The sequence below is a fragment of the Castor canadensis genome, chromosome 4, assembly GCF_047511655.1.
Source record: "Castor canadensis chromosome 4, mCasCan1.hap1v2, whole genome shotgun sequence".
Lineage (NCBI taxonomy): Eukaryota > Metazoa > Chordata > Mammalia > Rodentia > Castoridae > Castor > Castor canadensis.
Genome location: NC_133389.1, coordinates 39,794,753 through 39,923,995, shown reverse-complemented (window position 1 = coordinate 39,923,995; position 129,243 = coordinate 39,794,753). Strand labels below are relative to the sequence as shown.

At 40.0% G+C, this 129,243-nt stretch overlaps 4 protein-coding genes, 1 long non-coding RNA gene and 1 pseudogene across 14 annotated transcripts; 3 read left to right on the top strand and 3 right to left on the bottom strand.

Annotated features, from left to right (window-relative positions):
- The first annotated feature begins 7,603 nt into the window (after window positions 1-7,603).
- Window positions 7,604-15,172, top strand: Znf397 (zinc finger protein 397). Its single transcript, XM_020183008.2, has 4 exons — window positions 7,604-7,669; window positions 8,937-9,429; window positions 9,680-9,821; window positions 11,772-15,172. The coding sequence occupies exons 2-4, from the start codon at window positions 9,016-9,018 to the stop codon at window positions 12,821-12,823; spliced, it is 1,608 nt and encodes a 535-aa protein (XP_020038597.1). The 5' UTR covers window positions 7,604-7,669; window positions 8,937-9,015; the 3' UTR covers window positions 12,824-15,172.
- A 1,587-nt stretch (window positions 15,173-16,759) lies between these two features.
- Window positions 16,760-41,518, bottom strand: LOC141422488 (uncharacterized). Its single transcript, XR_012447065.1, has 3 exons — window positions 41,197-41,518; window positions 27,538-27,836; window positions 16,760-19,412 (listed from the first exon to the last, which is right to left on the bottom strand). It is a non-coding gene; the product is annotated as an uncharacterized lncRNA (long non-coding RNA).
- On the top strand, window positions 40,776-64,661 carry LOC109698656 (uncharacterized). 3 transcript variants are annotated; one of them, XM_074070003.1, is made up of 3 exons: window positions 40,776-40,912; window positions 42,034-42,258; window positions 62,023-64,661. In XM_074070003.1, the coding sequence occupies exons 2-3, from the start codon at window positions 42,210-42,212 to the stop codon at window positions 63,951-63,953; spliced, it is 1,980 nt and encodes a 659-aa protein (XP_073926104.1). In that variant the 5' UTR covers window positions 40,776-40,912; window positions 42,034-42,209; the 3' UTR covers window positions 63,954-64,661. The 3 variants fall into 3 exon arrangements, with proteins under 3 accessions (XP_073926104.1, XP_020038595.2, XP_020038596.2); XM_020183006.2 differs by lacking the exon at window positions 40,776-40,912 and adding an exon at window positions 41,342-41,458; XM_020183007.2 differs by lacking the exon at window positions 40,776-40,912 and adding an exon at window positions 41,585-41,716.
- LOC109698655 (heterogeneous nuclear ribonucleoprotein A3 pseudogene) lies at window positions 56,491-57,096 on the top strand (annotated as a pseudogene).
- A 12,950-nt stretch (window positions 64,662-77,611) lies between the features above and the next one.
- Window positions 77,612-87,791, bottom strand: Znf24 (zinc finger protein 24). Of its 3 annotated transcripts, none has more exons than XM_020183009.2 (4): window positions 87,641-87,791; window positions 85,489-85,991; window positions 85,100-85,247; window positions 77,612-83,066 (listed from the first exon to the last, which is right to left on the bottom strand). In XM_020183009.2, exons 2-4 carry the CDS (start codon window positions 85,906-85,908, stop codon window positions 82,528-82,530), a joined length of 1,107 nt encoding a protein of 368 aa, XP_020038598.1. In that variant the 5' UTR covers window positions 85,909-85,991; window positions 87,641-87,791; the 3' UTR covers window positions 77,612-82,527. The 3 variants fall into 3 exon arrangements, with proteins under 3 accessions (XP_020038598.1, XP_073926106.1, XP_073926105.1); XM_074070005.1 differs by having other exon boundaries at window positions 85,489-85,923; window positions 87,641-87,750; XM_074070004.1 differs by lacking the exon at window positions 87,641-87,791 and adding an exon at window positions 87,316-87,624.
- Window positions 87,792-114,120: 26,329 nt separating this feature from the next.
- Znf396 (zinc finger protein 396) lies at window positions 114,121-123,188 on the bottom strand. Of its 6 annotated transcripts, none has more exons than XR_012447064.1 (5): window positions 123,055-123,188; window positions 120,434-122,686; window positions 120,009-120,153; window positions 116,221-116,978; window positions 114,121-116,051 (listed from the first exon to the last, which is right to left on the bottom strand). XR_012447064.1 is itself a non-coding variant. In XM_074070008.1 (5 exons), the coding sequence occupies exons 3-5, from the start codon at window positions 120,833-120,835 to the stop codon at window positions 116,524-116,526; spliced, it is 1,002 nt and encodes a 333-aa protein (XP_073926109.1). In that variant the 5' UTR covers window positions 120,836-120,917; window positions 122,204-122,686; window positions 123,055-123,188; the 3' UTR covers window positions 114,121-116,523. The 6 variants fall into 6 exon arrangements, 5 of the variants coding, with proteins under 5 accessions (XP_073926109.1, XP_073926108.1, XP_073926107.1 ...); XM_074070008.1 differs by having other exon boundaries at window positions 114,121-116,978; window positions 120,434-120,917; window positions 122,204-122,686; XM_074070007.1 differs by having other exon boundaries at window positions 114,121-116,978; window positions 120,434-120,917; window positions 122,285-122,686.
- Window positions 123,189-129,243: the final 6,055 nt, after the last annotated feature.

Sequence of the window (129,243 nt, the reverse complement as noted above, 5' to 3'; positions counted from 1 at the left end):
TTTGCTTTCTGTTTGTTTGCTTTTTGGTGGCACTGGGTTTGAACTCAGGGTGTACCTTTTGCTAGACAAGCACTCTACTACTTGATCCACACCCACAGGCCTGGCCCAAAGTTTTCTACTTAGTCATGACATTGTGCAACCAAAATCAAGTTAAGAATGTAGTTAATTGTACATTTACAATAACTACAAAATTATAGTAATAATTCATGGTTAATAAAATTTAGCATGGAGAAAGATAGTCAAATTGGATTTGGTTATGTGAATGTTGAAGGATTAGTGGAGTTATTTCCATACAAACTAGAAATAAAGAAAGATTTGGGAGTTGGTAGATAGGTCAGGGATGGAATATGAATTTGGGGATCATTTTTATGAGTAAAAGAGTGAAATTATTCCTCCAAGGAAGGACTGTAGAGAGAGAAGAAGCTTATCAGAAGCCTAGACACATTTATCTAGGTAATAAAGAGGTAATATAAGAGGTATCTAGGTAATAGTAGGTAATAAAGAGGAGGTAGAGATGAAATAAAGAGGAGGAAATGGTAGGGAAAACGGTGCCTTAGAAACTACAAAAAGCTGTCAACAGTAAAAAATGCTCAGTTCAGGAAGGATAAAGATTGAAATGTCATTATGTTCAAGGGTTAATTCAGCGAAATGAATCCAGAGGACACTGGATTGCATCAGGCTGAGCAGTAAGTAAATATCCTGATTCCTGTACTTCCATAATTTCAAAAAATCATACCCTAGTACTAACATAAATTATAGTTCTAAAAACACTCAATATACTCTCTTTCAAAAGTCTTGAGAATGTACAGCACATTTAGAATGTGCAAAAATGTGATAACTTTGGCTATCGAAGGTAAGCATCAGCTATCTAAAATGTCACCAAAAAATTTTCCCAACAGGAATGCCCAAAATATATCCAGTGTTTTTATATTTGGTTTTTATACTGAATTTAATGTGCAAACAGTGACTAGACTAGTAAACCACCACTCCCAGTGTGGGATAAATTCAGAATCTGTGAATAAAGGATAAAAACTGAGATACTCAATGGGATTCAAAGAAAATAGTTTTTATCTTTAATATTCATTTTTACAATATTAAGTTAAATAACATTCTTACCTTAGCCTTAATAACAATGTTCTTTAATTTACTAGAAACCAAACAAATAAAGCAAATTCAGTTCCTGCTTTGACTTTAGAAGTCTATGGCACAAATTATGTTAGATGGAACTCTAGCTCAAACCACAGTCAAATACTTTTGATATCCCCTGACAAAAAAGCAACCAAACCATTAGCAAGGTAAATATATCCTCTTATAAGAAGCCATCAACAAAATGAAGATACTTCTGTGCTTGATCATAACTTTCTGGGGAATTTGCATTACACTGCTATAATTACCCTTTTCATGGGAGAGTTTTGACAGAATTTGTCAAAACAGCCTATTAAGCCTGGCAACTAGCCAACAAGCTAATAAATACAAAAACCCTAAACCCAATGAAACCAAACTTGGTTGGAAACTCCATTGCCCACTTAAAGATAAAGCCACCTTGTGGCTGTCTTCCCTGCCACCAAGCCACCAAGCACGACACTTTTCTTTCTCCTAGCCTGAATTCTTCCTCTTACTATGAATCTTGGTGGGGGTGGTGGGTAAAAGTGAGAGTGGGGACAGAGGATCTCTCTTTCCTACATGAGCTCAATGGGCTATGGCTGATTTATTTTTTCTTTAATAAATGAAAAATGTTTTGTGGCAAGAAAAAAAATTTTGTTGTTTAAATAGCTTATTCAAGTCACTTAGCAAGGGTCAGGATAGCATCTTAAAATGAGAACCCAATGGACTATTGCAACTATAAGGACAAAAAAGAAAGAAATTATTGGCAGTTTTAGTTTTTGTTATCTCCAGCATCTAAACAGTCTGTGATATATGTTGGTAGACGTCTAGACATAATTGTTTAATGAATGGATCAGTATTGAGCCTGAAATCAATACTCTAGATACTACATCATAGTTCTCAAGCTAATTGATAATAAGAATCATCTGGGTATCTGTTGAAACTATACATTCCTAGAACCCTCCCTAACTATTATCATTGAAGGCCTAGAAGCATTTACTTTTAACAAAGATCCTAAGCAATTGTCACCTTTGGGAAAAACCAGACCTGCAGAATTGCTTGGTCTTCTAGATTCCACTCTCATCGCCTCAATCTCTCTTTCTCCAAATAACAACAGCATACAGTCACTGAGCACTTTCTACATGCATTAATACACTTGCTCACAACAACCTTATGAGGTAGATCCTATAACTGTTCCCATTTGTCAGAAAAGGAAATTGAGTCATTGAGAGTTTAAGAAACTTGCACAAGGTAATAATTAAGAGACCAGAGATTCAAACCAATCATGTTCCAGAACCTGGTAAGAACTCTTAATCATTACAGTAGTCTGCCCATACCCACTTATCCATTCCTCTTCCAAATACTAGCCCCAAGTGTCCCCTTTAGATATCCATTTCCACTCCTGATAATGAGAATCAACAATGTCGTCCCTGTGTACAAGATCACAAACTTTGAACTGGTAGATTGTAAATAAAGGAAGTTGTACAAAAAGATACTCAATTCAATCTTTTTTGGGTTTATTGGGGGGAGGGTTGTTTCATTTTGTTTGATACACAGTCTCACTGTGTAACCCAGGCTGACCTTGAATATGAGATCTTCCTCCCTCAGCATCCTGTGCTAGGATCATAGGTATGTACCACCCCACCTGACTAAACTTTTTTCCCCTTTAACCTTAGAATGTATCTTTGTCAAATTACCTGCAAGACAGAATAAAACCATAGTGGAAGATCTTTCTTAAGTGGCTGACAGGATTAAGAACTGGGGTGGGATTATTGTCCAGTGATCAAAAGGTAGAGAAAAATAAAATAATAAGAGCTTTTCCTCTGCTCTATGAGTGATAAATGAAAGAATGAATCTGAATCTCATGAGCAACCTCAAGGGCTTTCTTTGACACTGAAGTATAGAGAAACAGCTAGTAAAAAATGGCTTTATTTACTGTCTTGGATACTACAAGCATTATCTTATTCTGTTAATACATCTATTATCTGTCTCTGAGAAATAAAAGCTTAGTGACATCATGATAATAGTAATAGAGTATGATAGTGCAGTGACTAGTCTTTATATTCTGCAAATGATGATTTAATAACTTGGAGTAAAAAGGTCATGCTGATGACCCAAGGCTGTTTATACATATACTATGTCAGTGTTTTCTCAGGCACTTGGAAATCTTATTACAGACCCTTCAACCACTAACCTCAACATCTGTGCATGTGTGCTTTACTTCCTCCACAGTAGGGGACAGCCCCACTTAGTACTTTCCACCACTATAGTAAGAAAGGCTTAGGTTTAGCTCCAGTCTCTTTCTTTCCTCTTTCTCTCTCTTCCTTCATCCTTCCTTCCTTCTTTCTTTCCTTCCTTCCTCCCTCCTTCCCTCCCTTCCTTCTCTCTCTCTCTCTCTCTCTCTCTCTCTCTCTCTCTCTCTCTCTCTCCCCCTCTGTCTTTTGAGGTGCTAGGGATCAAACCCAGGGCCTCAATGCATGCTAGGCAAGCACTCTACCACTGAGCCACATCTGCAGCCACCTGACTCCCCCCTCTCTCTTCCTAGTAAGAGATCCTGCATGGAATATCACGCCTATCATCCTCTGGGGTACTGTGAGTAATAAACTCCTTCGAAGGCACTTGTCACAAAGTTTGTCCTCGTACCATACTTGGTTAAAACAAATCCTATATTCATATTAAAATAGCCTAATCATTTTATTGAAAATTGTCTGCCTGTAAGCTTGACTCCTTTGAATTCTTCAATACCCACCATCACTAGTTTTAACACCAGTGCTTTGTCTTCTATTCGCCACTTATCCAATTATCCATACAATGCTAGGCCACACTAGAGAACATTGGAAAACCAAGTCCCTCTCTCATGGAGTTCATACTCTAGAAATTACACGAGTAAGGGAGGTGAGAGAGCATATCTTTGTCATTTGAATCTCCATTTTTTCCCCAATGTTTCACATATACTAATGTTTCATAATGCTTGCTGAATGAGGGAATAATCCACTTCCTTTCTACATCAGAAACCATTTTCTTTTTTATTATTGAATAGTTGTTTATAGTTAAGAGACTTTCAATGTGCTTATCTCACTTAAGTAGAGCACTATTGAATGATAAAGTAATTCAAGCATTTATATTTTACAAAATGAAGAGCCTTGTCACCACTATTTGCTTGGGCAGAAATCATCTAACAATTGGCAAACCAATCATAAAAGACAGAAACAAGAGTACCAGGAGGGAGATAAAAATTGTATTTTCCTACTTTGGATTCAATTCAATAATTTATGAGACAAGGATTTTTCATATTAAAGTAGGCCCCCATACCTGTGCAAGATGAAGGAGAATGGTTAAGAATGATCTTTGAGAGCTGAGAGAGTGGCCCAAGTGGTAGAGTGCCTGCATAGCGAGTGTAAGGCCCTGAGTTCAATCCCTAGTACTGCCCCAATAAAGTGATCTTTGAGAGCACTGACATAATTGAGACTATTGCAAGCTAAATAAGCCATGGAAGTGGAAATTGTTGGCTATGGCTCTTAGTGGCTTTCACAAGTCCTTCTTATAAGCCAGCTCTAAATTTGTAGTCTATATCTCTTGCAACTAAGTAACTGATTGACATTTTTAAATATGTGTACCATCTTATAAGGAATGGCAGGAATCTGAATTTCTCCTAGTGTCTCACTTTATTACCTGAATAGGAGAATAGGTTTGCCTCGTAGATGCTACTGTTGCAAGCACATTCAATATTCATCTATTTACCACACTTTTCTGCCTTCTGAATATAATCCTAATTTCATACTCCTGTCCCAGAGGGTCTGTAGCCTGAGGAGAGGCTGGCTTTCTTCATACTCAGCCCTGAGTACGAATCTTAATTGATATAAACCAATCATGGAGGCTCCCCCAACACATACACACACCCTTTGCCTACGCATAAGCAATGGAAGCAATTTTAGCTAATGAGGAGGAAATCTTCTGTGGGAAGGTTTCCTTAGCCTTAAAAGAGAGCAGAAGGAAAATGTGAACCCTATTCCTGCTTCACACATTATCTGTAACCTGGAACTGAGAGTGCCACTTTAGTATAAAAGGTACTTAGAAACTGCTTTTGCTAAAAAGCACTGACTCCTCGCTTAGGCCTGCAAATGTCCAAATGCTAACTAAAAGCAGGATAAAAAGTTTGGCATCCCTGACTCCATGTTATATCTGTCTTTCCTCTGAGCCAGTCTCTCCTGCAGTCACCTTACAGCTGCCTTGGAATCTAAGAAGAACAAGACTGATCCATAACATCTCGTGACAAGAGTCAAAACTATCTCCCAGGCAACAATGACTTTCTTATTCTGACCAGGCCCCACCTGACCAATCCCGAGGTGATGATCAACTGAACCATACCTCTGATCATCTCTATTCACCAGACCACACCTGCAGCTGAGACTGTTCACTAATTATGCATACTTCTCACACCCTGTCTCAATTACATCTCTATTTAAACCTGAAGCTCATGTCTGTACCCCAAAGATGGCATAACATAGTAACTTTGCCTGTTGCCATGGTGTACCCATTCTGAATAATAAATTTCCTTTTTCTGCCTTGTACTTTCTCATCTCTTTATTTGACATATTGGGGTGGGTGACTGGGCCTGGCATGTTGGAGCCCCAGGAATGGGGCCTCTGGCCTAGAATTCCAGTTATGTTAAGACCGTAAGAGAAAACAGACTGGAGAAGAAATCAATATGGAAAGATGCTGGGGGAGGGGAGAGAAGTGGTGGGGGGTCAGAAAGAAACTTGGATTATTAATTGTCAAGATACTGAATTACCCAACTCTGGGAATGGCCTCATCTCCACAAATGTAACTATGCAGGATTGAAAAAATGGGGGTGGTTTAAACAATAAGTAAAGTTTTCATTGCTGCAGCTGAAAACATTTTAATTGACTGGCCTCTCTTTCAATAGTTCCACTCCAAAAAGAGTAGGCTACTCAAAAATAACAAAGTATGATAGGTTATCATACTTTGATAGGTATGATAGGAACTGGCAGAGTGGCTCAAGTGGTAGAGCACTTGCCCTGAATTAAACCCTCAGTACCTACAAAAAAAAGTTTCCTCTTAAAAACTGTGCCTCGCATTGAAAGGTAGAATCTATTTCTTCTTTCCATAAATCTAGTCTCCTTTTATCAAGGGAGTACTGCAGAAGAGATGTGATGCTGGTTCCAGATCTAAGCTTTAAGACAACTAGGATCTTCCCTCTTCCTTCACTCTCATGAAAGCCAGCCTCCATGTAAGAAAACTTAGTCTAAACTCCTGTATGATAGATGAGAGACTAGATAAATGGAGAGATACCTGACCAAGGAATATCAAGTAGCTCTGGCAAAAAGGCAGCACCAAGACCCCAGCAATGTAAGTGAAGCCACCTGAGACTTTCCAGTCCCAGTCTAGCCACCATAGATAACATCTCAAAAGCAGATACTAGAAATCTCTGCTGAAACCTGCCTGAATTCTTGGATGCAGAATTGTGAGCCATAAAACTGCTACTTATAGTAACTAAGTCTTACAGTGGTATATTACCCAACAATAGATAACTGAAACACAAAATAGTATTACTTGTTTTCTTATTTTTTAAAATAGCTGTAGTGATTTCACAATGATTAAATCAAAGTACATTATACATATGAATGAAAATGTCATGATGAATGAAACCCATTAAAATGCACCAAAAAGATTTAGTTATTACTACCTGCGGATGCTACTAATGGGTATTGTCTCCAAGTATCTGTTATTTAAGTCTCTTAGCTCACAAAGGAAAAATTATTTGTTTCTATGTATTATTTTTATCCTTTTAATTAACATTTTAAAATAATATAATACAAATAAATGGAAAAAAAACGTTTGCAACAAATGAGGTGATATCCCTAGCAAGTAAGACTTTCTCACAAATAAAGTAAAATAAATACTAACAGCTCAATTTTTTAAATGGGGAAAGCTATTTCTCTGAAGAACAATAAACGGTCAAAAACTTAAAGTAGGAAATATCTTAACCTCAAGATCGTTTTTCCCCTACTAAATTGCCAAAGAAAAAAATAGACAGTGAAAACTGGGAAAATCCCATTGTAGAGGCAGGAGTAGAAGATCCCAAGGTCTCTTTGAATTATGGAGACTTCAGTGTCCTTGATCACAGGCTCCTTGACTTTGTGCAACGTCCTGGCTGTAAATTGACGACAATGTTAACTACTGCACAAAGCTGTTGCAACGCGAGATGCATCAAGACTAATGTGTTACTTTTTGCTCAGGCCATTCATCCCATGCGTTTACATCTGTCAGCGATCACTAAAAAGAACTGGAATTACAGGGAAACCTGAGGAGTTTTCTGGAAAATCGGGAATGGAATGAGCCAGGAAAGAGGCGACAACGAGAACCCCGGGTAGGAGGAGACCCAGGCCCCAGGGAGGGGCGAAGAAAGAGTTCCCGGTGCTGATTGGCTTCCTGAGAGCAAGGGGCGGGGCGAAGGAAGCTCCCCAGGGCGCGCGAGCGGAAAGCGGCGGGGGGACACTTCCGGTCTTTGTGGCTGGCGCCCTGGCGGCTCCTGGGCTTGGCGGTGAGGGACCCGGGCCCCGGGGCGGAAGGAGGGCTGGGTGGGCGCACGGCCCGGGTTCCGGTTATAGGAGTCCCGTTCCTCGGCCTGCCGGTCCCGGCTCGTGGCCCGCGGGTCCAGGCGGCGTGTCTGAGCGTCCTGGGGACGCCAAGGAGGCCAGCTTGGAGCCCTGCTTTCCCGTGGAGGCGCTGGCGGTGTCACCAGGCGTCCCCAGGACGCAGACGCCGGGTGTCAGGCTCCTGCTTTCCAATGGAAGCGCACTTGTCCCCGAACCCCTGGGACTGCCACCAGCAATACAGCAGGCTGGTGAGGACCCCAGAGATTTGTATCCTCGGTATTCCAACCTCTAAAGTTAGGCATTAGCAGTAAAACTTACTGATATGTCCTCTCTAAACTGAAGAGCATGCACTTCTTACGGGTGTCCTCCGTTCAAAAGCCAGGTGGTGTGTGGTCTGTCTCACAAAATTCAATACATAATTTGCTACCATATTTTGTTTTAAAATGCTTTTACTCCGAGCATACGCTAAGGTTTTTGGAGGACTGAGGTTGACCTCTTTGCATCTTTTGTGTCTGTAATATCTAAGGTGCTCTTGAACACATGCAAGCATTTACTTCCTTTTTAATGCCTCAGTAGAATCATTCGTGAGCAAAAACTTTCTAACAGTGCCAGCTCAGGACAGAGCCCATAGTAAGTGCCTGGGTGTTTGCTGAAGAAATTCAGTGAGTGACCAAAATGGCAAATATCCATAATATCTTACTTAAATCAACTCATGTTTAATGTGATTTTTTGAAATGTTTTATTACTACCTTAAATGAAAATCAACAATACCTGCTGCAATAAAAACTAACTCAAAATAAAAATGTTAAAGCCAGCATTATTAAATTCTAACTAAATAGTATAATTACCTTTGGAAGCCCGAGTCTGAGCCCCATATTTTATTAAAACATTCAGCAAGTTTTACATACATGTTAAAGACATTTTTCTCCTTGATACAATCAGGATTGAAAGAGAATTGGGAAGGAAATAGTATTTCTCACTGTGTGATTCATGTTAATATTATATCCTTTTCTTCTAAAATTTCTACCAACAGTGATTGGAATTCTAAACAGTGAGAGACATTGAGGTAAATGATTTTTTTAGTTTGTCATTAGATTATTGTTTATAGTGTCAAACCTACTCCCTTTCAGTATTATTAGACTGACTTATCTTCATTAAAGTTTTTAGAGATTTTTTCCTACTTTAAGTTAACACTGTTCTTATATTCTATAGGAAAGAAGAGATTACTCAAACTTTCTCAAGCACAGAACCCTGTTGTACTCAGCTTTTTGTTAAGCTATTTCAGCCTACAATGGCTGTGGAACCTAGTGCAACTTCAACTCTGATACCTCAGGATCATCAAGAACAAAAATTACTAATAGTGAAAATAGAAGATAGCCTTTCCTCGGGTCAGAAATTTAAACAGAATGGGAATACCCAGTCCTGCCAAGAATTATTTCGCCAGCAATTCAGGAAGTTTTCCTATCATGAGACTCCTGGGCCCCGGGAGGCTTTGGGTCGACTCCAGGAACTTTGCTATCAGTGGCTAATGCCAGAGTTGCACACTAAGGAGCAGATCCTAGACCTGCTGGTACTGGAGCAGTTTTTGAGCATACTACCTGAGGAGCTGCAGATCTGGGTTCAGCAACATGGTCCAAGAAGTAGTGAGGAGGCTGTGACCCTGTTGGAGGATTTGGAGAGAGAGTTTGATGATCCAGGGCACCAGGTGGGAACAGAGAAGAGATGTGTTATGGGAAAAGGAATGTATAGCCTGGAGCATTGTAGTATCTGAACAGTAGATTGAAAAGTTGTGTATCTTTACTGAATCATAACCCGGATGTCATGATGGGGCCGTACCTGTCTCTACCCTTAAATGGTCTTCTTTCCCTATCCTTCGTCTGTTGACCTGTTGAGATTTAGTAAGCATTTTCTCTAGGGATTTTCTCACAATGCTGATCCTAGTTTACTGATTTCAGGTTCCAACTAATCCACAGGGACCAGCAGTGCCATGGAAGGATTTGGCATATCTCGGAGCACCCAAAGAGTCAACAAATGTCCTGCTCCATCCTCTAAAGACACAGCTGACATCCTGGAAACCTCACCTTTCCTCTAAAAGTGGTGAGGAATAGAAACTTAGCAAGAAACTTATACAAGTTAGATCTCTGGTTTGGAGATGCAGAATTAATTGCATTTACAGAGTTGGCACATGAGCACATCACTTTGTATTAATCTAAACCTGAGGTGTTCACTTTAGCAGCATTGTTTTCATCAGCCCTCACGAATTAGTCAGTCTTTGTGTCAATTCCCTGCTATTTATTCACTTATTCACTTATCTTACAACTTTTTATACAGTACCAAAATGTGTAATATTGCGGTAAGCACCGGATCTCCATCTTCAAGGAATTTTCAGGTCTGAAGGGTAGTGGACGCAGTTGTAATCTAGTGTAGTAAATTACAGATTGTGGTAAGCACCGGATCTCCATCTTCAAGGAATTTTCAGGTCTGAAGGGTAGTGGACGCAGTTGTAATCTAGTGTAGTAAATTACAGAATAAAAGTAGGCACTGGGTACTGTGGGAGCTCATAAAGCAGCACCTAACCCGGTCTAAAAGGCTCAAGGAACACTTACTGGAGGAAGAGATATCTAAGCTAAGACTTGAACTGTGAGTAGGAGAAATGTAGATAAATCGGTAGAAGGAATAGCGTAAGAAAAAGCCAGAGTCCTGAAGGTGAGGGAATACAAGCCATTCTGGAAATTATAGGTAGTTCAATTTGACTTGAGTAGAGAATTAATAGGGAAGATGTGGTAAGAGAGAAACTAGTGAAGAAGCTGAGACTCAAGTTGTAAAACCTGTATTTCCTATTCATATAGCTGCACAGTTTGGTAAGTACAGAGGTTTAAGACAAAGTGACATGACATGAAATGGATTTATGGTTTAGAACTTAGCTTCGGAATAGAAAATGGATTCAAGGAAGGCAAGATTAGAGGCCTATTAGAGACTTGTAATCCAAGTGGCCACAGTAAATAAATCAACATGTTTTATGGTAGAGGGACTTAGGGAAAATCAAAGCTGAATCCTATTCCTCAGCATTGAGAGTACATTGCAGTGTATGGTCATTGTTAAAAGCAGAGCGTGAGGGAAGAGTTGAAGGTAATATTACAGTTTCAGTCTTGAACATCTTGGGTAATGGTGGTGCTAGTCATGTAAAAGGGAAACCAAGAAAAAACAAATACATCTAGTGATGTGTTTAGCTTGGAGCATTGTGGTGCTTTTGAAATATTCACAAGTAAAATACTCAATTATATATGAAAATCTAGAGTTTAATAGAATTAGGATATAATTGGGCCCTGGAGAGTCACGAGCTTAAATATAAGTAGTAAGCAAAACCTGGGGAGTAGAGAGATTATAAAATGAGGATACCTGAGTGCTCAGAACAGAATCTGGAAGAAGAGTTAACAAGCCCTAGAATCTAAGAAGGAATAACCATAGAAATTAGGTCAATGTGGCTGAATGGGAGTGTCTCTAAAAGTGATCCTCAGTGTCAGTGCTACAGAGAGCTAACTTAGATGTAGAAATTACTCATTGGATTATGCACTTAAATTGTTGGTGACCTTGGAGATTAGCATCAATGGAAGTAGAGGGATTGGGGGTGGGAGGTGGTAAGGTAGAAACCAGATTGCAGAAAGGGTATAGTAAAGATAACTCAAAAAACTTTATTGTGAATGGGAGTGAGTGAGATTACTTGACAAGATACAGAGCTTGATTTCTAAAAAGTGAGAGAGAGTTGAGCTTATTTAAATGCTGATGAGCAGGGGTCAGTCTAGGCTTTAACATTAGAAAAGAGGTGAGACCCCTATTTTTGGCCATTTGAGGAAAAATACACAGGGATAGTGACATCTTTGTAGATAGTAGCTCAGATCTGGGAGGCTGAGGCAAGTGGATTCCTTAAACCCAGAACAACATACCAACAAGACACAGTCTTTTAAAACAAAAAAAAAAGTGAATATTGAGAGTTACTGGAGAAGTGTAAAATCTGATTTATTTCTTTTTTGCTGTTTACCATTTCAGATTGCGAAAACAATGAAACAACAACAAAGGAGGACATTGCAGAAGAAAAATCTCAGGAACTGTCTCAGGAACCTTCATTTAGAGGAATTAGTGAACATGAAAGCAATTTAGAGTGGCAGCAAGGAAGTGCTACAGGGGAGAAATCAAGAAGATCCCATCCTCATGGGGGCAGTTTTAGTAAAGTGATCATCTCACACAAATCTTTAGGAGAGAGAGACCATTTTGATGAACCTCAAAGATGCTTGATTCTAAGTACAAACTCTGTAACATGTCAGAAAATTCCTACACAAGAGAGACCTTATAGATGTGATGTATGTGGGCACAGCTTCAAGCAGCATTCCTCTCTAACTCAACATCAGAGAATCCATACTGGAGAAAAGCCCTATAAGTGTAACCAGTGTGGGAAGGCCTTTAGTTTGAGATCGTATCTTATTATTCATCAGAGAATTCATAGCGGCGAGAAAGCTTATGAATGTAGTGAATGTGGAAAAGCCTTCAATCAGAGCTCAGCTCTCATTAGACATAAGAAAATTCATACAGGCGAGAAAGCTTGTAAATGTAATGAGTGTGGCAAAGCATTTAGTCAAAGTTCATATCTCATTATACATCAAAGAATTCACACTGGTGAGAAACCCTATGAGTGTAATGAGTGTGGGAAAACCTTTAGCCAGAGCTCAAAGCTTATTAGACATCAGCGAATTCATACAGGAGAGAGACCTTATGAATGTAATGAATGTGGGAAAGCATTTAGGCAGAGTTCAGAGCTTATTACACATCAGAGAATACACAGTGGAGAGAAACCCTATGAATGTAATGAATGTGGAAAAGCCTTCAGCCTGAGCTCAAATCTCATCAGACATCAGAGAATTCACAGTGGAGAGGAACCTTATCAGTGTAATGAATGTGGCAAAACCTTCAAAAGGAGCTCAGCCCTTGTTCAGCATCAGAGAATCCATTCTGGGGACGAAGCTTATATATGTAATGAATGTGGGAAGGCTTTCAGGCACAGATCAGTTCTTATGCGCCATCAGAGAGTCCACAGTGTAAAATAACTTGTGAATATAAAGATCATTGTAAATATTTAAGTCACATTTTTCTCTCTATTAGTCGAAAGGGTTGACTGTGGAACAAGATTCCATAAAGGCTTGTAAATTACTAGGTTTTGAGCCTGTTTAACTTGCTTTGTGCAGCACTAACAAATGCTAGTCCAAATCATCCCTCGAAGACTTTTCTGACTAATCAAAACAAGTTGAGAGACTCTACTCCCAGCTTTTTTCTTACTGCGAGGAATACTCAGGAAATATGAAAAACAGGAATGTAACATTAAAGCTTCATTTTCTTTGAGAATGTCTAAAGGTCATAGAGCTCCAGGCTCTGTCACTGCCTTTGATTGTCAAATTTGTCAGGTTTGGAAGATAAGGTGGAACTTAAAAAATTTCACTGACCTGTTTTAGAACAGTATGGCAACAAGAAAATTGGGGAAACAGTTTCATCAATTTTGTTGAGCCTGAGGGAGGCCAGAAATTAGATAGTTAAGAAAGAACACAATCCATCCAACAGTTATTTTTTTAATAACCTGCTTTGTACCAGCTGTCTAGGGATACAGTAGAAAACAAGGCCTAATTTCTACTGCCTAATGGACATTGCCAATCAGGTAATGAACTTATAGTATGGTCAGTGCTATATGACTTTAAGGGTGTTCCTTGAGCACTTTCCCCATTTCCTTATCTAAGGACTCACATAGGGAAATGGGGAGAAATGACCTGAAGGATGAATAGGAGTTTACCAGGGAGGTAGGCCAGTAGAGGAATAACATAAAGGCCAGGAAGAGAGTGTGAAACATTTCCTGCTGAGTTCATTCTGAAGTGGGGTCATGTCTGTAAGAAGCATGGCTTTAGCCAAACTGAAGCAGTACCTACAGCAAAATATAAGTCAATAGAGAAGTTTGTGTAAATAAAAACTAGAACTCTTGGACCACAGCACAGTGAGATTTGTCTTGATTGATGTGACTAAGGAAAAGGGCTAATAAGTGGTTTCTCTGCCTGGTCTATAGGCTAAGCTAGAGCTTCCATAGAAGTGGTGGCAGAAAGCTTAGCTTAGATAGTAAGACTATAAAGAGTTCATAAGGTTTCCTTTGGTTCTTCCGACATTTTCAGAGCTGCTGTCACATTGCTCCTGACTCCCACAGCTCTGGGTCAGAAACTGCCATAGCATCATGTCTGAGGCAGTGTCCTCACAGTTCCCAGTACTCCCCTGGCTTGGGGCTCAGAAACAGCAGTTGCTAGTTGTGTAACTTAATCTCCAGGCACCTGACACACGTTCAATTTTGTTTTATATCAGCAGTATTTCACAATATCTTTTGCAAATTTTGTTAAAGACAAGGCTAAAGGGAAGTGATACAGGAAGTAATAATCACGGTCAAGACTCCTGAGGAGCTCAGCAGAAAGGTTAGCAGGTGGTGCAAGGTGGAAAGAATAAGGGAAGGGGGGGAATATCATATAAAGCAATTTTTACAGGTTCAATCTTATTTAGAATGTATATGGTTATTCCTTATAGCATTGTTTAAAATAGCAAAAGATTGGAAACTATCAATCAGTAAGAGACCGGTTTAACAAATTATGTTGATAGGAATTTTACTTAATAGAATGTTATACAAATGGAAGGTTAATCAGAAACAGACGCATCATTCTAAACACAAGGCAGTGTGGAGGAATAACATCTTACCAAAACTAAATCTGGAAGTGTAGAATACTGTGCATAGAAAAATAATTTTTATGAAGATAAAAAGCAAAGAGAAATGTTCCTGTTGGACAGTCATATGTGGACTTGTGTTAACCACTAAGAATGGCAGGAGACCTAAATGGTGAGAGTATGAAAAAGGAAAATATGGTAAAAGGTAATGAAATACTTGGTAAAAGCTACTTGGCATGTTTTCCACAGGAAAATAAACTAGAAATGGTAGTTTATTAAATAGGAGTTGGTAGTTAGCAAAAGGGAAATACTTAGAGCTCTTTTATAGACCAGTAAGAAATGTAATAAGTATTTATGAAGGGCTTTGAATATGTGCATTAGTTATTTCTAACTACAGTTCATATTTTCTGAATGAGGAAACAAGGCTAAAGGTCATAGCTAAAAGGTGGTAAAGTCAGTTTGAACTCAGAACTCTACTTTGGAGCCACTTCACACTGTCTCCCTGTGAAAAAGTCTGAACAGAAAAACTCATATATGGGTTGGGAGTGTAGCTCAAGCTTGTTTGAGAACATAGGTTCAATCCCCAGTACTGAAAAAAAAAAAAAGAAGAACCTATATTTAAATAAGCAAATCACAAAAGAAGTGCCAATAGGTAATTTATGGATGTTCAGTCTCACAAGTCAAAATGTGTATTAAAGCAAGAGTTGAGATTGTGTGTGTTTTTCTCATAAAATTAATAAAGTTTCAGGGAAATTGGGACTCTCCTGCTGTTGGTGGGAATATCTCTGGCAATTAACACCAGAAGCCTTAAGCATTTATTGCCTTTGACTTTGACGTTTCTACCAAGAAATAAATATACTTCAGAAACCATCATGAATGTACACAGTATTACGAGCTGTTAAAACATGGTGGTTAATGTTAAAAGAAATGAAGGCATTCATGATAAATTATTAATAATATTACAAGACATGGGGCTGGTGCAGTGACTCAAGTGATAGAGCATCTGCCTAGTAAGCATAAGGCCCTGAGTTCAAACCCCAGCACTGCCAAAAAAAAAAAAAATAGAAGATGTGTACAATATCTCATGTAAAACAGGTATTTATTTCAAAACTAGAACTATACAAACTGAAGGTGCTATACTGGTTGCCTCTGGTAGTGAGGTTATAGGTAATGTCTCTTGTGCTTTTGTCTATTTTCCACATTTTTGTACAAAATCTAGTACTCTTAAGATTAGAGGAAGAGTCATGGTGTGTAGCTCAGTTGTAGAGCATATGCTTAGCATGTGTGAGGCCCTGGGATTAACCCACAGCAAGTGAGCCTGTGTGCACACACATGCACACAATTGAAAAAGCAAACAGAAGCCTGGGATAGTTGAGAAAAAAAATTTTTAATTACTTTCCATAGCATCTCTGTCCCTTCCAAATCTGTTAATTAACTCTGATCTTCAATCTCATGAATTGTGTAGCCATAAGCAAGTCACCCTACAGCTCTAGACCCTCATGTTAAAAGAGCAGAGAGGATGTCTATGGTCAAAGCTTCAACATTCTGTGCTTATGAAATGGAGGGGGCACCTACAAGAGACGGATGTGGAAGGCAATTTTTTCTTATACTAGTCTTTTCCTCTGATCCAGTCTGCCTTGTTTCTTTTGCTATAGAGTCAGTCTAAGGGCTAACAGTGTCCACTTTAAGTAGATCTTACTAGATTAAAAGATAATGTCCAACTTAGGCAAAGTACTTAATACCAATTTCCTACATTTCCCTTTTTCCCTCATTTCCAAAGCCTGCAGCTAACCCTGAGATGATTGGAAAATAAAAGCAAATCTGACGTGACCTGACTTTTGAGGACATGCTGAGGAATAAGGGGAAGGTTATGGCAGTCTTCCACCCCTTGGTCCTTCTCGGCACTTGGTGCAGAGAGTTCCAGCCTGATGCACATGAACCCCCGCCTCCACACACACCCCACCATCGCTACCATGAAGAAGAGTCCGAATTATGGTGGCTGTATGGATAGATTCTTTCTTGCTCTCATTCCCATAGTCTTTCTCAACAACTCAACCTCAGATGTCCCCTCAGTTTTGTTTTATTTGCTGGTATACTTTAAATGCTAGAGATCACATGTCATAGGGTCACGATGCTTTTTTGCCCAGGGAACAGAAACTGAGAACACCAATTTCCTTCTTACAACACCCTTTCCCCACCCTACCCCCAGCCTGTCTCCACTCATGTTACTGTGCTCCCTATTCCTGAATGAATAATTCAAAACAAAACTTTGAAATAAATTTTATTACAATGCATTCCACATTACATCCTGATATTAAGCAGTTGAACTTTGGAATGTTAAAATTAGTTATCAAATATTATTTACTAAAATATTAGGGTTGGGGAAAAACACTAATAGAAAATATTTCAAAATATTAACCATGTCATGAAGTTGTGGATGATTTGTAATATCTCCATTGACAACTTTCACAATTCACAATCAGGAAAAAAATCATATTTAAAACATTAACCATTTGATTTTCACCTACAGGAAAAGTCAAGTCACTATCCACTTGAAGAATCCCTTCAAATTATTATTGAAAATCAAATACTATTGATTTCACTGAATGATAATTGCACAACCTTTTGACACAAAATCTGTCTCCCCAATTTCACCTCCCCTGTTATCCACAACAGCTGTGATCACCAAGTCTTCAAAAATGACATTCTCTTAGATATGAACTGCCCTACGCAATTGTGGGTTAATTAAAACTGCCAAAATAAAAATTAGCAGGGAAGTATAGTTTTGAGACCTCTGAGGGGTTAATTCAACAAATATTTATTACCCTTAAGTGGCTTAGGGTCTGCCAATCTTTTGCTGAGGGAGGGGGCAGGGAATGGGGGATTAGTAGGGTTTAGGAATCAGACCTCCTTTTGCTGTATTTCTATAAGGTTTCCATTCCCTGGACTCACAGGAAATAAGCACTCCAGTCCCCACTGTCCCTCTAGCTTCCAATATGTATTCTTTCCTTACTATACATGCATACCTGTCTCCCTAAGACTCAGCAGAGTCTTCCATCACAATAATTTGGGGTACTTCAAGATCTCATAAGTTACTCAGGACCTAAGATAGGCTACTCAACTCACTGATTATAAATAGGAAGAGAGACCAACACATGTTCCTGGCTTCTGAGCCAGTGTCTATAACAACTAATTCCTGCTGGAGTAAAGAGTCCTGATGAAGGAACATCTCTCAATCCTCCCTTATCTTCATGCCATGCACATACTATAAACTGTGCCTCTTTTCCCCTGCCCTTCTACATCTTAAGTCTCAAATAAGATGGCATGACATCTGAGAAGTTTTTAATAACTCATAGATGAAGTAAGGTATCCCTGTCATGTACTTCATCAGTACCCTGGATTATTACTAGCAAAGCACTTATCATACTTTATTGTAATTACTTGTTTAGTAAACACATATATCCCATTAGCCCTTAACTTTGAGAGGGGTATGGCATGTCTGTCCCCAATGGCTAAACACAGCAGGTATCCAGGATACACTAGACCTGAATTGACCTCATCAGGAATATCAGGGCTGATGAAAGAATTGGCAAGGGAGCAGAATGAGCTGCTATTTCTCAGACACTAATAAACTGATCCAGGGGACAATTCCACATTTTACAACTTCACAATTCAACACATCACAAAATTGAGTAACTCATAGCATGTGCCTCCACCTGCCAAAGGCACAAATGCTCTTGCTGGGCAAGGATCCTTGCCATCTTATAAGGAGCTCTTTCAGGATCTCTGTTAATCCCAGACTTACATGAAGGTACCCAAGGGCGGCTATATCTGGGTTGGTGGAGAGTGGGGTGAAGGGGATATTCCTTATTCAAGAATGGGTTAGGCATTTCTAGGAAATACTTACTGTTCCTTTTGGGAAAGACCTGGATAAAAATTTTCTTCCTTTCAACAATCATAAAACACATCTTTGTGTGGATCTCTTATGTGAAGAACTGGGCTGGAATGACAGAAACCCTGCTCTCAGGAAACTTCTATGTTTTGTGGTGTCTTGCTTTCAAAGTGGATTTCTTGCACTTCATAATTCTATAACTCTTACCCACAAGGCTAATCCCTAGTATGTGTTCTCTGATGTTGCATAAGGCCTGACCCATGCCTAAATGTTTTCCTGCACTCAGTACATCCATAAGGCTTCTCTCCAGAGTGAATTCGCTGATGGCCAATAAGAATAGACTTTCTAGCAAAAGCCTTACCACATTCAAAATACTCATAGCCTTTTTCTCCAGTATGAATTTTCTTATGCTGAACAAGGGCAGAGTTCTAACTGGAGGTTTTCCCACCTTCACCACAATAAGTTTTCTCTCCTGTGTGAATTCCTCCAATGCCTAATAAGCTCTGAACTGCCTCAGGAAGCTTTTCCACATTCATAACATTCATAGGGCTTTTCACCACTGTGAATTCTCTGGTATCTAACAAGATCTGCCCTCAAACTGAAGGCTTTACCACATTCTTTACATGCATAAGGTCTCTCTCCAGGTAACTTCTCTGATGCCTAATCAGCTTTAAGCTGTGGCAAAATGCTTTCCCACAGTCAAAACATTCATAGATCTTTTTCCCTGTGTAAATTCTCTGTTGTGTGATATCATTTGAATTCAGACTGATTTCCTTCACTTTTGTTACATTCAAGAAGGCTCTGTTCTATAGGGGTTTTCTTATTGAAGGTTGCAAGCTTGAAATGTCCTTCCTGGGAAGAAAGCTGACTCCTTTGTTCCTTGCAGCAATTCTCCTTTGCTTCTCAAGGTTGTCTGGACCTTCCACAGCTTCTTCAACTATCTGTCCTGAAAGAGCTTCCTTAGGAAGTCTACATGGGGCTATCATCAGCCATTGATCCTACACATTCAATAATTTCTTGCTTTGCTGTCAACACTTTGTCAGCCACCATCTTCCCATCTAAAAATGTGAATAGAAAATTCAAATGCTATTAATTTCTCATGTTGAGAGAAAGGAAGCTATTGTAGTGACACAGGTTACTCCAGAGGCACCTTCACACCCATGTTTATTGCGGCACTATTCACAATAGCCAAGTTATGGAAACAGCCAAGATGCCCCACCACTGATGAATGGATTAAGAAAATGTGGTATCTGTACACAATGGAATTTTATGCAGCCATGAAGAAGAACGAAATGTTATCATTCGCTGGTAAATGGATGGAATTGGAGAACATCATTCTGAGTGAGGTTAGCCTGGCCCAAAAGACCAAAAATCTTATGTTCTCCCTCATATGTGGACATTAGATCAAGGGCAAACACAACAAGGGGATTGGACTTTGAGCACATGATAAAAGTGAGAGCACACAAGGGAGGGGTGAGGATAGGTAAGACACCTAAAAAACTAGCTAGCATTTGTTGCCCTTAACGCAGAGAAACTGAAGCAGATACCTTAAAAGCAACTGAAACCAATAGGAAAAGGGGACCAGGAACTAGAGAAAAGGTGAGATCAAAAAGAATTAACCTAGAAGGTAACACACACGCACAGGAAATCAATGTGAGTCAATGCCCTGTATAGCTATCCTTATCTCAACCAGCAAAAGCCCTTGTTCCTTCCTATTATAGCTTATACTCTCTCTACAACAAAATTAGAAATAAGGGCAAAATAGTTTCTGCTGGGTATTGAGGGGGTGGGGGGGAGAGGGAGGGGGCGGAGTGGGTGGTAAGGGAGGGGGTGGGGGCAGGGGTGAGAAATGACCCAAGCCTTGTATGCACATATGAATAATAAAAGGAAAAAAATTTCCATGGGGTTTAAAAAAAAAAAAAAGGAAGCTATTGTGGGAATGGAAAATAAACCAAATAAAAAAGGTATTTGCCCTAGCAGGCGAGAGCCCTGAGTTCAAACCCAAAGGCCACCAAAAAAAAAAAAAATCTTTTTTTAAAAACAGGGTCTTACTATGTAGCCCAGGCTGACCTTGAACTTGCAATCCTGCCTCAGCCTCCAGAGTCCTGGGATTAGAGGAGTGCACCACCATGCCCAACTAGAAGGAAAATTCTCAAGACTAGCTTTCCAACCTAGAAGAATTCAGAGAAGTGGCATGGGTAGTGAGAAGTGGGCCCCTCAGAGAATAAAGTAAACAAAAAATGAGAATCAGTAATGCAGATGAGGAATGGTAAACAAGAAAAGACAGGAGCTAGAGCTGACAAATAGGAGTATCTGTGAGAAACCAGGAAGCTAGGGGGCAATTCTGGGTTAGAGAAGATATTTTAGGTAAGAAGAGAAAGGAAAAGAGATGATCAGAGTGACCCTGATAATGATGTCTAAGCATCTTGAATCAGTGATACTTCTAGCAAAATAGGAGAAATCAGTATTGGGCAGAGGTAGGTGGGAAGGAACTAGAATGCATGAAGACATTTGCAGATTCTGGCAGGCTCCAAATGGATCAAATAAATATAAGCAGTAAGAATAAGACACAATAGAATGAGACACATGGTGCATGAGGAAAGGAATATTTTTGGTTTCTGACTTAATCTGGGGTCAGGTGGCAGTGTGAAATGTCAAAGAAGGTGAATGGAAACAACCAGCAGATGTGACTGCCTGGAGCCAAACCTGACCCTCATACAACATACTGCTGTTATTTCTAGATTTCTGGTAATTTATAACAGGAAACTATTAGAAATGGCTGATGTAAATTGAATTATTTTGAGAGGGAGAAAATCTGAAGTGTTAAATTACTCTCATCCCCTGCAAAAGTCCTCTAAACTTACATGATTTTTACAAATCAGGAAATGAAACTCAGAAAGGCTATGAAAGGCTATAGCATTAATAACTGGTTGATATTGGATTAAAACAAAGATGCTTAGCCTCAAAAAATGCAGTCTTTCCCCTGAGTTATCTACCTTTCATTTGGAAGGAAGGAGGGCTGTACTTTATCTGAAACAAAAAGCAATTTAAAACTCATTTTAATTTGTCTTTGGAAAAGTCCCATATTTATATGAAAGTAAGTATTGCCTTCTGATATTCTTTGAGTTTCTAACACTTTAAAAATAACAACAAAACATCACAATGAGTACCTAGCAAAAGCTGAGAGATTCCTGACTTCCTTTTTCCTATTCTTTACCAGAAGTAAAGACAGACAGCATAGATCAAGTATAGCTGCACACTGAAATTCACACTGTCCTTGGGTTTAAGAAAGTTAAATTATTAATTATATCAATAATTAAATTTAACTTAAATTATTCAAGGTTATGCTTATTTGATAAATAAAACATTTATGAAAAAATAAAATAGAGGTAGAAAATAGGGCACTATGTAGTTGAAATCAGAGACCTACTGAGGCATAGTGGCATACTCTTGTAATTCCAACACTCAGGAGATAGAATCTGGAGGATCATGAGTTCAAGGCTAGTCTAGGCTACCTAGTGAGAACCTGTCTTGAAAAACTATGAGCTGGAAAAGTACTTTCCTAGCATGTATAAGGCCCTGGAATTGATCCCTAGCACACACACCCTCAAAAAAGAATTAAAGACATAACTACCTAATGAGAACATTTCTGAAAGTAATAAATAGGTCAGCTGGATGCCAGTGGCTCATGCCTGTAATCCTAGCTACTCAGGAGGCAGAGTTCAGGAGGATGGCAGTTCAAAGCCAGCCCAGGCAAATAGTTCATGAGACCCTATCTTGAAAATACCCAACACAATCAAAGGGTGGAGAAAGTTTTTCCAAGCAAATGAACCCTATAAACAGGCAGGAGAAGCTATACTCATTTCTGACAAAGTAGACTTCAAGCTAAAATCAGTCAGAGGAGACAACAAAGGTCACTTTATATTAATTAAAGGAACAATTCATCAAGAGGAAATATCAATTCTTAATATATATGCACCAAACACAGGGGTACCTATCTACATTTTAAAAAAATCTCTAATTGGTCAAAGAGCACAGACAGACTCAAACACAGTAACAGTGGGAGAGCTGATCAACAAACTTCAGAGCTACTCCACACATTAGACCAAAAAGACACCATAGATATCCACAGAGTATTTCACCCAACAACCAGGCAATACACTTTTTTTTCTGCAGCTCATGGGACTTTTTCAAAAATAGATCATATTTTAGGACACAAAGCAAGCCTCAACAAATTCAAGAAAATTGAAATAACCTCCTGCATCATATCAGATCACAACAGAATAAAACTAGACCTCAACAACAAAAGAAATCACAGAAAATATTCAGATGGAGACTGAACAACACACTGCTGAAAGACCAATGGGTAACCAAAGCAATAAGGGAAGAAATCAAAAAGTTCCTAGAATTCAATGAAAATGAAAATACAACCTACCAGAATCTGTGGGACACAGCAAAGTCTGTGCTATGGGGAAAGTTTATAGCTATCAGTGCCTACATTAAAAAAAACCAGAGACCTCTTAAATAAACAACCTACTGATGCACCTTAAGCTCCTAGAAAAATAAGAACAAACCAATCCAAAACCAGCAGACAGAGAGAAATAATAAAAATCAGGGCTGAGATCAATGAGATTGAGACTAAAAAAAACTATACAAAGAATCAATGAAACAAAAAATTGGTTATTTGAAAAGGTTAACAGGATCAACAAACCCTTAGCCAACATGACAAAATGGAGGAGGGGAAAGACCCAGATAAATAAAATCAGAGATGAAAAAGGGGACATAACCACAAATACTAACAAAATCCAGAGAATCATTAGCAAGTACTTTGAAAATTTACATTCAAGTAAACTGGAAAATCTAGATGAAATGGATAAATTTCTAGATGCATATAACCAACCAAAATTGAACCAAAAAGATATTAAGCTTAATAGTTCTATTACAAGCAATGAAATTGAAGTGGTAATAGAGTCTCCCTACAAAGAAAAGCCCAGGACCTGATGGATTCATGGATAAATTTTACCAAAACTTTAAAGAAGAACTTTAAAGAAGAGTATTGGTGAATACTCCTCAAATTTTTCCAGGAAATAGAAAGGGAAGGAACACTACCAAACTCATTCTGTGAAGCCAACAATACATTCATTCCAAAACCCAATAAAGATGCAACAAGAAAAGAGAATTATAGACCAATATCTTTAATGAATATCGACACAAAGATGCACAGCAAAATACTGGCAAACAGAATTCAACAACATGTAAAAAGATCATACGTCATGACCAAGTCATTTTCATTCCAGGGATATAAGAATGGTTCAACATAAGTAAATCTATAAATGCAATACATCATATAAACAGAAGGAAGGACAAAAACCACGTGATCCTCTCAATAGATGCAGAAAAATCCTTTAACAAAATGTATGCCCTTTTATGATAAAAGCTCTGAAGAAACTAGGAATAGAAGGAATGTTCCTCAACATAATAAAGGCTATATAAAACAAACCTAGAGCCAACATCATACTAAATGGAGAACAACTGAAACAATTCCTATTAAAGTCAGGAATGAGACAGAGTTGTCTGCTTTCTCCACTCCTATTCAATATAGTTTTGGAATTCCTAGCCAGAGCAATAAGACAAGAGCAAGAAATAAAAGGGATTCAAATAGGGAAGGAAGAAGTCAAACTATCCCTATTTGCAGATGACATGATACTACACCTAACAGACCCTAAAAACTCTACCAAAAAACTATTAGAAATCATAAATTTTTTCAGCAAAGTAGCAAGATACAAAATTAACATACAGAACTCAGTAGCCTTCCTATATACTAAAAATGAACAGACTGAGAAAGAAATCAGGGAAACACTCCTACTTACAATACCCTCAAATACAATAAAGTACCTTGGAATAAATTTAACAAAAAAAACCAAAGACCTTTTCAATGAAAACTATAAACCACTGAAGAGAGAAATAGAAGAAGACATCAGAAAATGGAAAGACCTTCCATGCTCGTGGATTGGTAGAATCAACATTGTGAAAATGGCCATACTACAAAGCAAACTACATGTTCAATGCAATTCTTATCAAAATTCCAATGACATTCTGCACAGAAATAGAAAAATCAATCTTGAAATACACATGGAAACACAAAAGACCTTGAATAATCAAAGCAATTCTGAGCTGGAGGCATCACAATACCCAACTTCATACTACACTACAGAGCCATAACAATAAAAACAGCATATCACTGGCACAAAAAACAGACAAGAAGACCAACGGATCAGAGCAGAAGACCCAGACTTAAACTCACACATCCATAGCCAACTGATCTTTGACAAAGGATCCCAAAACACACAATGGAGAAAAGACATCCTCTTCAACAAATTCTGCTGGGAAAACTGGATATCCACATGTACAAGACTGAAACTAGATCCTTGTCTTTCACCTTGTGCCAAAATCAACTCAAAGTGAATCAAAGACCTTAATATAAGGCCTTAAGCTTTGAAACAATTCCAGGAAGCAGTAGGTACACTGGAACAGATAGGTACAGGGAATGACTTCCTAAACAGAATTCAAAAGGCTCAGCATCTAAGAGAAATAATGAACAAATGAGACTGCATCAAACTAAAGAGCTTCTGCAGAGCAAAGGAAACAGTCACCAAACTCAAGAGGCAGCCCACAGAATGGGAGAAAATTTTTGCCAGCTACCCATCCTATAAGGGACTAATATCCAGAATCTACAGGGAACTCAAAAAACTCAACTCCCAAAGAATCAATGGAATTCTTCAAAGGAAGAGGTACAAATGGCCAGCAAATACATGAAGAAGTGTTTAACTTACCTGGTTATAAAAGAGATGCAAATCAAAACAACATTTAGATTTTATCTCACCCCAGTTAGAACAGCCATATCAAGGGCAATAACAACAACAAATGCTGGTGAGGATGGGTGAAACAGGAACCCTTATACACTGTTGGTGGAAATGAAAATTAGTACAACCATATGGAAGGCAGTATGGAGATTCCTCAAAAAACACTATTAACAATAGCCAAGCTTTGGAAACAACCCAGGTGCCCTACAACTGATGAATGGATCAATAAAATGTGGTAAATATACACAATGGAACATTATTCATCCATAAGAAATAATGACATGTGGTTGGGAAGTAAATGGATGCAATTGGAGAACATCATGTTAAGTGAAGTAAGCCAGGCTCAGGAATACAAAGACTACGTTTTTCTCTCATACATTGAAGATAGATCCAAACATAAACATATACACAAAAACAAGCATGATCATACACAAACTCAGATGTAATGTCGCAGGAGGGCTCAGACAGAGACTGAGAGGACACCACTTTTGGGTCAAAGAGCATCATTTTCTTTTTTTTTCACAGAGCTGTGCTCCAAAATTTTATTTATTTATTTATTTTTATTTTATTGTTTTATTATTCATATGTGCATACAAGGCTTGGGTCATTTCTCACCCCTGCCTCCTCAATACCCAGCAGAAACTATTTTGCCCTTATTTCTAATTTTGTTGTAGAGAGAGTATAAGCTATAATAGGAAGGAACAAGGGCTTTTGCTGGTTGAGATAAGGATAGCTATACAGGGAGTTGACTCACATTAATTTTCTGTGTGTGTGTGTTACCTTCTAGGTTAATTCTTTTTTGATCTAATCTTTTCTCTAGTTCCTAGTCCCCTTTTCCTATTGGTTTCAGTTGCTTTTAAGGTATCTGCTTTAGTTTCTCTGCACTAAGGGCAACAATTGCTAGCTAATTTTTTAGGTGTCTTACCTATCCTCACCCCTCCCTTGTGTGCTCTCACTTTTATCATGTGCTCAAAGTCCAATCCCCTTGTTGTGTTTGCCCTTGATCTAATGTCCACATATGAGGGAGAACATACGATTTTTGGTCTTTTGGGCCAGGCTAACCTCACTCAGAATGAAAAGAGTATCATCTTGATAAAGACTGCAGTACCTGGGGATTAGGCAGAGTAATATCAGGCATGCTCTTAAGATAAGGAACATTGAACCTATCAAGATCTTGAACACACCTAGGGTTGAGAACTAGCCCCCAACAGGTCATTGAAACTTTATCCCTTTCAAGTCTGCACAGGGACGTGGGCAAGCTTTTTTATCTTGTCAGTGATCTCTTTAATTACCTTTTTCTCATCATCAATCTGTAAACAGAAGTTACTCAGATTGAGATTACTCTAGGCTATTGTAGCCAGCAGGTGAGGTTTGGGATCCGTGTGATTGGGAGCCCCCCACCACTGAGTTTCCTGAGTAATATCATTGTAAAACTTTTGTCCCAAGCAGATCAAGTCCCTTAGCAGGGTAGAGAATTGGCCTTTTGGATGGAAGACACAGTAATTCCCAATAATAGAGGTTTTTAGGAGCCAAATGCTCTCCCTAAGGCAAGGGAGAGTGGTTTCATTTAAAGGGATCTTGTTGGTTTAGCTCTTTTGCCTCTCATGGCCAATGGTCTCTCATATTTTTTCCTCCACAAACATAACACAAAGTTACATTCAGAGTTTTTTGCTATGAACTCAGCTAATGAGAGGAACAGGTTTTGGGTTGTAACTGAGATGGGAAACTCACTTTGTATCTCCTTGTAAAAGGAGTGAAAGTCCTGGTGTAAGGAGCTCTCATGAATGATCATGATGAGTTGGAAATGCAGCAAAATACTGGGGTCTGTTTCTTTTTATAAATTAAAATGTCAAACTTTTTCCCAACTTCCCAGCCTGTTTCATTGAGGTTGAAAACAGTGAAATTTACAGGGTTATAGGCACCAAGAGTGCAGGCGGGGATTGCTTCCCTTTTTGTAAAAGAGCAGCAGTTCCACGTGAGGTGTGGACCTCCCCTTTTAGCCAAGTTGCCCACTTTTTATAACTACAATAAGGGTAGTAGAGTTGTTCACAGGATGCATAACCAGATGTCTCACTGTTATTTTTTGGGCATATATACTTGTCATTTAATCTGTAGGTCCTTTTCCAGGCTAGCCCCCCACAGTTGCCCTAAGGCATGATGTTTTCAGCTATTGTGGCACACACATCAAAATATATAGACACAGGTTTGTTGGGGTCATTATCCTGGGTGTGGTTAATGAGATTCCCAATGCTGGTGAAGCTTTGGGCCTCTAGCCATTGCTCTTGAGAGTGATAGATGGGGTTAAAACAGATATACTGACCATCATGAAAGCACACTGAGTAGGTGGTATGGCTGTGGGTGTATGACCCAACAATGGTGCGTGCACAAGAATAATAAGTATGGAAAACCAGAGTTTTGGTAACAGGTACTCTCTGCTTGGGCAGTGTGTATACGTGAGTCACAATCCAAAGTCCAAAATACACAGAACAGACTCATCCTCAAAGGTAAGATGGGCGAATCCTCAAGCTTCCGCCATGCATAGTCATCTTCCAGAGTGACTAGAGCAGGGATGATGTCTTGTTGTCCATGGTTTCCTGTTTTCTCCTGGGAAACAGGGTCCTGTTGGAGAAGGATGCTAGTGTTTTGAAGGTGATCTTGTATGGTAAGACCAAGTCAGGGATGCACTCCCATTTGAGGGAAGCTGGCTTCACTCAGCTGTGGTGGATCCAGGGAACGATCTCTGCTACCTTAACTGCTGTGGGGGTGGACAAAACAACAAAAGGCTCCCTCCAGTGGGGCTTTATAGTTGAACATTTCATTTCTTTACCTGAACAGCATCCCCTGGTTTATAAGTGTGCATGGGAGTTATCAGACTAACAGGAGTCTCTCTCTTACCCAGTCACTGATTTTTGAGAAAGTCAAATCAAGGGCCTGTATCTGTTATCTCAGGCTGAGGTCACCTATTTTCTTAAAGTCCCCTTGCAGGCCCCTGACTAAAGGGGGTGGATGCCAAAAAAGCATTTCAAAAGGGGAGAGACCTGTCTGTTGGTGGGGCTTGGCCTAATCCTGACCAAGGTTATGGGTAGTAATTGATCCTATAGTAGGGTCTCCTGGCAGTTTTTTTATTGTAATTTTGTAGAATCCTGTTTATACATTTTATTCTTCCTGAACTCTGGGGGTGGTAGGCCATGTGTAGATTTTAAGTTATTTTTAATTTTTTATCCATCAACTGTACCACCTCAGTCACAAAGCCCAGCCCATCGTCTGACCTAACAGACACAGGTATTCTGTATCGAGGGATGATTTTCTTTAGCAGGCACCTGGCCACTTTTTGGGCTCTCTCAGTCTGAGTGGGGAAGTCTTCTCATCCTGAGCAGGTGTAGACAAACACCTGCAAACATTGGGGATTGTTTCTGGCACACAGACTGTACTTTTACATATTGCCTTACTTATGTTGGAGAACTTGGGGACATAAAAATGCCAGGCCAAGGTGGTCTCAAGAGCTATTTGTCCTGAGTGAGTTCCTTCATGGAACTGTTTGACAAATGTAGGAGCCAGTGACTCATATAAGGCACTGTGGCCATCAGTAAACTTCCACCACCCGTCCGGTAGAAATTTTTCTCCTTCAGTCTCAAACCAAACCTGTTCTTGTGAAGTATGCCGTGGATCCCATTTAGATAAGGGACACAGGAACAAGGCAGCTGCCAGTGAGGCTGAGGTTTGTCCTCCTGGGAGAGCTTCTCACTTGGCTTGCCTATCAGCCATTTGATTTCCCCAAACAGCTGTTGTTTCCCCCTTTTGGTGCCCTCAGCAGTGTATAACTGCTACTCACTTAGGGGCCCATACAGTTTTTAGTAATTTTAGAATTTTTTTCCATATTTAACAGTTTTTGTGAGTTAGAAGTCCCAACTGGCAATGATCATGTTTTTAATGATAGCATCCAGAGTCACTACTGCATATCCAGCAAAATGTGTGTCTTTTTGGACAAAGCTGTTGCCATCCATGAAACATTCAACATCCGGATGACTAATGGGCTGGTTGGCCAAGCCTGTCCAGCTGGAGAACACCTCATCCATAATCTCTAAACAGTCATGCTCCAGTGGGCCTGAATTAACTCGTAATAGGGTGGCTGAGTTTAGAGTCTTAACAACCTCTAGCTGGACATGCAAGTTTTTATATAATATACTTTGATATTTGGCCATTTGGGAATTTGTTAACCAATAATTTTCCTTATATTTTATGAGAGTCAAGTCAGAGTGGGGAACACACACTGTGAGTTTCTGTCTCAAAGTAAGTATGTCTGCTTTAGCTGCTAAGATGGCAGTAGCTGCCAGAGCACACAGACATGGTGGCCAGCCTGAAGAAACTGCATCAAGTTGCTTTGATAAATAGGCCACAGGGCAGTGCCAGGCAACCTAATAGCTGGGTCAAGACTCCTACAGCTCCCAGTCTCTCATGTACATATAGGAAGAAGGGCTTTATCATATCTGGCAGGCCCAGAGCAGGGGCATTTGTGAGTGCCCTATTAATTCTTTAAAGGCCTTTTTTTTTCTCCCCATACCATGTGTTTTCATCCTCCTCCCTTTGTGGCTTCATAAAGGGGTTTTGCCAAGAGAGAGTAGTTGGGGATCCAGATCCAGCAGAAACCTGCACCTCCTAGAAACCCTCTAATCTGTACAGAGGCACATAAGGTGGGGGCAGGGACTCCTTGGGGTCTCCCACTAATATAGGTGTCTCTGGCTTTTTACATTTTTCCCTGTACTTGGAAGCTGCTGCCGCAGCTTAAAAGGGAGCATATCCCTTTTAAGTTGTTTGGATTTATATTATATATTATTCAACTCCAGCTTAGAAACTGCCTTCATGGGACAAAAATTCTAGAAATTAGAATATTGGTCTAAAATATTATGGTACTATTAGAAAAACTTATTAAAGACCTTTATTTTGTTGCTCCCCAAAGACTCTACCTCTTTGGGGATCACCTTAGGTGTTAAGGTGATCCCTGCAACTATTCTGTCTCACATCACACATTTACCAACTGACTTTCCTACATTCACCTGGTTCCCATCAGTCTGTTATCTACATTGTAACCAGCATGATCCTTTCAAATTGCAAATCTGATCACATTCCTTTGCTCAGCTTTTGCTTTTAGTGACTTAAAACAAAAATCTATTAGTCTCTCTCACAGTTATGTTTATTTATCAGAGTCAGCTGCTGGTTTTGATTTTCAGTCCCCAATGTGGTTGTAATGTGTTACCAGCCTGGCTGGAGACATCCAAAGGTTTCAGTGAACTGGGTTTCCAGGGTGCATTACTCACTGGCTAGCAAATGATTCTGATTATTAGCAGGAGGCTTAGCTGAGTTATTTATAGGAAAACCTACACATGTTCTCACCCTTTTGACCAAGATGAATCTGTCTTTGACTGCACTCATCTCATTCACCTGGGACACAATCTGGCCTAGTCAGAGTCTCCTAGATGAGATCCCAACAACTATTCTTATAATACATTCCACAAGTGATTCTGATGTACAGCCAGGGTTCATTTACTCAAGGAATAATGATAGACAAGGTTAAAGAGAATTGTTTCCTGAAGAGCACTTCTCTCACTTTGTCAGTGCATGATTGGAACTTGTGCATGACTATACGGTAAGCTGCATTAACGTTTATGCTATTGTATCTTCATCACTCAACCCATAGTGCCTCACATATAATTTCATATATACACATATATGTACATGTGTGTATTAGATAGATAGATAGTTATGAAAGTCATTGTAGTCAAAGAAATTCAAAGAGGCAGTGGTCAACATTGTTAAGTGCCTGATATGGACTGAAAAACCTCCCAACCATGTTTCAAATACTGCAGGAAAGTGATATAGCACACAGAAAAAGCATCAGTTGTGGAGTTAGCTGACTCCCTTTAGTTTGGTGCTTTGATATGTGTGACTTTAATAACATTGGAGAGACTGTCTCTCACGGGGCTAGCCAATTTCTAGAGCATGCCTTTCAGTGTAAACCAACACACACACCCCCACCTTCTCTATCAGGCTCTTACCCTCAGGACAACTACTCTTAACCTAATCACTTCAGGGCCAGGTACCAACCACCAGGGACAACCCCTATGCTCTAGAGTCCACTGAAATTACTCAAACTAGTCAATCCTAAAGCTGCTTACCCTGGCTTGTCTGTTCTTTCCCACAGAAACCACAGTAAGAGCTCTTGCCCATTTTTCCCTTACTCCCTCTACCTCCTGACCGACTCTGGTGTTTCCATGTCAAGACATGCCTCCTTTTCCTGAAAACTGTGAAGAACAAACCACCTTTTCAGCCACAATCATCTCCTGTTCTGTTGCCCTGATCGTACATAATGAAGTCCACATTTTAAAACAATATCAATGCGTAATAGATATGAGGCAAGGTGAGGGCAAATTTCACCTCACAAGGCATGGGTTACAGAATAGGCTTTATTGGGGGAAATTTACCAGACAATAAAAGAAACCACAGGTCCCCTGATTCTCCCAACATCTCATAGAAGGGAAATCTGGAGAGAGGTGCTCGTGTGTTTCAGGAGAGTGCCCACCTTCTTATGGTGCAAATTTGAGACGGCAGCCTTTGTCAATGGAGCTACAAAACCTGACTGCTTCTGACCAGAAGCCTGGACCTAGATGTCAGTTGTTTATGGAGTTGTTTAGGAAAGCAGCTACCCAGCACCAGGTGGAGATGGGGCTAGAGAGGTGTGAAGCACTGAGTTTGAGTACAGCCCTTCCCTCTGGGAGAAAACAAATTCCTGGTCCTAGTTAGCTCTGGGTCAAACAACCCAGAGGAAACCTCTTGGTAACTTTTGGACAATCCAGCTTACTGAGGTACACTGTTAATATCATGTATCTACATTGCAAAGTTTGTAACTTATTTTGCTACTTAATTGTAACAGAAAACACAACTGAACCTTTATAACACACTCCAGCATTCTACTTGTTTTAAGTGTCTTAATTCATCTTCACAGCATGATATAGTGTAAGTTCAACTGTTGGAAGAGAAACAGGATATATGCAATTTGTTCCATGTCATGTGGCTTGTAACTGATGTACTCTGGGCTGTTCTGAAACTAAATGGTTTGATCCATACTCTTAGATGCCTGCTCTGCTGAAATGCCTTTCCCCGTCCGCATTAGGCACCAAAGTGTAGAGAGCACCTACAAAAAATTTCACACTTATTTAATACCTATTGAGTGCCTATCTATGAAGACATTGTTAGGCTACGAGCAAAGTTATCAAGACAGCGTTGCCAAAACAGAAAGCATGTAATTGCCCAAGTTAATTGTGATTTAAAAAAAAAACTACAAAGGAGAAAGTAAGTGCTTTCAGAGTGTCTGACAAAGGCTCTAGCTCAGATTGGTGAAAGCCAAGAGGCATGACTGAGACTTGACCCATGAAAGCTCTGGCCACTTGAGAACTGGCAGGGAAGAGCCCAGAAGCGCAAAGACACTGGTAAGTAGTGCTGGAGGGGTCTGTGGAAACGGGCGCATGGGTGGGCGGGGGAATCCATGCCAGGGGCATGGGCAGTGGTCGGATAGGAGCCCGGCGGGAGGTAGGAGCCCTGGTACAGCCACGGGCTCTATCCATGGCGGATGCAGGCTGAGGGAGCCGAGGGAAAGCGGCGGTAAGGGCTGAGGCCAGACACTGCGTGCACGTAGAGCCATGTTACAGGACCTCGGCCCTCACCCAGCACTCCGCGGCTGCGTGCACCTATACCAGGGAGGAAGCGGACGGCTGCGTGCGTCGCGCGCGCCGGCAGTGGGGCGGCCGCGCCACTCTAGGAAGCCCGGAGGACTTCCGCTCTGTGCCCCGCAGAGGTGGGGGCGACGGGGCGGGGCTAGGGGAAGAAAGTCGTGGTGGAAGGTGGCTTTGAACACCTGATAAAAGGGTTATCCGAGTTTACAATGAATCAGACCTTGACAGTTCAATCAGGTCATTGACTGGAAGAGACCATTAGGTTTTCAAGGTATGGGCTATCTCTGCGCTATCCAATATGGAGGCCATTATCCATGTGAGGGTATTTATTGATTCCTTGAAGTATGGCAGGTGAAACTGAGGATATGGGTTTTTCATCTCATTTAATTTGAATTCAATTACATTTAAATTGCTGTACATGACTAGTAGCTACCATATTGGACAGTAAGATCCCAGTGAGTGAAATGCATAAGGTAAACAGATTTTTAATGAAGCAAATTAAGGAGTGTCCAGAGAAGACTCAAATTTTTCCCTTATCAAAGCCCGTAAGGTTTATACACATAATGTGTTCACTCCCTTGAGGGACCTAGCACCACACTTCTTGGTCTCTAAATACCTAATTTGGCCATTTTTTAGTGAACAAATTAATACAAATATTTGTTAACACTGTCCAAGGGAGGGGACAGTGATAAATATGGAAGATAATTCATGATTCCATCAATAATGAACAATTCTCTATCATTTATTTTCTTTTAAAAATGTATTAACATTTTGAATAAAGCATGGACTGCAGTTAATGATAAAGTATCAATTTTGGTTAATTGTGACAAGTGTACTACATTGATGGAAAACGTTACCAAAAGGGGAACCTGAGTATGGAATATAACACAAGAACTCTACATTACCTTTGCAATAGTTCTATATATCTAAAATTGTTCTAAAATTAAAAACTTTATTAATAAAAAAACTATTAGATAAGTTTTTAAATGAATTTTAAAAAGCAGGTATGGTGGTACATCCCTGTAAACCCAGAATTCATGAGGCTGAGGAAAAATTGTGAGTTTGAGGCCATCCTGGGCTCCACAGAGAAGCCCTGTGCCTCCAAAAAAAAAAAAACTTTAAAATATTTTAATAATAAAAAAAGACAGGAAAGGGAAACAAGGAGACAAATACTGTCTCTGCTCCACTCATTCCTGGGGCACTCCAATAACATGTTAGATTTCCTCACTATATCCTCTGTATCTTTTACCTGCCCTTTTTTCATTCTTTTCTCATCTGCAAATTTTCTTATGACATATTGTTCAGATCTCTAATTCTCTCTTTAATGGTAGTTTACTTTTAAACATATTCTAATTTCTATAACTGAATTGATTTAAACGTTTTTAATAATAAAATACACGTACCAATTTTACCATTTTGGCCATTTTTACATTTATACTTGAGTGGTAGTAAGTACATTCACATTATCATCACCATCATCCATCTGTCAATTTTTTCGTCTTCCCAAATTGAAACTCCATATGAGCTAAACAATAATTCTGTTTCTTTCTTCTCCACTCTCTGACAACCACCATTCTACTTTCTGTGTCTATAAATTTGAATATTCTAGATATTTCATTTAAAGGAAATCATAATATTTGTCCTTTTGTGACTGACTAATCTCACTTAGCATAATGTCTTCAAGTTTATCCATTTTGAGGGGAGGGGTACTCAAGGATTTGTGCTTGCTGGCAGACACTCTACCACTTGATTCACTTCCCCATCCTTCCTTTTCCATTGCATATATACACCACATTTTGTTTGTCCATTCATTTGCCAAGGAACATTTGGTTTCCTTTTACCTTTTGGCTATTGTGAATAATGTTGCTATGTACATTAAAAATGCCTTTAATCCACTTCATTCTATGATACATGGAAATTCAGTTTTCCCAGAACCATTTGTTGAAAAGATTGTCCTTTTCCCTGTTGAATGGTGTTGGTACCCTTGTGAAAATATCAACTGACCATGTAAGTGAAGGTTTACTTCTAAGCTCTTCTATTCCATTGGCCTAATGTCTGTCTTCATGCCAGTAGCACACTTTTGATTACTGTAGCTGTGTGGCACATTTTCAGATCAGGAATTATGAGTCTAATATGTGGCTTTAAAAACAGTTTCGAGAGTTCTTCTCAAATCTTTACTTTTGTGTCCCCGAACAAGAACATTACTTTATCTGTGTCTTATAATTCTAATAACAGGAATGCAGTGATTCTATTCCTCTTGTCAATTGCTTATGCTAGTTCTTTTTCTTGTTACCTTATCTCTTCATTTGCCTCATTAATTTTTACTATGTGTATGGTTATCTTTTACTATGTGGAGGGCATTTTATATTTTTGTACAGATTTTCTGATTGTCCACAAAGGAAGTATTATCACAATTACTCCGTCGACCAATACTGGAAGCTGAGGTCTGTGACTTTTATTTTCCCTAAAAATGATAACTCGTGAATACTGAAGTTTTAACATAGTCACATTGATCTTTCCATCTTACATATTTTGGACTTTGTTGTCTTCAGATTTACTTCCTTAGCCTGAAGTCATAAGTTTACTTTCTGCATATTTTCTTCTACAAATTTTACTGAACATTTGCTTTTTGCCTATGTCTCTAATATATTTATCATTTACATAGTGTACAGTATAAGGCATGGATCTAATTTAATTATTGTTAGATGAATAACTAAATATTCAAGAATTATTTATTGAACTGCCCTTTATTTTCACATCGAACTTCATGCCAACTCAACTACCTAGATTACTGTCATTATTATTATTATTATTTTGGTACTGGGTATTGAACCCAGGGCCTTCCACAAGCTAAACACATACTCCCAGCCTCTCAGCTAGATTATTTATCTGTGATCCCCCAAGTAATGCTGGAATGGCAATTTATATAGGATTTTCTATCCATCTATAAAGCTATCAACTTAAGGATGATAGAGAATATATTAAGACTACAGGGGCCAGTCGTGGTAGTACACAGCTGTAATCCCAGCACTTGGGATGCTGAGGCAAGAAGATCTAGAGTTCCAACATGGGCTACATAGGGAGACCTTGTCTCAAAACAAATAAAGAAAAGAAAAACAAACAAAAATTATAGGTCACTCAATACTGCTTACCAGTCATACTGTTTTCTAGCTGGCTCAAACTTTGCACAAAGGCTATTTCAAAGCATTTTCACTCTCTTCAAATCTTTAATTCCTCCTTTACTCCTTATTCTTAAATAATGGCATAACATTTTCCTCAGTGAATCTAGAAGCTCTAAGCCTGGAACAATCTCAGTTTCCCACCAACCTACCTGAACTGGCATTCACTCTCATCTGACCCTTCAGTTAGCATGGAAGAAGCATTCCTCATATCTCAAAGGCCTCTTCCTCCATTCATGCCACCCTTGTCTTCAGCTATGCAAGCAATCATATAACATCAATTGTTCGTTGTTCTACTGTGTTATCAACTCTCATTCCTGGATTCTTTCTACCATCTTTTACATCTTTACACATCATGTATTTCTTCAATCTTAAAAATTATCAAGCACCAACTAGCCAAATAAACCATTTATAAACTCTATTATCACCCAATGTCTTTTTTCCTATCTATAGCTGACTTTTTTGCTGGTTTGTTTTATTTTTTTTTCTCACTATGTAGCCCAGTCTGACCTTGAACTCTTGATCCTCCTGCCTCAGCATCTCCCCACCCAAGATCTGAAATTATAGGCATGCACCACTGTACCTGGCACAGCAGAACTTCTTCAAGAAATTAATCTGTGATTACATTCTCTATTTCTGGATACCCTTTTATTCTGTTTTATATTGTTTGGTTTGATTTGGTTTTACTTTTATTATTGTGATGGGTGGAGGTACATTGTGGCATTTACACAGGTTCTTACAATGTATCAAATATATCATACATGAATTCACCTCCTCAGCCATTCTCCTTCATCCTTCCTCCCCAGATTCCTGGAGTAGTTTCAACAGGTATCATTTTTGCATTTACTTACATGTGCAAATACTTTTTTGCACCATATTCACCCTCCTACCTCCTATCTCCAACACCTCCTCCCTCCCATGGGTGCCAACCCTCCCCCCTGGGCAGGACTTGTTCCATCCTCCTGTTCTCTGCTTTTGTAGGAAAAAAAAAGAGAAAATGAAAAACATAGTATTTTAGCTTGAGATAAAGGTAGCTACATGAGGAGTTTCCTTGTGACATTTCCATGTATGTATGTATTATGACCCCACTTGGTTTATCTCCTTAATTTTCTTCATTCTACCTTATGGTAGTTATGGTAGTTTCAGTGAGTTTAAGATTTCTATATTCATTTTTGTTTAGTGGCTATATCAACCCTATTCAAGTTCTTATTTTCCCTTCCCCTCTCAGTGTGACCTTCCCTTCCTGTGACCAGCATACCACAATATTCCTACATTTGTGTTAGGTCTGTATTCCCCAAATGAGAGAGAATATGCAGCTTTTGGCCTTCTGAGCCTGGCTAACTTCACTTTAGATGATGTTCTTCAGTTCCATCCATTTCCCTGCAAATGACAAAATTTCATTCTTCTTTGTGACTCAGTAAAATTCCATCATATTTAAATACCACATTTTTAATCCATTCAGCAGTAGTGGGGCATCTAGGCTGTTTCCATAGCTTAGCTATTGTGAATAGTACTGCAATAAACATGGGTGTACAAGTGCTTTTGCTGTAAGCTGACACACAATCCTTCAGGTACATCTCTAGGAATGGTATTACTGGATCATATAGCAGGTCTATTTATTTTTTTAAGGAGTCTGCATACTGTTTTCCATAGTGATTGCACTAGCTTACATTCCCACCAGCAGTCTATGAGGGTTCCCTTTCCCCACGACCTCACCAACATTTGTTGGTGGTGGTGTTCCTGATGGTAGTTAGAATCCATGTCTATCACACTATACAAGTATCAACTCAAAGTGGGTTAAGGACCTTCATAGTAAGACCTGAAACCTTGAAGCTGGTACAGGAAAGAGCAGGGAGTACACTTGAGGCAGTAGTCATAGACAAGGACTTCCTCAGTAGAACTCAAGTGGCTCAACAACTAAGAGAAAGGATTGTCAGATGGGAGTACATCAAATTAAAAAACTTCTGCACAACAGAAGAAATGGTCTCTAAACTGAAGAGGCCACCCACAGAATGGGACAAAAATCTTTGCCAGCTACACTTCTAACAAGGGGTTGATAGCCAGAATAGATAGGGGGCTCAAAAAACTAAACTCCCAAAGAGTCAATGACCCAATGAAGAAATGGGCAAATGAATTGAACAGAGCCTTTTCAAAGGAAGAAGTCCAAACAGCTAAAAAACACATGAAAAAATGCTCACCATACCCTTTTATTCTTACACTGCTTCAGTCTGCCTTTTGTTCCACATTTTACTTAAAACTTTTTTCCTCTAATATGATTATAACTGACTTCCATTTTGCTACACACTATGGGTACTTTTCACTTGTCTGTCTATAGCCCTGAAACCTTGACACCAACCTCACACTCTCATGTCTGGATATCTTCTTATGTCTTTGGTTATAATTTCTTTATGTGGCTTTTTATGCTCCCATTCTGGTAGGCATGTGGAGAGGGATTTTATTCCTAAACCACTCAACCAAAAGGGTATAATGTTATATAGCAGGCACTCATGGAAAAGAAAGTATCTAACACACACACACACACACACCACACACACACACACACACACACACACACACAAAGTTTGGTGTCAGACTAAAAGGAGACAAGTAAATCAATAGAAAAAGTAGTGGGGCCAGAAATAGAAATTGGCACACACATGTATGGATGACTGATGTTTAGCAGTGATTCAAAGGAAATTCAAAGAAAGAAATGGCATTAAACAAATACCCATTAAAAAAATGAACTTTCCCACAAGTGTCAAACTATGTTCACAAAAATTTAATTCACGCCAGGCACTGGTGGCTCACATCTGTAATCCTAGCTACTCAGGAGGCAGAGATCAGGAGGATCATGGTTCAAAGCCAGTCTGGGCAAATAGTTTGTGAGACTATATCTGAAAATACATATCACAAAAAAAGGGCTGGTGGAGTGGCTCAAAATACAGGCTCTGAGTGCAAACCCCACTATCACAAAAAAAAAAAAAAAACTCGTGATGGAACACAGACCCAAATGTAACATCTAAAACTCTAAAAATTTTCAGAAGGAAAGAAAAAAGAAAATTTTGGTGGCTTAAGTTAGGCAAGGATTTCTGACATATGACAACAAAGACATTATCTATAAGGAACCAAGTGATAAACTTGTCAACATTTAAAGCTGCTGTGCTTCAAAAGATGAGAGAAAAATCCAAACCACAATATATTTAAAAAGCATATATCTGATAAAAGACTTGTGTACAGAAGGGGCCAAAGATTTGTACAGACATTTCACCAAGAAAGACATACAGATAGTGTATAAGCAAATGAAAAATGCTAAATATCATTAGTCACTAGGGGAATACAAATTAAAATCACAGTGAGAGACACTGTGAATTGGTAAGGATGTGGACAAACTAGAACTCTCATGCATGCTAGTGAGAATGAAAATGGCACAGCCACTCTGAAGAACAATGTGGTCATTTCTTTTTCTTTTCTTCTTTTTTTTCTTCTTTTGGCAGTACAGGGGGTTTGAACTCAGGGCCACTTGTTCTACCACTTGAGCCATGCCTGTAACCCACTGTGGCAATTTCTTAAAATGTAAATATTGCTGGTCATGGTGGTACACACTTATCCCAGCACTCAGGAGGTTGAGGCAAGAGGATCATGGGTTCAAGCCCACCCTGGGCTACATAGTGAGACCTTCCCTGTCTCAAAACACATAAACAAAAAAACTCATAAAAACAATAACCTATATAAAGTCTTGTACAGGAATTTGGATAGCAGCATTAGTAAAAAAATAAAAACCCAGAAATACTCCAAATGATAATCATCTGGTGAATGGATTGACAAACTGTTATAGATACACACAATGGAATATTATTCAGCAAGAAAAAGAATGAACTATTGATTCAGTTAAAGACGACTGCTAAAGGTTCATTCTGGTTGACTCCATTTCAACAAACCTCTAGAAAATACAAACAAACTACAGTAATAAAAAGCAGATCGTAGTGGTGTGAAGGGGGAGGAACTGTGAAGAGGCATAAATTTGGGGGGGCTGGTGGATGGGTTCACGATTTTGTGGCAATGGTTTCATTTCTGTATACATATGTATCCTATGTTAAACATTTGCCGTTTATTTTATGTCAGTTATACCTCAATGAAACGTTTTAAAAAAATTATCTGCACTTCCTACTTGGGAGGACCTGACCCAAACAAGTTCCCACCTCTCTTGCCCCTTGAGGGTATCTTAGGGTCTCCCTCAGATTTCACAGATCTAAAGAGGGTCTTGGGCTGGAACAAGGAGCCTTCTTTTCCTCTACCTTAAACACTACTTGAGCTTTCCACAATTTTCTCAAACTTGTACCTTTACCACCACATTTTGAACCAAGTTACATGTCTGTTCTCAATCCTTCTCCCAACTCCTCTTCCCAGGATATTCCAGAGACAGCAACGTCTTTTACTATCCAGATCCGCTTCCACTTCGGTTCCTTCTCATCCTGAGTGACAGTGAGGACTGTACTGGTACACAGACTTTACTTCCTGCTCTTTTTTTTTTTTTTTTTCCTGTATGGCTGTACTGGGTTTCCTGCTTGCAAGGCAGGTACTCTGCCGCTTGAGCCACACCTCCAGTCCCTCCCACCCTCTCTTAATTGTAAATTGCTCTAGCTTCTCAGCAATTCAGTGATTAATTACTGTGCATCACTCACACTAGGACATCGGCTAGTGTAGTGTCAGGACCAGCAGCCTAAGGATCACCTGAAAACCTGGGCTCCCATTCCTGATTTCAGGAGTCACAGATCAGCATTTTAACAAGGTGATAACAAGGTGATTCTGGTTAGTTTCAGTGTTCTGAGACTAAAAATACAGTATAGGAAGAAAGTTAGAATGTAAGCTTACCTGCGAATCTGAGGAGGGAGAGGGAAGAAAGGGAGAGAGAGAAAGGAGGGAAGGAAAGAAGAGAAGGGAGAGGGAGGGAAAAGGAAGGAGAAGGGGAAGAAGAGGGAGAGAGAGGGAAGGGGAGGGAGGAAAGGAAAGGGAGAAGGAGGGAGAAAAAAAAAAGAGGTAAAGAAGAGTTCGTTATCTGATCAGAAAACCTACCCAGGCTGTCCCAAAAGCGAAAGATTCCGACGTCTACCCCTAGAGCCAGCAGACGGCAGTCAGGGATGTGCGGCGGTCCAGCGGTCCAGCGGTCCCTGTCCTGGGCCTGCCGGGCGGCTCTGCGGAGGCTGCAGGGTTAAGCTCGGCCTCCGCCCACCGCGCGTGCGCAGCAGAGCTCAGGGGGGCTCCGGGCTCCCGGAGCTACAGGGCGACCGCGGGCTCTGGCGTGGGAAGCTTGACAGCCAGCCGGGGACACCTGCAGGTAACGCGTGACGCCGGCCGCGGAAGCATCCGGTGATCTCGCCTAGCCCGTGGAGACTGCAGGCCGCCAGGGTCTCCTGGGCATCGGGCGCTGGGCGGTGCTGGGCCTAGTGTTCTGGTGGACCCGCCCCTTCCCCCCCGCTGGCCCTTGGGTTCAACTCAACGCCAGACGTGTTGGGGTGCTCGTGGAATCAGGAGGCGCGTGTGAATGAGTCCACGCGAACCAGCCTACTGAACTGGGAAAGAGCTGTCAGAATCTGTGAGTGTTAGAAGAAGGAAGACAGGTCACCACGATCCATCCATAGTGTCATTTTTGTAAAGACTGCGAATAACATAGTCTTAGCCACTAGTACAGATTCTAAAATCTTTCCCACCGTGTTATTTTTCCGGTTATTATAGTACTTTGTATTATTAGCCCCCAATTTTGTTTGAACATCTTTCTATTTGAAATAGGGAATGTATGTCCAAGAGAGGCAAAGCCAGACCCTTGGATGATAGGGCAGGAAGCTTAGTAAATTCTAAGAGAAAAACACTTGGAAGTTAAATAACCTTTTACTCCTTCCCTTTTATTTCTAGAGGCTGTTTCTGGTGCTGTCGTCTCAAAAATGACATCTCTAGTCTGTACACTGATTGTCTTCTGAGCCCAGTGACGTCCAGTCGTCTCCAGACCTCAGACCCTTACGCCGACCAGAGAATCTTACAGAGGAAATGATAATTCTCCAATTGTTACCTGAAGGGTCCAGTTGCAGCACATGGAGACCCGGTTCAATTATGAACCTCAAGAACATCACCTTCTGTCAGGTGAGGAGAAATGTATTGTATCTTAGTGGTCTCAGGAAGTAAAATGTCACCCCGTGCTGTCTTCAAATGATATCAGTATTTTCTGTAGCCTTTACCCTCCCTCTACTAGGCATACCATGTCTGTAATTCTCCATGCACAGTTATGTGGCTTTATTTTGAATTCTAGCAACCAAATTCTTATTCATTTCCCCCCTCTTTTTTAAAACCCCAGAGTCATCTATTTTTCCCTTTATTGCCACCTTATTAACCAATCTATCAGTGTTTGGTTTGTCTCCCTTATAATCTTTCCGGTCATCGTTCTCATCTACCACAGGTGCATAGTTAAAGGTTCTGAAGTATGAAAATCTGGATTCAAATCCTAGCTTTATCACTACCTTTTGTAATTTCAAAATTTTGTTTCCTCACTTTATAAGTGCTTAATAACTCATATGTTGGAGGTATTTTGAGAATTGTTGTCTATTAGTACAAAATCAAGGACCCCAAAACTTAAAACTTAGTGAACTAAAGCATCTGACTTTTTTATTTTTTTTTTTGTCTTTTCTTTTTTGGTGCCGGGATCAAACCCAGGGCCTCACGCATGCAAGGCAAGCGCTGTACCACCGAGCTACATCCCAGCCCGGCATCTGACATTTTAATCCATGTTATTTCTTATGATTTTATAGGTCATTAACTTGAACTGGATTCAGTTGGGCAGTTTTGTTTTGTTTTTTTTTCTCGTGACATTGTCTGTGCTCACTCCTGTAATCATCTATTGGCTTAATTGGGACTAGAGTCTAAGACAGTCACAGTCACCTGTGACAATTGGTACTTTCTATGGCTTGGACCATACATCCTCAGCTAACCCAGATTTGTTTCACAGAATGACTGATTTCCAAAATAAGAGACAGGGCAAGCTCTCTGATACATAAGCACTTTTCATATCTAGGTTTGCATTATATCTGTTAATGTCTCATTGACCAAATCAAGTCACATGACCAATTCAAGAGTTACTGTAGAAGGATGTTGATTATGGAGATTTCATTGAGATCCATTACTACTCTATGAAACATCACAGGCCAGCCATGGTGGTGCATGCCTATCAGTATATCTGCAACAGAGTCATAGGTAGGAGGATTGTGGTCCAAGGCTTGCCCCAGGCAAAGACCAGGAGTCCCTATTGGAAAAATAATTAAAGCAAAAAAGGGCTGGAGTCATGGCCCAAGTAATAGAGGGCCTGCAAGCATGAGACCCTGAGTTTAAACCCCAGTATCACCAAAATATAAAAATAAAAAGAAAGCCACAAACACTAAATGAGAACTTGTGTGTAAAGTTCTAAGCACAGACCTGACTCCTAGTAAACTCTTTATAAATGATAGCCACTCTTAGTAGTAGTAAAGCAATTTTGATCCTAACTTTGTTCACATGTTCTCCCATTGCTGTCGTTTTGCCTGTAAAATTCACCTACCATTCTCCCTTTCTTTCATTCTAGATATTCTGCCTCTTTTTAGTCTTAGGTAATCTTTATCATATTTTATTTTATTTAGTGTCTCTCCTGTATTTAGCATCTGCTTTTCCTTAAGAATCTAAGGCATCCTACTCTCATCCTTCCTGAGAATTCCTGCAGAATAGAATTCTCCTCTGTAATTATATTTATTTATGGTGGTATGGTGTTTGGACTCAGGGCCTAATGCTTGCTAGGCAGACACTCTACCACTCCACCAGCCTTCCCCCTGCAATTTTACATAAATGGATATACTTGTTCCATGTGTTTAGGTTTCTTAGAATGTTATAAAGTAACATTTTATTACAGAGTAAAGCAATTATTCTAAGATCCATTTGTAAAGTGTAGAAAAACACCAAACAAAATTTAAGTAACCTAGAACTTCACCATTTAGAAATAGTCACTGATAACATTAAGGTATCCTTCAAATCACTTACTTAATTAAAAAATTTACTGTTAATAAATCTTTATGAATTAAGTCACAGCTTATTATTACTAGTCATATAATGTTGTTAATTATTGAGATTTTACTCTGTGCTAGGCACTCTTCTAGATGCAAGAGATATAGAAGTAAACAGACAAAACTTTGCCCTCAAGAAGTTTACATTCTAGTGGGAGGAAACAGAAAATAAATATATATTATCAGATAATGATAATAATATGGAGACATTGAACCAACATGTATCAGTCAAGATTCTAGCAGGAAACAGATGGCTCATTCCAGTGGAGCAATTCAGTTTCGTGTAAAGGAAGGGCAGGAATACAGAGATCAGCAAGGGATGAAGAACAGCCTTGGGAAAATAGCAATGGGAAGCATTTACTACTTTTACTTTGCTGCTTAAGACACAAGAGGAGAGATTGATTACCAGATTCTGGAGAATGTCACTGAAGGACAGAGCCACTCGATAGAAGCTCTGGCCTTTGGTAAAAGAAGCACAAATACAACTACACATAGGTTCCATGTCTACAGATTCAACTAACCATGAATCAAAAACATTCCAGAAAACAAGTCATAAGAAGCAATACAATATAACAGCTACTTATATACTGTTTCCATTGTATTAGGGATTATAAGCAATGTAGAGCTGAATTAAAGTATATGAGAGGGTATATGTAGGTTAAAGGCATATACTGGGCTATTTTGTATAAGGGACTTCTGCATTAGCCTGTGAATTTTGGTGTCCATAGGGGTTCTGAAACCAAACCCCTGCTGATATTGAAGAATGACTATACTTCTAATTGACCCAGCAAGAAGGGAACCAATATGTATGGTGACCAACTCATCTATTTGCTTGGTATTTATACCACTAACAGTCCTACATCCCAATAACACCCCCCCCCCGTTTTATGCAAACGGACAATTGGTCACACTTCTTTTATCCCACTGTTGTGCAAATATAATTTCAAACCAGAAGGCACAGAACCTCTGGTTACGCAGTCCATCAACATCAACACACTGAGGCACTGGGCAGATGGAAAGTAGATCTAAAGAGGTGAAAGGAGAATATCAGTTATAGTATACCCCTTTTATCCTATAATATCCACTCGTGTCCTTTGTTTATATTTCTGCACTCCCAACACAGAAGAGTAACAAAGTCCCTTAAACTACTATTTCCTTGCAAGTTGATACATAATTAAGTCATTCTCCCATCTGAAACCTAGAATTCAACTACCATTAGTGCTCTTCATATAAGGTAGTAAGGAAAGGTAGAAAAACACATAACATAAAAAGTGACTGTTACTGTTTTTGCTTTTCAAAAAGCCTAAGTTCATAATCCTAACTGTGGTCTTCTATCACTCATTTCACATCTTTTCCCTCTGCTACTATCTTGTTGTCTCAGACTTCTTTAAGTAGTTAAGTAATATAAGTCATTGATAATACTTTTAGGATTCTTCAGAGTACCATTGGTTGGGCTTCTTGGACTTGAGACAACTAAGAAACACCCCAGTATAGCCTCTAATTTCCAGATATATTCTTCCTTGCCTTTACTATGTAGCAGCAACTAATTCCCCATTGGAACTGGGGTCAGTCATCCTGGCCAATAAAGTTTCAATAGCATAAGGAGCCCAAAAAAGCCAAGAACAATTTTATCTTTAGATTTAACACAAATCATGATTTCATTCCACAGTAGAAGCATTTCCCCTTTGAGCACTAGAACCTCAAATTCACCAAACCCAATATTGATTGTGTGGATAGGAAGCAAAAACAATACAAGTGGAATAAGTATATAATAAGAAGAACTATTCTCACTGCTCCTCCATCATTGGTTTCTGTTCCTGTGTGTGTATGTGTATTCTAGCCACAGAAAAGATAAAAAATTATTGTCCTTTGGTTTAGGACATATTCTGCATCTTACATGACAGCACTCCAGACTTAACCTTTGGCAAGTCATTACACTCTGAACTCAATATGTTTTCTTCTGGATGATTTTATATGTATATATTAAGATCCACAAATTATAAGTATGAGAGCTTACTGTTGAACTTCCCTGTAAGATATGTTATTTGGAGGCAATTTTATATAAGATATCATGGTAATAACTATAATATTTTCTTAAGTCAATACAAATTTGTATCTGGACTATGTTTTTAGTCCTTGAAAAATAAATTGTTGCCATCTTTATGATAGAATTGGTTCAATGTAATGAATATGACCCCCCAGTGACTGGCTGGTCCCTCTCAAGGGAGTGATACCTTATTTGGAGTGTAATATTGGCTTTAGCTGAGTGGGCAAATAGCAGTGGTAGCAGGCCTTGGCAGAAGGAGGTCCATTATAGCCTCCATACATGTTGTCATGACCACTCCGTACATGAATCAATTGGACAAGCATTAGAAGAAAGGATGATTGACATATTATGGAGCATCATGCCTGTATGATTGAGAAGCTTCTCTACAATAGATGCCCTTTGCTGAGAGCTCACATCAGACACAAATACACTCACATGTTACCCATTCTAGGGGGTCCAGCCTCATATGTTTCCCCCAGAATCCTTTTTTCTAGTCCTCTTGTTCTTTCCATTTACTTTACCCAATAACCCCTTAGTTACTACCCATGAGTCAACATAGGCATGTATTTTAGACTGTGTTGCCTTTAATGAAAAGTGAACAACCTGAAACCTGACCACTGGAAAAATCTATCTTCACCTATGCATTTGAGGCCAACCCTGAGGAAGAATAGAAGTGAAACCTTACAGGACCTTCTGTTAATCAGTTCTGTAATTTTTCTTCATGTGATTAGCATTAGGAAATTCTCTGAGGCCATGAATATTGGTTGAGGGAAAAGTAGTAAAACAATAGGGACAAGAACAATGGAATCCAAATCACTAGCCTATGGAATTTACTTCTCTTCTAGACTTGCTTTTGTAATGTAATGCAGATTTGCATGTCCAATTTTATGATTTGATGGAATAAACATTGCATAACAAGAAGTTTGTAATATAGAGTCACTTAGTGCTCTGTGATTAAGCATTAAGTTTCTATCAGTGCCTAATAAATAGTAAGTCAGGATTCACTTGTCACCTATAACATTATTATTGGCAGAAGAGATTGGTCATTTTAGTATATTGAACTTTAGGATCTTGTGCCTCAAAAATGCAGAGACCCAACAAGCCTAGCATGTCTCTGAGACAGTAACATTTGGGTAGAGTTATAAATGAAGTTAAGAAATCCAGCCACATGACTATCTGGAAGAGTATTCCAGGCAGAGGGAATAGCAAATTTCAGAGATCCCTAGATGTAGCAGGAATAGAGTGAACCTGGAATAGCTAGGTTATTAGGGGATAGGGGAAATGGAATGAGAACAGAAAGAAAGAGACCAGCATACCTGATTAGTGTAGAGATTGAGCAACGTCCTGGAGAAAATGTATAAAAATCACAGACCACATCACTTCTCTGGCACACTGTCTTGGGACCTCTCCCAGCTCTGGGAGCTCTACTGTTTGTTACTTTTCTATCTCAATAAATTCTTGCTTTACTCATGAAAGTGAAGGAAGGAAGGGAGGAAGGGAAAAATAGAAAGAAAAGGGACCAGATCTTATGGAAACTTACAAACCTAGTAAGGTTAAAAACTCCATACATTTGGGATTTTATTACCAGTATAACAGGAAGGCATAAGAACTCTGATACGTGGAGGAAAGGAGAAAGGTAAGTTAGGGAGAAGAAAACAAGTGTTTTAAGAAGAGATTGATCAGATTCCAAGATGGCAACTGAGGGAGGAAGCAGAAAGCATGCCTCCTATAGTGAAATCTTGGAGAGACGCTGGAGACACACTTTGCAGGCAAAACCACCAAGAAGAGGGAAAACTTTCACCCCTCCACACCTCCAGCCGGTGCAGAGAATCTCCACTTCACATTAAACAGAGAAACCAGGAGGGCCCCCGGGCCGCCAGTCGCCCGTGCCCAGAAGGCTTGGGAAGACACAGACAAGGTGAGCTTAGCGGTACCGCAGTACTTCCACAGACAACCCTGAGCCAGAGCAGCATAGCCTCCTGGACAGACCAACCTCCACCCGGGGAAAAAAAGAGAAACTGAGTAATAAGCAATAAGAACAATAAAGACACATGGGAAAGAGGGTGGGGTGCACTGAGTGCTAAAGATTGGGGGAAGGGAATCCTTCCCGAAATTGTAAATAAACAAGCCAGGCTGGCGGGAGCAGGGGTGCACGCCCAGCAACCAGGAGCAGGAAAGCTTGTGAGAGTGGCAGAGGTAGGAAAACTCCACAGGAGAAGGGGGAAGACCCACCTCCCACGTGAGCTGTAAACAAACAGGGTGGCTGGCAGGAGCAGCAGGTCTGCCCAGTAATCAGGAGAGGAAAAACTTGTAAAAATGGCAATGGGAGGAAAACTCCACAGGAGAGGGGGGAAGACCCACTTCCCACATGAGCTGTAAACAAACATGCAGGCCTGAGAAAGCAGGTGCAGTGTCACCTCCCCCAGTGCTTAGAAAGGGGAAAGCTTGTAGCAGAGGCTCACGCACAGGAGAACTCTGAGCAAACAAAGCCTGCGGGGCCAGGTGAGTGTTAAGCTCACCCCTGAGATCTGCATAAATAACGCCTCCAGCAACAGCAGGCTGACAGCAGCGGACACACAGCCGCAGACACCATTCACAGAACTGTCTCCAGACTCTTTTTTTTTTTCTTTACTCTCTCCCTACCTTTCATGAGAAAACAACCAAACTACACCTGCATGCTGAAAAACTTACTGAAATTGTATTGCATTTGAACTTGGGACACTTTGTGGGTCTTTTTTTTTTGTCCAGTTTTGTTCTACTTTATGCGTCCCCTTTGATGAGACAACTACAGAACAACATCTGAGGCACCATCTCCAGGATTGGAGACTGAGACGGACACCAAAATTATTAAGACTGAAACTTCATTGCATTTGAACTTGGAGGTTTTTTTTTTTTAATTTTCTAGTTTTCATTTTGTTTTATTTTATTTATGTATATATATTTCTTTCATTTACTTATTTTTTATTTTTATTCTTATCTTTATTCTTTTTATTTTTTATTTTCAATCCTCTCTCTGTCTCTCTAATGCCTGTTCAGCTTACTGTTGATTAGTACACTAATGCTCCCTGTTTATACCTTTGAAACTTTTTTGTTTGATTCCTTGTTTTGTTTTTTCCTACTTGTCTGTTTTTCCCTTTTCTTTAACTTCTTGCTTTCCATCTCCTCTCACCCTTCCATTCTAAACATTACCATTGTTATTATTACAAGCCAGAAAATACTTAATTGCACACAGTACAGGGACAGTAACAACAGCAATGACAATGTCAAGGACAATGACAAAAACAGGGAAACCAGTTTCCCCACAGCAAAAATTAGAACAGGAAACAGAGGGGAATGAAGAAAACAGATACTCAGATCCAAACTCCAAGAAAATGAAGATAAACTATGCCAAAGAACCCAACGAAGCCCACAAGAATAATTTAAAAGAAGACATACTACAGGTACTCAATGAGAATTTTATAGAGATGATACTGGATAGGGTCAACCAAAATGTACAGGAGACACTCAAGAAATTCCAAGACAACAAAAATAGAGAATTTGAAAAAGCAAAAGAAGAAATAAAGGAAACCATAGAAGCACTGTATAAACACCAAAGTGAAACAGAGAACACAATGAATAAATGGATAAATGAGCTCAGGACAAAAATAGACAACATTAAAGAGGAAACCACCCAGGATATGGAAAACCTCAGAAAAAAGAACGAAACAGAACTGCAAAACAAAACGGAAGGCCAATCCAACAGAATAGAACAAACAGAAGACAGACTCTCAGAACTCAAAGATGAAATGGTAATTAAAGGAAAAACCAAAGAACTATTAATTAAACAACTCAAGACCTGTGAAAAGAAAATGCAAGAACTCACTGACTCCATCAAAAGACCAAACTTGAGAATCATGGGCATTGAAGAAGGAGAAGAGGTGCAAGCGAAGGGAATGCATAATATATTCAACAAAATAATAACAGAAAATTTCCCAAATCTAGAGAAAGATATTCCCATACAGATGCAAGAGGCCTCCAGGACACCAAACAGACCAGATCAAAATAGAAATACCCCATGACATATCATCATTAAAACAACAAGTTCAGAAACTAGGGAAAGAATATTGAAGGCTGTAAGAGAGAAAAAACAAATAACATACAAAGGTAAACCCATCAAAATCACAGCAGACTTCTCAACAGAAACATTAAAAGCAAGATCTCCCGGTCACTGAATGAAAATAACTTCAACCCCAGGATACTCTACCCAGCAAAACTATCATTCAAAATAGATGGAACAATAAAAGTCTTCCATGATAAGCAGAAACTAAAACAATATGTGACCACAAAGCCACCACTACAAAAGATCCTTCAAGGGATTCTGCACACAGAAAGTGACACCCAACTTAACCATGAAAAGACAGGCAGCACCAAACCACAGGAAAAGAAAAAGCAAGAAAGTACAGAGTAACCTCAACTTAGGTACACACAATCAAACCTTCAAACAACTAAGACAACTAAATGACAGGAATCACCACATACCTATCAGTACTAACACTTAATGTTAATGGACTTAATTCACCCATTAAAAGGCACCGCTTGACGAAATGGATTAAAAAGGAAGACCCAACAATTTGATGCTTCCAGGAGACCCATCTCACCGACAGAAATAAGCATAGGCTTAGGATGAAAGGCTGGAAGAATATTTACCAAGCCAATGGCCCCCAAAAACAGGCAGGAGTAGCAATACTTATCTCTGACAAAGTAGACTTCAAACCTATATTGATCAAACGAGATAAAGAAGGACATTCCATACTAATAAAAGGGGAAATTGACCAAAAGGAAATAATAATCATTAACCTGTATGCACCCAATGTCAACGCACCCAATTTCATCAAACATACCCTGAAAAACCTAAAAGCAAATATAAACACCAACACAGTGGTTGTGGGAGATGTTAACACCCCATTATCCTCAGTAGATAGGTCATCCCAACAAAAAACTCAATAAAGAAATCCAAGATCTAAAATATACAATAGATCAAATGGACCTACTTGATGTCTACAGAACATTTCATCCAACCTCTACACAATATACATTCTTCTGAGCAGCCCATGAAACCTTCTCCAAAATAGATCATATGCTAGGGCACAAAGCAAGCCTCAGCAAATATAAGAAAATAGAAATTATACCATGCATACTATCTGATCACAATGCAGTAAAAGTAGAACCCAACAACAAAAATAAAGACAAAAAACATGCAAACAGCTGGAAACTAAATAACTCATTACTTAATGAACAATGGATCATCGATGAAATAAAAGAGGAAATTAAAAAGTTCCTGGAAGTCAATGAAAATGAAAACACAACCTACCGGAACCTATGGGACACAGCAAAGGCAGTCCTGAGAGGAAAGTTTATAGCTATGAGTGCATATATTAAAAAGACTGAAAGATCCCAAATCAATGACCTAATGATACATCTCAAACTCCTAGAAAAACAAGAACAAGCAAATCCCAAAACAAATAGAGGGAGAGAAATAATAAAAATAAGAGCTGAAATTAATGAAATAGAAACCAAAAAAACCTTACAAAGAATTAATGAAACAAAATGTTGGTTCTTTGAAAAAATAAACAAGATCAATAGACCCCTGGCAAACATGACTAAAATGAGGAGAGAAAAAACCCAAAATAGAAGAATCAGGAATGCAAAAAGGGAGATAAAAACAAACACCATGGAAGTCCAGGAAATCATCAGAGACTACTTTGAGAACCTATATTCAAATAAATTTGAAAATCTTAAAGAAATGGACAGATTTCTAGATACTTATGATCATCCAAAACTGAATCAAGAGGAAATTAATCACCTGAATAGATCTACAACACAAAATGAAATTGAAACAGCAATCAAGAGTCTCCCCAAAAAGAAAAGTCCAGGACCTGATGGATTCTCTGCTGAATTCTATCATACCTTTAAAGAAGAACTGATACCAACCCTCCTTAAACTGTTCCACAAAATAGAAAGGGAAGGAAAACTGCCAAACACCTTTTATGAAGCCAGTATTACACTTATCCCAAAACCAGGCAAAGACACTTCCAAAAAGGAGAACTATAGGCCAATCTAATACTGAATACTGATGCAAAAATCCTCAATAAAATAATGGCAAACCGAATTCAACAATACATCAAAAAGATCATTCACCACGACCAAGTAGGCTTCATCCCAGGAATGCAGGGGTGGTTCAACATATGAAAATCAATAAACGTAATAAACCACATTAACAGAAGCAAAGACAAAAACCACTTGATCATCTCAATAGATGCATTAAAAAGCCTTTGATAAGATCCAACACCATTTCATGATAAAAGCTCTAAGAAAACTAGGAATAGAAGGAAAGTACCTCAACATTATAAAAGCTATATACGACAAACCTACAGCCAGCATTATACTTAATGTAGAAAAACTGAAACCATTCCCTCTAAAATCAGGAACCAGACAAGGATGCCCACTATCTCCACTCCTATTCAACATAGCACTGGAATTCCTAGCCAGAGTAATTAGGCAAGAAGAAGGAATAAAAGGAATACAAACAGGTAAAGAAACTGTCAAAATATCCCTATTTGCAGATGACATGATCCTATACCTTAAAGACCAAAAAAACTCTACTCAGAAGCTTCTAGGCATCATCAATAGCTACAGCAAGGTAGCAGGATATAAAATCAACATAGAAAAATCATTAGCATTTCTATATACTAACAATGAGCAAACTGAAAAAGAATGTATGAAAACAATTCCATTTACATTAGCCTCAAAAAAAATCAAATACCTAGGTGTAAACCTGACAAAAGATGTGAATGACCTCTACAAGGAAAGCTATAAACTTCTGAAGAAAGAGATTGAGGAAGACTACAGAAAGTGGAGAGATCTCCCATGCTCATGGATTGGTAGAATCAACATAGTAAAAATGTCGATACTCCCAAAAGTAATCTACATGTTTAATGCAATTCCCATCAAAATTCCAATGACATTCATTAAAGAGATTGAAAAATCTACCGTGAAATTTATATGGAAACACAAGAGGCCACGAATAGCCAAGACAATACTCAGTCAAAAGAACAATGCTGGAGGTATCACGATACCTGACTTCAAACTATATTACAAAGCAATAACAATAAAAACAGCATGGTACTGGCACAAAAACAGACATGAAGACCAGTGGAACATAATAGAGGACCCAGATATAAAGCCACAAAACTGTAACCAACTTGTCTTTGACAAAGGAGCTAAAAATATACGATGGAGAAATAGCAGCCTCTTCAACAAAAACTGCTGGGAAAACTGGTTAGCAGTCTGCAAGAAACTGAAACTCGATCCATGTATATCGCCCTATACCAATATTAACTCAAAATGGATCAAAGATCTTAATATCAGACCACAAACTCTAAAGTTGATACAGGAAAGAGTAGGAAATACTCTGGAGTTAGTAGGTATAGGTAAGAACTTTCTCAACGAAACTCCAGCAGCACAGCATTTAAGAGATAGCATAGATAAATGGGACCTCATAAAACTAAAAAGCTTCTGTTCATCAAAAGAAATGGTCTCTAAACTGAAAAGAACACCCACAGAATGGGAGAAAATATTTGCCAGCTACACATCAGACAAAGAACTGATAATCAGAATATATAGGGAACTTAAAAAACTAAATTCTCCCAAAACTGATGAACCAATAAAGAAATGGGCAAGTGAACTAAACAGAACTTTCTCAAAAGAAGAAATTTAAATGGCCAAAAACACATGAAAAAATGCTCACCATCTCTAGCAATAAAGGAAATGCAAATTAAAACCACACTAAGATTCCACCTCACCCCTGTTAGAATAGCCATAATTAGCAACACCAACAACAACAGGTGTTGGCGAGGATGCGGGGAAAAAGGAACCCTCTTACACTGTTGGTGGGAATGTAAACTAGTACAACCACTCTGGAAAAAAATTTGGAGGCTACTTAAAAAGCTAAACATTGATCTACCATTTGATCCAGCAATACCACTCTTGGGGATATACCCAAAAGACTGTGACACAGGTTACTCCAGAGGCACCTGCACACCCATGTTTATTGCAGCACTATTCACAATAGCCAAGTTATGGAAACAGCCAAGATGCCCCACCACTGATTAATGGATTAAGAAAATGTGGTATCTATACACAGTGGAATTTTATGCAGCCATGAAGAAGAACTAAATGTTATCATTCGCTGGTAAATGGATGGAATTGGAGAACATCATTCTGAGTGAGGTTAGCCTGGCCCAAAAGACCAAAAATCATATGTGGACATTAGATCAAGGGCAAACATAACAAGGGGATTGGACTTTGAGCACACGATAAAAGCGAGAGCACACAAGGGAGGGGTGAGGATAGGTAAGACACCTAAAAAATTAGCTAGCATTTGTTGCCCTTAACACAGAGAAACTATAGCAGATACCTTAAAAGCAACTGAGGCCAATAGGAAAAGGGGACCTGGAACTAGAGAAAAGGTTAGATCAAAAAGAATTAACCTAGAAGGTAACACACACGCACAGAAAATTAATGTGAGTCAACTGCCTGTATAGCTATCCTTATCTCAACTAGCAAAAACACTTGTTCCTTCCTATTATTGCATATACTCTCTCTTCAACAAAATTGGAGATAAGGGCAAAATAGTTTCTGCCAGGTATTGAGGGGGGTAGGGGGGAGAGGGAGAGGCGGAGTGGGTGGTAAAGGAGGGGGTGGGGGCAGGGGGGAGAAATGACCCAAGCCTTGTATGCACATATGAATAATAAAACAATAAAAAAAGAAGAGATTGATCAACTATTCAAATAAGTCCAGACTAAGATGAGATTTGTCAATATAGAACATACTAGTAAATTAATAATCATAGGTTTGATTCAATTGGGGAGATTTTAATTGCAATGGATTAAAAAGAGAATAGACTTGATATTGGTTAAACATAGAGCATAGGGCCAGACAACCTGGCATGCCTCTGTAATCCCAGCTACATGGGTGGCATAAGTAGGAGGACTGAAGTTTGAGGCCAGCTCTGGGCAAAAAGTGCCAAGACCTTATCTGAAAAATTAGGAAAGCAAAAAGGGAGGGGATGTGGCTCAAGTGGTAGAGCACTTGGCTAGCAAACAAAAGGCCCTTGGTTCAAACCCCAGTATCACAAGCACAGAGCATCATGAACTCGCATATATTCTGATGGAAGTGTGGATTATTCCACCACTTTGAAAATATTTAATTGAAGACCTAAACAATTCTCAGTTACTGATATTTGATCCTAAGCTTTTATAACCTGGAGAAAAACCCATTTTTGTGTACATATGGAACAGGGATACATGTACAAGCATATTCATATCAGCATTGTTTGTAATTGCAAAACATTACTGTTCATTGAAGCAGAATGTAAATTTTACCACATACCAATTTTGTGGTATGTGTCACACTAAAGTAGTAAATATGAATGGACTACAGTGATTCACATTAATTTGGATGAGTTTTCCAAATATAAGGCTGAGCAAAAAACAGCAAGTCACAAGATTCATATGGTATAATCCCATAAATGTATGTTCAAAAACAGTCTGTGTTATTCTACTAGAACTACCATAATAGAATACCTCAGAGTAGTGGTTAAACAACAGAAATTTGTTTTCTTACAGTTCTGGAGACTGGAAGTCCACTATCAAGGGGACAACAGGGTTGGTTTCTCCTGAGGCCTCTCTCCTTGGTTTGCACATGCCTGGTTTGCATGCACATGCATGTATCCCTGATGTCTCTTCCTCTTATAAAAACACCAGTCCTATTAGATTAGGGCCCCACCCTCTGGCTTCATTTGACCTCAATTACTTCCTTAAGAGCCCCATCTCCAAATATAGTTACATTGGGCTTAGACATATTAGCACAATTGGAGAGCACAATGCAGAGAATAACACATGGAGAACCAAACAATAGTTTGTTAAACACACACACATTTGGTAAAGCTCTGAGGAAAATCCAGAGAAGGATAAACACAAAAATTGATAGTTATATCTATCTATATGCCAATACCACACTCCTTCAGTTAACTTGGATAGCTTTATAGTAAAGCTTGAAATCAGGCCGTTTAGCTTCTCCAATTTTGTTCAGTTTTCAAAATTGTTTAGATTTTTCTGTGCCTTTCTACAAAAGTTTAGAATTAGTTTGTCAATGTTTACAAAAAAATATTGAACTTAAGATAGAAGAGGGAAGTCTGGTCTCAAAATGGAGGTAAAATGTTCACAGCACAATCTAACCTCACCACCTTCTCACTGGCAGGAGAAGGGCCATGATCCAAAGGAGCTAGAGCAACTGAGGAAGCTGTTTGTTGGTGATCTGAGCTTTGAAATTGCAGATGATAGTTTAAAGAACATTTTGATAAATGGGTTATACTCACAGATTGTATGGTAATGAGGCCCCAAAGCAAAATCTTCCAGGAGCTTTGGTCTTTCTTGTGACTTACTCTTCTCTTGAAGAGGTGGATGCAGCAAGGTGTGCACAACCACAGAAAACTGACGGTTGTGCAGTGGAACTAAAGAGAGATGTTTCTAGAAGATTCTTTAATGCTGGGTACCCATCTAACAGTGAAGAAGATTTTTGTTGGTGGTGCTAAAGAAAATATAGAGGAAATTTGAGAGACCATTTTGAAAAGTATGGCAAGATTGAAACTATAGAAGACATGGCAGACAGGCAGAGTGGGAAAAAGGGAGTTTTGCTTTTGTAACTTTTTATGATTATGATACAGTTGATAAAATTTTTGGTCAGGAATACCACATTGTTAATGGCCATAATTATGAAGTGCAAAAGGCCCTTTCTAAAAAGGAGAGATAGTCTTCTGGATCACAAAGAGATCATGGAGGTGGATCTGGCAAGCTTACGGGTTGTGGAGGAAACTTTGGAGGTGATGGAGGTAATTTGGGCCATGGTGGAAGAGGAGGGTGTGGTGGTGGAAGTGGTGGCAGTAGAGGTGGTTATGGAGGAGGTGATGGTGAATATAATGGATTTTGAGGTGATGGTCCTGGTTATAGTAGTAGAGGAGGCTATGGTGGCAGCAGACTAGGATATAGAAACCAGAGTAGTGGATACGGTGGTGGTGGTGGTAGTGGAGGATGAGCATATGTTACAATGAAGGAGGAAATTTTGGTGGTGGGAACCAGAATGATTTTGAAAATTATAGTGGACACTAGCAATAAAATAATAAACCCATGAAGAGGGAGCCAGTTTTGGTGGAAAAAACTCTATCAGTCTCTATGATGGTGGTTATGGATCTGGTGGTGGAAGTGGCAGAATGGTAGCAGGTTTTAAAAATAGCAGAAAAAGGCCAGGTACTGGCTACCTGCAATCCTAGCTAACTTGGAAGGTTGAGACCAGGAAAATCGTAGTTCAAGACCAGTGAGGGCAAATAGTGTATAAGACTCCCATCTCTGTAATAACCAGAGCAAAATGGACTGGAGCTGTGACTGAAGTGGTAGAGCACCTTCTTTGCAATCATGAAGCCCTGAGTTCAAATCCCAGTCCCATAACCACAAAAAATATAGCAGAAAAAGGGCTACAATTCTTAGTAGGAGAGAAAGCAAGAAGTTTCAGAAAAGCTGCAGGTTACTTTGATACAGTCATTCAGAATGCATTAGAGGAAATGTAAAGCTCTGCCACAGAAGGAGCAATGATCCATAGTCAGAAAAGTTACTGCAGCTTAAACAGGAAGTTCCTCTTGTTCAGGACTGGCATAACCACAGTTGGCAAAAAGTGCAGCTATTGATTAATGTAGCCTAGTGTCAATTAGATGTGCATTCCTGGGGTCTTTTATTCTTGGAATCTTTGTCTTTTTTACTTTTAATTACATCAGGTATATTGTCCTGGTACAGGAATAAAAAATTAAGGAATTTTTAACTTTTCAGAAAAAAAAATTCTTTCTAGGACTTTGATTGGATTTGCCCCAAATTTATAGATCAATTTTAGAAGAATTACCCTTTTACCAATATTAAATCTTCTTATCCACGAATAATGTTATATATTTCTTTTTATTAGGTCTTCTTTAGGTTCTCTCAGCAATGTTTTTAATTTTCATTTTACAGATATTTCACATATTTTGCTAAATTTGAAGTATTTCATTTTGGGGTACAATTGAAAAAAATGTTTAAAATTTTCTTATTCTGACCATTGCTTCGATTCAGAAACCCAGTTGTTTTTGTATATTGCTCTACTAAACCCAGTTGCAAGTTCTAATAGCTTTTTTGAGACAGCGTAGGGATTTTTCTATGCATGGGACTGGGTAGTCTCTCAGTAAAGACAGTTTGAGTTTTTTCTTTCATATTTGCATGTCTCGATTATTTTTCATGTCTTGTATTGACTAGGAATGTTGAATAGAAATGATAAGAAGTGACTATCTTTGCCATGTTCTTATGAGAAAATTATTTAATATTTAGCCAATAATGATTTTAGCTATATGTTTTTGTTTGCTTTTTATTGGGATAATCAGTGTGTGTGTGTGTGTGTGTGTGTGTGTGTGTGTTGTGTTGTGTTGTGTTGTGTTGTGTGAGTATATAAATGTACCAGCTTCTTAATTTTGTTTTATTTCTTTAATATTTTTGTTCTTTTCCCCCCTCCTCTTGTGTCTAATTTTACATTGTCAAGTTTTTTTGTTTTTTCACTTTTCTCTATTGTTATTTTTATGGTTCCCTCATCACAGCCTTTCTCAAATATAGTTCTGTGAGTGAATTCAGCCACGATGCTCTATGCATCTATTGGAAGTAATATGTTTCCTTAAACTTCTGTAATGTTAACTGAGAATTAAGAAAACAGTCACTTAATTCATTTTCTGTTTTGTTTTTTATTTCTTTTTTTGTATTGGAGATCGAATATGCTAAGTGGAAGCTCTACTGAGTCACATTCACAGACCCATTTTCTATTTTATGTTCTTTTAGAATTGTGATTGGAAAAGGTTGACTTAGAATTTGTAACATAACCCATAGGACTTACTACTCTTTATTTTAATTTGCTACTTCCAGTGTTGCTGATCAAGATTCAGTTCGGCTCACCTCGCAGCCACCAGTATTCGGGAGAATAGAGTTAGTGGGAGGGAAATCAGTTTTATTACAATAAGCTAACTAATCAGGAAAATGGCTGGATTCTCATCTTAATGACCACTTCAAAGACTTTGGGTATACAAAATGTTTTTATAAGGGGGAAAAGAGGGGAGTGAGGGACTAGACAGGAAGGCTATGTGCTGACTTGTCCTTCTTCAGGGGATGTTTTTCTTTCTCTCATTCCTGAAACGGCTCCTGAGCCCTCCTTTAGATAAACACTTTGTTTTCATGAAAGTTAAAAATTATTCTTTTTCTAATTAGAGAACAGAATTAGCAAGTCCTTGCCCACACTTTGATGTTATTTGAAGATGGCCAGGTGTTCTTGGTTCTGAAAAACTAAAAGATAACTGATTAGGTTTGTCCCCCTTTCCTGGAACAGCTGACTGTAGTAGTTAATATCTCAGCGATTTAATGGGAATTTCTTTTAGAAGTTACAATGCTGGACAATGGGAAACAAAGAATGACTTTATATGGGGCAATTTTTAGTACAGGTTACCTTGAATAGGGTGGTATAAAACAAAATGGTGTAGTTTTATTACTGCTATTACACTAGTACAATGTAAAAATCTTATGGACTTTAACACTAAGCCATATACTTTACTTCTGTTTTCTTCCCTCTTCTTGTGCTGTCTTTGCTATATATTAAATTCCATATTATAATATTGTAAACTCCATAAGCTATTCATATTGCTTTAATCTGTCAGTACACATTCAGATTTACCCAGATACTTTATACTTTTTTCAGTGTTCTTCATTCCTACATTACCTTGGTTATATCTGGGATAGTTTTTCCTTCTTGAAGAAGTCTCTAGTATTTCCTTTAGTGAAGGTCTGTAGGTTAAAGCCTTTCTTGGTTTTTCTTTAACTGAAAGTATCTTTACTTTAACTTTTGTTTAAGGCATTTTCTCTTAGCTGCAATTCTTGGTTAGCATTACTTCCTCTCAGCAGTTGAAAGATGATATTCTGTTTGCTGTCTTCTGGTTTCCATCATTTCTATTGAAGTTAGTATTGACAGATAATTTTCCATGGGTTCCTGTATTTCTTCTTATCTTCCAAGCAGGGGCATTGACTACCTTTGTTGTGGTCCATTTTTTAAGAACATTGTATGGCAAGCAGGCTTTGAATACATGATAGAGCACAATTGTGTTTAGTGCCCATTATAAAAGATTTGGGTGATGTAGACCCAGCATCTTTTCCTATAACACAGTTTACTATACATGTACTCTGTGGGAATAGGGGTTCAACAACTGAATAAAAAAAATGCTTCTGTTTGTCTTCTGCTATGGCTGTGAATAATGAATTGTCATTTATCTTTCATCTAAGAGTCTCATGTCTTCTGCTAGCAGCCATGAAACTAGTATGCCAACTTGTTAGCTTACAAGTAGCATAAAATGCTAGAGTTTTCAGTTTTTGACAGTTTTAATGGGAAGGATGGGATGCTGACACAGCCTTGGCTTTCTGGAAGAGGAAGTATGAGGACCTCACAGGATCTACCAGGATTGAGAGAAGTTAATGAGAATCAGTAATAAAACACTTTGCCCAGATCATATGGTCAACTGAGCAATAGATGGTTTTCTACTTTATTGACCTTTAATGAGTAAGCATTGGGGAACGGGGGAAAGCAGGCCAAATCCAGGAAGCATGTTCAATGACAGCTGTCCAAATGGTACCCTATGACTCTACAGGGGAACTTCCTCACCAATTTAATGGTCAACCTCAGGTTCATTCTATTATAACAACTAGTAATTAAGATTCATCCCAGGTGGGCAGAAGTTTCCATCCCCTTTCACACCACAGTTACATAGACATGTACCTTTATAAAATGTAAAAGGAGGGAAATTTTTGAACACTAGGGATAGAAACTATGCGAATTTTTAGAACTTTGGCTGCTTTGCATGGTGGGAGTACTTAATGTTCAAGGAAAAATAGAAATAGCCAAGTCATTGTACTATTCAGCTCCTCCTATAGTCTGTGATGCCAACCCCAGATCCAAATAGATATTATAGGAAAAAGTCTTAGAGTTCTTATGCAGTGGGTCCAAGGTATAATAAAGGAGCTTCATAGTATTGAAGTAATTGCTAGGCTTAAGGACTGGGATCATTCATTCCTGCTGTTGCTTTATTATATAAAGTGTTTGGAACACAGTACATGCTTTATGCTTCATTCATGTATTAATAATCAACTTTGTACCATTTCTAAAAAACTGATAAAGAAGATACAAAGGAATTGAAGTGGTTTGATTTCCCTTTAAGTTTTTCATTAGTACCTTATTTTTAGCCCAAAAAGCTGGTCAGTGCTAGATAAAACCCAACCAACTACTTTCCCTTTTTCTTGACTTTTTAATGGTATTGGGGTTTGAACTCAGGGCCTCCCACTTGCTAGTCAGGCACTCTACCACTTAGCATTTTGTTAGCCCTAATTTAATCACACTTTTATAATCACAGGGAATAGACTTCAGTATTCCCAGGTCTCTGGTAAGTTTCTTCTATAAATGATTAATGTGATCCATTACTTGTTGGTTCTTCCCAATTTTCCTCTCAAAGGGTAATTTTCAGTGTATTAGGGCACTCTCATATTGTTACGGTATTTACAGGTAAATACTGATGTTTCGTCTGAAGCTTTCTTACAGTGTGGAGAACATACTTCATTTAGATTTTGTTTATTGTTCCAGATGGTGAGACTAAGATCAAAATTGGAGAGCCAGCTTCAGAGGAGGAAATTACAGCAATTATTAAACCATTTCCTGAAGAGTCAGACAATCCCAGAGAGGATGTTCTACAGGATTCTGAAGGCAGAGAATTCTGTGAATTTGAAGATAAATTGAATGAAGAGGATCAGAACCTCCTTAAAAAAATACAGTATAACTGTGATGAATGTGGCCAAAGCTTTTCTTGGAGTACAGGCCTTATTAGGCACCAAAGAACTCATTGGGAAAAACCCTATGAATGTGATAAATGTGGAAAGGCCTTTCGTATGAGCTCAGCTCTGGTTCTGCATCAGAGAATTCATACTGGGGAGAAACCCTATCCTTGTAATTGGTGTGTTAAAAGCTTCAGTCGGAGCTCAGACCTTATCAAACATCAAAGAGTCCACACTGGTGAAAAACCTTATAAATGTGGTGAATGTGGGAAAGCCTTCAGTCAGAGCTCAGATCTTATTATACATCAGAGAATCCATACAGGAGAAAAACCTTATCAATGTAGTCATTGTAGTAAAAGTTTTAGCCAGCGCTCAGACCTGGTTAAACATGAAAGAATCCACACAGGAGAGAAGCCTTTTATGTGTAACCAGTGTAACAAACATTTCAGTCAGAGTTCTGATGTTATAAAACATCAAAGAATCCATACTGGGGAGAAACCATACAAGTGTGATGTGTGTGGGAAAGCCTTCAGTCAGAGCTCAGATCTCATTCTACATCAGAGAATCCACACTGGGGAGAAGCCATATCCATGTAACCAGTGTAGTAAAAGCTTCAGTCAGAACTCAGACCTCATTAAACATCGAAGGATCCACACAGGAGAGAAGCCCTATAAATGTAATGAATGTGGGAAGGCTTTTAATCAGAGCTCAGTCCTCATTCTGCATCAAAGAATTCACACTGGAGAGAAACCCTATCCATGTAATCAATGTAGCAAAACTTTCAGTAGGCTTTCAGATCTGATTAATCATAAAAGAATTCACACTGGAGAGAAGCCTTACCCATGTAATCAGTGTAATAAAATGTTTAGTCGACGCTCAGATCTTGTTAAGCATCACAGAATTCACACAGGTGAGAAGCCCTACGAATGTGATGAGTGTGGGAAAACCTTTAGTCAGAGCTCCAACCTTATTCTACATCAGAGAATCCACACTGGAGAGAGACCCTACCCATGTAATGATTGTACTAAAAGTTTTAGTCGTCGTTCAGATCTCATAAAGCACCAAAGAATACACACCGGAGAGAAACCATATGCATGTAATCTGTGCAATAAAAGTTTTAGTCAAAGCTCAGACCTCACCAAACATCAGAGAGTACACTCTGGTGAAAAGCCCTATCATTGTGACAGCTGTGAGAAGGCTTTCAGTCAGAGTTCTGAACTTATTCTTCATCAGAGAATCCACACTGGAGAAAAACCATATCCGTGCACTCAGTGCAGCAGAAGTTTCAGTCAGAACTCAGACCTCATCAAACACCAGAGAATCCACACTAGAGAAAAACCATATAAATGTCACAAGTGTAGGAAATTTTTCAGTCAGTGCTCAGCTCTTATCCAACATCAGAGAACCCACACTGGGGAGAAACCATATCCATGTGTTCAATGTGGCAAAAGCTTTCGTCAGCACTCTGGTCTCATTAACCATCACAGAATCCACACTGGTGGAAAGCCATATAAGTGTGATGCATGTGGGGAAACCTTCATCACAGATCTTACTGAGCATGAGAGAATCCACACTGAGGAGAAACCCTATCAGTGTGTGCAGTGCAGCAGAAGTTTTAACCATGATCTGATTGATCATGAGAAATTCCATTCTGAGGAAGACAGCCTAAATGTGATGAATGTGGGAAAACCTTTAATGTATACACCACCTTTCTTCAGTACCAGAGATACCACATCAGAGTAAAAATCTTACGAATGCTATTAATGAGCATGAGAAAGGTTTTGCTCAATGTAGCACCAACACATTCTACATTTAGGAAAAACATGAGAGAGAAAACTAATTTGATTTTTATAATGAAAATTAATCTCAGCACTCTGACATTAAGACAAATTCTGAGGAAGAGTTGCTCTAGAAACTGTGAGGAAAACCTTCAAAGTGAATAAATCTTTTAATATCAGAAAGCAACAATAGCAAGAAATTCTTATATTTGCTATAATGTAAGAAAAGTTCCAGCCCTTCATTCAGACACAGTCCATAAGAGAAAAGTCATTTCACTGTAAAGAATATCTAACAACATTATTACAGAACTTATCAGATACTTGAAAAATCAGTGTTGAGAGGTATTCAATCAAAACTCAGAAGGAAATATATTTTAGTCCAAATTACCAACTGCATATCAAAAGTTATTTTAGAAAATGTGAAGAAACCTTAAATCCCCTCCATATCTTTTTTATTTTTGCAGTAGAAGGATTTGAACTCAGGGCTTGTGCTTGCTAGGCTTTCCCACTTGAGTTACACTTCCAGCTCCCCTCTATAGCTTCACTAATTTATACTGATGCACACATATTGCTGATAACTAAAGTCCTATCTTACGCTCATACTACATACCTACAAATTCCCGGAGTGTAAACAAGCTATGCTATTCTCATATTAAACTTACTAACTAGATAACTCCAGTGTCCTCTTTTCTCAGAAGTTTTCTGTCATTGGTGGTTTAATTTTGATTTTCATAGTGAGTCTGAACTCGTGCAAATTCTCCTGATACAACAGCGCCAATTTCCTTCACTTTCAGTAATACAGCCCATAAACTTTCTTGGTCTGAAATCACTTCTTTACCACTATTTAACCACATCTTCTAAACATGTGAAATGAGATTTTAAAAAGCAGTTTCCTTGACACCTTATGTCAAAATGTGAAGGTTTTTCTATTATTGTTTATCTTGTAATATATTGAACAAAAATGGTAGCTGTTATATTGTGATTTATAATAAGAAATATATTTAGTAGTTCCACTTTAGCCACAGAAAATATGTTCTAAGACCCCCAATGGATGCCTGAAATCTTTTGTTACCAGTCAGCTTACGGTTATTTTGCTTAATTCAGATACAACAGATACAAATCATAAATAGATAAAGTACAGTTGCCTTAGTGTTAGATTTTTCTTTTTTTTTTCTTGGTGGTACTGGGGCTTGAATTTAGGGTCTCACACTTGCTAGGCAGGCACTCTACCACTTGAGCTACTCCACCAACCCTCCCTTAGTGTTAGCAGCAATAAAATTTGGGTGTCCACAGCTCTCGGGTTTCTAGTGTTAGAGTTCTGAACTTTGAGGCCAGCAGCTCCCAGTTCCTAGTCTTAGCAACTCTCCCAACTACTCTGGAGCCAACAGCTACAGGCAGCTCTCTAGAACTCTTCCAGCAGTTGGAACTAGCTGCAACCAACCACTCCCATGGTAGCTCACAGTTCTGTTAGCCTCTCTCAGTGTTACCCACTTTTAGGGCAATCTATTCTACTCAAGATAGAAATCATGAATAGGCAAAATAAAACCATCCTGAAGAAGCTTTATTAGGACTTAACTTCCAGCATAAGAAGGAAGCAGTACATGAGATGAAATTTAGAAGAGGGCTGCTTATAGAGACAAAAAAGGGCAGGCTCACATGTATGCACAGTGTTCTCTCAGCTAACCACAGACTTTCTGCATAGTCAAATCACCCAGCTCAGCTGTACTGGGCCCATCTGCCCTAGCTGTCATTGGAAGGGATGATCTTCCTTGCCAAGGTGGGGAATCTGAAGTGGCTGAAGAAGGGCAGAGTTATCTGAAAAGACTGAAGGGCAGTTATCTGGGACTATTGTGGGAAGTCTGAACCTGCTGTAGCGAAAGCAAGTCTCCCAGAGCAGTTGTGGGGCATCTCTTGGGAAAGAGTTGGGCCCTTCTCTTCCATCTCACTTGGATAGCACCAAACTCTATAATTAATACCCTTTCCCTCTTATCTAAACATTTATCATATACTATGGCTGTAACTTTTGCAGTTTGAGGTGCAACAGCAAAACTGGCATGAATTTTTCCCCCTCACAATTTCACAGGTAAAAGATTCGTTCTTACTGTAGGTTTTAGCATTTTCAGCATACTTTTTTCCTTTCCTTAAGTCAAAAGCTTTCACTTTTACACCAAAGGAAATACTTTGTAGCTTCACTTTGGCATATTCAAATTGCCTGCATCACTACTTTTGCATCTTGGGGCCATTATTCAGTAAGCTAAGGATTATTTTGACACAGCATGGAAAATATGGGATAATCAACATGATGACCAAGACAGCTACTAAGTGACTAATGGGCAGATAGCATATGCAACATGGATACCCTGGACAAAGCAATGATTCACATCCTAAAAGATGTGCAGTATTGTGCAAGATTTTATTGCACTGCTCTTAAACTTATGTTTATTTCTGACATTTTCCATGTATGTTTTCAGACCAAGTTTAACTTAGGTAGCTGAAATTGGAAAAAATAAAACCACCAACCACGAATAAGGGAGAACACTGTATTTGATGATCATCCCCTGGCCTAGAGAGTAAAAGCCTTGGACTCTCCTGAGTGATAAGAACAATTAAAATGAAAGAAGTGTCTTTTGTTATTCATAACAAACCCCTTGCAACCACACCAAAATTTAATAAACAACTTTTGGAAAGACCATAGAGAACCATAGGATGGGGGCTGGTTGCCAGGGGAACCAAATGTGATTAGAGGACTGGAACTTTCTGTCCTACACCATCCCACCTTGTCTTCTGGGCAGGGAGAGAGGCTGGAGATTGAGTTCAGTCACAATGGCCAATGATTTAATCAGTCATGCCCATGTAATTAAGTTTCTGTATAAACCCCAAAAGGACAGGATTCAGAGCTTCCAGGTTGGTAAAATTGAAAGGTCCATGGAAAATGGTACACATGGAGAGAGCATGGAAGCTCTGTGTACTTTCCCACACACCTTGTTCTGTACATCTCTTCCTTGTGGTTGAGCCTGAGTTGTATTCTTTTATAATAGCCAGTAATCTTTTCCTGAGTTCAGTGAGCCATTCTAGCAAATGATCAAATGTGTGGACAGGGTTGTAGGAACCTCTGATTTTTAGCCAATCAGAGCACCAGTAAAAACACAGACATGCAGTTCATCTCTGAAGTGAAGGCAGTCTGTGGGCCTGAATCCTTAACCTGAGGACTCTGTGATAACTCTAGGTTAATAGTGTCAGAATTGAGTTGTAGAACACCCAGTTGCTGTCTGCAGAGAATTGTAGGAAAACACCACACATGTCAGGTTTCAGAAATACATGAGTATAGAGAAGACACTAACAAATGTAATAACTTACATGATTAATTTGCATAGCATGTTCTGTCTAAAAACAAAAAGACCTTTTGATCTTGTTTTCCAAGTGGTAATATTCATCAGATTTTTATTTCTAACATATGTATTGATAACAGGCTACATACTGGAAAATAAAAATTGTTGAGTCTACAGTCATACCACCCTGAACACACCCAATCTTGTCTGTTCTTAGAAGCTAAGCCAGGGTCAGGCCTGGTTAGCACTTGGATGGGAAAAAAGTGTTTATAAAAATTCCAATTATCTTTCTAGTATTAACCATTTAATAAGTTCTATTGTTTACTTTGAATATCACCCATAGTTATCTAATTTATATTTTAATTTAGCTGACATTGTTAAATTATATAGGCAAGGCTATATGTGGGGTTGTGGTCTATACAAAGAATATACTGTCTCTTCTAATAATGCATATATTGCATAGTTGTTGAGAGCCCATTATGAGAGGCCTACATAAGCACAGTTGTGCACAATGATAGGCTGAGTTTGGCAAGGCCCCAGCCTCAGACAAAATGCAGTACAGCTGCTTTTCTTAAGTTGTTCACATTCAGAGACGTAGAAAGCTGGTTTCTTTTGTTACAATGTCATGCCCCTCCCGAGAATTGTAAAGGAGTAAGGCCTTAAAGAATAAAGATAGAGAAAAGTAGCAAAGTAAATGAAGAGAATAATAGAGAAAAAAAGCATTGAGGCTGTTGTGTGTCTCCATCTGAGCACCCAGCACACCTGGCCCCAGCTTTATGCGTGTTTGTCTATCATTTGTCCTCTCTGCATCTCCCATCACCCCCAGTTAGGTTCAATAGTAACAAGAGCGAGAGAAAGCTCACTCCACATAGTGATAGGGACTATACTCAGAAAACACATGGCTGAATATAGCCATAAAGGTAGAGCAAGGTGCATATAAGAACTCGGAGTGGGTAGATTGAGTTCTGATCGAAAGAAAACAGAAAGCTTTGTAGAGCTTCTGAAATGTGACAACCTCATCCAGAGAATATAATTTTTCATGTGCAATATTCAGAATTCACAAAAAATAATTATTAGAGTCAAAGACATCAATATTAACTCATGCATACATTTTATATATACCACATATTACAGAACATGTGTTTATATGTGGGTTTGTATACATACACATATAACCTACCTCTGTTCTCCAAGAGGATCTAGAAGCAACAATACCCCAGTCAAATAAACAGATTTTGGGTTCTAAACATCATTCTTCAAATAAAAAGAACAAGAGCTCCTTTGAGAAATGGCTGATTCTAAGTCTAGAGCAGAGACAATAAAAGACAAACCAGAATACTTGTAGTATAAAAAGTAATCAAGAACTCACAAAAGAAAAGAATAAAGTCATGTCTAAGGAACACAGAAACCAACCTGAAGGAGTTCCCACGTAAATATACGAGTCTACACTACAGATAAACATGGAAGAAGAGACAAATCTTCCTTATAGAATAATTCTAAATGATGTATTTAGAGTCTAACCTCCCCCAAGATATGGAGTGTGTATCTGAATTTCACATCCTTAGAGGAGGCTAGATTGCTGGCTTGCTTCCAATGAACAAGATATAGAAAAGGGAAAATATAGTAACTACAGTGGAGAAATCTAGCCCCAAACTGTCTTAGCCTAGGGTTTCCCAACCTCTACACTATTGACACTTTGCAGCATAAAATTCTTTGCTGTGGGAGGCTGTCCTGTAGAGTTATATGATCCTTAGTATCTTTCCTGGCTTCTGTCCACTAGATACCAGCAGCAGTGCTCCCCCAGTTATGACAAATATTTCCTGACACTGTCAAATATCCACTGTGAGGCTTTTCACCATCCAAGAAGCACTTAATCTAAAGGTTAAGATAACTAGTGATTTTTATGTAAATATCATGTACCGATTGGGATGGTGCAGTGAGGTTAGTTCAGCTCTATAATATTCTTTTCAATAATTTATAATCCCAAAATAACTAACATCAGATATGAAAGTGGGTATGCCACTGATAACATTACAGAAATAAAAGATGACAAGAGTATACAAGGAATAATTATACACCAGCAAATTAGATAACCCTGATGACACAGATCTAGAAACACATAATTTACCAATGAATCGTGAAGAAACAGATAAAATATGAAGAGAACTAACTAACAAGATTGAATCAGTAATTAAATACCTCTCAAAAACAACAACAAAAAGGCCCAGGGCCAGCAGAGTATAGCAGCACAAGCCTCTAATCTCAGTACTTAGGAATTTGAGGTATGAGGAAGTTTGAGATCAGCCAGGGCTATCCAATGAGACTCTGTCTCAGAAAAAAAAAATCCAGGGCCAAATGTCTTCAGTGGTGAATTCTACAAATCATTCAAATAAGTATTAGCTTTCTATCACTATGACAAAAGATCCAAGATGATCAACCTATAAAGACAAAAGATTAATTTTGGCTCAGTTTTGGAGGTTCCAGTCCATGACTGGTTGGCCCTATTGCTTTGGACCAGTGGTAAGGCAGTACAACATGGCAGGAGTAAGTGGCAGAGCAAAAGTGCTCAACCTCATGGCCAGAAAACAAAAGAAGAAAAAGAGAAAATGCTGGCATCCCATAATCCCTTTCCAGGGCATGCTCTCTATGACCTATGACCTAGAGACCTCCCACTAGGCCTTATCTCTTCATCACCAGATTGGTATAGTGGCTCAAGCCTATAATCCCAGCTACTTGGGAGGTAGAAATCAGGAGTATTACAGTTCAAGGAACAGTCTGTGCAAAAAGTCAGCAAGACTCCCATTTCAGCCAATAGCTGGGTGTGGTGGCACACACCTATGGTCCCAACTATGCAAGAGGCAGGAAGTAGGAAGATCCTGGTCTGAGGCCAGCCATGGACAAAAACAAGAAACCCTTCCTGAAAAGATAAATAAAATCAAAAAAGGGGTAAGAGTGTGGCTCAAGAGGAAGAGCACCTGCCAGCAAGCATGAGGCTGAGTTCAAACCCCAGTTTCAAAAAAACAGAATAAGTTTCTACCATATTCCAATAGGCTCATTCATCCTGGAGACCAAGACATTAACATGTGGGCTTTTGAGGAATGTTCAAAATCCAACACAAAACCAATTTTATCAAACTATTACAAAATATTGCAGTATGGGAATCACTTCTAAACTCATTTTTTTTTTCTAGTAGGGCTGAAGTTTGAACTCACGGCTTTACACTTGAGAAGCAGGCACTCTACCACTTGAGCCACCCCTCCTTTCCATTTGCTCTCCTTATTTTAGAGATGGGTTCTCCTGAACTATTTGCCTGGGCTAGCTTCAAACCATGATCCTCCTGATCTCTGCCGCCTGAGTAGCTAGGATTACAGTTGTGAGCCACCAGTGCCTGGCTAGGTTACTGATTATTTTAAAAGTAAATTTTTGAATTCTTTGGTATTTCAGTCATTTTGATATCTTTAGATTCAGTTATTGAGAAGTTATGAGCTTTTGGATGATATTGCCTGGATTTTTTATATTGCTTGTGTTACTATGTTGTGATTTGTGCTTCTGTTATGTTGGCTGTCTCTTTCACTACCATTTATAGGAAAGAAAGCAGACAGTAATTACAAAATTAACAATTCAAAAACAAACCAGGTATTTGAATATAGTAAAAATTATAAGCATCAACTACTCCCCCAATAAGCTTATATACAAAAGGATCTAAGATACAAGTTTATATACAAAAGGATCTAGGATACTTAGATGATAAACCAGGAGTTTATGAATTTCAAAAGTGTAGTAACTGGGTAACAGAAAGAATGGGGAATAGAGAAAAAGTAGAAGCATGATATGAAAGAGGGGGAAAGTATATGGTATGAAAATATTAGAAATAATAGAACACACTAAAATATGTAGACAAAACAGTCAAAAAGATGATAAAAACACACAGTAACAGCTGCAAAAAAAAGGGGGAGGGGTTTAAAAAAACAGTCAATATTTTTTCTTTATTTAGGAGGGTAGTAAATTTCCCCTCTCCCCAGAGCATTTTTTTAAAGTCTGGGTAAGTTGTACCAGAGGGAGTTTTCTGGTTTGGGGATTTAGTTTAGTGGCACAGTACCTTCCTACTACTTGCAAGGCCCTGAACTAGATTCCCAGCACAGCAAGTAGAAAATGCCATTTGCAAGTTGTGCATGGTTCCCCCCCTGGCTCCCGGTGGCCTGTGGCTCCTAACTTCCCAGTAGAGTCCAGGTTTTTTCCTCACATGTGTAGACTTCACGTTCATTTCCTACTCAGTTTGTCAATTCCCATGTCACTTGGGCTCCCATTGACTCCTGCCTGGCTCACTATCCACTGGGTTCATGAGAATTCCCAACTTCTCAGCCCACTCCTGCCAGCTCACACCTGAGGCTGACAGCAGTGCCATGGTAGAATTACTCCCAGTGTTCAGTCTGTGGCTTGCAATTTGCACTTTCTGCCAAAGTAGTTCTGTGTCTGTGAATCTGAGATCTAGTCCCAACTAATTTTGTGAGTTTGCATGGATTCTGGGGTGGTCATTTGCTTAATCAGTTGGAGTGGAGCAGGGGGAGGGACTTGGGGGCTTGGAGATATAAAACTGCAGTCTTTTGCAGAGTATTTTGCTCTTCTTGACTAAGACTTTTGTCCTTAAAACTTTTCCCGAGATGACTCCCAGTGAGTGAGCTGGAAAGTGACAAGGGGCCAGCATCTGCTTGCTGCACAGAATACTGCATGCTTTTTACTCAGACTCCTCAGAACATTTAACATTTTACCACGTCTGCTTTAGAATTCTCCACTGTATCTATCTAGCTATCCATCCAGACATGTATACACATACACATATGTGTACATATATGTATATAATTTTGTCTGTATTGTTTAAGAGTAATTTTCAGACACAATGCTCTTTTGACATTTGAGTAAGATAGAAGAAAATGTTGATCAGAGGAGTGACCTGGTTTGTCTTACATGTTTTTCTACTCAATGTCTAATTAGTCATGATGCCAAGCCAGCTTAAATGCCTCCTCTTATTTGTAGGGCCATGATTTTCCGATCTGTTACTGATGACCTCCTAAGATTGCTTGGTATCATTCACCCCTGAGGCTGCTGAATCTTGCTGGATTACTGGCCTACTTCTCACTTTATGCTATTATTTTGGAGCCTGGTTTCCTTAGTGGATGCTGCTGGTGAGGCTGAATGGTACAAAGTGGAAGTGTGGAAAAGTTGATTCTCTGATGGGAAACCTCAAACAGAAGGGAGTCTGAGGTAAAAGTCATAGTGCTTACACTCTGAAGATGCTCCGTGAAACTAACACCTACTTATTTGATAGCTACCTTTCTTTTATCTTCTGCTATATTTTTTTGGAGTTGTGTCACTTCAATAATGAATAAGAAATAAGGTCTTTATTTTAAGCTCTTTCTCAGAAACCCAGACTGAGGCAGACATCAGACTGGAAATATCTGCTGGGCAAAGGAATGTGAGACTAGAGTTCAGAGGTCTAGGGTAGGGACATCGATTTTAGAATTGCTGATAGTAGTTAAAGACCTAAGATTGGATAAGATCAATTAGGGAGTAGATACAGACAGAAAAGAGAAGTCCAGAGAGATGAGGAAACGAAGTGTTGTTCTGGAAGCCAAAATGAATCAACTGTGCAACATACTACTGATGGCTAAGCAGTGTAAATCTAAGAAATGAGGATTGAAATCAGCATCAGGGAGGTAGCAAACTTGGCTAAACTTTTTTTCAGTGCTTAGATCAAACCCAAGGCTACATGCACACTAGGCAAGTGCTAGCTTGAATTTCTTAAGTGAAGAATTTGTGTAATGTGTAATGTCACCCTTCTAATTCCTAGTATAGATAAATTGTATGTTCTTTTTTCCTGATCAGTCTAATTGGAAGTTTGTTGATTTCATTAATCTTTATTTACAAGGTAGATTTTGGTTTAAGTAGACTATAGAAATTCATTTTTTGCTCTTGTTTTTCAGTTTTCTATTTTGTTAATTTCCAATCTGATCTTTTGTTATTTCCTTTTTCTCTTTTTACTTTGGGATTAATTCATCATTATTCTGTCTTCTTAAGGTGGAAGCTGTGATAAATGAATTAAGAAATTTTTTTCCTGATAGGGATGGTATTGTTATAAATTTTCCTCTAAGTATTATGCTAGCTACATCTCATCAATTGTTATTATTGTTTAATAGACTATTTTTAAGAGCAGTTTGGGATTTACAGTAAAAGTCAGCAGAAGATACAGAAATTTCTCATATCCCTGTATCTGCACACCCTCCCTCATAAATATCCCCTATCATGGTGATGTATGTGTTATAATTGATCGACCTACACTGACACATCAGTACCGTTCAAAGTCATATTTTACATTAGGGTTCAGTGTCAATGCTACTCATTCCATGGGTTTGAGCAAATTTATAAAGATGTATATCTACCTTTATAGTGTCATACAGAATAGTTTTACTGTCTTAAAAAATCTTTGTGAACCCCTATTCACCTTGTCACCTTTGTAATTCACTGATCTTTTAGTTGTCTCCATATGTTTGCCTTTTGGAGATTGTCATATAATTGGACTGACTTCTTTCACTTAATAATATGCACGTGAGTTTTATCTCTGCCTTTTCATGGCTTGGTGGCTCATTTGTTTTTAGCACTGGATATTCCAGTGGATGGAATTACCACAGTTTATCCATTCACCCGCTGAAGGACATTTTAATGGCTTCCAAGTTTAGGCAATTATAAATAAAGCTCGCTCTAACATCTGTGTGTAGGTTTTGTGTGGACTAAGTTTTCAACTCCTTTGAGAAAAATACCAAGGGGTAAAATTTCTTAATCATATGGTAAGAGTATATTTAGTTTTGTAAGAAACTTCTAAATTATCTTCCATAATAGCTATATTGGTTTGTATTCGTACCACCAATGGAAAGAACTTGTTGTTCCACATCCCTGTCAGCAATTGATATCAATGTTTCAGATTCTGGCCATTCTAATGCCTGTGTGGTGCTCTCATTCTTGTTATAATTTGCATTTCCCTGATAACATATCATGTGGGGCATCTTTTCCAGAGCTTATTGTTCTCTGTATGTTTTCTTTGGTGAAGTGTCTTTTAGGCTCTTTGATCCATTTTTTATAAGTTTTTTTATTGCTCAGGCTTTTACTTATTCAGTACTGGAGTTTGAACCCAGGACCTTGTGCTTGCTAGGCAAGCCCTTTCCCACTTGAGCTAAGCTCACAACCCTTTTGGGTGTTTGTTTCATTTCATTTTTGAGATACGGTCTCTCAAACTTTTGCCCAAACTGGCCTCAAGCTCTTGATCCCCATGTCCCTGCTTCTAAGTACATCACCATACCCTCCTTATTGTTCAGTTTTAAGAGTTTATTGTATATTTTGAATAACAGTACTTTATCAGATATGCCTTTTGAAATGTTTCCTCCCAAGTTGTGGCTTCTCTTTTTATTCTTTCATAAAGAAAGTTCTTTTTAAATTTTAATGAGGGTCAGCCAGATCAATTATTTCCTTCATGAGTCATTCCTTTGTTTTCATATCTAAAAAGTCATTGCCAATCCTAGATCATCTGTATTTTCTGTTATTTTCTAGGGATTTTTATAGTTTTGCATTTTACATTTAGCTCTATGATCCATTTTGAGTTACTTTCTGTAAAGGGTAATAAGATTTTTTGGGTCTTGATTATTATTATTATTTTGCATGTGTATATCTATTTGTTCCAGCACTTCTTTTTGAAGACTATGTTTTCTCTATTGTCTTACCAATGTACTTTTGTCAAAGATCAGTTGACAACATTTTTTTCAGTACTGGGGTTTGAACTCAGGGCCTCATGCTTGCTAGGCCAGCGGCTCTACCACTTAAGCCACTCTGCCATCCCCAGTTGACTGCATTTCTGTGGGCCTATGAGATTTCTGTTCTGTTTTGTGAGCATATTTGTCTATTTTCAAAAAGCCACATTGACTATTACAGCTTTATAGTAAATCTTGAAGTTGGGCAGTGCTAGTCTTTCAGCTATGTTCAGTATTAGCTATTCTGGGTCTTTTGACACTCCATATAAACTTTAGACTCATTTTTCAATATTTATGAAATGTTTTGATTTTGATTGGGATTGCATTGAATCTATAGAACAAGTTGAGAAGAACTCTTGACAATATTTTCTTATGTTCATGGAATATCTTTCCATTTGTTCAGTTCTTTGATTTCTTTCATCAGAGTTTTATGGTTTACCTCATATAGATCTTGTACATATTTTGTTGGATTTATGCCAAAGTAGTTTGCTTTCAGGGATACTAAAGTAAGTAATAGTGTGTTTTTCAGGTTTCACTTGTTCATTATTGGTATATGACTTTTGATTGACTGCCAGACCTTGTTATTGTGTCTTGGGTACTGAATATTTCAAAATCCAGTATATGTATTTATACATATTTTGTATATATATACTATATATATATATATATATATATATATATATATATAAAACCATTGTACTGGGATGTATTTAATATACTGACTTTATCCTCTCAGGTCTTATTTTAAAGTTTATTTCAGGCAGTATGTAGTCTAGGGCTCATTTTTCCCTATTTAAGAGGCAAGACCCACCTTAGCACCATAACCCAGGGTTTCTTAGTCTCAGCACTATAGCCATTTGGGACTGGCTAATGCATTGCTGTGCATTGTAGGAGGTTTAGCAGTATCTCTGGCCTCTATCTAGTAAACACCAGTAATGCTCAATTCCCCTGGTCTGACAAAAATGTCTCCATTGACAAATGTCTCCTGAGGTGGGGGATAAAGTTGCTGTTGTTTGAGAACCACTGCTCTGATACCCTGTGGATTATGAAGTTTTCTACTCTGACCCTTTGTGAGCCTATGATTTCTCCTTTAATTCTTTTGGATTTTTTCCCCCTGTGCTCCTAATTCAACTAAATACTCAAGACCCTTTGCAGAATTCTGTGTACTCTTTCTGTGCAGTTATCTCCTCTGTACACTGCCTTGCAAAAGATAAGCCACATTGGCCTCTCAGGACTGCCTGCTTCATCTTTCCACTGCTGAGCTTTGCCCGAGCTCCTCTCTCCTCCTGAGCTGTAGCCTGGAAGCTCTCTTCAGGTAGTAAACTGGGGCAATTCAAGTTTACCTCATTTGTTTCCTGTCTCTTGGAGATCTTGTCCTTCCCATCTTTTGCCTCTAATGTATTTTGTCTAATTTTTTGTTATTGTTGTTCAGGCAGGTTAGAGCTACTCTTTGTAACACCATTTTGTCCTGAAAATGCTTTTTGTTATAATACAGCATATTTGTATGACAATCAGAAAAAGTGATAATGTAAGACAGGTGAGGATTATAGGAGTGTATTTTTTAGTAGGTGAGAGGACTTGGATCTAGTGGTGAGGTTAGCCTTGAGCAGAAGCACTGTTTAAGTTAAAAGGGAAGAAGAAAGGCGTAAGATTAACAAGTTGTCATATGGACACTTTGGTTGTTTTCTGTTTTCTAAGTATATGCTTTTTGATTTCTAAGAAAGTTTTGTTTTTTTGGGGTTTTTTTTTTGGCAGTACTGGGGTTTGAACTCAGGGCCTCATGCTTACTAGGTAGGCTCTCTGCCACTTGAGCCACTCCACCTGAATATACTGAAGAGAGAAAATGTAACTTAGATAGATTGGTGGGGGTGGGAGAGGACTCACTGAGAAAAGGGTGGCAGGCAAAGCCTGGTAAAATTATGACTTCTCTTTTGAATGAAATGGGAGACTATTAAAGTTTGGGGCAAAGGAGTGACAAGATGATGATAATACAGTTGAATAAGTCTCCACCTAATTCTTTAAATTCTTACGATGCTTCTTTACATATTTTCTTATGAAGGCAACGTAGTAGGACACATTTAGAAATAATAATCACCCAAGTCACCCATGAGTCCACATCCTAACATTCTGATGCTCTCTATAGACCCACATGTATATAATCAGGGATTGGGAATGAGCCACTTCAAAACTGGAGGACTGAGAAGAAGATAAGGACCACAAAGAATCATACTGGGGAGATGGAGGTCACGAGGCTCTCCAAAAGCCATACACAGGAGATACCACTAGGTGGGTACAACAGACTCAGTAGTGTAAGGAGAGTACCAGACTAATGAATCTGGAGAAAGGATGGTTAAGTGAACTGCCAGAGGCAACTGTACGAAAAGTCCTTCAAACATCTTCAACGTCAACATTGTTATTGTTGAAATGTAATGTACATGTGAATGGTGTGGGGAGTAAAGTAGGGAGTGAAGTAACAAATGTCAGAGGTTGACAAGAGGTCAAATCATGGAAGGCCATGCTAATTTTATTAACTTATATAATGCATGAAGTCTAGAATTTAAAATTACAAAGGTTTTCTACAAATCAGTAAGAAAATACAAATAACCTGTATTAATCAGGACAGAAACCAAATCCAATTATCTTAAACAAGAAAGGAATTTTATTGGCTCTCAAACTTTAAAGTCCAGAGGTAGGGCAGGCTTTAGGCACAGCTGGATCTAGGGCCTCCAGAAAAATGACATCAGAACGTTGTTCTCTTCCCACTTCTGTTAGCCTCTAAGTTTCTCCTCAGATACTTTCTTGACATGGTACAAATAAATTCAGGTTTATGTAGGCTCTGATTCCTGGGGCCTCCACAGAGTTGCTTTTCCAGTAGTTCCAGCAGTTCTGTTGAGGGCTCTCCTTAGCCTGGTTTAAATTCTATGCCCATTCTTTTAATTGTTGTGGCTAGGGAGCTGTTGTATTCAGGAGGCCAGGCCTGGTCATGTGCTCGCCTAAGCCACATGGAATGGGTTCATCACAATAAATAAGGGTTCTGTTATCAGAAGATGGAGGAAGAAATGCTGAATAAACAAAAACAGATATCCACACAGAAAAGCAGGTAGAAGATACAAACAATCCATTATAAAACTGTAAATGACCAATAAACATGAAAGTAACCCCAACTTCACTATTAGGAAAATGCAAAATAAGGAAGGTGTTTCTTTTTTTTCTCTTTTACCCAACAGATAAAGACTATCAAGTGTAAAGCTATGCAGGGTAATTAGCACTTTCCACACAGTTGTTGAAAATACAGAAGTTACGGGAGTCTCTAAGAAGGCTAAAGTGAGTCTGTCAGACAGCAAGTCTTTCAACTCAACAATCCACTTTACAGATACCAGCCTAAAACAGTCTCACAAATGCACAAAGACATCTGAGTAAGATGTTTACTTTGGCAATGTACTAGCAGGAGAAAAAAAAAAAGGGAGGAATAAAATGATATTTTCATAGTACTCAATCCCATTCAACCACTGAAGAAATTTAAAGTCCTCAATATCTGTAAGGCAAAAAAAATTAAAAATCAACACCTATATATAATCCTATTTATGCAAAAATAGTGTTTATATGTTTATGTATATTCATATGGAAATGTATGGAGGGTACTAGAAGGATGTATACTAAACTGTGGAAAGCAGGATGTTACTGGAAGCCCTGGAGAAAAATGGTCTCTTGGCTCTTAGATTTGTGTTATCATTTAAGTCTTGTATAATGAAAAGGTAGTTATTTTTACTATCAAAATTAAGAAAAATGGGCAAAATCAATTCGCAACACAACATAAAAATAGTTAACATATGAAAAGATGTTCCTTCTCATTAACAATCAAAGAAAAGAACAATGAAAAGACAAGACATTCTGCCTATCAGATGGCCAAAAAATTTTAAGTATGCAGCGTTGGTACGAGTGTACACAAACAGGCATTCTTCCCATTGATGGGAGTTGTAAAATGGTACGTTTATGGTATTTCCCAAAAATGTCAAATGTGCATTCTCTGACCCAATAAACCCATTTATAGCTATTTATATTATAGAAATACCCACAGACAGCAAAACATATATACGGGGATGTTAATCTGTATCTATAAAGACCCTAATAATCCATCAATATGAGACTGGTTAAATGAATTTAAGAGTATATTCATGCAATGAAATAGTATGCAGGTATGAAAATGTTTTCATCAATGTGGGTGAGGGGAGGCATCTCAGTACAGTGTGTGTACAATGGGGATATATACCTACCTCTTAAGGTTGCTAAGGATTAACAGTTAACCCATGGTAAAGCACTTCAGTCGGTACCTGTTAAATAGCAACCCCAAGTCTCAGCTATTAACAGATTTTTGCCTAAATATGTACATGCCCAAATCTGGAAGAAAAACAAATTACCACAACGTCTTGGAAATGTCCTTTTTCGTTTTATATTTCTGTACTGTGAAAAATTCAAATGAGCATGTGTAATAGCTTTCATTTGTCAATCAAAATTTAACAGCCATTACTCATGACATAGTGAAAAAATATGTCCTGGGAGTCCACAGAACTAGATTTGAGTTTTAGTTCTAATTGGCCACATGCAAGCAAGAACTCTGAATCTTGCTTTCCTATTCTACAAATATAGGTGAGATAGGTATAGTGTCTAATCCAATTCTTAGCATGCCTATTATTTCAATACATGTAACCTTCCCCTTAGCTTACACAAATGTAGGACACTGCTAAATGATCAAATGTCAACTGAGTGAGAATATGGATATGAATAGCTTAACTTCCAAGAAAATCAGTAGAAAATTTAACAGCAACCAGCAAATACTCAGTGGCTATTAGATAAGTCATCGGCAGTCTGTATGCACTAAAGCAACTGCTCATTTGCTAACCAGATGTCCTATTTAGGTCACTGCTTAGCAGTTTCCACATCACCACTTCACTGGAGGCTGGACAATCCTCCAAAATAATGATTATCTGTGTGGGTATCAATGAATGTCTGGATGAAACAAACCATAAATCACTGTAAAGTTATTTTAAATCAATTTGTCTAACAGGGACTTAAGCCTAACTGGGGATGGTGAGTACACATCCCATCATTCCCTTTCTCTCTGTACCACCATCCAATCTTTTGGGTTTTATTTTGCTCCAGTCCCCCTTTCCCCCAAAGCCTTGCCTTAGCATCAGAGTCCTTTCTGACTGATGCACAGGTTATCAGACCTGGCAAAACAAAAACACATTTGCCAATTCTAATGCTACTGTTTCTGTGCTCAAACATTACCAAACACATCTTTGGCATATATGACAAATCTACCTCAGGAGTTTCCAGCCTGAGAGGTCACTCCCGTCTTACCTACTCTGATACAACAATTCCACCATCCCAGCAGTCTTCCAAATCTGCCAACTCAAAACCTACTTGGAAAAAAGTCAGTTATAAATAAATCAATCAACTCGAGATCATTTTATCTTAGGACAGAGGAGTTTATAGCTTTATTGACTTGTTTCCTCTCAGCCACAGAGAAAAAGACCAAACAAAAAGTCCCTAATTTTCTGGTATAACTTAAAATACATATCATTACTACATATTTATACTTCAATAAATCTTACTTCTATAAAGCACATTTCTTATTTTATCAGAAAATCTATAAACAAGCTCCATTCTGCCTCACTCTCCACCAGCTGACCTTGCATTTACTCTGCTTTTTAACAGACTCATGCAAATCTCGCCTTCCCCTTTAAAATTTGATCCAAGCACTAGATATAACCCAAATCTCTGGAACTATGAAATGTCTGTATTTGCATGGATCATCTTGCAGACAATGATAACCATCATAAAAAATCCTTTTCTCATATTCCATGTTTTAACTTCCAGAGTTTTCCACTAAACAGTAGAACCACAGTACTTGGGATTCTTAGCCAAGGAGTATATAATCCTACTACTACAATGTATTACTTTAATACATTTGTAAAAACTTGTTAAGACTGAAAATTAAAAAACAAATTCCAATCAATTCTGATAGTTCATTAACTAGTTAATAGCCTAGTTGTTTATTTTTAAAGCAGAACAGTCCATTCAACTTAACATGTTAAATACAATCTCAAAGCTACTAGATTATTTTAAAAAATAAGATTCATAAACCTCCAAACTGTGTATCTTGGACTCACCTCTGAAGAATGCTGGAGAGCTGGCTAGCTCTTTGAGCCGAATCCTCCTTTCTTTCCAAAACAACACCCTGGTAAGAGAACTACAGCTCTGGGAATCTCAGAGGTAACCTCCCCTGTGAATACTGATGGGGAAAGAGGCTAACTACATGGAAAAGCTTTGTACCAAACCCCCTATGACTTACAGTGGAAGAAATACCTACCTACTTATGGTAGTATTACAGTACCTAGCACAGTGCCTTGTCGGTAGAAAACGTTTAATAATAAATGCATGGCTGTTTTAGCCTGATGTTCAATCCTTTTGTACCAAAGAAATAAACAGCAAACCGGGTACTTATTGCCTGCCTGTAAGGGAATTTTCTGCTCTTAACAAGGATGAAGGCAAAATGATGATCAAATCTGCAGGCTTTTTCTAAAAGCCAAGACAGATCACCTTATGTTTACATTTTATCTTTCAATACTGTCATTCACTACAAACTCCTTAGTGTTATTTTTATCTTTGTAGTTTTACAGGTATTGTTTGGACTGTCCACTTTTTAATAACAAATGGGAAAACATTTATTAAAGGGCAGTTTTTTAGTTTTCCTGCAGGATGCCTACACTTAAGAGACACTGATATACTTCAATGCTTAAATCTTCCCCAATCCTGATGTCCCATTCACTTTTTGAAGTGTTGTCACCATCACTTCTTGAGATCTTAAGGCTCAATTTGAAGCTTTTAGTCATCCTTTATCTACTATATTCTCAAACATACACTCGAATTATGTAAAAGGAAACAGAAGGTAAATTTTTGAAAGATGGTTTTAAATGGCTGAAGATGTTTTTCAGACTTTGTAATTCCTGTGTTGCCTTTTAAAGTAGAAAGGAATGTATCCTTACAAACATTTCAATGATCAATACAGAAATAAAATATTTATCTAAAAAAAGGAAACCTTTAGGAAAGGGACAAGGAATTAGGTAGTTCATTATTTGGGGAAAAAAATAAGAGCGTATAAACATCACATGGAAAATCTAGGCATTAACACCTGAATTAAGTTTAAATTTTCAGTTTCTAGGCAGGTTTAACACCATTTCTTTCAAGATAAAATAATAATGGTAAGTGAAGATTTTTTTTTATTTCCCAGTGGATTTTCTGACAGTCAGTAGGGAAAAAACTACTATGTATCACTTCATGTTTTTCAATTTTACCTTCATTTCTGAAGAAAAAAGACCTGAGTGCTGATTTTTTTTTTTTTTGTAATTTTTTAAACTTTCACAACATTCAGAAGTTTTTCTGCATTATGTCTTCTCTGATGTCTAAAAAGATTTGAGCTTTGACTATAGGATTTCCCACACTGAACACATTCATAAGGTTTCTCCCCAGTATGGATTCTCTGATGATTAATAAGCCCAGAATTCTGGCTAAAGGCTTTCCCACATTCAAGACACTTGTAAGGTTTTTCTCCAGTATGGACTCTCTGGTGTTGCACAAGGATGGAACTTCTGCTGAATGCTTTTCCACATTCAACACATCCATAAGGTTTCTCCCCACTGTGGATTCTTTGATGAAGAATAAGGGCGGAGCCTTGACTGAAGTGTTTTCCACATTCATCACATATATGTTGTTTCTTTCGAGAGGGATTTCTCTTTCTTTCAAACCTCCCCTTGGGGAAACAGGTTTCTCCATATTTAAAAATTTGAGGAACACCTATATTAAGAGCGCCAGGAACTTCATGAGATTCTACTGCTGAAGGAATTTCCTGTTTTGGAGCTAGTGCTCCATTTTCAATCCTAGCATCATCATCTGAAATAGAAAATGTAAATATCACTTAATTCCAATTTGGGGAGAACAGAACTTGAAGAAAACAAATTTAAAAATGAACTAAAAGTAAAAGGCTTGTGCACATCTATAAACAGCAGCATAAAAACTAGCATTAGGTTGCCTACTCTCAAAAGGCGAAAATGAAATGGCTGATTATGAGGTTAATAAGTTAAGGGCACAGTAACATGACATAAAAGATTATGTCTACATGGAACATAGGCAAGAGAGTTATAAATGGTAGATTCTAAGACAGTTAGGGAGATGGTCAAAGTGGTACAGCTAAGCCTGAAAGAAATTGTTAAGAAAAAATGGAAATCATTATAATGTTCTTTTGCTTTGAGAAAAGTACATCAAAATGCAAAGGTATAAGTAATAAGAAACCTGTCAGAAAGTAACTATTTCAGAAATGAGCAAGTCAAGGTAGGTCACAACCAAGATTAGACTAAAAACAGAACACAGGAGTCCTGGTATTGAGACTCAATTTATCTCAATTAAGATAAATTGAGAGCATCCTGTGTTAACTAAAACGTGACACTTAAAAATTCAATATACCCTTAAAAAATGAAAAAGTTTCCTGTATGAAAACTTGCCCTAATTTGGTATTTATCATGGTTCTTATAAAAATTGTTACTTCTAAACCTCATTGATATGTGTCTTGTGAAAGAAAACCCTGAATTACTAACATGGAGACAGGAGACACCATCACCCATCTGCAAGCAGAAATAAGGGCAAGTCTCATTTAATAGTTTTCCTGAAACTTCAAGCTTAAGGACACAGTTGATAAGAAGGTGGGCAGCAGCACTCAAAAAAGTGGTCAATGGCATGTCATTAACAAGGGATAAGTCAAGTAAGAAGGGAGGGGGGAGAGAGAGACAGATAGACGCAGGATTAGAGGGTAGTGAGGCCTAAGGACTTGAACAGAGAAGTTGAGTGTGAAGGTGAAGTGGAGACAACTGATACAGAGAGGAATGGAAGTTTCCAAATGTGGAAAGAGAGTATACTGCTAAAGCAAGGATATTAAACATAGGGGAGAAAATATTTCTAAAACTCAGAAAGGGGAGAAACTTGCTGCCCAAGAAAATGCCACCTCTAAAGATCGAGCATAGTGGTTCTCAAACTTTACTGTACAGAAGAATATCCCAAGAAACATGTGGAAGTACAGATTGTAAGCAGACTTCTGCCTCATCCCCATTCTGATTTGCAAGCACCATCTCCTCATATGGGAAGAGAGCTTGCCACACCTTACTCTGTGGTATACCAACTTTATCTCCAACTACCTCAAGGAAGGAGTCCTAAAGTAGTCTCAAACACAATTTCCTATAAACTCATAAAATGCAACTAGCACTTCTGGGAGTACGCTGGGTTGCATACATAGACATATATGGCATTAGTTGCCAATATACTGGAAGCAAATGGTATGAGAGAATTATTAAATTACCAGACTAATTTTTCTGCATCTAACATATGATAGCTAAGAAGCTAAAAAAGAAATTATCCCAAATACCATTTTTATTTAATAAAGCTTTTTAGGAAAAAATGACTCTAGGTAGTTTATTGAAGAAAACACAAATTGCTAAAAAAAGTAAAAAGACTTTAATGATATGTATATCATATATCATACAAAAAGATTAGAAGAGACTGGAGGTGAGTTCACTGTACCACTAGGTTTAGGCAAGACACTGTAAGTAAAAGGATGTAAAACAAATGACAAATAAGCAACACTGTATATGAAATAGAGAGATCTGGTCTGTAAGTAAGTGCTGGCTCAGAGTAAGACAAATGCTACCCTAACATGGGCAGGTCTTCAGGAAAGAGGTTGAAAGAGAAGAAAAGGCTGAAAACTTTAATGTCCAATATCTAGGAATAAAAAATCAAATTGTTATTAGGAAAGAATGGAGATCTTATAATATGTCTACATCTAAAGATTCAGGGTAAAAGTGATTTACCACCACGTGAACAAGCAAATAGCTCTGGAAAAAGGCCCATGTTCTCCCACATGGAGTTTTGGTCCTCACCACAGTGCCTTAGGGAATGGAGTTCCCAGGATGCCCACTTGAGCTGGTTCTCCACAGCATCAAGCTCAGAACTCGGTAATTCCTGAGCTGCTTCTTGAGATACTATCTCCTCTACCAGCACTTCCCGTTTCCGCTGACGGAGAGAAACCTGGAAACAAGATTTTAGTTCATTTGAGAGAATTTTGATACTAAACACCCATAAAAGAAACCACACAAAATATATACTACAGCCAAGAGCTAGATGGCAAAGCAGCACAAGTATTGGAGAGTGGCAAGGGAATGGGGAGAAGGCACAAACATAACTCTTAGTGGAGAAGAATTAATTCAACAGTTTGCCCACTGGTATGTCAGTGCTTCTGACCCAGGGAGAGTGATGCAATCAAGCTCACCGTCTGTCCAGGGTCATCCAGTTCACTCTCTAAATCCTCCAGTACTGTCACTGCCTCCTCTCCATTCTCTGGATGTTGCTCTCGAACCCAAGTCTGTAACTCCTTGGGTAGGATGGCAATAAACTGCTCCAGCACAACCAGCTCCAAGATTTGTTCCTTTGTGTGCGTCTCAGGCCTCAGCCACAGACGGCAAAGTTCTCGGAGCTGACTCACAGCCTCGCGGGGCCCTGGTGAATCCTGATATCCAAACTGCCTGAATCGCTGCCGGAAGACCTCTGGGTCAGGGAGATGGTTCCAGGTAATACTTGATCCCTCTTCACCATCAGGATCCTCCTCCAGTTTCACTCTCAGAATTTTTTCCTCTTCATCTGGATTTGGGATGATAAGTATTGAATCTTCTTCCACTGACTGAGCAGACATCCTGATTTATTAATACTTCAAGGAACAAGAATCAAGGCAGGATATAAGCCTTAGGAAAATATCCCTTTTATTCACAACTATTCCTAAGGCACAAAAAATAAAAAATATACAAATGACCAAATATCCAAAGAACTTGGACTTACAATGTTAAGATAGTTGTTCTTTTACTGAGTTAAAAATTCCAATCAATCACTTATATCGATTGAAATTCTTCCAGAATTAGCAAACTACAGCTCCTCAGCAAATCTATCCTGCCACCTATTTGTTCCAAGAATGACTGAAAACAAAAATATTTCATGATGTGAAAATATGAAATTTAAATGCCTGTGTCTACAAATCACTTTATTTTTCCATGGTTCATGCTGCAACAGCAGAGTTGGCACAGTGAGTAGTTTCAATTGAGACATAACAAACTTAGTATTTATTTGCTGGCTCTTTACAAAAAAAGCTTGCTGGTCTATGACCTACAAAGTCAACAAATCCTGTTCAACAATCAAAAGAGTCCAAATAAAAACCAGTTGACCTCAATGTTTTGTAAATGTTTTGACCCTGGGACATATTTTTGCAATTTAGGACTGGTTTTCCCTGTCAAACATAGGTCAAGTCCATGCCTTTAATTTTAATTTTTTATTTTTTGGTGGTGGATTGAACCCAGGGCCTTGTGCAGTCATAACTTTTTATTAGCTGCTTAAATTTTTTCTCTTTATGTTTTTTAAAAGTTTAAAAATATTTTAAAGATACTTAAGAACTTCTTAAAGTTAAAATATGTACGAAAAATGTTCACTTCCTCAGTAGCAGATCACATGATACTGGAAAAACACAGTAACATGCAAATATTATTAAGTCATCCATCACATTGCAAATGCATTTAAATTTATAATAGGCATTAATCATTAATCACTGCAAACTCTAATAAAGAAAAGGCACTCTTTAACTTCGTGCAGTTGCCCAGTCTTCTTAAACTTAATGACTCAGTTTTCCCAGCCTTTTTTTTTTGTAGCGGGACCGGAGTTTGAATTCATCCTATGCCAGGACCGTACCCTATCAAAGGTTAGAGCATTTATGTTGCCAGGACAGTACCCTATCAAAGGTTAGAGCATTTACGTGTAATAGAAATTTTCTTTTATGATACACTGCACGCTGCTGTGGGACGCGTGTAAGGAATGCAGGCCCAAGGGCCCGAGTATTTGAGCTGTTTCTTGATCCCAGGAGGGCTCTTTTCCCCACCTCTGTAGGATGTCCTCGGGCCTTCTTCCCAGACCCCAGTGCGGATAGCACAAGACCACAGGCCGCACAAGACCACAGGCCACCCAAGACACAAGAGCGTCGGAGCCACAGTACGTCCTTCCGCGGCCCGCAAGACTACAAGTCCCAGCAGCCCCCGCGGAAGGCCCGCCCAGCACCCACCTCCGTCACAGATGACTCCCAGAACTCTCCGCGAGACGCAGGGCCTCGAAATAGAACAAAACCGGCCTGTGGGGGAGGGGGAGGGGAGGGTTGCGGGGGACACACGAAGAAATCTCCACGGATGCCTAAAACCGAGGAAGTCTCCCGCCGATCCCTCCCCGCTCCTCAATTGCTGGGCTCTGAATCTCCGGCCTTTCCTCCGCACCTTCGGGAAAGTGGAGAAAGGTCCCCTCCAGGCTTTCTCGCCTGCACTTGCTGAAAAGTCCGCAGACCCTAGCGCAGTGACCCCCTCCTCCTCATCCCCTTCCCCAGCTCCGGCGCAAACCTTTGGCTCAGGAACCGCAGCAGCTTTGCTGTCCAGTGCAGACGCAGAAACGCCGCTGACAAGCGGTTTCCCAGAAGCCCCCGGTGCGGACTGCTTCCGGTCTGCAGGCCCCGGGAGGCGGAGAGAGGCAAAGCCCCGCATTGCCATGGAGATGCGCTCCGGGCGGGGGAGGGGCGGCCTGACGACAATGACCGCATTGAGGCTGCGCTTGGCCTCGCGCCTCTCCTCGAATAGCTCAGCGCTCTCTGTTCCGTTTTAAAAAAAACAAAGAGGACGCAGCCATTAAGATACGTCTTTACAGTTTTCACATGCATTATCTCATCTGATCCTCACAGTAACCTTCTGAAAGAAGTAATAAACGCGAATATTTATGAAAGTCTTCTAAATTGTACCAAGCCCTATACCTGTGTTAGTGTAGGTTTTTTCCACAAAAATCCTGTGATGTAGGACTTTCATTATGTCCATTTCAATGCCGAGATAAGTAAGGCACAAATAGTGACTTGGCAAGAGCTCATTAAGTACAAAACAAGAGTTATACCAAAATATGGCTCAAACCTTTGACTATGTTACGAAACTTCATTATGACCTATTTAGCTATCAGGAAAACAAAATGGAACAGGTTAGGAGCTTTGGCAATGATGTTGCAGTGAATTTGTGGAATGTGTGGTCACCTGACTTCATGATTGTTATTTTCTACCAAAAACCAGCTGGGGGAAGGGATCATTTAAAAATGTAAATCGGACCATTTCATTCTCCTATTTATAGGACTCCAATGATCCCAGTTACCTTCAATATGGCATAAAAATTAACACTGGCCTGCAAGGTTCCCTGTGGAACCTACTTTCCCAGCCGGATGGCAACTCAGGCTTGTGGCCCTGAAGCCTCAGCCTCACTGACTGCCTTTCCTCTGGAAGTCTCCACATCCTTCATAGCACCAGAAGTGATCTCATCTATTTACCTGCGTTTTGTCTGAGTTTATTAAGGCAGAGACCTTGTCTGTCTTACCGCAGTATCTCCACCTAGACTAAGGGTGCTAACTAACTGGTACACATAGAACTCAGTACATTCTTATTGAATAAGAGAATAAATTGTGGGCTGCCTTTGCCTAGGTCACATGTCAGTCCTCAGAAACCACACAGAAGAGCCCTGTCCTTGATGGTCTTGTGGTCAGAAGTGTAGGTACAGCCTTCCAGAGCATTGCAAGGTCCACAGGTTTCAGCATTTTGTCCCATTCAGTGCCTCTGCAAAGTGCCCTCAGCCTCTGTTGGATTAGTGAATGAGAAAACAAGTGAATGAGTAACTGATGCTACTGCAGAACTTTTCACTCTGACCAGAGCTCATCTTCTCATAACCTCTGCAGCTAACTCCTCTCTGTCTTCGCTGTGGGAGACTGCAGCCTTTCACTATCCCACTTGGCTACTGCCTGCAGCAACCAGCTTGGCTGCTCTTCCCAGCCTTTCCCTCTATGTGATTTCTAAAGGCTAGCTCAAGGCATTTCATTTCGTTTTGTTTTACTTTAAACGCTTTTACATCTAATTAATGATGAAAAACAAAAATAATAAAACATCAAACAAAAATACTTGAGGAAGCTAAAAATGTTTCAAAATTTTACGAAGTGCTTGCCTGCTATTACCTGTTCTGTTATTCCTAATTCTTTTAAAAATAGTAAGTGGAAACCACCATGAGGCTTTCCTCACTAAATCGCTCTTCTGAAGACAGGATTAACAACCCCCACTTTGAGCCACACCTCCAGCTGGTGATTCTTTCTTTTAACACTACCATCTTATTAAGGAGATAGCGAGACAAGAAAACAAGGCAATGGAGAAGTGTTACAGTGGAGAAAGAGCAGAATGCCAGCAAGGACACTTAAATGAGGTAGAAAGAGGGAAGGCATTCGCCCTGAGTTGGAGGCAGTGTGAAATAAAAGTTGCCCCTTGGGAAGGAAAGCACAGACTTTCAGATTTGATGTTATTAGATTCCACCCAGAATGCTTGTTAATTCTCTTATAATTATTTTGGATCTCTCAGTGTTTTAGTTCTAGAGTATTTCTTTCTGGAACATTAGGTACACTATTTGAAAATTCCATTTTAACAAATAAGTATAGTGTACCAGGAGTCCTTGGATTGCAAATGATGTAAAACCTAACCTCGGCAGACATTGTTAGCTTTTTACATAAAACCCTCTCCCTTCTAACATGCCCTGTTTTTTTGTTTGTTTATTTGTTTGTTTGTTTTTATTTGTGGGCAAGGGCAACACTGTGCCCAGCCATTGGTAATAATTCTGATCAAGTGAGGAAATCCATAGCCATTGTTTCCCTTTACCATATACTCACTTTGCCTCCCTGGCAACTAGGAACGGCCTATGGTTCATTTCTGGTCAGTAAGATGTAAGGGGAGAGAGTTTGTGTCTTTCTAAGACCTTATCTATTCCTTTAAGTTGTCAAATTTATTGGCATGAACTTGTTCATACCATTTCCCTTCACATTTTTTTGTTTTCTATAGAAACAATAGGGATGTCCCTCTTTCATTTCCTAAAATTGGTCATTTCTGGGTTCTAATTTTTGGCCAGTCTTGCTCAAAGTTCATCAATTTTATTAATATTTCAAAGAATTCTTGTTTTGTTTATTTGCTCTCATTATCTTTGTGGAATTTTGTTCTTTAAAAAACTTTTGGCATATAGTTCTGAGTTTTAACACGTACATAAATTTGTGAAGCTACCACCAAAACCATGATACAGAAAAGTTCCATCCATAAAACTCTTTCAAGGTGTACTCACATCTTTCCTGCATCCCAAGCCCATGATTGCAATTGATGTGTCATCACAGTAGTTTTGACCTCTCCAGAATGCAAAAGAAATAGAATCATAAAGCATGTAACCTTTTATGACTAGTTTCGGTCATTCAGCATGGTGCCTTTGAGAGTCGTCTTTGTTGTATGTGTCAATATTTCATTCCGTTTTATTACTGAGTAGTATTCTACTTATATATATCAACTTTATTTATACACTCAACCATAGGACTTTTAGGTTGTTTTTGGAGCTAGACAATTATTAATAGAGTCACCATAAATAGTCATGGACAAGTTTTTGTATGAATATAAGTTGGTTTTGGTTTAAGCTTTTTGTTTGCTTTTATTTTTGAGACAGGCTCTCTGCATAGCTCAAGCTAACTTTCGAATTCACTCTGTTGCCTAGGCTGATCTTGAACTCATAAGCTTCCTGCTTCAGCCTCCTGAGTGCTTGGATTATAGGTGTATGCCACCATGCCTGACATGAATATAAGTTTTTATTTTTCTAGAATATCTCCATGTGGGATTGCTGGATCACATAGTAAAGATGTGCTTAGCTCTAAAGGACACTGTCAAGTGTTTTTCCAGATTGGCTACACCAACAGCTATTTTCCAGACTGGCTGTACTACCCAGCAATGCTTGGGTGTCCCAGGTGCTCTGCATTCTCACCAGCACTTGGTATTGTCTTTGCTAGCCATTCTAATATTTATGTAGTCATATTTTTATCATAGTTGCAAGTTGCATTTTCCTAAAGACTAATGATGTTGGGATTTTCATGTGCTTATTTGCCATCCATAAATACTTTTCCAGGAAGTATTTGTTCAGGTTTTTTTTTTTTGCCCTCATTAAAAAAATCATTATTCTTACTGATGAGTTTTGGAAATTCATTATATGTTCTGGATACAAGTCTTTTGTCTAATTTGTGATAGAAAATATTTCTCCTAGTCCATGGTTTGCATTATTTTCTCATAATGGTGTGTTTCTCATAGCGAATTTTTTTATTTTGATAACCCCAATTTCTTTTTTTCTTTAGTGCTTTTGGTGTCATATCTAAGAATATCTTAACCCCATACCATGGAGATTCTCTTATGTTTTCTTCTAAAAGTTTTATATTTCATATTAGATATATGATCTATTTTTCATTAATTTTGTTATGTCATGAATTATATGGCAGTTTTTTTATCTAACTGTTCTATGTGATGAAAAATTTCTTCTATTTCATTTAATTGCCTTTGTATCTTTATAACAAATAGCCATATGTGTAAGTCTATTCCTGAATTCTCTAATCTGTTGTGTCATTCATTCTGTCTCTTTGCCAGTGCCACATCCTTGATGACTGTAGCCTTATAATTGTTTAAAATGTGCCTCAATTGTATTTTTTTTCAAAACTGTTTTAATTATTCTACTTCAATTAGCATTTCACATAACTTTAAAAATCAATATGCCCATATCTATAAAAATTTCCTACTGGAATTTGTATTGGAATTACATTACATCTATTCATCAGTTTAGGAACAATTGGCCTGTTATTTATATTGAATCTTACAATTCATGAACACTGTATTTTACCATCTATTTTGACCTTTGATTTTCTGCATCAGCATTTTGTTGATTTTATATACTAATCAGGCTTATATTTTGTTCAATTTATTCTTACTATATTTTGGAGTTATTTGAAATGGTATTTAAATTTTTTTTTAATTTCAGTTGTTTGTTGCCAGTGTATATAAATATAACTGATTTTATGCGTATTGACTTTTGCTATAGACTGATTTTATCCACCCCTCAACCAAATTCTTATGTTGAAACCTTAATCTCCAATGTGATGTTAGCTGGAAGTGGGACCTTTGGGACATAATTCAGAGTATGAAGAGTACAGCACTTATGGAAGGGGTTAGAGCCCTTATGGAAAGATACTCAAGACAGAAGATTTCTCTCTGCTATGTGAGGATACATCAAGAAGGCATCCCACTTGCAAGCCAAGAAGAGGGACTTTACCAGCTACTAAGTCAGCTGGCATCTTGATCTTCAACTTACCAGATCTCATAACTATATGGAATAAATATCTGTATTTTTGTTATAGCAGCCTGAACTGAGTAAGATAATTTTGTATCCTGCAGCATCAGTAAACTACATGATAACTATTAGGAATTTTTTGTAGACTCAGTGGGATTTCCTATGTAGATTATGATGTTATCTGCAAATGGAGATGTTTTATTTTATTGTATAATTACCCTTCTTCCTTTTTAATTACCCTAATTTTCCTTTTTAACATTTTTATTAGTATGTATTAGTCATACAAGGAAGTTTCATTACAACAGTTTCATATGTGCTTACAATGTGCCTTGCCAGCAGTTGTGTGTGGTTTTGATGACAGCCCTTCTGACTGAAGGTGAATCTCAGTGTCATTTTGATTCGCATTTCCTTTATGACCAAGGATGTTGAGTCTTTCTTCCTGTGTTTATTGGACATTAGACTCCTTTTTTTAGTTGTAAAGTTTATTAGGAAAGGAATTTAGCATAATAGGATAAGAGTGGGTATAGAAAAAAAAGGAAAAACATTTCCTGTCCCCCCCACATAGACAATGAGAATGGAGACTCCCATTTAATACATCTTCTTTTGAGAATTGTCTGTTCATTTGCCCATTTATTCATTGGGTTATTAATTCTTTGGGAGATTAATTTTTGAGTCCCCTGATTAATCCCTTGACCATTAATTAAGAAGGGAGAAATAGCCATGATAAGACCTTAAAATGGACTGAATGATCTAATTCAGTTTTTTCACCACCTGCCCAAATGAGGTAGAGATTCAAGAAGCAAAACCACCACTTTCCTTTACATATTTTGTTAGGAACGGGAATCCTATTCCTCTGAGAGACAGAGAGCCACGCGTGAATGCAATCAACAAAGCAGAGTTTATTGTGCTGGCGAGCCAGGGTCGAGCTCCCACACAGACGCGCAGGACCGGTTGGGAGATCCGACCCCGAGCCTCTTTAGGGGAGATCTTATATAGGCCACTACTGGCCGTTACAGCAAAAGCCCGCGCAGCACATAGCCAATGAATTTGTAACACCATATACATTTCCAGCCTATCCATTTAAGAGTACGTGTACTTCCTAGCCTATAGAGTAAAAGGTCAGCATTTGCGCGCGTATTTACGTTAGCAACATTGAGCAAGCAGGCAGAGCACATCTTGCACGTACATCCAGTCGTCTTTCGCAACCTGCTCACATTTCTCACATTCCTTATGCCTGAGCCGAGCCCTGCTGCTCTGCTTATCTTATCTACACGGGGCATTTGGTACTGGTTTCTCCAAAAAAGGGGGGGTGGGGTCCGCTGAGACATCCTATTCCTTTCATTTCCCCCTTTTCTTATAGCCTAAATTGAGGAATCATTCTCAAGGGGATGAAGAGCCTGATATTGTTGGTGGAGGACCAGAAGTTGGATAGTATTAATTCGACTTTTGACAAAAGTCATAAGTCGGTTTAGAATCCAAGGTCCTATGGTAACGAGTAATAGGAGGATTATTATTGGCCCTGCCAGTGTAGATAGGAGGGTAGCTAACCATGGGGACTGGTTGAACCAAGACTCAAACCAGCTTTCCCCGGCCTCTTTTTCTCGTTTCCTTTGTTCTAGGCTTTTTCGGAGTTTAGACATGGAGTCATGAACAACTCCGGTATGGTCAGTGTAAAAACAACATTCTTCCCCTAGAGCAACACATAGCCCCCCTTTTTGGAGGAACAACAAGTCCAAACCTCGTCGGTTTTGAAGTACTACCTCAGACAGAGAAGTAAGGGATTTTTCTAGGTGACTAATGGAGGTTTTTATTCTTTCTATATCTTCGTCTATGGCTGCGCGCAGCGAAGACATCCCTTTTTGCTGGGTAGCCAAGGAGGCTATGCCGGTTCCTGCCCCCGCTAACCCTATGCTGAGTAGGGTAGCAATAATTATTGTGGAAATAGGTTCTCTCTTTTTCTTTCTTTCAACTGTTTTTGTATCCCAGTATGAATATAGACTCTCCTCCGAATGATAGAGGATGCGGGGCAGCACAGCCACTATGACACAGAATTCTTTAGAGCTGTTAAACACCTTAGTTGATAGGCAAGGGGTGAGTCTGGACCGTGAGCATAGCCACCACCCACTGTCCTTTGGAACTATCCATTTAATAGTGTTGCCCCAGGTTAGATTGGCTTGGATAACAGTACATAAGTCTCGTCTATCCCTTGGCACCTTCCTAGGCAGGTTCCTTGGCCATTTACCTGTTGTATGGTCAGACCTCTTTTACGGTCTCCCCAGGAGTATTGGGCGGGGTTTTCCTCAGTCGAGGTATTGTGAGTGTTGTTTAGCCCTACTGCCTCATAGAATGGGGGCCTCACATTATAACATAACCAACAGGAGGTAGTCATGTTAGGGTTGGTGTGGTTTAACATCAGGAATGCAGCATCTACCAGGTCCCAGAGGGGGTCTCTGAACCTGGTCATGGGACTGGGCCTCACCAGGGGAGGGCTGGTTCCTGATGGCCTTGGAGTTGTAACATTAGCCTGGGCTAAGGTTGAGGGAAGGTGGTGAGTTGTGGAAGGTCGGGGAGGTGGCTTTACATAGGGTGGCCTAAGTACCTTATTAGGGCCTACTGCTGTGGACGGTGGCCCCGTGGGCTCAATTTTTAATCTGACTACTATGGTTGAGCCAGAATGTTCACCATATTTATAAAATACAATTCCCCATGCCCTTCCTTGTATCTACCCGGGGGTGTCCTCTTTGCCAGTTTTAGTGAAAGTGACCTTGATTCTATCTAGATCTGCGGGCCAGCAGTTGTGGGTGGGTAACGGAATTCGGCGTCCCCATGGTACCCCATTTACAAAGGCAAATGTGAGCAGGTCTGGTTTTGATACCCCCCATTTTCATTCACCATCGTTAGATGTGACACATGCCCATGACTTACAGAAAGAGTATTGTATCCCCCCACAGTCTTTGCTCTTTTTGTGGACCGGGCAAGCATAAAAACCATAGCGTTGGGCTGACTCCGGGGCGGTGGACCTGTAGGCAGGATTGATGTCTCTGAAGCAGAATTGAAGTTCCGGCCACCAAGTTCCCAAGGGGGCAGTGTGAGTAGTCTCGTTGAGGGTGGTATGTGTCTCCCCATCGGTAAGTATCCAGGTTTGTTTATAGGGCTGGTGAGGGTTGGTTTCGGCAAGGCTCCTGCTCTGGGAAATGAGCAAGATCAGGATGATCACCCAACCCATCCGTGACTGCTCCTGAAGACTCTGCATTTTTTGGGCGGCCGCAAGAGCTTTAGCTTTAATGGGTTGTCTGGGTGCCGCCGTACAGTCCACTCTTCAGCCTTTTTTTGTTTTTGATGATTGGCTCGACGCATGTGGGAGTGATGGATCCAAGGCCCAATGCCGTCAACCTTGAGGGCAGTAGGGGTAGCAAACAGAACAACATAAGGCCCTTTCCATCTAGGCTCTAGGGTTTTGGACTGATGCCTTTTAACCCATACCATGTCACCTGGGACTATGCCATGTTCCGGAGCCGGGACCCTTCCAGTAGCGTGGTATGCTTGAATCAAGGGCCAAATCTGTTGTTGTACCTTAGCTAGAGCCTGTAGCATAGTCAAGTAATTTGGGGCCAGATCACCTAGCCCCAGCCTCAAGGTCCTTTGAATGATGGGGGGTGGAGCCCCATACAGGATCTCAAAGGGAGTTAGCCCATGGACATATGGGGAGTTCCGGGCTCGGAAGATGGCCAAGGGAAGGAGTGTCACCCAATCACCGCCAGTCTCCTGGGCCAATTTGGCTGAAGTCTCCTTTAGTGTCCGATTCATCCTTTCTACCTGCCCTGAGCTCTGGGGGTTATATTCACAATGTAGCTTCCAATTGGCCCCCATAGCCTGGGCTAGCCCCTGCAGGACTTTACTAACAAAAGCCAGACCGTTATCTGACCCAATTGCTTCGGGCACCCCGTACCTGGGTATGATTTCCTCTAGCAAGGCCTTTGCCACTACCTGACTCATCTCCTTCTTTGTAGGAAATGCCTCCACCCAGCCCGAAAAGGTATCTATGAATACCAGCAAATATTTGTACCCAAACTTTCCTGGTTTTACCTCAGTAAAATCCACTTCCCAACTCCTTCCCAGGGTCCTCCCCCTTTCCTGAGTACCTGTATGGTGTCCCTCCCTTCGTCCTGGTTTCAGAGCTATACAGCTGGCACAATTCTCCACAATTTGACGGGTGGCCACGGTCTGGTTTGGAAATCGGAGCTGTGCAGACGTCAGCAAGTCTAGCAACTTTCTCTCCCCCAAGTGGGTGGATTTATGTAAGTTAGCCAACAGGAATCGGCCAAGTTTTTCGGGCAGAATTAGCTTGCCTTCCAGGTCGCTTCTCCATCCGTCTTCCCTTTCTCTAGTGAAGGAGTGGGCTCTCATCCAAGTGAAATCCTCTGAAGAGTACTCTGGTCGGGGGTGGGGGGGGTAGTGAAGGGAGCTCGGGGACAGGCACGTCTACAGCCGCAACCATGGAAGGACTCACCATTGCTGCTCTCCTTGCTTCTTGATCTGCTCTGTTGTTACCGACAGCTTCCGGCGTCTTGGCAGACTGATGGCCTGGGACATATATCACTGCCACTGCCTTCGGTTTTTCCACTGCCATTAATAGACACTGGACCTCGGCCAGGTTCTTTAGATTTTTCCCTCCTGCTGTGCGAAATCCCCTTTCGCGATAGTTGGCCCGTGGACATGGATGGTACCGAAAGCATAGCGACTATCGGTGTAGATATTGACTCGTTTTCCTTTTGCCCTCTCCAGGGCCTCTGCCAAGGCAATTAATTCCGCTTTTTGGGCTGAAGTTCTGGGTGGGAGGGCGCTGCTCCATACCGTATTTCCTTCTTGGTTGACCACTGCCGCCCCAGCCCTTCGGACTCCATCTTGGACAAAGCTGCTTTCATCAGTGTACCAGTTTAATTTGCAGCCGGACAGGGGGGTATCCTTAAGGTCAGCCCGTACCTGTGTAACTTCAGAGAGGAATTCTTTGCAGTCATGGACAGGTGTCTGTAGTTCCGGGGTAGGCAACAGGGTGGCAGGGTTCAGGGTTACGGGATCTGTGAATGTGATCCGAGGGGAATCCAACAAGAGCCCCTGGTAGTGAGTGAGCCTGGCATTCATCATCCATTTCAGGGGGTTGTTTAAGGATTCCCTCCACCGGGTGAGGGGCCGTGACCCAAAGGGCCTGTCCAAAGGTTAATTTATCGGCTTTTCTCACTAGCACGGCAATGGCCGCTATAATGCGGAGGCAGGGGGGCCATCCCACCGCTACTGCGTCTAATTTCTTGGAAAGGTAGGCCACCAGTCTCTTTCAGGGACCTAGTTGTTGGGTCAGGACTCCTTTGGCTACCCCTTTTTTTTCATCTACAAACAGAGTGAATGGTCTTGTGGGGTCTGGCAAGACTAAGGCAGGGGCCTGTAAAAGAGCATCCTTTAGCTGGTCAAAGGCCTGTTGTTCTCTCTCTCCCCATCTCCAATCTGGAGCTTCTTTGGTGGCCTCATATAGAGGTCTGGCTATTTCCGCAAATCCTGGAATCCAGAGTCTACAGAACCCCACGGAGCCCAGGAATTCTCTCACTCCCCTAGTGGATGTGGGGGATGGGATAGCCAAAATAGTCTGTTTCATGGCATCAGTCAGCCATCTTGCCCCCTCTGCGATCCGATAATCCAGCTATGTCACTGACCTTTTACAGATGTGGGTCTTCTTGGCACTCGCCCGATATCCCAGCTCACCTAACTCCGTTAGCAGGTGTCCAGTAGCCTCGTTGCACTCCTCTCGGGTTTCTGCCGCTAACAGTAAATCATCAACGTACTGTAATAGAGTGACTCGCGGGTGACTCCGGCGAAAGGGCTCCAGGTCCTGGCTCAGGGCCTCGTTAAACAGGGTGGGAGAGTTTTTAAATCCTTGCGGCAGTCTGGTCCAAGTGAGCTGTCCGGATTGGCCCCCATCCTCGTGCCATTTGAAAGCAAATAGCGGCTGGCTGGTTTCTGACAATGGAATGCTGAAGAAGGCATCTTTCAAATCAAGGGTTGTATACCATACTTGCGAGGGCGGTAGGTGGCTGAGCAAGGTATAGGGATTCGGAACAGTGGGATAAATGTCCTCCGTCTGCTCATTTACCTTTCGCAGGTCTTGCACAGGCCTATAGTCCTTGCTTCCTGGCTTTTGGACGGGGAGTAGAGGTGTATTCCAGATGGACCGACAGGGCCGCAGTACTCCTTCCTTTATTAGCCTGCGGATATGAGGGGCTATGACTCTTCGGGCCTCCTCGGGCATAGAATACTGTTTTACCCAAATAGGAAGAGCGGAAGTCTTCAATTGTACAACTACGGGAGGGAGGTGCTTGGCGAGCCCAATTCCCGCAGTTTCTGCCCAGGCCATGGGGAACCTTTTTAGCCATTGGGCTATGTCCCCTTCTGGCTCCTGTCGGTTCTCAAACAGCTGATACTCGTCAGCCAATGATAGGGACAGGACGTGTATCGGGCTCCCCTCCTGATCAGTCACAATTATTCCCTCTGGTTCAAAATAGATACGGGCCCCTACTTTGGTGAGTAGGTCCCGTCCGAGCAGGGGAGCAGGGCTCTCAGGGACGACCAGGAATGAGTGTGTGACCTGGTGTTTTCCTAAATCTACCTTTCTTTTGGTAGTCCATGAACATAACTGTGTACCTGTGGCCCCCTGAACGACACTTGTCCGTTTCTTGTTCAAAGGTCCGTGTGCCTTGTTTAAGACCGAATATTGGGCGCCGGTATCCACCATGAACCCCATTAGCTTCCCCTCCATGGATATAGTTACCCAAGACTTGGGGAGGGGGTCCGAGCCCCGTCTCCCTCAGTCCTCTTCTCTGGCTAGGAGGACTCTGGCCTGCTCTACTGCTCGTTCCCTTTCCCGGTTATCCCCCAGTCTCCTGCCAAACCCTCCTCTTCCCTTTAACTTAGGGCATTCTCTCTTCCAATGCCCAGTTTCCTTACAGTAAAAACAGTGTTCCTTATCCGGGGTCCTGGTGTGGCCCCCTCCCCTGGGTTGGTCCTGGACACCCGCTAGGAAAATACGGGCCATTTCTCTTTGTTGCTTTTGGTTTTCCTTAGCCTGGAACTCCCTGTCCTCCTTTCTCAATTTCTCCTGGACCTCCCTGTCTTCCTTTCTCCGCCTTTCCTCCCTTTCTTCTGGAGTTTCCCTAGCAGTAAAGACCTTCTCTGCTATTTGTAGCATTTTCCTAATGGTCATTTCCCCTAAGTTTTCCTGTTTGTTGAGTTTTCTCCTAATGTCTGGTGCTGCCTGATTAATGAATGAGAGCACCACAGCAGACCGGTGGAGCTCTTCCTCAGGGTCAATAGGGGTGTACTGATGGTATGCCTCGTAGAGGCGCTCTAAGAAACCGGCCGGGCTTTCGTTTTCCCCTTGGACAACTGCTTTTACTTTTGCAAAGTTGGTGGGCCTCCTAGCAGCCGCTCAGAGACCGGCCATAAGAGTCTGGCGGTAAATTCGGAGATGCTCCCTACCTTCTGCGGTCCCGAAATCCCAATCAGGGTGGCGTAGGGGGAAGGCCTCGTCTATGGCCGGTTGGAGAGTTGTGGGTCTCCCATTATCCCCCAAGACGTTCTTTCTTGCTTCATTGAGGATGTGCTCCCGCTCCTCCATCGTAAAAAGAGTATTGAGCAGCTGGTGACAGTCATCCCATGTGGGGCGGTGTGTATGCATGATGGACTCCAGGAGATCTATGAGACACTTGGGGTCTTCCGAAAAGGGTGGGTTCTGCGTCCTCCAGTTATATAGATCACTGGAGGAAAAGGGCCAGTACTGAAACTGTTGCCCCCCTCCCGGTCCCCCTTGGCCTACCATCCGGACTGGAAATGTATGGATAGTTTCTTCCCCATGTGTTGATGAGGAGGGCCCATCTTCTCCCTCCCTCTCCCGGACCCCTCAGGGGCGGAGTCTTCGACCCATTCCTCCTCCTGCTGCCAGTCCTGTTGAGGAGGAGGAGGAGATTTCCTCCTCCGGGGCACTGGCTTGGCCAGGGGGAGTCACGTATGGAGGTGGCCGATCTTCCTCTGCCCCTGCGAGGGATGGGTAAAGGGGGGAACTCTCCGGTAAGACCGGGGGTGGTAAAGAGGGTGTCCTATTCTGAGGACTGGTCAGGGTGGGAAGAGGAAGTTTCTCCTCCTCCTTTATGACCAAGGCGGGCGTGACTGGGGTTTTAGCCCCGGGAGCCGAACTGGAGGGGTGAGTCAGAAAAGCTGTTAACCAAGGGGGGGGGGTTCCTCGCTAAATCCTCCCAAACCAAAATGTAAGGAACTTGATCTGGATGGCCTCGATTGCCTGGCCGAAAAATGACTGCTTTAACCTTAGTGATCAGGTCTAGGGAGAGGGAACCTTGAACGGGCCATCCGACTCCGAAGGTGGGCCACTCTGCAGAACAAAAGGTGTCAAACTTACCTTTCTTAATGACCAGACCCGCATTTAGGGCCCTTTCTTTAACTTCTGAAAAGTGAGAAAGAATCAGAGACTTTAGGGTTGTTTGTCCCTGTCCCATTGTGGAAGGAGAATCAAACACCAAGAGAGATAGAACAAAAAGGGTAAAGGCAACAATAATTCCATACACACACAACACTCTCCAGCACTCGCTCGGACTGGTCCTTCTCTCACACTGGCGTGTGCCCCATTCAACCTCCTCACCATCCAACTTGGATATCAGACCGAAAGGCGTCCACTTGATGGGTGGTCGGTCGACTAGCTCAATTAGTTCTTCACCTGGCACCAGGGTTCCTAAAATGCTCGAGCCCAAATGAGAGGAAAGCCTCTCCCGGCAGGACCCTGAGGTCCTCCCAATGAGATTCTCAGAATAAATCTCCCTGGGGATTGGACAAATCCCCGCCGCGGCCCAAATGGAACACTCTAGTTCCTCCAAACGGGGATCTTGGATCCCCTCCCAACGCCTAGGACTTGGGATCGTCCCTGCTTTCTTGCAGGCAAATTCTGTCTCTCAAGAAAATGGAATCTCGCTGGGGCCTCCAAATGTTAGAAACGGGAATCCTATTCCTCCGAGAGACAGAGAGCCACGCATGAATGCAATCAACAAAGCAGAGTTTATTGTGCTGGCGAGCCAGGGTCGAGCTCCCACATGGATGCGCAGGACCGGTTGGGAGATCCGACCCCGAGCCTCTTTAGGGGAGATCTTATATAGGCCACTACTGGCCGTTACAGCAAAAGCCCGCACGGCACATAGCCAATGAATTTGTAACACCATATACATTTCCAGCCTATCCATTTAAGAGTACGTGTACTTCCTAGCCTATAGAGTAAAAGGTCAGTATTTGCGCGCGTATTTACATTAGCAACATTGAGCAAGCAGGCAGAGCACATCTTGCACGTACATCCAGTCGTCTTTCGCAACCTGCTCACATTTCTCACATTCCTTATGCCCGAGCCAAGCCCTGCTGCTCTGCTTATCTTATCTACACGGGGCATTTGGTACCGGTTTCTCCAAAAAAGGGGGGGTGGGGTCCGCTGAGACATCCTATTCCTTTCAATTTGAGAAACAACATGATAACTTTTTACCTCATTAAATGAACACTCAATTTCTGTATTAGCCCTACTATTTTTTGTTTCTTTAAAGCATAAACTGCCTCATTCACTTATTTCCCAAGCATTTGTCTCAGTAACCAAGTACACAATTCTTTCTCAAAAAAGATGAATAAATAACTAATAAGCATATGAAAAATATACTCAGCATCACTAATCATTAAGGAAATACACATCAAAACCACGAGATACCACTTCACATCCAATAGGATGTGTGTTATAAGAAATGAAAACAGAAAATAAGTGTTGGCAAGGATATGGAGAAATTGGAAGGAAATGTAGTGCCCTGATGATAGAAATGTAAAATGGTACAACCACTGTGGAAAAGTTTAGTGGTTCTCATAAGTTAAACATAGGGTTATCGTATGATCAAGCAATTCCACTCCAATTAATTGAAAGCAGGGTCTTGAACAGATATTTATACACCAATTTTTATAGAGGCATTATTCATAGGCATCAAAAGAAAACCCAAATGCCCATCTACAAGTAAATGGTTAAACAAATGAAAAAGGGATATACATAAAATGGAATATTATTTAGCTTTTAAAAGGAAATGCTGGTAACATGCTACAATGAGGATGAAACTTGAAAATATTATGCTAAGTGAAATAAGCCAGAAAAGAAAAGATAAATATATGATTCCATTTATATGTGGTGCCTAGAAAAAGCAAATCTGTGGAGACATGAAGTAGAATAGTGGTCACCTCGGAATGGAGGGAAGGAAGTACTAGAGTTACTGTTTAGCAGGTGCAGTCTCTGATGAGAGTGATAAAGAAATTCTTGGAATATATTGTGGGTGATAGTTGCACACCATTATGAATGCATTTGCTACCACTGAATTGTGCATTTAAAATGGTAAGTTTTATGTTGTATATACACATTTGACCACAGTTAAGAACATTGGAAAGTGCTGAAGGAGTGGCTCAAGTGGTAGGGTGCCAGCCTAGCAAAGGTGAGGCCCTGAGTTCAACACCCAGTACTGCCAAAATAAAAATTGGAAAAAAAATGGAATCCCTACTGTAATAAAAATTGGAAAAAAATGGAATCCCTACTCTAATAAAGCTTATATGCTATCAAAAGAAAGAAAGAAAAGAAACTGACGGAATGAATGTTGGTTGAAGGCAGGGGACCAGGAAGATAAAAATCCAAACAAGTGCTTAATGAAAGAAATGTCAATGTGAGCCTAAATCATGTTCTCTTTGCCACTAACTTTGAGGACAGGCAATGGTGAGATCACCAAAGAGCTCTGGAAGAGGATTTAAATGGATAGGAAGACCACAAATCCTGGAAAATCAGGTTGGCTAATAAAATTTGTTGAAATTTCCATCTTGGAGTCAGAGAATTTTCATTTATAAAGTTACATGCTAAATTAATTACCCGATTTGATTCTGGAAATTCTACCCAATGGATGAACCTTATTGTCTTGGTCTCATAACCTTAGCTGAGTTTGAATTTAACTAGGATTAGCTGGGTTATCTTCAGTTGAGGGGCCGTGTTTATTCAAAGTCCTCATGGCAACGCAGGGCAGGTTATATAATGTGTAGAACTCCAGGGTCTGAGCGAATGATCAGCCAAGAGACATCTACTGTCTTTACCTATGCAGCTTTGCTGGCTCCAGTCTATCCTGTGAAGGAGTTGTCAAGATTGCAGGTAGAATATCTCCAGTTAAACATGTGAGAGGGGCTGCTTTGGTGTGGAGGTGGGACAGGTTGTATCTTACTTAGGTGGCTTGCTGTCTTTCCAGTCTCTGGTCTGCTCTGCTATAGTGCTTGCTCACCAACTCTGCAGCAAAAAGGGATCAGTTCTTTTAGCTGTACTGGGGGCTAGTATCCCTTCTTTAGTGATTTGCGTCCACCTTTGTACCAGGTACACCTCTAAGCTATGAAACAAGCAGCTTATCCTGGGTTGGTAGGGTCTGTAGCATTTATAAGGTTACTCTGTTGCAGGAGGGCTCAGACAGTACCAGAGAGAGCACCAAAGCTTTCTGGAAGCAAGTTTGTTAAGCAAGCCAGCAGCAACTCAGCAGACTCGAATCCAAAGGCTGAGCCCTGAGAACAAAGGGAGCTTTCCTTTTACACCATTTAGAGTAAGTTACAGAATGGGGGGTACAACTTGTCCCTTACATAATCTCATGCTATTTTACATAATCAGCATGTTATTTCATTAGCTGATTTAACCTCTGGGGCGAGGTGACCCTTCTCTGGTCTCCAGGTAACATTCCCCAACTCATTTTTGTTGTTGTTTGTTTGTTTCATTGTAGCACTCATTAACTCTCATTATCATTATCTCCCTTCCCCCGACCTGCCTTCCAGCCACATTACCCCCTTTGATGCTCAGACCTACTTCTCGGTCAAAGAGCATCATCTTGATCTAAGGATTTTTATAGTGTCATTACATGAGCAGTTCTCTTTTTTTTTAAAAGAGTGTCATCCATAATGGTCTTGAAAGTCCACAGTGCCAGGGGGATTAGGCAGGGTAATATCAGGAATGCTTCTAAGACAAGAAATGTTGCCCCTATTAAGGTCTTGAACCCACCTAGGGTTGAGAATCAGCCCCTAAATAGGTCATTGGGACTCCATCCCTTCCAGGTCTGCACAGGGACAACATGGACAAGCTTTTTCGTCTTGTTGGTAATCCCTTTAATTACCTTTTCCTCATCATCAATTCGTTGCAGTTACTCAGATTGAGATTATTCTAGGCTATTGTAAATTTAGGGAAGTTAGCCAGTGGGTGAGGTTGGGACTCCGTGTGATTGGGAGCCACCACTGAGTCTCCTAAGTAGTGTCATTGTAAAACTTTTATCCCAAGCAGATCAAGTCCCCTACCAGGGTGGAGAGTTGGCCTTTTGGACAGGAGATACAGTAATTCTCAATAACAGAGGTTTTGAGGAGCCACTTTCCCTGAGGCTAGGAAGAGTAGTTTCATTAAAGGGCTCTTGTGGATTTAGCTCTTTTGCCTCCCGTGACCAATGGTCTCTCATAATTGTTCCCTCACAAACATAACATGAAGTTACATTTAGAGTTTGTGTTATGGACTCAGCTAGTGAGAGGAACAGGTGTTTGGTTGTAACTAAGATGGGAAACTCACTTTGTATCTCCTTGTAAAAGAAGTGAAAGACCTGGTATGAGTAGCTCTGAGTGATCATGCTGAGTTGAAAATGTAGCAGAGTACTGGGGTCTGTTCCCTCTCCATTGATTAAAATGCCAAACTTTTTCCCAACTTCCCAGCCTGTTTCATTGAGGTTGAAAATAGTGAAATTTACAGGGTTACAAGCACCAAGAGTGTAGCCAGGGGTTGCTTTCCTTTTACAACCCAATAAGGGCAGTAGAGTTGTTCATAGTATGCACAATTGGATGTACCACTGTCATCTTCTAGGACTATATGCTTGTCATTTAACCTATAGGTCCTTTCCCAGGCTAGCCCTCCATAGTTGCCCTAAGGCCTGGTGTTTTTAGCTATTGTGGCACACACATCAAAGTGTATAGACACAAGTTTGTTAGGGTCATTAACCTGGGTGTGGTTAATGAGCTTCTCAGTGCTGGTGAAGCTACAGACTTCTTAACCATTGCTCCTGAGAGTGACAGATGGGGTTAAAACAGATATACTGACTATCATGAAAGCACACTGAGTAGGTGGTGTGGTTGTGGGTGCATGACCCAACAACGGTTCCTGCACAGGAATAAGCATGGAAAACAGAGTTTTGGTAACAGCACTCCCAGCTCAGGTAGTGCACATACATGAGTCACAGTCCAAAGCCTGGGGGTCCCCAGGTAGAGAGCTGACCAAGATTAGCAAGAATATATGGAACAGACTCATCCTCAAAGGTGAGATGGGCGACTCCTCAAGCTTCTGCCATGCATAGACTAATCAGCTTCTGGAGTGACCAGAGCAGGGCTGACATCTCGTCCATGGTCTCCAGTTGTCTCTTGGGGAACAGGGCCCTGTCAGGGAAGGGCACAGGTGTTCCAAATGGTGATCTTGTATAGTGAGGGTCAGAGATGCACTCCCATGCAAAGGAAGCTGACTTCACTTGGCTGTGGTGGCTGATCTCTGCTACTTTAACTATGATGGAGGTGGACAAAACAACAAAAGGGCCCCTCCAGAGAGGCTTTAGTGGTTGTACATTTCATTCCTTTACCAGAACAGCATCCCCTGATTTATAACGGTGCATGGGAGCTGTCAGGCTAACAGGGAGTCTCTCTCTTACCCAGTCACTGATTTTTGAGAGTCAACCCAAGGGCCTGTATCTCCTGTCTTAGGATGAAGTCACCTATTTCCTTAAGGTCCCTTGCAGGCCCTTGACTAAAGGGGGTAGATGCCCAAAAAGAATTTCAAAAGGGGAGAGACCCATCCATTTGATGGGGCTTGACCTAATCCTGAGCAAGTCTGTGGGCAGTAAGTGATCCCATTACAGGTGGGTCTCCTGGCATAATTTTCCCAATTGCAATTTTAGAGTCCTGTTCATATGTTCTACTTTCCCTGAACTCTGGGGGCAGTAGGCCATGTAAAGCTTTTAACTTATTTCTAATCTCCTAGCCATGAATTGTACCACCTCAACCACAAAGGTTGGCCCACTGTTTGACCTAAAAGACAAAGGTATTCTGAATCAAGGGATGATTTCCTTTAACAGGCACCTGGCCACATCTCCGGCTTTCTCAGTCCAAATGGGGAAGGCTTTCATCCATCCTGAGACTGTGCAGACAAATGCCAGCAAATATTTACATATTGGCCCTTGTCAGGGATTGTTTCTGGCACACTTGACTACATCTTTCACATACTATCTTACTTATGCTGGAGAGCTTGAGGACATAAAAGTGTTGGGCCAAGGTGGTCTCAAGAACTGTCCACCCTGAGTGAGTTCCTTCATGGAACTGCTTGACAAATGTGGACTCAAGTATGGCAATGCAGCCATCAGTAAACTTCTACCATACATCTATTAGAAAATTTCCTCCTTCAGAAAGTACCTCAACATTATAAAAGCTATATATGACAAACCTACAGCCAGCATTATACTTAAAGAAGAAAAACTGAAACCATTCCCTCTAAAATCAGGAATGAGACAAGGATGCCCACTATCCCCACTCCTATTCAACATAGAGTACTGGAATTCCTAGCCAGAGAAATTAGGCAAGAAGAAGGAATAAAAGGAATACAAATAAGTAAAGAAACTGTCAAAATATCCTTATTTGCAGATGATATGATCCTATACCTTAAAGACCAAAAAAACTCTACTCAAAAGCTCCTAGACACCACCAATAGCTATAGCAAGGTAGCAGGATATAAAATCAACATAGAAAAATCATTAGCATTTCTATACACTAATAATGAACAAACTGAAGAAGAACATATGAAAACAATTCCATTTACAATAGCCTCAAAGAAAATCAAATACCTAGGTGTAAACTTAACAAAAGATGAGAACAACCTCTACAAGGAAAACTATAAGCTTCTGAAGAAAGATATTGAAGAAGACTATAGAAAGTGGAGAGATCTCCCATGCTCATGGATTGGTGGATCAACATAGTAAAAATGTCTATACTCCCAAAAGTAATCTGCATGTTCAATGCAATTCCCATCAAAATCCCAATGACACTCATCAAAGAGATTGAAAATTCTACCCTTAAATTTATATGGAAACACAAGAGGCCATGAATAGCCAAGGTAATACTCAGTCAAAAGAACAATGCTGGAGGTATCACAATACCTGACTTCAAACTATATTACAAAGCAATAGCAATAAAAGCAGCATGGCACTGGCAAAAAACAGACATGAAGACCAGTGGAACAGAATAGAGGACCCAGATATGAAGCCACACAACTATAACCAACTTATCTTTGACAAAGGTGCTAAAAATATATGATGGAGAAAAGACAGCCTCTTCAACAAAAACTGCTAGGAAAACTGGTTAGCAGTCTGCAAAAAACTGAAACTAGATCCATGTTTATCACCCTATAGCAATATTAACTCAAAATGGATCAAGGATCTTAATATCAGACCCCAAACTCTAAAGTTGGTACAGGAAATAGTAGGAAATACCTTGGAATTAAAAGGTATAGGCAAGAACTTTCTCAATGGAACCCCAGCAGCTCAGCAACTAAGAGATAGCATAGATAAATGGGACTTCATAAAACTAAAAAGCTCCTGCTCAACAAAAGAAATGGTTTCTAAACTAAAGAGACCACCCACAGAGTGGGAGAAAATATTTGCCAGCTACACATCAGACAAAGGACTGGTAACCAGAATATATAGGGAACTCAAAAAACTAAATTCTCCCAAAGTTAATGAACCAATAAAGAAATGGGCAAGTGAACTAAACAGAACTTTCTCAAAAGAAGAAATTCAAATGGCCAAAAAACACATGAAAAAATGCTCATAAAATGCTTATAGCTTTCCCTAGCAATAAAGGAAATGCAAATCAAAACCACACTAAGATTCCACCTCACCCCCGTTAGAATAGCCATCATTAGCAACACTGCTAACAACAGGCATTGGCAAAGATGTGGGAAAAAAGGAACCCTTACACTGCTGGTGGGAATGTAAACTAGTACAACCACTCTGGAAAAAAATTTGGAGGCTTCTTAAAAATCTAAACACTGATCTACCTATGATCCAGCAATACCACTCTTGGGGAAATATCCGAAAGAATGTGACACAGGTTACTCCAGAGGCACCTGCACACATGTTTACTGCAGCACTATTCACAATAGCCAAGTTATGGAAACAGCCAAGATGCCCCACCACTGATGAATGGATTAAGAAAATGTGGTATTTACACACAATGGAATTTTATGCAGCCATGAAGAAGAATGAAATGTTATCATTTGCAGGTAAATGGATGGAATTGGAGAAATCATTCTGAGTGAGGTTAGCCTGGCCCAAAAGACCAAAAATCGTATGTTCTCCCTCATATGTGGACATTAGATCAAGGGCAAACACAACAAGGGGATTGGACTTTGATCACATGATAAAGTGAGAGCACACAAGGAAGGTATAAGTATAAGACACCCAAAAAGCTAGATAGCATTTGTTGCCCTCAATGCAAAGAAACTAAAGCAGATACTTTAAAGAACTGAGGCCAATAGGAGATGGGGACCAGGAATTAGAGAAAAGGTTAGTTCAAGAAGAATTAACTTAGATGGTTACACACATGCACAGGAAATTAATGTGAGTCAACTCCCTGTATAGCTATCCTTATCTCAACTAGCAAAAACCCTTGTTCCTTCCTATTATTGCTTATACTCTCTCTTCAACAAAACTACAGATAAGGGCAAAATAGTTTCTGCCTGGTAGCGAGGGGTTGGGGGGTAAGGGAGGGAGCCAGGTGGTAAGGGAGGGAGCAGTGGGAAGGGGGGAGAAATGACCCATTGTATGCACATATGAATATAATAAAAAAAGGAAAAAAAAAAGAAAATTTCCTCCTTTAGTGTCAAACCAAGCCTGTTCTTGTGAAGTATACAGTGGGTCCCATTTAGATAAGGAGCACAGGAACAAGGCAGCTGTTAGTGAGGCTGAAGCCCTCCTCTTGTGAGGGCTGCTCACTTAGTTTTCCTATCAGCCTTTCAGTTTCCCCAAACAACCGTTGTCTCCCCCTCTGGTGCCCTTGGCAGTGCATGACCACTACTCACTTAAGGGCTCATACAGCTTTTAGTAATTTTAGAATTTTTTGTCCATATTTAACAGTTTTTCTCCTGAGTTAGAGGTCCTGACTGGCAGTGGTCATGCTTCAGTGACAGCATCCAAAGTCACTACTGTGTATCCAGCAAAATGTGTGTTGTCCCAAACAAACTGTGGCCATCCATGAAATATTCAACATCTGGATGACTAATGGGCTGGTTGGTCAAGTCTGGCCAGCTGGAGCACACCTCATCCATAACCTGTAAACAGTCATGCTCCGGTAGGCATGAATAATAAGGTGGCTGGGTTTAGAGTCTTAAGAACCTCTAGCTGGACATGCAGGTTTTCACATAACATGCTTTGATATTTGACCATCCAGGAGTTTGTTAACCAATAACTTTTTATATTTTATGAGAGCTAAAACAGAGTGGGGAACTTGAACTGTGAGTTCTTGTCCCAAAGTAAGTTTGTCTGCTTCAGTCATCAAGATGGCAGGGGCTGCCAGGGCATGCAGGCAAGGCAGCTAGCCTTGGGAAACTGCATTAAGTTGCTTTGATAAGTAGGCCACTGGGCAGTGCCAGGAACCTAGCAGTTGGGTCAAGTCCCCTACAGCTGTCCCCAGTCTTTCATGTTCGTATAGGAAGAAGGGCTTCATCACATCTGGCAAGCCCAGAGCAGGGGTGTATGTGAGTTCCCTCTTAATTTCTTTAAAGACCTTTTTTTGCTCCTCTCCCCATACCATGGGTTTCCATTCTCTCCCCTTTGTGGCTTCACAAAGGGGTTTTGCTCAGAGAGAGTAATTTTGGATCCAGAGCCAGCAGAAACCTGCACCTCCTAGAAATTCTGTACAGTGGCACATAAGGGGGCGGAGTCTCCTTGGATTCCCCCACTAATATGGGTTTCTCTGCCTTTTTACATTTTTCCCTGCACTTGGAAGCTGTTGCCACCCTGGCTACCATAACCCTACATGCTTTTTTTAAGTGGGGCTTTAGCCACATGGGCCGACTGAGGACTGTATCCTGCCAGCAATCAATTTCCCTACAACCACTTTTAGAAACTCTATTGATTATGACCTTATCTAATGACCCCTCTGAGGGCCACTGTACACCAAAAGCAGGCTGTTCTATTTCATATAAGGTCCTAAGCTTGCCAGGATTCAGCTTGACCCCATAATCTCCATTAAATCCCCTTAAAGTTCTTAAGCATGCACTCTAGGGGGGTGTTCTTACTCTGACCTCCTCCCACTTCTCCCATTTGCCAGATGTCAAGACAGAAGGGATAAGGGCTGTGGAGAGCAGGTAAGGCAGGGGGCGGGGTCCTCTCCAGCACACAGGGGAAAACAAAAAACACTTACTTCATCCATCTCTGTCTGCACCCCTTGCAGGCATTTAAGAGTCTCTTGGCTGTAGACCATGTGTCCATATAAACCCCAGACTGGAGGCCCTGTTAGGGCTCACCCTAGACAATATGATTTCACCATGGAACCATGGATCAGGACTCTGTACTCACTTCATAACCAAGCTACATCTCAGGCTCACACTTTCACACACTCTTGCACAGCACAGTACTTCCACCCTGCTCCCTGAACCTGAAAGACATGGTTTCACATCCAAAAGAGGGGTTACTCGGGTATCATTGGGAGTTGATTAGACTCCCCTTCTGTCTCCTGAGGCAGCCTGAATTTGAACCCAGTTTATTACCATTCTGATGAGTGGGACTCCCAGTTTGGTTCCTGAGCCTTTCCAGGTTCCTTTGTTCAACTGTAACTCACCTCCTTGTCTCACTGGGAGAAGGGCTCCTCCCCTTGGATCAACATAGTCCAGTGGTGCCTGGCAGGGGCAGCCCTCCTGGTGGGCTGGGGATGCTGAGCTGGTGATGAGGAGGTGAAAATGCCACCCTTCAAATCCCAGAAGAGTGCCCCAGAAATGTTGCAGGAGGGCTCAGACAGAGACAAGGAGGACACCAAAGCTTTCAGGAAGCAAGTTTATTAAGCAAGCTGGCAGCAACTCAGCAGACTTGAGTCCAAAGGCTGAGACCCAAAAACAAAAGGGGCTTTTCTTATATACCCATTTAGAGCAGGTTACAGAGATGGGGGGTACATCTTGTCCCCTACATAATCACATGTTATTTCATTGGTGGCTTTAAACTCTAGGGCAAAGTGACCCTTCTCTGGTCTCCAGCTAACACTCCCCAACTCCATTTTTTTTTCATTTCATTGTAGCACTCATTAACTCTCATTATCATTTATTATCTCCCTTCCCCTTCCTTCCTTCCTGCCACAAGTCTGCACAACTACTCCAGTTTTCCAGCTAATCAATCAGCTGATTTCCAAGGTCCTGGAAATCAGGACCTGTGTTAGCTGGTAGAGGCCCTTTGCCTAACACTGCAGTGCCATTTTTACAGGTGTCCAGTGTTGGGAGTCCAGGTAGCCAGTTCAACATTTGTCCTCCCAATGAACTTAGTGGCAAATAGGCACACTCCTGTTCAAGTTCTCCCTCCTGCTGCAGGTGGAGTGAGGAGGAGAGTGGATACTCTGTCTGTCCCAAGATAGCAGTGTATTTAAATTTTTCTTCTTCTTCTTCCTTCTTCTTCTTCTTCCTCCTCTTCTTCTTCCTTTTCTGTGCTCCCATAATAGGCAAGTTAGGAAAGTTCTCTATAATGGAGCCACATCTCCAGCCCTCAGATTTTTTTTTCCTGCCTCATGACTTATTCTCAAGGTATCATTCATTGTCTTCTTCCTTGGGTTATATTTTCAGTTTAGTAGTTTAAAAGTTTTTTCTTTCATGTGATAAATGTAAAAACAGCAATGTGTGGTGGTGCTCCCCAACCTACTTTTGGGGTTTTAGGAAAGGCAAGTTGGCACTTAAACTAAAACTCAAAGGCTATAGAGGAGTGAGATGACATGTGAAAGCTGGCTAGGAGCTCAAAAGAAACATAGGAGAGGCCTGAAGACAGGAGAAGGACTTCCGATCATTCAAAATGGCAGCAGCCTTTATAAAGGAGGCCAATGGCAGGAGATAAAACTAAAGTGTTAAGTTGTTTTCAGATCATGAACTATAAAAGCGTAGTTTAGGAATTTTAGTTCCTAACAGCATTGGGAAGCCTTGTTTTAAACAAAAAGGGGCATGATACAATTTGTGCTTTAGAAAGATTACTCTGATAGAAAGAGATGAATGTAGATGAAGAGGGCAAAGGTAAGGGCCATTTTGTTTCCTCTTATTCAGGGCCTAGCTACCACCTGATTTCACAATTATATACTGGAAAAATTTAAGGTTGGAGAGTGGAACACAATAGTACATTTAACTTTTGAAGGGATAGATCCTGAAGGAAGACAGAAGATGAAGAAGTAGGAGTGAGTGAGTGCTGTGCAGCTCAAGCTGATCAGAAATGGGAACTAATCATGAGAATCAGAGAGGAGGAGGCCTTCCTTCTGAGAGGAGGGGGAGAGGAAATGATGGGCGAGTTACAGATAAGTAGGCAAATTCGGTGGCAAGAGGTGGTAAGAGGTCCCATCTTTTTTCTGTAATGCAGGAAGCAAAATCATAGTCATCTACCCAAAAAGAGGAAGGTATCAATGGAGCATTTTGGCCAACACCATTGGCAGATCCAGCTATGTTGATCTCAATCCTCCTCAGCTCTGATGATTTCTCTCTAGAGTTTGAAAATATTTGCAAGAAGTAAACATAAGCAGAATTTTTGGGGTTTTTTTTTTTTTTAAAGCTTTTCTTTCTCCTAGTAAAGGAGATAGGCATGGCTGGTGTCCATTTTCCTCATTCTTCCAAGTTGACTCCAAATGGAGTTCATGGAGCTGGTACAGCTCTCTCAAAAAGCTGAGATAATAGGGCCAGGAGTGCTGACTGCATGCCTATAATCCCAGCTATTCAGGAGATGGAGATAAGAGGATTGCAGTTCAAGGCCAACCCAGGCAATATAGTCAGCAAGACTCTATCTCAGCAAACAAGCTGCGTGTGGTAGTGCAAATCTCAGCTACATAGCATGAGGAGGTAGAGGATTGCAGTCCAAGGTCAGCACAGGCAGAAGTACAAGACCTTATCAGAGAAATAACTAAAGCAAAAAGAGCTGTAGACATGGCTCAAATGGCAGAAAAGTTACCTTGAAAGCATGAGGATGAGTTTAATCCCAGGTGTAACAATAAATAAATAAATAAATAAATAAATAAAATCTGAGAAAATAAGCAACAGCTAAAAGAAGGGCAGAGATATAATGGAGAGGCAGCACAACCTGACCTCCAGATTTCAGGTTATAAACTCCTGTTTATTCAACTCACCAAAGATGGATTTCACATCCAGAAGCATTCCTAACCTAATACTGGGAGGTTAAGGACAGTGATGAACATCTGTGTTGGTCTTGGAACACAATGAAAGAGAGGTAAAGAGAAAAGGGAGGACCACTGGTAATACTGAAGACCCAGATGAAGTGATACATATAAAATGCCACTTTATTTTAGAGTATTTATTATCCCCGGAAATTAATCAGTCTAATGGAGGTACTAATATCATGCTAATTTTTTTATCAATGTTAGCCCAAGTCATAGTAATTTTCCTTTTAGACAAACTAGTACCATCTACTCATGAGGAGGCTTATGTAAGTGCAAATGACTCAAAGTACATAGCAACACCCTTTCAAGATTCATCTTGTTCTTAGATGATGATGGTGGTGAAGTTTGGATTATTCAAAGTAAAGAGGATACAATCTTACAAAGTTTATGGTAGCAATAAACAAAGACAGATGCTTCCTCAGAATACTTAATTTCAAATCTGCCAAAGTATTTACATAGAATTTAAGAAATACCTTCCATAAGTAAGCAGTAATTTACAAGACATATCTTTGAGACATTGGTTGCTTTCACAGAGGTCTTATTCATCCCTTCAATTACAAAGAGGATTCTCAAAGAAAAAAACTCCTACATTTTTAATAACTGATAATATGCAAAATCCAATACTTACTCATATCCACTAGAACTCAAAAGCATAATCACTATCAGAAAGCTGTATAACAAAATTTGCACTTACCTATCCCTTACTAATCTTATATTCATCAGTATACTAACTAAGCAGAGCACAGTAATTCCAGATTCCTTTCTGGAGTTACCCTAAGTATTAGATATGATTGGATTTTCTGAGAATAAAATGTTCATACTTTATCAGGAACCCAGCCAGACAAAGAAGATGACTACAAGTCTCTTACTTTCTCCTTTCTTAAATAATGTCCTTAGACTTTCGCTTCTTATGTCAGCCTCCAACACCGGTAGTAGTAGCACCATAGGGAACACAGCATGTGTATCCTTGTGATACGTTACAGTTTTATCAAGGATTACTGGAAAAGGCAGCATCATGTTGTATATTGTCAGACTAATTTTAACAACATACAATTCATCTTGCTTTTATTTATTTATTTAGTGGTACTAGTGTTTGAACTCAGGGCCTATGCCTTGAGTCACTCTACTAGCCCTTTTTTTTGTGTTGGGTATTTCCGAGATAGGGTCTCACAAACTATTTGCCCAGGCTGGCTTCAAATCATGATCCTTCTAATCTCTGCCTCTGGAGTAGCTAGGATTACAGGCGTGATCTACCAGCACCTAGTTCTCATCTCATTTTTAAACAGGGAATATGACTCAACTAAATATGAGTAAAACCCAATTAATGTATCATACCCTATAGATGATAGTCCAAATGAAATATCCTTAAAATGTCTTAAAACCTATAAACTATAATGTTAGATTCAACAATTGTTTATAAGAGATTACAGAAGGCACTTTAAGTTGAAATTCAGTAATTTCTTCATCTGCACAAGAGCATTAAAATCCAGGGTCTCATTTCATGACAGCATGTCTATAATTTATCTTACTAATCCTGAAAAGGTTGTCTTATGATGCTTGAAACATATTTACAGCTGGCTTATGCCACAAACAAGAACACAAAGAATACTGAAAGATAGTTATCAGCTGTTTAGGACTTATTTCTCTTTGTAAACTGTGGTATACCTCTCAGTTATACCCTGTACTTGCCAATATTTATGCTACATCAATCTTGTTCCTCATCTCCCTTTTTATATTAAGATGATCATCAATCTTATGTAAACATACATAGAATATCCGTGTATTATAAAAACATTCCTTATGTTTAGGCTACTCCTTAAAATCATGTAGACAGTCATCTTAATATTTCCATTGAGTTATTTTTTTAAATGACACTGTAAGAGACTATTTTTTCCAATATAAGAAATTACTTAGCACTATCAACAATGTGCAGGGCCAGAGATTAAGTCCTTTATTCACCTACCTCCTTACAATAACCATGAACACTTCAGACTAGGTAGTGAAGTAAGTAGTCTTTTGGGCTTTCTCAGTCCATTCTCATATGGTGAATCTTGTGACAGAAGATAAAATAGGAACATTTTTAAAAAGCGATTTAATCTTTGGTCCTTAGAATTCTAGTGTTTACATTATAAAATGGAGGAGAATATCTATTTTTATGCTGAGAAATTTACATATTCCTTTCAACACAGAAAAACATGCTTGTCTAAAAAGGAACATACTAGTTCATTATTTGAGTTGATAATGGAAATGGTAGAACACATCTGATGAAGTCTTTCCAAGGGCTGCTTAGGGATGGACATCTGAATTAAGCTTTGGAATGTCAAACATCTGACTTGACACTGCATTGGTAAGCAGAAAAGCAGGGAATATTGGCATGAGATTCTCTATATCCAATCCTGTGGCTTTTATGACCCTTGAAAGGAAACTGGTCCCCACTAAAACCATCAGTGTATACTAAAGGAGTGCTTGTACTTTCTGTCTTCTCTCAGTCAGCAAAAACTCTGAATACATGCTTGATTCCCTCATGACACTGACAGGACTTTTTCTCTAGTGTGTCGTTTCCTATGTCTGAAAAGATTGGAGCTCTGACTAAATGCCTTGCCACATTCATAACACTTAAAGGGTTTTTCCCCAGTGTGGGTTCTTCGATGCTGAATCAGAATTGCACTTCGGCTGAAAGCTTTTGCACACTGATCACATGCATAAGGCTTCTCTCCACTGTGGATTCTCCGATGTAAAATAAGGGCTGAGCTCTGACTAAAGATTTTGCCACATTCATCACACTTGTGTTGTTTTTTTCTAGAGGAGTTTCCTTGTCTTCTTTCAAACCTGCCATCTTGTTCCCAGGTTCCTCTAGATGTGAAATTCTGGGAGGCATTCATATGAAGAGTGTTAGAAGCATCACAATTCAGTTCCATGCCTGGGGAAGTCTTCTGCCTCAAAGCAGAGTTCACATTTATAGTTTTGGTGTCTTTGTCTAAAATAATAAACAGAAAAGCAAATGTCACCAGTTCTCTGTTAAGAAGGGAACTAGAATGATTCAAATGAAATATATACAGAATGTTAGCTAGCATATTTATAATACAGCATCATAATGTGAAGGATGGAGAGTGTAGCTATTGAGAAGATGATAAGGCAAAGAGGAAGGTTTACATACTGAGGCGGTAGTCAACTATAAAGATAAAAAAACCAACAGGGGGCATGGCATAAGTGGTAGAGCACTTGCCTAACAAGTGTGAGGCCCTTAGTTCAATCCCCAATAACACACACAAAAAATTAGATGCAAAGCTCTGTGGAAAAGGTAGAATGGTGAGTAGTATAAAAGGACATATCAGAGACTGAGAAAAGTCTGGAAGAAAAGAAAGGACCTAAAAGATGAGGAGTTATTGGAGAAGCAGAGGAGCAAGTGGATGGAGAGGATTCAAATGCAAATAACAAACAAGATTCAGTATAAGAGTATCCATAAACAAAATAAAAGCTTAATAATGATAAGTGAATTGGTAATCAAGCATACAAATGAGCTGAAGAAAGCCAAGGGATGAAAAAAGGAAATGAAATAAAAAATACAACTTAAGCAAAAAAAGAAGGATTATAGACTAGGGTAACTGGCATCTCAAAAGATCAGGGAACCACAGAGTACTCATCTATGAGAAACACCTATTCCTGTATGTATTTTATAGCACCAGTTTTATAGCAGTTTTAACTAAACTTACTGTATTATTTTTTAATTGCATTTAATGCCTATGAAAAATATAACGGCTGTTCATGGGCTGTAGTCACTTAAGTCTGGCTCAGTGCAAAATGCCTTTGGACTCAGGTGCTGGGAGCTTCAGTAGAACTACTAACTCAGATGTGAATATGACAAATTACTTTTGAGTATTAACAGAAGGAATCACTTTAGAAATCCTCACGGTGGTACTGTAACAGAAGCTCATGAAAGATGGCAGTTTAAAAACCGTCTGCAAGCCAGACACTGGTAGCTCACACCTGTAACCCTACCTATTCAGGAGGCAGAGATCAGAAGAATTGAGGATCAAAGCCAGCCCCAGACAAATAATTTGAGACCCTATCTCAGAAAAACCCATCACACAAAAAAAGGGCTGGTGGAGTGGCTCAAGAGATGGAGTTGAAACCCCATTGCCGCAAAAAAACCCAAAAAAACCAAAAACCACTCTGCAAAAGTAAAGCATGCAAGTTTGGGGACCATGACTGCTGGAGTTCCTTTATCTGAGGTAATTGTATAAATGGAACTGAAGGAATGCAGAGAGGGACTGGTGGCCAGTAATTCTAACGATCCTCTCAAGGCCTAGTCAAAAGGAAACAAGAAAAGTGACTGAGTGTGATACTGGATAAGAGAACTCTAAGTTAAAAAAAAAAGAAAAACTTTAAAATTCAATTTGAAATGGCTGTAAATATAGCTATTACAAAATGAATTAAAAATTATTTCTTGCACTTGTTCATAAACGATACACTCATTTATTAATCATTATTTAAATAGAAATTATTTTATAAAGGTACAGATTCTGTCTCAAATTTATTTTTGACAGCTCATATTCCTAAGTGACCCTAATGTTTAGTTATTACTATCAAAATCCTGGCAACGGCACTTCACAGCACTGAGACCAAGGCCATTTGTAGAAGCCTTGATTAGATAAGACTCAATACCACAGAAGCCAAACTGTGGACTTGAGAAATGGTTCTGTTAACCTATCATGTGATCCTCGTTACGTCTGCATTGCATTGCAGAATCCTGGGGCTTTGGCTTTCTGTTTCAAATTTCTATGCATCTTTAAAAAAAATGCAGGCAAGGCCTCTTTGAGGACATTTACATAGTTCTTGCTAACACCCAGAGCCCAGACCATGACTGATCACTTCTGTAGTGATCATACACAAGTGAGGCTAGGATGGTTTCCTCCCCACTCCCAACAGAGCATGGAAAGGACTTTCACTTTCCTCTTGGGTAAGCCAAGAGGTGTTACATGCCCAGTATAAACCTCATGGGATTAAGCACTTGCTAATAAGTAAGTTAGAAAATTTTTTCTAAACTTCTCTTTAAATTTCTGTATTTTCATTTTCCTGTAGTTTCTTACCAAAATTCCTTTGGAAAAACTCTAACCTTGCTTAGGTAACCAGATAGCCCAGAAATATAGAAGCAGTGTGGGGGTTGGGAGAGATCCTTTCAAGTGAGGTTTCCCTCTGATTTCTGGCTCCCATTATATCCAGCATGATCAGTTAGAAGGAAGGTCTCTGCTCAAATGTCACTTCATCAGAGAGGCTTTATCTACAACTCTACATAACAAGATCCTGTCTCTACTCCATCCATCTCCCTTATTCAGCTTTGCTTTTCCCCACAACACTCATTTTTTAAGTATCTGCAATGGAAGAACAGATTGCTATACTAGCCATTTTGGAGCACTTTTGAAAAACTGAAGTAAAGAGCAATGGAAACCAGTTTAGGATGAGAAAGAGCAGAGACATGTATTCAAAGCACACTGTCAAAGCAAAGTCATCTTAGCAGCAGTAGAGACGGTTGTGCTCCTACATCCCACCAGTCACACAGAAGCGAAGAGGCATATCAGTGGTCTCACTATGTATCTCGGAGGCTGCCTGAGGGAAAAAAGAGGTGGGAATGAGGCTAACCTAGAAGCCTTGTGGGCTGGGACTGCAGGCTCTTGCTTCACACTGAGTAACTGTGATTTCATATATTTTATATATTGAAACTCCACATAAAATCTCATTTGAGAGAGAATCATGCTGCTTAAAAAAGGTTTGAAAACCCTGATGGGGTCAATGTAAAGGATTAGAAATCTGAAGATTTCATAAGAATCTATACCCAAAAAACCCCAAAACCAAGAACAGGACACTGAGGCTATCCATTTAGTAAGTCAAGTTCCTATAGTGAGGAGACAAGAGAGGAGATTTGAGACCTCCTGATGAAGCAGCCAGCACCTCTGTGGTGGGCTGGACCCCCTTCACCTCCCACCATGAACTGGGGTATACCCCTTACCATGTTGTCTTAAAGACTGCAGCTCCCACGATGCCCACTGGAGCTGCTTCTTCAAGGGCTTGAGCCGGCTACTTGGTAACTCCTGAGGGATTTCCCAAGGTGCTAGCTTATCTGCAATCATGGCCTTTCTTCCTCCAAAAGAGACCTGGCAACAGTTAGGTATAACTGAGGCTGAAGAAGGGCATCAGGTAGGGACTTGAGGGTAGAATAACAGAGAAGAAAATACATAGAAAGTATCCTAGACACAGGAAAAGGGAGAGAAAAGATAGAGCCATGATCTATTTCCTGGAACACCCATGAGTACATTCACCAGCCTACACTTCCCATTGTGTTAAGTGGGAATACAATTTGATAGCTTCCCCCTTCCATGACATGCTGGTGCTCCTGACTCAGTCTGGTCATTCATCCACAGGCATCCTTCTTACCTGCATGGCTGGCCCATCAACCTTTTTCTCCACATCCTCCAGCAAAGTCACAGCTTCCTCTCCATTCTCTGGTTGGTGCTTCTGCACCCAGGCCTGCAGCTCCTCGGGCAGGATGGCCAGGAACTGCTCCAGTACCAGCAGCTCCAGGATCTGTTCCTTGGTGTGTTCCTCTGGCCTCAGCCAGTGATGACAAAATTCTCGGAGCTGGCTTAAAGTCTCCCGGGGCCCAGGTGAATTCTGATAGCCAAACTGCCGAAACCTCTGGCGGAAGGTCTCTGGGCTGTAACTGCTGTTCCAGTGGAGGCTAGGGTCTGGATCACTGGCCTGCTCTTCCTTCTCCATCTTCACCATGATAATCTCATAGGGCTCCTCTGAAGTTTGTGGAAGGTGTGTTGATGACATTCTCAATTTTGCAAAAATTTTGACTGGCAATGGACTGCTAGACTTTAATCTTCAAAGAGTGGAACTCACTCTCCAGATACTCCTTAAATACAATTAAAGAAACAAGTAGAAACCAGACAAAAGGCAAATTGTTCTTAGAATCAAACAATTAAGATCAGAAACATAAGCCCATACAGAAAGTACTGGCTTTAACCTTAACATAAACTATGCTTTCAAAGAATACTTCTTTGTTTAAGAGAACCAAAGAGCTAAAACTAAATAACTCACATGCACTAGTAATTCCCAACCTATTCTGAAACCCATGCCCATGAGACTGACAAAATATTACAATAAGAGAGATCAGTCAGGATTGCAAAGGAGCAACCAGAGAGCAGAAATAAGAGAAGCCTGAGAAAAGCTATGACTCTGAAACAGATTCCTAGGGCCAATTAGTTTCATCTAGTTTGCTACAAAGAGCTCAAAGAAATAGTCTCACAAGAGAATTATTTTTTGTGTGGATTTTCAACTTCTGCTAATTATTAAAACATACTAGCTTTTGCAAGCTGGGGATCAAACCCAGGGCCTTGTGCATGCTAGGCAAACACTAGCACTGAGCTACACTCCCAGTCCAAAGAATATTATTTGACGTTAAAGGGACTATTCAAAAGAAAAGCACCCTTTTTCATAGTCACTTCTATTTCTCACAAGCAACATCGATATTATATACTAAACTGTTTCTTTAGACTCTTTAGCTTGTGTCTAGTTTTCACTATTATAAATATTGCTGGGACGCACATATTATTTTTGTCCTTTCAGATTATTTCTTTCAAGCATATCCCAAGGCTTGTGCTTATTGGGATCAAAGGAGAGTGGCAAATTCTGCTGTGCTGTGTATTATCCAATAAATTATATTTAAAAAAAAAAGACTATCGATTCACAATGCCACAAGAAACACAGCGATGTGTCAGAGCAATGATTTCTGTAAATGTTGTTACTTTATTAAAAAAAGAAGAAGAAGAAGAAGAAGGGTGGCTGGCAGAGTTGCTCAAGTGGTAAAGTGCCTTCCAAACAAGCATGAGGCTCTGAGTTCAAACCCCAGTACTGCAAAAGCAAAGGGGGGGATGGGAAAGACCATTCTTTTAGGATATGTACCTCCAGCACTCCAGCAATTAATCACATCTTAAAATTGGCAGTGGTATGTTATACTGTCTGTGCGAGTTCAGCAATGACTAATTTAAAATTCTTATGTGTGCTCCCATTTTTCATTTTTATAGCCTGTATTTTTTCAGTTTTATATAGTCATTCCCGCCTCTTCCCCCAACTCACTTCACCAAGTGCTACGCTATTTACAATTTAGTCGTATGATGCAAACAGTAATGGCAGACTCACACAGAATTATGTGTCAAGCACTGTTCTAAGCCTTAATAAATAACTCTTGTTTAAATTCTCATAAAAGCCCTAGGAGGTTACTTTTATTGCCATGTCGTAGATGAGAAATCTGTCACAGCAAAGCTAGGTTCCCAAGGACAAAGGGGGCAGGTCTGGTGCCAGGCGGCCCATCCTTTCCGACAGTGCTGTGTGGTCACACTAGGCGAGGCCCCTAGTTGACCCCTGATCAGAGGTCCAGCAAGGAGGAAGACGTCTGCAACAGCACGCCCAGATGAACCCCGGCGAGAACGGAGTATGGAGAGGAGATCCGAGAGGTAGGAATGGTTTACTTCACGGGTTTGGAAGTACCAGGGACCCTAAGGGCCACCCTAAAGCTACAGCAGTCTTCTGGAAACCACAGGACGAGCCGCTGTCCGAACGCACTGCCTCTTCTGCGCCAGGGGAAGAATGTGTGCCGTCTCCACACTGCTCTCAGCTCTGCACCTGAGATGGGGGAACGAAGGCCCCACCCATCACCCAGGACCCACCAGGAGCAGGGTCCCTGAGGCAGAGGCTTCCCACGGACAGGATCCAGGGGTCCCTACGGTGACCCACCCCCCTCCTCTATAGGGCCGGGTCGGGCGTTCCCGCACCACCCCTTGCTCCTGCCCTTCGGGCTCCCGCACCCTCCGGGCCTGGGAAGGGCCTGGGCGGGACCGCGCGGGGTGCGGCGCGCCGGGGTGCGCGGGGTCGAAGGGGGGGAACGGAAGGAGGACCGGGAGCGGAGGGAGGGATGGCGCCGAGATCCTCGCACCCCCTTGATGGCCGCTTCTGCCCACGGCCTAAGACCGGGACGAGGCCTCGGCTCTCACCTCGGGCAAGGAAGGACAAACGCGGAGTTCTCAGGGAGACACCTGGGTAGCCAGGCTCCAAGCCACTTCCGGTCCTCGGGCGGCGTGGAGGCGGGGCCGGGAAGCCAGAGCAGTTGCCATGGAGACGAGAGGCCGCGGCCTCCAGAGGTCTATGAGATGCTTGGGACTCAGGGCAGGGGAGGGGAGAAGGAAGCCACAGTTTCGGCTGTAGTGCATCACTCCAATCTTCAAGGCCAGCATCCCTCAAAAAAAAAAAGTCCTCTATTTCCATCTTATAAGGGGACATGTGGCTGCATTTAGGGCCCGCGGGACAATCTGGAATAATCCCTCCCTCTCAAGATCCTCAAAATCATACCTTCAAAGACCTTTTTTTCCAAAGAAGATAGCACTTCCTGAAATTGCTGATGACTTTGAGCACCGTTTTTTAACTTACTATAGCAGCCTATGTTGTTTCAGCTAAATAAAGAATTGCCTCAAGAGGAAAACTTTGAGAAAGCAGATATTTGAGAGAAGTTTTAACCCAAAGCCTGTGAACTCTCTGTGAGCCCAGTGTACACACGTGGTTCCTGAACTTTAAATTTAATTTAAATAAAATTAAGTAAAATGAGAAAGTCAATCCTTGACATTATTTTCCACATTTCAAGCACTCAATAGTGGCTAGTGGCTGCCTATTGAACAGCACAAATAGAGATCATTTCTACCAGAGCAGAAAGTTCTAATAGACACCACTGTATACCTCCTGAAATATCTATTTGGGAGTATACCCGTGCACTTTTCTGGGGACAAGTCTTAACAAAAGACCAAGCTATCAATACTGGCAAAGACTGGTATGTTGATGTGTTTTATTTGGCCCACTTGTTCTCAGCATGTAATTTTGGTTTCATACACTTCATTTCTCTTGAAAACCGAAAAACCTTGAATAGGTTTTTCCTATTCCCTTAGGACAAATATTTAAGATGAAATACCAGTGGGATGCCCTGAGTTCAAACACCAGTACCAAAAAAAAAGATGAAATACTACTTACTTAGACAAAGCATGCTTTCCCTAGTTTGGTCAAAACTCCTATCTGCCTCTTTCTTTTTTCTACTACCTGCCTAAGTTCCTATAGGTATTTGGGCTGGAGACTTCTCATCTTCCATCTGCTTGTCAAAGATGTCCATGACTCAGATCACTGCCTCTCAAAACTTGAAGGTGGATATGAACCCTTAGGGATCTTGCTGATAGTAATTCAATAGGTTTAAAGTAGGAACCCAATTTCTGCACTTCTAATACCTGCCCAGACAAAGACAATGTTTGGAGTAGCAAGTCTTTCTATCTACTAGGAAATCAAGGCAAAATCTACTTCCCAGAGTAACTAGTGAAATCAAATTCAAGCTGCCAGAAACCTGGTCCAAACAGCCAATTGCAGTACTAGGAGTAGGACTAGACTAATGGTAGATGAGGGACCCTCCTCATCTTTAATATAGTTTCTTTGGTACTTAATAGTGAGCTTGTATCAATTAAAACTAATCTTAATTATTATAGATGTGGGGGATATTTTCCATTGCCAACTTGGCAAATGTTTCTGAAGTAAAGCCTGCCTGAGATTCTTAGCAAAAGTATTTGTCAAACAAGCTGAAGATAATAACATATTCTTGGAGTTTTGAGGAGAAACATGAACTCAGAAACTGCCTTGGAATGCCAGTCTTTGTGGCTGAACTTGAAGATGTTGCACCTTTCTGTTTCCTTTATGATAGATTCCATTTATGGAGTTGTTGCAATATAAGACCAAAAAGAACCACCATTAGTAATAGAAACCAGGTGACAAAGCAGAGATATACTAATAAAATCATTGATTCATTGATTTATTCAACTAGTATTTTTGTACGCAATGAGCCTAACACCCGTCTTCACATGTACACTTTATGGCATAATTGGCTAACTATACTGTTTGATATTTTTTGTATTGCTGTAGAGAGAGAGAAAGAGAGAGAGAGAGAGAGAGAGATTTGATGCCCTTAACAGGCATTTTATTCCACTATTTTCATTGTTTAAAAAGTCATTTATTGGACCCAGGTGTGGTGGCTCACTCTTGCAATTCCAGCACTTAGGAGACTAAGGCAGGAGGGTCCTGAGTTCAAGGCTAGCCTGGGCTACATAGCCAGTTCCAGGCTGGTGTGGGCTACACAGTGAGACCCTATCTCCAAAAGAATCACTTATTAGGCTACCACATTGATGAATATGGCACACATCCAAAAATATACTCTTCCTTTTCTAGGTTTCCCTGATTATAAATCAACAAGACAACTTTATTGCCTTGTAAAGAAGTAATAAGATTCTCCCCATTTCTTGTCTACTTTTGCTAGTTTGACAATCAAAAGAGCAAATGGCACTCTCTAAATACACCAATGAATTAGCTTCCCATTAAGTTGTGTTCTCTTCTGATAAATAAGACTATGCCTTAGCAAATGCTGTCACACAACTAAGATATGAGAGGAGTTGTATGCTTTTTCAATACCTAAGGAGGGATGAGTTTTGAAAATAGAATGCTTCATACCTACCTCTTTTAGAGCTTCTCCCCAGTGTGGTTACTTGATGACTAAGAAGGAATAGCAGCCACCTAAAGCTTTCATGGCCTGGATTACTTCAACAGGCTCCTCTCCTCCACGCAGTCTTTGATGTAGAATCAAGATTGTGCTCTGACTAAAGGCCTTCCCATAAGCATCACATTCAGAGGGTGGCTTAGTTTTCTGTTTCAATAAAACACAGACTTAATAACTTGTAAACAATAGAAGTTTATTTGGCTCATGGTTCTAAATGCTAGGAACTTCAAAGGCAAGGGGCCAAAAGTTATTGAGGACTTTCATGCTGTGTCATTCCCACAACTCAAAGGGCCAGAAAGGCAAGCAAGCTTGTTGGAAAGAGAAAGCAAGAGGACCCAGGATCAGTTTATAACAACCTGCTATTGTGATAATTTAACCCCTTCCACAATAGTGACATTAACCCATGGGCTGAACCCTCATGAACTACTCATTTCTTAAAGGCCTCACCTCTCAATACATCACAATGGCAATTAAATTTCAGCATGAGTTTTAGAGGGGTCAATCAAATCATGGCATAAGGCTTCTCCCCAGTGTGCAGGCTCTGGTGACCAATAAAGGTTGAGCTCTGTTTTCCTTCATCTCATTCATAGTTTCTCTCCTTTGTGGTTTAGGAGTTCTATAGTCTGATTGAAGACTTTTCTCCCTGTCTATTTTCATTCACGTGCTTCCTCTCTTGTATGGAGTCTCTGGTGTAGAATAAAAATTGAGATTTGGCTAAAGATTGCATTGCATTTATTGCATTTATAGAGTATTGTTTTCTATGACATGATTTTCTGTAACTTCTTTCAAATTTGCCTTCAAAAATATTCCATACCTAACAGGTAGGTATGTAGCTCAGTGGTAGAGGGCTTGCCTAGTACACACAAAGTCCTGAGTTCAATCCCAAGCACCAAAAATAAAATAAAAGTGTTCAAAACATGGAATCAGTGAGAATGTTTCCACTATGGCTCTCAGAAATACCTTCTTTCTCCTGCAGAAACTGTCCTCCCAGAAGAGTATTCTTTCTCTCACAGAGGCCTTCACCCGAATTAAGAAATAGAAATAGAAATGCCTCCTATTCATTGGAGGCAACACAACAATATTGACATAACCCAAGAACTTCATAGTCTATACTTGCTTATGGGGAAGAGTATTCAGAACATTCCAGGAAGCCAAACAGTAATGTCAAAGTCCTGAGGTGGTATCATGGCAGCAAATCAGAAGAGCTGAAAAATGATCAGGTAAATTTGATATATATATGGAAGCAGGAAGATACAGGATCAGTTTATAACTTATATAACTGGGTATATATAAAACCAGGTATTTACAAGGTATCAGGTGCTATAATGATTTCTTTCACTTGTTGTCTTATTTAACTCCTGCAACTCTGGGAGATACATATTGACATACTGACCAGGCTAGGAGGAACAATATTCTATTGTTATCCTGACATGGGGTCATGACCATATCATCCAATAATATGGCCCAAGCAGATGACTTTATTGGGAATGCCACCAGTAAATACCCTCCTCCTCCACAGATCTTCCAATCTGTTCTTTATGAAGGATGTCACTAGGCATTTGAAGAAAGCCACTGGTACCCAAATAAGCAAATAAGACAGAAATAAGGGAACTTAGGGGAGACTGACAATTTATCAAGCAGAAGATGTCTTAAGAAACACAAAATTGACATCTTTAGAGAATAAAGGAGGACATTCTTTCCATATCTTATATCCTGGATGTTTTAATAAAGAAATCCAGAAAATAAAAGCAATCCCTTGAAAATTAAAACTGCAACAAATATAGAAAATTCAACTAGAGGTTTGAAAAACAACTTAAGAAATTCTCCAGAGAGTACAAGAACAAAGACATGAAAATCAAAGGGTTGGCTCAATAGGTAAATCCCAGTAGTTAAGAGTTACAGAAAACAAGAATAGAGGAAAGGAAGAGGAATTATGATATTGTGATATATATATATAATTATGATATATTATATATATAATCTTTGTCTCTATTTCTTGGCACGGCATACAACTCTTTTTTCAATTAGAATATATTCATTATATGGAGGGGGTGGGGGGTTCATTGTGTCAATTCCAAATAAGCTTATATTGTACATTGGTTAGATCATCCCCACTGCCTCTCCCCCTCTAAACCCTCCCCATCCCACTTAAAGCAATTGCAAGAGGTTCCTTTGTGTTCTATTTCATATGAGTATATGAAGCCCATCCACCATATAGACCTGCCTTACTCTCCTTCACTCATCCCCCCACTAAGTACACCTACACACATTGTACCTATTTTACAGTAGTCTTTCATTGTTAGTACTTAAGTTAATGTTCCAAAGTTTTCTCAGTGTGTCCCCACTGTGGTCCTACTTTACTTTGGTCCCTTCAACACCTTCCATTGCTCTCCCTTAGCCTTTTACCTCCCACTCCCCATTTTTCAATGGCTTTCAATGCATATCTTTATATCCTCTGCCTTCACAGATGTTGTGTTTTACCATACTGTAGACCTGGCATACAACTCTTAAAATCAGAGTCACACATGTACTTTGTATGCCAATGAGTTGATTGCTGGCTGGCAGATCCCAGGTAGCTCAGGATTGGGGCTGGTCACTGGAAAGACAGGATGAGAGGAGTCAGACTTTCAACCAAATCTCCCAACCTCCAGGGATGGGGAGGGCCTGAAGGTTAAGTTAGATCATCGTGGTTAAGATTTAATAAAGCATGCCTATGTAATGAAGCTTCCATAAAAGCTGTAAAGGACAGGATTCATTCAGAGAGCTTTTGGCTAGTTAAAGATGGAGGTTAGTATCCCTATAGGGATCTTGGAACTTCTGGTTCCCTCTTCCACATGCTATCCTATGCACCTCTTAATATGTACCCTTTGTAATATCCTTTACAATGGATAGGTAGATATATAAGCGAGCATTTTGCTGAGTTCTTTGAGCTGCTCCAGCAGATGAGTCAAACCTAAGGAGAGTGTGTGGGGGCCCAATTTGTAGCCAGTCTGGGTCTCCAGACCAGGATCTGAAGTGGGATGTGGGGCGGTAGGGGATGAATTCTTGGAGGCTTAGCCCTCAAACCTGCAAGCTATGACACCATCTCCAGGCAGATAATGTGAGAAATGAATTGAACTAGAGGACATCCAGCTGCCATCTGCTGCAGAAGAGGTTGATTGCTTGGTGTGTGGATAAAAGCAGAAGTGTTCTGTGTTGATTGTTGAGTAATTGTGTGGGAGAAACTGAGTTTGGTTTTTTTCTATATGCTAAAATACGTACACTTTTTCATTTTTTTCCAAGAAAGTTGCCCTAGACTGGAAAGACAAAAATTCATAGACTAGTCAGGTGACAGTGCCTCACAGCTATAATCCTACTTACTTGGAAGACTGAGATCATGGTTCAAGGCCAGCCCCAGCAAAAAGTTATCAAGACTCCATCTCAACAACAGTTAACACAGTGTTGTGCATCTGTCGTCCAAGCTACATGGGAGGCTGAGATTGGGAGGATCATGGTCCCATGCCAGCCAGGACAAAAAAGTTTGTGAGCTCTTTTCTCAGTAGAAAAAAGCTTGGAGTAGTGATGCATCCCTGTCATCCCAGCGATGGCAGGAAGCTTAAAATAGGAG

Excerpts from the sequence above, each read along its gene's own strand:
- LOC109698656 (XM_074070003.1), top strand. The coding sequence starts at position 42,210 with ATGGAGACCCGGTTCAATTATGAACCTCAAGAACATCACCTTCTGTCA. Across the intron at positions 42,259-62,022 it reads AGAACATCACCTTCTGTCAG|ATGGTGAGACTAAGATCAAA; the intron begins GTGAGGAGAAAT and ends TTATTGTTCCAG.
- Znf397 (XM_020183008.2), top strand. The coding sequence starts at position 9,016 with ATGGCTGTGGAACCTAGTGCAACTTCAACTCTGATACCTCAGGATCAT. Across the intron at positions 9,430-9,679 it reads TTGATGATCCAGGGCACCAG|GTTCCAACTAATCCACAGGG; the intron begins GTGGGAACAGAG and ends TACTGATTTCAG. Across the intron at positions 9,822-11,771 it reads TCACCTTTCCTCTAAAAGTG|ATTGCGAAAACAATGAAACA; the intron begins GTGAGGAATAGA and ends TTACCATTTCAG.
- Znf24 (XM_020183009.2), bottom strand. The coding sequence starts at position 85,908 with ATGTCTGCTCAGTCAGTGGAAGAAGATTCAATACTTATCATCCCAAAT. Across the intron at positions 85,248-85,488 it reads TGGATGACCCTGGACAGACG|GTTTCTCTCCGTCAGCGGAA; the intron begins GTGAGCTTGATT and ends TCTTGTTTCCAG. Across the intron at positions 83,067-85,099 it reads CCATTCCCTAAGGCACTGTG|ATGATGATGCTAGGATTGAA; the intron begins GTGAGGACCAAA and ends TTTCTATTTCAG.
- Znf396 (XM_074070006.1), bottom strand. The coding sequence starts at position 120,835 with ATGTCATCAACACACCTTCCACAAACTTCAGAGGAGCCCTATGAGATT. Across the intron at positions 120,154-120,433 it reads TTGATGGGCCAGCCATGCAG|GTCTCTTTTGGAGGAAGAAA; the intron begins GTAAGAAGGATG and ends AACTGTTGCCAG. Across the intron at positions 116,979-120,008 it reads GCAGTCTTTAAGACAACATG|ACAAAGACACCAAAACTATA; the intron begins GTAAGGGGTATA and ends TTATTATTTTAG.